The 135185-nt window shown below is 46.1% G+C and overlaps 2 protein-coding genes, 3 long non-coding RNA genes and 1 pseudogene across 9 annotated transcripts; 1 reads left to right on the top strand and 5 right to left on the bottom strand.

Moving 5' to 3' along the window:
* Positions 1 to 7426: 7426 nt before the first annotated feature.
* LOC114676045 (uncharacterized) lies at positions 7427 to 50253 on the bottom strand. The gene is made up of 4 exons (XR_013405194.1): positions 50084 to 50253; positions 49507 to 49606; positions 10140 to 10499; positions 7427 to 8781 (listed from the first exon to the last, which is right to left on the bottom strand). It is a non-coding gene; the product is annotated as an uncharacterized LOC114676045 (long non-coding RNA).
* Positions 50254 to 54194: 3941 nt separating this feature from the next.
* On the top strand, positions 54195 to 65118 carry LOC144334924 (uncharacterized). The gene is made up of 2 exons (XR_013405196.1): positions 54195 to 55885; positions 64154 to 65118. It is a non-coding gene; the product is annotated as an uncharacterized LOC144334924 (long non-coding RNA).
* Positions 65119 to 66887: 1769 nt separating this feature from the next.
* Positions 66888 to 69972, bottom strand: LOC144334925 (uncharacterized). The gene is made up of 2 exons (XR_013405197.1): positions 69349 to 69972; positions 66888 to 67681 (listed from the first exon to the last, which is right to left on the bottom strand). It is a non-coding gene; the product is annotated as an uncharacterized LOC144334925 (long non-coding RNA).
* Positions 69973 to 70318: 346 nt separating this feature from the next.
* LOC721591 (uncharacterized) lies at positions 70319 to 76701 on the bottom strand. 2 transcript variants are annotated; one of them, XM_077966746.1, is made up of 4 exons: positions 76245 to 76440; positions 72206 to 72332; positions 71956 to 72010; positions 70319 to 71504 (listed from the first exon to the last, which is right to left on the bottom strand). In XM_077966746.1, the coding sequence occupies exons 1-4, from the start codon at positions 76413 to 76415 to the stop codon at positions 70562 to 70564; spliced, it is 1296 nt and encodes a 431-aa protein (XP_077822872.1). In that variant the 5' UTR covers positions 76416 to 76440; the 3' UTR covers positions 70319 to 70561. The 2 variants fall into 2 exon arrangements, 1 of the variants encoding a protein (XP_077822872.1); XR_013405178.1 differs by lacking the exons at positions 70319 to 71504; positions 76245 to 76440 and adding an exon at positions 76483 to 76701 and having other exon boundaries at positions 71911 to 72010.
* A 21498-nt stretch (positions 76702 to 98199) lies between these two features.
* Positions 98200 to 100674, bottom strand: LOC703074 (tubulin beta-8 chain-like; annotated as a pseudogene). Its single transcript, XR_013405177.1, has 4 exons — positions 100400 to 100674; positions 100100 to 100208; positions 99912 to 100022; positions 98200 to 99424 (listed from the first exon to the last, which is right to left on the bottom strand). The product of XR_013405177.1 is annotated as a tubulin beta-8 chain-like (transcript).
* Positions 100675 to 100697: 23 nt separating this feature from the next.
* LOC144334919 (uncharacterized) lies at positions 100698 to 134420 on the bottom strand. Of its 3 annotated transcripts, XM_077966747.1 has the most exons (4): positions 133955 to 134420; positions 115936 to 116057; positions 101392 to 101520; positions 100698 to 101197 (listed from the first exon to the last, which is right to left on the bottom strand). In XM_077966747.1, the coding sequence occupies exons 1-2, from the start codon at positions 134283 to 134285 to the stop codon at positions 115963 to 115965; spliced, it is 426 nt and encodes a 141-aa protein (XP_077822873.1). In that variant the 5' UTR covers positions 134286 to 134420; the 3' UTR covers positions 100698 to 101197; positions 101392 to 101520; positions 115936 to 115962. The 3 variants fall into 3 exon arrangements, with proteins under 3 accessions (XP_077822873.1, XP_077822874.1, XP_077822875.1); XM_077966748.1 differs by lacking the exon at positions 115936 to 116057 and having other exon boundaries at positions 100698 to 101302; XM_077966749.1 differs by lacking the exons at positions 100698 to 101197; positions 115936 to 116057 and having other exon boundaries at positions 101333 to 101520.
* Positions 134421 to 135185: the final 765 nt, after the last annotated feature.

A 135185-nucleotide genomic window follows, 5' to 3' on the forward strand; every position in this document is an offset into this window, starting at 1 on the left:
TTTCTTAAGACAGAGTCTCCCTTTGTCACCCAGGCTGGAGTGCAGTGGCTCGATCTCGGCTTGCTGCAACCTCTGCCTCTCGAGTCCAAATGATTCTTTCTGCCTCGGCCTCCCGAGTAGCTGGGATTACATGTGCCTGTCACCACGCCCAACTAATTTTTTATATTTTTAAGTACAGATGGGATTTCACCTTGTTGGTCAGGCTAGTCTTGAACACCTCACCTGACCATCAGTGAGAGTGGAAGGGGTGCCATGTGAGTGCCCCTAAAAACACACACAAGCCTGGCTGCTTAAAAGGAATGAATATAGCTCAACACTCCTATGTGAACACTGATGTGTCTACTGCCTTACAGAATCCTCCTAGCTGAGCTGCAGGAATCTTCCTTGGAGCCTTTTCTCACCTACACTGCCTACAGGTGCCCAATGGGCTCCCTGGGCAGTATCGTGTCCTTGTTTAGAATATCACAGTATTTGGAGGCCTGTTTAATCCCAAGTCAGAGCCTTATCATAACTCAGACACCATCCCTTAGGGCTTGTGGGCCAACTTCGGCTAATGCAGGCTGCTCCACAGTGCCCTGCACATGGGCTTGGTGCATCCACACGATTTTAAGATTTAGGGCTGCCGTTTTCTGCAGTCACAGATGCGGACTTACATATTCATCATGACTGAAGGCAGCACGTGTCTTTATGTTCCTTCTGTAATGGTAATAATCATGGCAACATTTCCTTGATCCTTAAAAAAGCCTCCTAACAGCAGTTGCATTCCACCCCCTTCCTTAAAATTAATAGAATTTACCAAACTAGGTGAAATCAGTCTTCATGAGAAAGTGACAAATCAGTGTTCACACAATGGCATAGTAGCTGGGCATAGAGGGTACGTCAACATCCCAAACTAAGCACCCATCACAATTATTCCCAACTCGCAGGAAAGCTACAAAAATTAGAAGGCTTAAAACATACTTATAAATGAAAATAACAAGAAACCAACGTTTCTGAGGAGCATTTGTTAGCCCAGCAAGGAAAGCCATTAACCAGTGCTGATTACATTGCATTTGATTACAGCAGCCAAAGACGTGTCCAGAGGAAGAGACTTTTAAAGATTAGTCTTTCGGTAAGAATGGTTGCTTAACAAGTTCACACTACTGGGCTACACCAATCGTCAATTAAAAAGCAAGGCAAACGAGTGTGAGTCATTTTCCTTAATCCTTAATGCGTCAAAAATTACCACATTGGCCAAGCTGGTCTCCAACTCCTGATCTCAGGTGATCCGCCCGCCCCGGCCTCCCAAAGCGCTGGGATTACAGGCATGAGCCATCACGCCTGGCTGAGAAGTGTTTGACAAAGGCTGAGGGGAGGCTCCTGTCCCTTCCTGGGACATCCACATCCCACCCAGTTTTCCATATCGACTATGACACTCGAAGCATCACAGGAAGGGCAGCTGCATCCCCGCAGTTCTCTGCACTAATGCCACAGCTGCGTGAGCAGCCACAGCCCTGGAGCTGCCACTCAGCCTTATCGTGCTGGCACAAGCACAGCAGAAACTACCAAGCCCCCAAGGGGGAGGAGTGGGGACCCAGGGGAGTGAACCAGAAGGGAGGAATGCGGCCCAGGAGAGTAGGGAGGAGTGGGGGCCCAGGGCAGTGAACCAGGAGGGAGGAGTGTGGTCCAGGGAGTGAACCAGGAGGGAGGTGTGCGGTCCAGGGGAGTGAGCCAGGAAGGAGGAATGAGGTCCGGGGAATGAACCACGAGGGAGGAGTGCAGTCTATGGCAGTAGGGAGGAGTATGATCCAGGGGAGTGAGCAAGTAGCCTTTAGGGGTAGCAAGTTCACACACCACAAATACCTCCCAATCCATCCGCGTGCAAGGAGGGGATGGAAACCACGCAGGACCTGCAGCGCTTTCTCCTCGCAGAAGAGGAGTGAGGATACCGACTCATGCATGAAATCAGAGCTAAAGTTCTACCACGGTGGGGAGACGCTTCACAGCCCAAATGGGTGCAAAAAGAAACCAATCATACAAGATCAGTGGATGGAAAGGGATCAGAAATGTAAGCCTGTAACAACCTTTCAGAAAAAACTTCACTTGATATACAAGATGACTGCAGCTCTGCTTGAGCATTTCTGCAAATGTCTAACTCGCGATGAGCCATCTCAGAGCCCTTAAAGAGGAGTAACAAAATCAAAACGCCAAGGCATCCTCTGTATTTTAGATAGCCTGCAACCGTATGGAAATGAGCAGCGGTGCCAGAGCTTTCAAGTTTGTTTGAAGTAAATTCCAGCATGAGGGCAGCATCTTCCTGGCTGAAGCAATGAGGTGGGCTCCTGCTCACCGCATGGGAGACCAGCTTTCAGCTCAGCTGCTGTCAAGGGTCTGCAAACCATGATCCCCGACTGAGCCTTGGCCAGGGAACCAGAAGTGCTTTTTACACTTTGAAGTTTTCACAAAAGAAATATATGCAGAGACTTCTGTGGCCCTCAAAGCATAACACGTTGCCTACTCTGCCCTTTACAGGAGCTTCTAGCTTTGCTGTCAGTTACAAAGTGTTTCTATAAAATAATGTCACTGATTCTCAAGCATGCCAGGAAAAGTCACACTTCTGAACAACCCTCAATGGACATGCACCATCCTGTGCGTTTCACACAGATTTTTGTTTTTTAAAAGCCAAACTAAGGGAGGTAATTCAGCTAAGTATTATAGTAAGACAATTTGAGATACTTAATGATGTGTGACAACAGAATAACTGGCATTCCTGTGACGTAATAAACTAGCTCAAACACAAAATAACAAATCAAAGCATGTTTTGGCATCTCAAAGTGATCAGTGAAATTGGGAATAACATTCAGTGAAATAATACTTTAAAAAAAAAAAGCAAAACCAAAACAAATACCACTAAACCATCACTCTTTACATTTATTTAACTACTGCTGCAAAATAAAGTGGAGAGACTTCTTAGTGCAGGGTAATAATCGGCCATCGTCACCATGAAATAGACCACTGTGCAGGCTCAGGCCCTCCAGCCCACAAAGGCAGGGGGAGGGAGCAGAAACGATGGCCAGAAAGAAAGGGACAGGGCAACCATGACCTACTCAGCAATTGTACCCTCCCACCTTTCTTCTGGACTTAAAATTTTGGAGCCATCTGGGTTTACCTTCCTATGTACATAAATCAGCAAGTTCTCAAAGCCAGAAATCTACAATGCTCTGGCAGCCAAGTCCTCTCGGCCTTCCCCCATGTTTTAGGGCCTCATCAGCTCACCCCTGAATAGTATCAATGGCCACGGAGATCCAGTCAACCTTGCACTCCACAGACTGAAGTATGCCAAGAGCCACTCGAGGCTGCCACTGCCATGATCAAGGGCTTTCAGAGACAGCCACAAGCACTGCACAAATCCATGTGGCTTCACCAGGTGCAAAGAGGCTCCAGCATTCCATCCAGTCTGTCGCTGCTACCATAGCTGTGAGTCTAGGATGTGTCAGGAAGGGAAGGAAGACACCATGTAGATCATCTCATTTAAGCTTCGTGTCACAAGGTGGAATTTGTTGTGCCCATTTTATGGATCGGGAAAGATTTAAGGAGGGCAAGCACAAGGCCCTGCTGACACAGTAGCAAGCTCTGCAGAGGCCTGAGCATGACCCCCGCCCCACGCTCCCTGGGTCCTGATGTCCACTCTTCCCCCGTGGGAGCCTGATCCTGGATCTGCCTGAATTGCTACCATTCCTAAGACACGACTCATGTCTGCCCACCTTCTCCTTTATCTGTTTCCCGCAGCCCAGAAGCATGTGCTCTTCCATCCAGACAGACATCACACTTCAGCACCTGCACCTGACACCACTTCAGCCAAAAGCTTCTCTCAAACCTCCCCCAACACCTGCCGGTCACACAGGTCTGCACCCATCGCCTTTCTCACACGAATTCTCACGTATTCCTGTGTAGCACCATCCAACTGGTTATAGTCTGAGAGGAGGAAAGCTTTGTAGAGAAGTCCACATTCTACTTTGCTCCCAGCATTCCGTCTTGCATGAGGCAACCGATTAACAGCAAATTCATTTCAGCACAACATTTCCATTTGAAGAAAAGCAGGGCATAGAGCTCTGGTCATAATTAAAAGCTTGTTTCATTCGTCGTTTGAAATTCCATGTACTGCTGCAACAGCAGCACCCCCTCCTCGCCAGGCTCTGCCCTAAGGACATCTTTCTTCCAGCGCATGACTCCCATCAGAACCCCAGCAGCGAGAGCCCCGCAGGTTTCCCAGCGCCTCGGGCTGTGGCTTCCATGCTAGGCCAGCACTGACACGAAGGGAGTGGTGCCCCCAACAACTACAGGATCAGAAGCTGGCCGACTGCTCTATAGAATTCAGACACGTTAGTAATCACTGACAGTTCCACTGACAGGCTGCTCAGCTAAACTGGGAAAACTCCACAAAATAGAAAGAACCCATGGGGAGCAATTCTCTCTCCAACCTGGCAGCAAACGGTAGCTGTGCAGACGACCTCTTCGGGATAACCATCGACTACATCTCAGGTCAGCAACAGCCCCGCTGAGGGCCAAAAAATCAGCTCCCCCCAGCCCTCACTTCCTAAGGGTCAGCCCTCCCAGGCCACCTCTCCTGGAAGATCAGCTCTGATGCACCCACGACGGTCAGGAACCAACTCTGGGACTCATTTCCCAGGCTCCTGCCCACCGCCCTCTCTCTTCCTCCTCCATCTCCCTCTTCACTCCCATCCTCCCTCCCACTTTCACTTCCCTTCCCTCCTTTCCTCTCCCTCCATTTCCTTTCAGTCCTCACCTTCCTCACTGCACTTCCCCATTCAACTCAGCTGACGCATTCTCAGGTCAGTAGAGAGTTTTCTTTCACTCTATGTTTTTATTGCAACGATCATTCTTAATGAACAGAAACCTGTTTCGGACCATGTGGATGCCACCTCCTCCTGACCACTGCTGCCCCGCGGCTCCGTGTCCACTCAGTGTCCTCACGGCACAGGTGCCCAGCAGTATGGCTGTGACCAGGGGTAGCAACATGGGACATGGGAGAGGTATCCCAGCCAAGAGGCCCTGCAAAGCCTCCCCAGCAAACTGGAGCAAGGCCCAGGGCGGTAGGGAGAGCGCCGTGCTCATGATGTAGGCAGTTCAGCTTCTGCAAACTGTCCATCGACTGCAAATTACTTTGTTTCCATGGTTACAAAAGAACCATAAGCATTCTGAAATATGTTCTTGGTTTCATGTTTGCGAAATCTAAGTAACATTATAAGAAAAATCACTGAATTCTGCCTGAAGCTCTAGGGGTGTTTTCCTCTCTGAAAGGAGCCCCTTTCGGGACTTGGGATTGAGTGACAGCCTTCAATCACGGTTCTCCTAGTGGTTACAGGGAACTCCTCAGCCTGCCAGGAGCTGGGGCCCTCGACAGCCTCACGGCTCCACACACCAGGGTTCTAAGGATCACACGTGTGCAGATAGCAAAGCTTGCTGCACACACGCCAGGTGCTAACAAGCCCCAAACGTCTCACTCATACTTGCTAACCACATCGCTTCTCTCAGCCTCCACGGCGTTTCACACTCTGCCTTTATATAGAGATGAACCATGCGTCCTGAGCGCCACAAAGATTCAACTCCTTCCGGGCAGAGGGGTGCATCTTTCCATCACGGGGTCTTCAGGCGAGCCGGCCCAGGCTCCACACATGCCACCCCTTCACCCAATACTATACATGCAAACGGATGTATGCACTCCATACACACCCTCAAATACACTCACCAAATATGATGCGTGTACACACTCCACACACACCCTCAAATACATACGACACACATGAACATGTTCACTCCACCCACACCTGCTAAATACACTCACCACACACGCACAAACATGACACACGTGCACACTCATTCCAGGCATCACACCCCTCACCAAGTACACAGGTGCACACAACCCCAAGTCCAGAACCTGCAGACTCCACAAGCTTTGGTTTCCCCCACTGTTTCTCTCATCACATGAGATCCACACACAGGTGTCATTTACTGGCATCTAACACCCGGGGAGGCCCTTAGACAGAACTGCAGTCACAAGTCGGCTTCATTCAGGCATTCATCACCAGCCTCCTGAAGCCACCTCCTGTCCCCACGGGGAGCGGGGGCCGAGACCAGAGACGTCACTGGGCTTACAGATCCCCAGGCTGGCAACCCAGCGAAATCAAGAGGGCTCAGCCACGGCCCTGAAGGGAGATGGGTACTGGGCTCAGGTATGCGGAACATGAGTCCTCATTTCCAGACAGTGTCACCTACGACGGCGTCAGGTGAAAGCCAGTGGTTTGGCATTCCTGGGATAGATAGTCCTGGAATTACAAGGGAAGCTTTTTACTCCTCCCCTCTGAACACATGAGGGTCCATGGTCCCCTCACATCTAACACTGGGAATCTGAATCAGTGACTCGTTGTCCACCTGAGGGCCACCCAAGAGGATCCACACACCTGCTACAACAGCAGCACCGCACCTGGTCTGCAGGGGAGCAAAGCAAATCCCACCTTTATGACTAAAACTGGATTACCCCGACACTGGCAGCCTGCAGTGTGTATATCGTCAAGCCCCCACATCTGCGCCACCTGCCAGAGGAACACAAGCCCTTAGTCCCGGGTACTCAGGACGGCCTGTGAGGTGGATGCTGGCACCCTTCTCATCTCCCAGTGGAGAGCAGAGAAGGCCAGGGTCAGGGCTGGTGTATCAGGAGGGTCGGGGTTCAAACCCCATCTGCCTCACAAAGCAGCCCTTCCCGTTCAAGTGACTTCTATCATCAGCCATCAGTGACTTCTCTCATAACCACAGTTACCAGCAATTCTGAGTGCTGTTCCTTGGGACGTCATAAGCAAACATTTTGTTAGAAAGATTTTGCCAAATCTGCTTTCAAAATCCTGTGTTATGAAATGACTAATGAAAATTTGAGCTATGAAATAAAGCACATAGTTAAATGAATCCCAAAATGACTATCGCGAAGGAAGTTTTAACTTCAAGTAAAAAATATCCTCTAAATGACATCAGCCAGAATTATCTTCAATCATTACTGATCCCATATGCTTCATGAATTATACAGCATTATCTCAGATATGAACTTAAAACCATTAGCTGAATGCACATTTCAGCACAACCAAAGTTCTGATATAATAAGCAGCACAGGCGTCTCTGGAGAGGATTTTAATTGGGACTACAAACAATGCACACGATCGTGGTAAGAGGTTTCATGCTGGCTGTTCTCCAAGGTGCGACACAGAGAAACACCACTAACCTCAAAGAAACCTGCTGCTCTGTAATGAGATGAGAGGTGACAGATGATGTGGACGGACTACTGTAAATATTTGAAATGGAGAAACAATATCAGTTTCCCTTTACATTCTTAGAAAAAACCGAGTTTTCTTTTGGGATGATTTAAAAAGAAAATGACATTTCTGGATTTTTTTTTTTTTACTTTTCTTTCTGAGCCTGGGTCTTGGCTCTGTCGCCAAGATTGGAGTACAGTGGAGCAATCGCAGCTCACTGTAGCCTTAAGTGATCTTCCCACCTCAGCCTCCAGAGCAGCAGGGACCACAGGCACACACCACCACACTCAGCTAATTTTTCTATTATACAGATGGGGTCTTGCTATATTGTCCAGGCTGGTCTTCAAACCCTTGGCCTCAAGTGATCCTCCTGCCTTGACCTCCCGAAGATTTAGCCTAAGCGACCATGTCTTATCGGAAAATAGACATTAGAACAAATGCATTTCTGTAAGATTTTTTTACCTCTTTTCACTGGGGAAAAAGGTAACTTGCCTCCAAGGGTCGGAGACAAAGCCGTTACTGCAGACAAGAGTACTGTGCATCCCGGGAAGCACTACACCACAAGGCATGGCCGTGCACCCTGGACGCAGGAGTAACACACGAGGCTAGCACAGGCCGACGCCGGCCCTCTCCAGAAGCAGGCCTATCCTTCCCTCCTCTCCTCAGCCCTCTCTCCCTTCAGGCCTCAGTGGCTGCTGACAGGGGAGAGGCCACAACTAGAGGAGGCTTTCAACTCCACCAGGGACAGGAGCCCCGGACACTGGGGACTCAACTGCTGCCCTCCGTGCCCACCTCCTTCTGGTCCAGACTTCTCAGGAGTCAGACGTGGCCACTTTGACCCTCTTTCCCTTCTGTGGCTCCTACAAAAACCAGTCCGGCGAGCCCAGTCTGCCTCACACTCCAGGGACACCCGGCACAGGCCCCCTCCATGTCCTTATCCAAGCTCCTGGGGCCAGAAGGGTTATGCAATATTTCAATTTCCAGTTGAGGATCCCCAGCCTGAAATCCAAAGTGCTCCGAAAAGCATTTCCTTCAAGTGTCATGGGGAAGCTCCGAATGTTTCAGGTTTCGGAGCATTTTGGAGTAGGGACTCTCAGCCTTAATTTGAACCTCTTCAAGGAAACCACACACTGAAGCCCCCGATGTCCACCCTACACAATCCCAGCACACCCTCTGAAGTCCTCAGCAACACATTTTCTTTCTTCAAAAATAACCACAAGTCACAAACTCACACGCAATCACAGAAGGGGGTTGTGGACACCCGCACAGACAATGAAATTTACCTGTCACATTTTTACCTGGGTAATTTAAAGTCATTCCTCAAAACACACCTGTTTTACTGAGTTGCATTTTAAGGTGAACACACACAAATCATTCCAGGGAAACAAACGTCACTTTGGGCTGCGTGTGGTTTCTTGACTCCCGTGAATAATTCAGCGTTCACACTCACTTCTGGATAAGGGAGACGATGCAAAGAAATCTGTTAAAACAAAGACATGAAAACAAGTTTAAGAAGGGTTTGAAAGGTTCCTCCTGTCCCCCTGGAGAGAAGATGAGGACGCCTGAAAAGCTCACGGGGGACAGGAGCACAGCCTCCTCGGTGTGCCATGGACGCCACCTCGCCAAGGGGAGAGGATGATGCCTGGAAGGCTCACAGGGGTGGGAGCACAGCCTCCTCAGTGCTTTCTACACTCAGCAGCTTCAGAAATTCCCGTAGAAGCAGAACACATCATGAGAACTGAGACTGGAACACCCCAAAGAAAGGGGACGAGGGGTCAAAAAATCATTCCAATTACCAAGGAGCGCGGGCATGAAGCCGCTTCAAAGACCGTGTGAGAAGTCACTCATAGGTGTTTCAGAAAATAAGGGTAGTGCGAGATTGCTCGATCAGCTCAAACAGGCTGCCATCCCTCAGGCCATGAAGTCCCTGAGCAGAAGTCACTCGCATCTCTGCCAGAGAAAGTACTACAAGCCGACACATAACCTCATGAAACCTGGGCTTCAGCCCGTCGACAACAGTGAGTCTGACATGGTACATCCCTCCAGATGGTTAAAGACCCCAGGGGTTCATCGGACAACCTCAAAGGGCTGTGTCTGTCCAGCCCCTTTTCCAAGTTCTGGATGATTTTTCCTAATGTACTATAAGCAGCATGTTCCAGTCGAGACGTCATTAACTGACTCTGGGTCCTCTTAACTTTGAAATTAGAAACACACTTGGCCAGGCACGGTGGCTCATGCCTGTGATCTCAGTACATTGGGAGGCTGAGGCAGCTGGACTGCTTAAGTCCAGGAGTTCGAGTCCAGCCTGGGCAACATTGCAAAACTCCATCTCTACAAAAAATACAAAAACAAGTCAGGCATGGGGACACGTGGAACATGTGCCTGTGGGTCCTGGCTACTCAGGAGACTGAGGCAGGAGGATCGCTTGAGCCTGGGAGGTTGAGGCTGTAGTAAGCCGTGCTCACACCACTGCCTGGGCAACAAAAAGGTTTTTTTTTTGTTTTTTGCCTGTCTCTAAAATAACCAAAGAGAAAAAGAATTATATACCTGACTAACCCAAAATAAAAGAGGTCTTGTGGGACGACCTGAAACACAGCTGCAAATTCTGGCAGGGCCTCCCCGGCTTGATTTGTGGTGAGTGTAGGACCACTCTGAAGGATAGGACCCCAGGCATCTTCCGAGACTAGACCTTACAGTACAAGTTCCCTTCGCTGGACGGAACACTTGCCTTGGAGCCTTGGACACCCTGGGGTAGTGCCACCATCCCGAGGCCGCCATGGCACAAGGAGGCCCTACCATCATGAAGCCTGGGACGTCCGTCAGAGCAGTGCCACCCACCTGAGGCCGCCATGCCAGGGGAGCCTGGACGTCATGAAGCCTGGGACATCCTGGGGCAGTGCCAGCAACCCGAGGCCGCTGTGACACAAGGGGGCCCTGGTGTCACTGAGAGGCTACACAGCAGGTCCAAGCCCAGGCCAGGAGGGAAGAGGCTCCACGTCCTTTCTAACCCTCCAGCTGAGTCCACACACATCTTGGAGCAGAAATGCACCACCCTCAATGTCTACGGGTAAGTTTTTGGCCACAGAATCTGGAAGCATAAAAGATGGTTCTGGGCTGGTTGGTTGCCGGCTCGGATCTGTCCTCTTTCCACACAAAACCTGGCTCACACCAAGCAGCGTCTAAGTCCTGGAAGACCTGCTAAACACAAGAGCAGTTACAAAGCAGAGAAACTGGAGGGGGCCGGGCTGTGCTCCAGTGGCCACCAGCGTTTCTCAGGAAGACCCCGGGCATTACAGGGTCCAGGGCAAGGGCTTCCTGGCAACCAGGACATGGAACAAGAACACATTCCCCGGTCCTGTTGAATATGAATCGGGTAAGAGCCGATTCCCTCCCTCGGAGGACTGAGCACCGCCCCACAACACCTTGGTATGGGTAAGTTATTACATACGTTGGTATGGGTAAGTTATTACATACGTTGGTATGGGTATGTTATTACATACGTTGGTATGGGTATGTTATTACATACGTTGGTATGGGTCTGTTATTACATACGTTGGTATGGGTATGTTATTACCCATACCAAGGTAATAAGCCCGTTACCAGCAGGAGGCTGGTGATGAAGACATGAGGACCAGATGAGCACGAGGGATCCTGACAGATCATCCCTGGCACTGAACAAGGGGCGGACAGTAACCCCTGTTCCTGACGCATCAGCCGTGGCACTGAGCGAGGGGTGGCAGCACGGCCTGTGCCCCTGCAGATGCAGAGGGATGTGAGGGGGGCACAGGCTGGGCTTGGAAGCTAACTCAACTACCTGCGCTTGCACTTTCATTCCTCATGGCAGGGAGGTGAGGCACAGGCAGCATTAGGGCTCACCTTGCCCCCGGGCTGCACTTTTTTCTGCTTATGAGTCGTGCTCGCTTTACATGGACAGACATAGCTATAATAACGATTCCCTGATTATTTTGCTGCCTACATAAAGGGCTTTCAGAATTCACTTCCATCCTTAGGAAAGAGGGCCAACACCAGGCTGTCTCCCTTAAGATGCCATGTCTCATATGGGGGAAAAAAATCAAGAGAAATCAAATAAAGGCCATAAAATACATCAATTTCAACACTAAAATTTAATAGTATGCTTTAAATTGAAGATGAGTTAACTCACATTTCCAAACCTCTGAAAGCAGGGTTACTGGGAGGAAGTGGTTTGCAACACACAAAGGCAGCTCTGTAGAAGCGCCCAGGCTGGATGAAGGCTCAAACATCAGTGCGAGGAGAAACTGTGAACAAACTCTCTCCTGCCCTGCTGCTGTCCTCTTCCAAAACACACTGGTTATCTGTCAGTTTAGAACAAGGCCTAGGGAGGTGGGAGGCAGGCCTGGGAGGGTCACCTAGCAACCAAGCTCTTCACCCACACAACCGCACCAGGCTGAGCTGAGCAGCACACACAAACACGACTGATTCTCCCCAGAAAGAAGACAGAAGGCAGCACACTGCCACGCCAGGCCCCCTGCAGGTGAGAAGACTGCGGGGAGCCAGAGGTACCTTTAATCTTGCTTGCATGGTGGAGGGAGAGGAATAATGCCACTCACTTGAGTGTTGCACAATTCTTTCTAGCACTGAGTGGCACAAAACAAAAATTATAGATGCTTCCTCAGATAAAAGTTTCTGAAGAACTGAACATAAGTTATGTTCAGGAAATAGCATTACGAATGCCTCAAGTGCTTCTGTTTTCAATAATCTCAGAGTAATTCTATAAACCCAGGAATGTCTCACCCAACTCCAGGATCACAGCCCAGGTGACGTGGGCACGCACATCCTGAAGCTCCAATGCTCAACTAAAGTGGGGCGAGTGAAAATAATCCTGGGTATAATTTACACGGACACAGGAAGGTGGCTGAGCCCCAAACCCCTAAACCAGGAAGACCAGCGTCCTTCAGGGGCCTCACCTCTGTCCTTTCCCAGCCTCTGGGAACCACCACTCTGCTCTCTACTGACACAAACGACCCTCCAAGGTACAACCAGGAAGATCATCATTCAAAACTGAGGGACGTGGCAGAACAAAGCTCTCAGGAGATTTTAATCACCAACACCACTAACTACACATGACCCAAAGATGATTAAAATCCCAGGCCCTTCAAGACTGAATGTTATCTATACTTAAATGCATTTCATCACCATATTGGGGGGTTATTCCTTTGTTTTGCTGCAAATATATCCAACTGCTGTAAAAGGAAAAGGCAACTTGTTAACGAAGCTTCTTTGAGTGTCTCAACAGCCATCGGGGTAGGATAAAAGGCAGGACCTCCTGGCAGAAACGCTCAGCTCTGAGGTCAGGTGGAGTTCTTGAGCACCAACAAAAGCAAAATAAGGTCGAAGACCACACCCCACTTTCCTCAATCACATCTTCATTCCATGTTTCCTTCTGTTTCTCGCTACTTCACTGGGAGAGAGAAATTGTGCTGAAAGAAAGTGGAAACACACACATACATAGGAGACCCTACAGATACTGAGAATGAGTGCAGCCGTCACAGTCCAAATGTCCTTTCAGGTCCATCTGACCTGGCTGGGATCCAGGTATCCAAGTGCAGGATTGTACATCAGACCCGTGAAGCCAGGATTACAGCCACTGAACGGCAGTTTTCCATCCCACGGAAACCGGCCTTGCTATGGGCTTCCTCGGGGACCACCGACTTCACGCCAGCACCCCTCAACTACTTCAACTAACCTACATCATGGCAGAGGCCTCTCCAGGCAGACCAGCCCTACCCGAGTCCTGCTTCATGGCAAACCCTCCAGGCAAAAGTCCTTGGCCTCCTCTGGGAGGCTGTGCTCAGAAGGTGCCCTCATTTACTTCTGTGGCTCTGAGACATTTAACTAGAGCCCAACACACTTCTTCCTGTTCACATAGTGTTAACAGATTTTTATGAGTCAATTTTCACTGGGAAAAACACCATTTCAGGAGCCCCAGTGACCACAATGAAAATGTTTTCACCTCCCCTTACGTGACATCGGCAACGCCAGGTCCAGGAAACGTTCTGGATCTCAGATAACGGTATATCCACTCATAGTAAGTCTTGCTCTTGTTTCACAAGCTATCAAATGCTGCCCAGAGACAGGAAGAACCCCATAACGTGGCAGGGAGGGGCAACCAGCATGAGTTCTAAGGCCAGACCACCCGGGTCTGCTGACAGCGTGGCGAGGGGCAAACAGTGCAGGATCTAAGGCCAGACCGCCCAGGTCCCACTGACAATGTGGCTTCAGGAGTTTCCTAAACCCTCTGCTCTCCACGTTTCATGTCAGAAAAATGCAGTGACAACCGTGTCCACCTTGTTTAAATATATATATATACACACACACATATATATGTGTGTATATATATATGTATATATACACACACACACACACATACCCCAAGCCTACAGCCCTATAAAGGTCATTAATCCTAGTTACCCTCAAGGCATTGAGCGATCAATAATGAGTCATCCCCCTGCTGCTGACCTGGCTCAGCCCCACCCTCCGGAAACCCCGCATCCACACCAGCCACACAGGATAAGGCCCAGGAAGGAGCAGGACTGTGTCTTGGGAACTTAAACTCTGGAAGCTGAGTTAAATCAGTGCCACTCATATCTTGTCACCAACTATCTTGTTAAATTGGGAGATTCCATCTCTGGGGATCTTGAAGGAACCTGAGGCTCTACATTGAGTGAGATGAGCACTCGTGCTGGAAAGAGACGGCAGGGAAAGCAACCGAATCTAGGGTCGCAGCTGCCTGAGGCTTGGGTCCTACCGAGAAAATGGCACCAGGGCCCTCAGGACAGTGGCGGAGGTCCCAGGAGACAAGTGCCGGCGCAGAGACTCATGGACCCAAAGCTTGCTTCAGGGCCAGGAGGAGCTGCTGCGCTGACAGCCATGAGGCAGGCAGCCTTCGAGCTCCTCCAGCTGCCGTCCGGCAGGCAGGGAGGACAGTGCCCAGACCACCCCGGGGCTCCCCCAGCCTGCCAGGATGGTACTCTTACTCCAGCCACTGACAAGAGTCCCCATGTTCCAAGCTAGGTGGAAACAGTGCCTCAGGCCTCAGGGCACATGCAACCCCCTGCAGGGCCACTCCTACCCAACACCTGGGGATGGCTATTCCCACACATCCCCAACTCACAGCAAAACTCAAAAATGAAAGTCGGAAGATACAGCCAGGAAACCAATGCTCAAGAAGCAACTCCAGGGTGACTCTTCCTAGAGCTACTGCTACTGAACATCTTTAAAAACATTTCCAGGGTGACTTCCTAGAGCTATTGCTGTTGAAATCTTTAAAATTCTTCATTTCAAAATTAGCTTTTATTGCACTGTCTTCCCTATTCTACCAAGACTCTAGGAAACAAAACCATTACAATTTCCAATTCTATCTTATAGCAAGTTAGAAATACACATGATTCCTCAAAGGATTCTACTTGTTTCCTTGCTGATATCCTTTCCATGCCCCATGCTACTGCCCGCAACAGGGAAGGCTTTTCCAACTGAACCGAACCGAACCGAACCGAACCGAACCGAACCGAACCGAACCCAACCCAACCCAACCCAACCCAAGGGCCCTGAGACAGGCCCCTAACGAATCGTCTACCAACTATTGAGACAGGCTTGCCCTAACAAATCATCTGCAAACTCCATCTTCCATTAAAATAAGTACTGAAAATGAGCATATTACCACTTTTTAAAAATTACAGTGAAGTGGACAGTGTTCAGTTCTGTGAATTTCGGCACAAATATTCCCATAATCATCATCACACAAGCAGAACAGTCCAACAGCCCCAAACCCACTCACGAGGCCTCATAAGCATACCCTCCCATTCCCAGCAACCACCCTGTGTTCTCCCATCCCCCGGGTCTGTCTTTTGCGAGTGTTGTGGCAAAACACTCGCAAAATCATGATTTCCTGGGCATCGTGCTTGGAGGTGCAGCCAGGGTGTCCTGTGATCAACAGCCAGGCCTAGGGGCTGCTGGGTGTTTATTATTCCACGTATGGCTGTGGCCCATTGTAACCTGTTTTGGGCAACTATAGACAGCGTTATTAACATCTGGGCACAGTTTTTCTTAAATATCAGCTTCTGTTTCTCTAGGGTAAATACCCAGGAGTGCGGTCACCGGGACCCACGTTTGTGTGAGTTCAGTTTTGTAAGAAACCACCAAGCTGTCTGCACCATGCTGAACCCCAGCATCGCACAGGAGTCCCAACTTCCTGTCCTCACCAGCACCTGGGGCTGTGGGAAGACCTTAGTCAGGCGCTCCAGCAGGGGTGTGAACAAATTCACTGCGGCTTTGGTGCACATCTCGGTGCAACCAGTCACGCGGAAGGTCATTTCAGACGCTTTCGGGCCATCCTCCCGTCCTTCTCAGTGAAGCATCTGTTCAGGTCTCTTCCGCTTTTAAGTCAGGTGGTTTGTTCTCTGTCATGAGCCGTGGGAGTCCTGTGCATTCTGGATACGAGTCCTTTGCCGGCTGCACGGTTCATAGACATCTTCTCCCCATCTATCAAAAATGTGTCTCTTCAATTCCCTAGAGGTGTCTTTTATATTAGAAGTTTAATTTTGATGAGTCTTACCTACTTGTTTTCTTCCTTGATTATGGATCATGGTATGGCTAAGAGCTCTCACCCTAGGTCTCCACAATTTCCGTTTCTTCTACAGATTTTGTAGTTTGGCATTTTACATTCAGGGCTATGGTCCACCTTAATTTTCATACAGGAATTTCTCCCTGTTTTCACTCTTTTCATACGGCTGCCCCATAATTCCAGCACCATTTGTTGAAAAGACTCAAATTCCACTGAACTGCTTTTGCGTCTTTGGATCTGTTTTGGACTCCACTCTGTCAGCTGACCCGTGTGTCCATCCTGAGCATAATTTATGACTTGAGTGGTTGTCTCTGTGAAAAAAGTAATTCTGTCTGGAAGCAAAAACCACATTAGAAATGTTCTTAAAAAGATTCTTTCTCTTGTCAGGAGAGCAAAGCCGCCTCCCCAAGCAGAGGTGAGGCCTCAACCGCTCCCAGGCACAACCTTAACACACAATGGGGAAGGCAATTCATTTCAAGGGCCACAACCTGAGACCAGCATAGCCATGAAAACTGCAATAATTTCACAACAGAATGAAATTCATAAAGAACTGCTGAGAAGCGTGTAATAAGTTACATAAATTACTGTTCCTTAAATTCTGACGGTTGACTAGAACAGAAATAGCTTCACGGTACAGTTCAAACAGGAGAAAGGTAGGTAGGGGTGGTTTCCACACCACACAGGGCCTGCAGGAAAGGGACACTCTTCCTCTAAACGGGAGATCCTGGGAGTGATGTGATAAACCATGGTGAGAGGCACAGAACTGTGCAAGCCGGAGTCGCGGCCTTTGCCCCACCACGGAGCCTGTGTCCATGAACGACGAGGCTCAAATGTCAGGCTGGGGCAACCGAGGCAGTTATCAGAGGACAAGAAAACGAGCACACGGTGGAGGCAAAGGTCTGAAACTGCGCGGCAACTTCGAGTCAAGTGGGACAAACTGACTCAAAATGCAGGTTCCAAAAACCACCAGAGAGCTGTTCCTCGGCTCTGGAAAGGCTAAGTGACTAATGCCCACACTGAGCATCTGCTCCCAGAGACGACCCCGGTGACCTAAGGCCCAGCTCCTCCGAACCAGCACCGAACCTCAGTGAGGAACTTTGCTGGTATCTTACGGCACATTGACATGTTCCTTTAAAATCTGGTATTTCATCAACAATGCAGGCGCCAGCTTTGACTCACACACATTTCGATTAAACAAGATAACTTGCACCCTGACCATGCCAGGTAAGAGGTTTACTACAATCTTTAAACAGAGCCAGAGGCTACAGTCTGCTCCTACACAACACCATGTCTCTACAAGTTCGATGGGTTTGTACTTTCCATGTCTTCACTTGCCTAGTGCTAGAAAGCAGATTCAAAACAGAAGGAACCCCGAAACACTATTGAATGAAACTCAAATATCTTGCAGTCATCATCCTGATGAGATGTTTATTAAACAGAAATGTTCTCCCCTGTAGAAAGCAGCACACATCAACACACACTGATAACTGTCGCCAACATTCCATATCATCTTCCCTTCCATGGCCACAGTGCAGGGCAATGGACCACGCACACCTGCAGACCCACGGAAAGCGGGGTGACACGGCCGATTCTTGTAGCGAGCAGACCAGGGTGCACTCAAAGTGAAGCTCTTCCCAGAGGGCCTCCTCGGAAAGTTACACATTTATTCCATGAGTTAATGGCACTGCACCAAACATTTCTGTAAGAGTCTCTAACCAAGCTTTTCCTTCTGCCTAAAATGTCCTGACACAAACTGAAAAAGTTCTTGGAGCTGCCAAACACTTCAGTATCCCCTTAACTATTGTCATGCACGCCGGTGTGAAGAGAACATCAAACAGGCTTTGTGAGCGCAACATGGCTGTTTATTTCACCTGGGTGCAGGCGGGCTGAGTCCAAAGAGAGTCAGGGAAGGGAGCTAAGTGTGGGGCCGTGTTATAGGATTTGGACAGGTAAAGGAAAATTACAGTCAGAGAGGGGTTGTTCTCTGGCGGGCAGGAGTGGGGGTCACAAGGTGCTCAGCGGGGGAGCTTTTTGAGCCAGGATGAGCCAGGAAAAGGAATTTCACCAAAAAAAAAAAAAAAAAAATCATCGCTTCAGGCAAGGCTTTTCCAACCCAACCCAACCGCTCTGAGACAGGCCCCTAAAGAATCGTCTACAAACTCTTGAGACAGGCTTGCCCTGACAAATCATCTGCAAACTCCATCTTCCATTAAAAACAGTACCGAAAATGAGCATATTACCACTTTTTAAAAATTACTGTAAAGTGGACAGTGTTCAGTTCTGTGAATTTCGGCACAAATATTCCCATAATCGTCATCACACAAGCAGAACAGTCCAACAGCCCCAAACCCACTCACGGGGCCTCATAAGCATACCCTCCCATTCTCAGCAACCACCCTCTCCGTGTCCTCCCATCCCCCGGGTCTGTCTTTTGCGAGTGTTGTCGCAAAACACTGGCAAAATCACGATTTCCTGGGCATCGTGCTTGGAGGTGCACCTGGGGTGTCCTGTGATCAAGAGCCAGGCCCCGGGGCTGCTGGCTATTTATTATTCCACATATGGCTGTGGCACATTGTAACCTGTTTTGGGCAACTATAGACAGCGCTATTAACATCTGGGCACAGTTTTTCTTAAACATCAGATTCTGTTTCTCTAGGGTAAATACCCAGGATTGGGGTCACTGGGACCCACGTTTGTGTGAGTTCAGTTTTGTAAGAAATCGCCAAGCTGTCTGCACCGTGCTGAACCCCAGCATCGCACAGGAGTCCCGACTGCCGGTCCTCACCAGCACCTGGGGCTGTCGGAAGACCTTAGTCAGGCGCTCCAGCAGGGGTGTGAACAAATTCACTGCAGCTTCGGTGCACATCTCGGTGCAACCAGTCACGCTGAAGGTCATTTCAGATGCTTTCGGGCCATCCTCCCGTCCTTCTCAGCGAAGCATCTGTTCAGGTCCCTTCCGCTTTTAAGTCAGGTGGTTTGTTCTCTGTCATGAGCCGTGGGAGTCCTGTGCATTCTGGATACGAGTCCTTTGCCGGCTGCATGGTTCATAGACATCTTCTCCCCATCTATCGAAAATGTGTCTCTTCAATTCCCTAGGGGTGTCTTTTATATTAGAAGTTTAATTTTGATGAGTCTTACCTACTTTTTTCTTCCTTGATTATGGATCATGGTATGGCTAAGAGCTCTCACCCTAGGTCTCCACAATTTCCCTTTCTTCTGCAGGTTTTGTAGTTTGGTATTTTACATTCAGGGCTATGGTCTACCTTAATTTTCATACAGGAATTTCTCCCTGTTTTCACTCTTTTGCATACGGCTGTCCCATAATTCCAGCACCATTTGTTGTCAAGACTCAAATTCCACTGAACTGCTTTTGTGTCTTTGGATCTGTTCTGGACTCCACTCTGTCAGCTGACCCGTGTGTCCATCCTGAGTATAATTTATGACTTTAGTGGCTGTCTCTGTGAAAAAAAGTAACTCTGTCTGGAAGCAAAAACCACATTAGAAATGCTCTAAATAAGATTCTTCCTGTTGTCAGGAGAGCAAAGCCACTGCCCTAAGCAGAGGTGAGGCCTCAACAGCTCCCAGGCACAACCTTAACACACAATGGGGAAGGGAATTCATTTCAAGGGCCACAACGTGAGACCAGCATAGCCATGAAAACTGCAATAATTTCACAACAGAATGAAATTCATAAAGAACTGCTGAGAAGTGTGTGATAAGTTACATAAATCACTGTTCCTTAAATTCTGATGGTTGACTAGAACAGAAATAGCTTCACGGTGCAGTTCAAACAGAAAAAGGTAGGTAGGGGTGGTTTCCACACCACACAGGGCCTGCAGGAAAGGGACACTCTTCCTCTAAACCGGAGATCTCGGGAGTGATGTGATAAGCCATGGTGAGAGTCACAGAACTGTGCAAGCCGGAGTCGTGGCCTTTGCCCCACCACGGAGCCTGTGTCCATGAACGACAAGGCTCAAATGTCAGGCCGGGGCAACCGAGGCAGTTATCAGGGGACAAGAAAACGAGCGCACGGTGGAGGCAAAGGTCTGAAATCGCGCGGCAACTTCGAGTCAAGTGGGACAAACTGACTCAAAATACAGGTTTCAAAAACCACCACAGAGAGCTGCTCCTCGGCTCTGGAAAGGCTAAGTGACTAATGCCCACACTGAGCATCTGCTCCCAGAGACGACCCTGGTGACCTAAGGCCCAGCTCCTCCGAACCCGCGCCAAACCTCAGTGAGGAACTTTATTGGTATCTTACAGCACATTGACATGTTCCCTTAAAATCTGGTATTTCATCAAAAATGCAGGCTCATCATCAACAATGCATGACTCATACACATTTCGATTAAACAAGATAATTTACACCCTGACTATGCCAGGTAAGAGGTTTACTACAATCTTTAAACAGAGCCAGAGGCTACAGTCTGCTCCTACACAACACCATGTCTCTACAAGTTCGATGGGTTTTTACTTTCCATGTCTTCACTTGCCTAGTGCTAGAAAGCAGATTAAAAACAGAAGGAACCCAGAAACACTATTGAATGAGACTCAAATATCTTGCAGTCATCATCGTGATGAGATGCTTATTAAACAGAAATGTTCTCCCCTGTAGAAAGCAGCACACATCAACACGCACTGATAACTGTCGCCAGCATTCCAGATCATCTTCCCTTCCATGGCCACAGTGCAGGGCAATAGACCACGCACACCTGCAGACCTACGGAAAGCGGGGTGACACGGCCGATTCTTGTAGCGAGCAGGCCAGGGTGCACTCAAAGTGCATCTCTTTCCAGAGGTCTGCCATGGAAAGTTACACATTTATTCCAAGAGTTAATGGCACTGCACCGAACATTTCTGTAAGATTCTCTAAGCAAGCTTTTCCTTCTGCCTAAAATGTCCTGACACAAACTGAAAAAGCTCTTGGAGCTGCCAAAGACTTCAGTATCCCCTTAACTATTGTCATGCACATCCATGTGAAGAGACCACCAAACAGGCTTTGTGAGCGCAACATGGCTGTTCATTTCACCAGGGTGCAGGCGGGCTAAGTCCAAAGAGTCAGCGAAGAGAGGTAAGTGTGGGGCCGTTTTATAGGATTTGGATAGGTAAAGGAATATTACAGTCAAATGGGGGTTGTTCTCTGGCGGGCAGGAGTGGGGGTCACAAGGTGCTCAGTGGGGGAGCTTTTTGAGCCAGGATGAGCCTGGAAAAAGAATTTCACACACACACACACAAATCATCGCTTAAGGCAAGGACTGGCCATTTTCACTTATTTCTGGTAGAATGTTATCAGTTAAGTCCAGGCAGGGCATTTGCACTTTTGTGATTCTTCAGTTACTTCAGGCCATCTGGGCGTATATACGTGCAAGTCACAGGGGACGCGATGGCTTGGCTTGGGTTCAGAGGCCTGACAACTACAGTCTTTACTTTTAAGGTGTAGGGTAAGATCATATAATCCCCAACTAAGCTCCTGATGCTGTGTGTGGCATCCAGCAACAGCACGTTTCATTCCTGGATTACATTTGACTCAAGAGTCCACAGTGAGAACGATTTCTGGTGAATGAAACACCAGGCAGGAGAGTGATTCCGCTGGGCAGCTCTTCACACACAACCCAGGAGCTGAGGGGAGAGGAAGAGGCCCACGCGCGTCCACCGTGTTCACGCCCCCTTCGAATGTGCCCCACTCCTAGAGACCCGGACCCAAGGGAAATCTGACCTGAAAATGGGAAAACCCTCACTTTGGCAGAGGGACAGGGACTCGGGGCCACAACTTGACCTCAGAGCAACACAAGTGTAGACACAGCACCCCAGGACACCCTCCCCACCCAAATTCAAGGAGGAAAACCAACGCCCCGCCCCCTTGCGGAAACCCCGGGCTGCTGCAGTAGACGCCTGCCGGCCTGTGCAGCCTCTCCCGTCCCACATTCTGGGCTCAACACCTGTGCCTCAGCCCTGACACTGCTCGCCACACCCACAGGTGTGCCAGGAGGGGCAGGTCCTAAGGTCTCCACTGCACCAAAGCCTGCAAGGCAAAGGGGCAGCTCCCTCCAGCAGGAGTCCAGAAGCACACACTGCACCAGCGTCAAGGCGTGAGAATTCTCCCCTCGGTCTCCGAGTCTCCAGTCTGTTGCCCGGCAGGGTCTTCTGCCAACGGCAAGGCCCAAGCTGGGAGGCACATTTGGTTCTCACCATTTCCCTTGTCAAGATCAATACTGCAAACATATCCAATTCATCCTGGCACTAAAAATGAAATAATCTGCCATCTCCATCACAGATGACGCAATCAGGTTTCCATTACCGGGGTGCTTTTTTTTCTTCCTATTTTGAGTGGAGTTTCTGCTCTGTTGCCCAGGGTTGAGTGCAGTGGTGCGATCTCGGCTCACTGCAACCTCTGCCTCCCGGGTACAAGTGATTCTCCTGCCTCAGCCTCCCAAGTAGCTGGGATTACAGGTGCCTGTCACCATGACTGGCTAATTTTCATATTTTCAATACAGACGGGGTTTCACCATGTTGACCAGGCTGGTCTGGAACTCCTAACCTCAGGGGATCCACCTGCCTCCTCCTCTCAAAGTGCTGGAATTACAGGCCTAAGCCACCACGCCCAACTATTACTGGTGTAATTTCTAAACCACTCTCTCACACCCACTTTTTTTTTTTTTTTTTTAAAGAACCAGCTTTATGGCTATCTTTTTTCCAAGAGAACCAGTTACCCATTTGAAGTACAAATAAGACACCGTGTTTAAAAACCAAAAATGCCAATTTGCACAGAAGTCTCCAAATACCCAGTCGATTTGAGCCTTGAGAACAACATCAAGCTGTTGGCTGAATACAACTTCCCTTTCCATCCCTCTGCCTGTGAATTAGACACAAGGACGAAGCCACGAGCTAGGTACATAAAGGCGGGAACCACCAAGGCAGCCGAGACTCCAAATAAAAGCTGGAAGGACCAACACAAATGCATCACACCCTGCACGCCCTCCTCTCCTTCCTTTTCAGAATTTCCAGAGGATGAAACAGGGACCTCCCTCAGACGTCCCATGGTGCAGGCGGCCAGAGGGGAAGGCGGCGGCAGCCTGAATGAGGTGACCGGGTAATCACATTCCACAAACAGAAATTCTCCATGTGCTTTACATCCTCTGTCTCTGAAGAACTATGCCAGTCTAACAGTCGCTAGAAAACCGCCTTCAAGTGTCATTTCCCATTTCAAGCAAAGAAAACAGTGGTGCGGCATGAGGGAAAAACATAGCCATGTGCTCTGGGCTATTAAAGAAGTTTTTTTTCTGTTATAAACATATAATTTTACATTCTCAGTTTTCTCTATAATTGATATGCTTCCTAATTAGCAGACATAGTAATAAAAAGTGAATTCCAAGTGCAAGATCGGAGGACCCGTTCACATGGCTTCAGGTTCTGCTACTGTGTTTCAACTTAAGAAAATGGTTCTGTGCGTTGGTAACAAGACCTGAGAGTCTGTGCGTGAGTCTGTGTGGCTGTCATCAGGGTTCGTGTTGGCTCCGTAGCAGAGGATGTTACACTGTTACATTATCTTCTACAAACAATCCTGAAAAAATGAAGGCTGAATAGACATACACACCCTCCCAAAATAATCCAAATGTCCACCGATATGAAAAACAGATGAATTACAGTTTCCATCATGGAATATTCCTCAGCAGTGAAAACAAACTATAGCCACAGGTGCCAACTAGGATAAAGAAAACCTTTTAAACACGTTTAAAGTGAACTGATTAGACGGAATTCCTCGATTACAGGCTTCTGCTCCAAAAGGGTACTGTTCTGAATGCTGTGATGTAGAATGATAGTTAGCAACCCTGTTTCAGGGTATATCTAGAAAAAAGCAAAATAATGACTGCACAATTTTAAATTCTTTGTAAATTATGACTATTACTATGAAAATTCTAAAAATGTGAAAATCTTCCCAACTGTTATTGGACAAGCTTCAAAATAAATACCCTGGCCTTGCTTGCCACACCCACAGATGTGCCAAAATAAATGAAAATATAGCCCAAGGTAGTAGAATCGAAACCTGAAGATGTACGAGCCGTCCCTGCCTCACTATCTATACACCATGTAGAAATTTAAGAGCAGGTAGTGACACTGCAATGCAAGGCTCAAAACAACTGGGTATTTGGAAACTTCTATGCAAATTGGCATTTTCGGTTTTTAAACACAGTGTTATTTGTACTTCAAACAGGTAACTGTTTGGTTCCCTTGGGAAAAATATAGCCATAAACCTAGACTAAAAAAAAAGAAAAAATACGGGAGTGGGTATGAGAGAGAGTAGCTTAGAAATTTTAAAAGTATCAGCAGGGAGCGGTGCCTCGTGCCTGTAATCCCAGTACTTTGAGGCAGGCCCCATGGGGCCTTTGAGGACATGGGTCTCCTCTGCTGCCTTCCTGCTGGACTGACCCCACAACATTCACTGGGTTTCCACCCCTGTCTCATTCAACATCCCAAGGGTGGTCTTCATCCTCATCTGGGGCTCAGCTCTGCCCCAATTTCCTAAATCTCTGCCTTCAGAGCCTGAAAACACCCACGCCCAGGGTCACCCTAAGTCCACGTTTACCCCAGAGAGTCCCGATTTTATGTTTTGCCAGCATCGCCTTAGTGATCATTTATCCTGTAAATTCCAACTGCCTTCACACCTCACCCCTGCTGTCTACCAGCAGACCCCACTCAGATGCACATGCCTCAGACCCCACACCCAGGTCTGCGCATGCTGCCCTGCTCTGCCCATGTGGGGACCACCTCTCTTTCTTGAGGAATCAGCTGGCGATCATCTCCTTGTGGAGGGCTGCCCTGACTTCCAACTCTCTCCAGCAAAGGCAGAAGCCGTCCTCGGTACTTCCCCAAAACTCAGGCCAAGTATGAAGATGGCGCAGATGCTAGCTGTGCCTGGGATGCCATGGGCAGTGTTCCCAGATGCTCTGCACGTGGCCCGGGGCACCGCCTGAACACAGCAAGTGCTGAAGAAATCAAACTGACGTGCGCTGACCTCTGATAGGGCCTCCTTCACCATCCACATCTGTCTCCCCTCTGGACAGTAAAATCCACAAGACACGGAGGGCTTGTCTCACTCATCTTCAAACTCCCAGGGTCACCCTGGTAGGTAAAGGGGACTCAAATGTCTTCTGAAGGAAGCGACTGGTTAGCTGCCGAGTTAAAGGGCCTCTGAAATTCAGAGCTCTGCATAGGAGTCCAGCACACTTTATTATGAATGACCCCAACCACGGCAGAAGTGGCTGTGGAACCAGTGCTAACCAATTCACGGTTTGTTCACTGTTTCTCAGTTCATTATCACAACGCATTCTCACAGAGCAGCCGCGCACAGATCCTCAGACGTCTACACAGAGTGGGACGATGGCACCGAGTCACATCAACATCCTGTTGCAGACTGGGAGACACCGGTCAGACACGGACCCAGGCAGAGCACAGACCTCGCGTTAAATTGGCTCCGTGTAAACAGCACTCCCTGCCAGGCCCTTTCCTATCCGCACAGCTTCTACAAACTCTCACACCTGACACCTAAGAATACTGCACACCCCCATGTGAACCCCCCATTTACCTCCCAAATGACCTGGCATGGCCGAGTACAAAAAATTTCAACATAAGGGAACTGGAGGGTATGTGGGGCTTTCTCCAGTCCCTGCTGCCTCCTGATGGGAAGGCCCAATGCTTCACACCCCGAGTGAAGGGCGGGTCTCTTCGGCCCCCAGGCTTTGACCTGGAGCTAATCAGCATTAACTAATTTCACTTTCCAGGACCAACTTCAAAGGCCTGCAAAGGCAGAGAAGGGAGAGGAGATGGAACACGCCCTCACCTCAGACCTGTTGCAAGCACGCACTTCTCAGATGCATCCCAAGGTGCACAACGTGTCCGTTGCCTGTTTCACATCCACCGACCTGCAGGTCTTCTATGTGGCATCAGCCTCCTGGGCACTGGAAACAAGAGGAATAATGGCAAGTCCCCTCTGCAGCAAAGGTGAGGAAAAGGGACCCAACGCAATGGAACTTTCCTTTTTCTGACAGTCTCAAAACAGAGGGAAAATACTGTACAGCCAACTTCCCCTCACGCAGGTTTATTTACCTGTGACTCAGAGGCCATGACAGACAACTTCAGGTTCTCACCGATTCCTATTTTCCTCATCCAGGGAGCCTTTGTTTTTAATATCGTACGAACTTGCCATTTTGTAGGCCAAAAACAGCAAATATTGGCAGTTTCCTACAGTTCAACCGAATAAAACATGATCATGGCCTTTTGTGAAACCATGAAGAAAAGGTGGATATCTCAATATGTGTTTCCAGACTGGCTTTATTCCTGAAGCACTAACTCTGTTCACTCAGGATTTTAGACACTGAAGAATAAACATCAATATCCCACCAAGAAAACCAAAAGGATGAAATAATTTTGCATCTACCTTGGAGCCTTTTTAGGACAAGGCAGGACACAAACTTTTAAAAAGCTGCAGTTGTCCCTCTGTATACACAGGGACATGGATTTCAGAACACCCCCCGAGTTTACCCAAATCTATGTATCCACAGGACTCCGCGGCCACCCTATGGAACCGCATGTAGGAAACGTCAGCCCTCCACAAAGCCAGGTTTTTTCAGTAAGGGTTGGTTGGAAAATAATTAACATAAGTGATCCTTCGAAGCTCAAAACCCATGTTGTTCAGGGTCAGCTGCATTTACTACTTGTGTCATATCTGAGGCCTGAAAGCCATCATTCTCGATACCTTAACGTGATGGTTAACAAACTAACTGTTCTGATTAGAAAGAGGAGAAAGCTTATTTTTAAGCTGACAATGTGAGTGGATGCGCTACGGTGAACGGAGAACAGACCTAAGCAAGCATCAAGGCTGGGGTGACTGCCTGTGCTCAGACCCACCAGGGCCTGTTCCTCCATCTCCCTCTGCTGAAATGGATAACCGCTTCTCCCCCACGACTAAAGGGCCTTTTTTAAATATTCACACGAGAAGTGCTATGAAAAGCTGAAAGGTCACAGATAACATTTTTAAAAATAAACATTAACGTAAGCATTTAACAAGCCCATTATGATTTAAAAAAAAAAAAAGGTATTAAGTTCTTGGGTGTGGTGGCTCATGGCCGTAATCCCAGCACTTTGGGTGGCCGAGGTGGGTGCATCACCTGAGGTCAAGAGTTTAAGACCAACCTGGCCAACATGGTGAAACCCCTTCTCTAACGAAAATACGAAAATTAGCCAGGCATGGTGGCGGAAGCCTGTAGCCCCAGTTACTTGGGAGGCTGAGGGAGGAGAATCACTTGAACCCGGGAGGGAGAGTTTGCGATGAGCCAAGATCGTGCCATTGCACGTCAGCCTGGGCGTTGAGTGTGAAACTCCATCCCAAAAAGAAAAAAATATATAAAGTTTTCCTTCCAATGAACCTATCATTCAGCCACCGAGGTATCCTATAGCTACTTATTCAGCCATGAGATACACCACAGGCGATATAGGCGAACAGGACACAGTTCTTCCCTGAAAGAAGGCTGCACCCTCAACAGAAGGGAGACACACACTCCGAATGGAATCGGCATAGGGAACAGATGCTGCTGCAGGTGGAACTGGCCGCACAGAGCACCCGCTCCAGTGTCTGAGAAACAAGGAGCCGTTGATGCCATCACCTTCCATACCTGAGCTGGGACAGTGGGGAGCCTGTCATCACCACCACCACCACCACCCGGGACAAAGAGCCCCAGAACCACACAACGAGCTTACAAACTCACCGAGGCGATGACCGAGCAATGTGCGTGGAGTGATGCGAACACACAGACGTCAGGGCCACGCACGGGTTTGGTTTTGTGCATCAACCTGAGCGTGCCCAGGGTGCCCAGATGGCTGGTTCTGCATTATTTCTGTGTGAGATGCATGTTTGCCTCTGGACTGAGTTGGAGACCCATCCTCGCTGGTGTGGGGGACACCACCCTATCCACCCAGGGCCCGAGTAAAACAGCAAGGTGGGGAAAACTGGGTTCACTCCACCTGTCTGGCTGATGGGCCAGTGACATTTGTCTTCTGCAGCCCGTGCTCCTGGGTCTCAGCTCCTCAGACCCAGGTGGGATCTGCACCCTCCGCTTCTCAAGTCTTCAAGCCACACCCTCCCAGGACTCTAGCTTGCAGGCTGTGGGTCCTGGGGCTTCTTGGACTCTGTAGCCCCTGCAACAGCCCTCCCTCTGGAGACACATGCACACCCGGCTGGCTGTCTCTCTGGAGAGCCCTGACTAAAAGCCACCCCTAAAAGTGGTCTTCAGAGTTTCTTTCTAGCCCTAAGATCCCAGCGCCCCTCCTACAATTCTAGGCGGAAAGGTGAACGGAGACCAATGGACAGAGGTGTGTGCGAGGACATGCCAGGCAACGGCACTGGGCAGGAGGGCACTAACGCTCACTAAGCAAAGAATCAATGTTGCTTGCCATAAAAATGAGAATCGTAAAGATTTCTTCAAACAGAAATGAGTTTGTTTCATGATTTGCTCTTAATACATAACAAAGCATAAAAGTAGGCCTATTAACAATTACGGAAGTCTTTAGAGGCCCTTGAACTACTTCTGTCCCTTTGTGTTTTTATACAAAATAAGCCTGAGGTTAAAGAGAATAACATCACTGGCCACAGCTGGGGCCACGCGAGGACACAGCTTACACCCCTGAGGTCCCTGGGTGCCCCGAGTCCTTCCCTTGCTATTTATGGAAATATGGGAGAAACCAGGAGGTCTGAGCATGGACCTGGCCATGCTCCCAGGGGCCAAGGAAAGCCCCCATCTGTCCAGTCTTCCCTCCACCCCGCGGTTCCCTCCTACCCAGACACTCGGGCTGACGCGGCTCATGCACTCAGCAGCGCCATCATTAAACGTTTAGCTTCGCATCACGACGGCCTCCTCTGACCACTCCTGAACCTACAGTCAGCACTAGTCTACAGGACACGCTTGGACAAGGTTGATGGATCACGGCCTCCAATGAAGGTGCCAGGCAAGGAGTCGGAGAGCCGGGGATGGAGCAACACTCACCCAGGGAGGCGAAGGCCAACAGCGGCCACCACTGAGGGCCTCAAGGGCTCTCCCCACCCCGAAGGCGGCTGCGATCACATTTCTCGTCGCACCAAAAGACCCGTGTATTGAGCACAAACCTTTTCAACCTTCGAATCAATAAGGAATCACAACACGGACATTCCCTCAATCCAAATGGCCAGCCCACAAAACAGACACGCAATCATACACATTTCCTGTGGGAAAATCAGTCAGTCCCTGGGGCCTCACGCCAGGGGTGGGGGAGCAACATGGGGAGATGCCGTAGCCCCAGCCTGGCTCTTCCCTCTACAGCTCCTTTTCCCTCCTCTTCCCACCGCCCCTTCCCACCTCCTCCTAGCCTCAGAGGCTCCTTCCTCAAATTCTTTCCCCTTGATGAAGTCATTCATGCCCAAAATACAAGGCAAAGTCATGGGGGCTCAAGAGAAAATCCATACCATGGCTCGCGTTTTAGATTCTCATAAGTTTGAGAGTAACCAAGAAAGAATCTTTGGCATCTAAATGTGGTCTGAATGCATCTGAGCTCAATGTCTGGCACTGGCCCGGAGTGGATCATGGGTGTCTCGGACATCTTCGTAACTCTGCACCAATTATTTTGAAACACACTAGCAGAATAGAACCATGTGAATAGCTGCTTCTCAGATAAAAGTGGGAAAAGACTCCAAAAGTTGCCCTCAAGGAACATCCTTCCCACGAGGGGTTTCTGCATCGGGCCCTTCAGTCACAGACAAGGCCCCCGGGCCCAACTCCCTCATCCCTGCATCATAAAGCAGCAAAGACGGTGGGGAATAAAGCAAGTGAAGGAGTCAGTCCCGCACAAAATGGGCTCCAGAAGCCACAGCCACTCTCCCAGTGTGGGGGCCAAGTTCAGAGACCTGGAAACACCAGCGTTCCCAGGGAGGAGGGCAGAACAAGTCATTTCCCCCTAGTTTAGGGAGACACCACCCCACGTCCTCCAGCCTTAATAGAAGAGAGTCTTCACATAAATGATTTCAATGACTCCACCACACACAGAAAGTGGGCTAAGGGCTAACACACCCATTGAAATGCCTGGCAAAAACACATTAAATGAACACACAGATAAACAAGGTTCTCCTGTTATCCATGAAATATTCAGAAACAAATCCAGTAAGCAATCTCTTTGCAATCAAAAGACCAATTCAGAGGTGCAGATTAAAAGGAAACATACAACTGAACCCTTAATACACACCAAGAACCAAGTTCCACGGAAGTGTTATCACATCACCACCTCCAAGCTGAAGGAAGCAGCACTGGCCACGGACCAGCTGTTCACTCGTAGGTCAGTGAACGAATGGCAGTGCTGTCCAGGACAACGATGAGATGTTAACCTGAAAAGGGCCAAATGGCAGAGGCTGGAGGGACCTTCCAGGTAACCCAGCCCCCTCAGTGGACAGAGGACCCCCGTAGGGCCACAGAGCCCAGAGCCCCAGTGTGTTCGGGGCAAGCACTCAACTGCAACCCTGATGATGCCTGAACGCCTTCTGCCCTTCTGCGTCTCTGCCCCACTAACAGGGAATACGTGAATGCTAAGGAAATGTAATGCATTTTACAATACATGTAGATTTTGAGCAAATTAAAGATAAACAGTGACAAACTTTGAGAATTAACCAAAATATAGTTCAGTGAATGCCCAAACTCAAAGCTAGTCTCCAAGAGGTGATAAGCTGTGTGTGGTGGTTAACGCCTGTAAATCCCAGCAGTTGGGGAGGCTGAGGCAGGAGAATCACTTGAGCCTAGAAGGTTGGGGTTGCAGTGAGCTGTCATTGTACTACTGCACCCAGCCTGAGAAACAGAGTGAGACTGTCAAAAACAAACAAAAACAAATTAAAGGAGTTCAAATGAATTCGCCCACACCCTTTAAATTTTCATTTGGGTACGTGGGGTGATCTAGTTCCTTTTTCCCTTGCAATACATGAATAATCTGATAATTAAATATAATCTAACAATTAAATGGGAAATTTTAATTATTTTCCCATTTCATTATTTCCTATCTCAGGGAAAAAGTTAAAATTATTCCCTATTTCAGGGAAAAAGCTAAAAATCATTTTAAACCTTCCTTCCACAAAACAGTGTACTCAGTCATCTCTATCTGCTTGATCATGTGGAATTCAGCTTCACATGTCTACAATACGGTTTTTGTTAAACAGTGTTTATGTAGACAGGCAAGAGAAAGAAACACTTGGTCTATGTAGAAGCAGCAGAAGACATGTTTTAACAGAAAAGGGAGAAGATACCACCGTGTGAATCTGGAAATTCTGTCGTCATCTTGTCCACACACGCAGAAAACACCCAAGCACGTGCCTAGTGTCCAACAGGAGCACAGAAAGGACAGGGTTCCTCCAGTTGTTTAATGACCAGCCCCACTTGTCACCGCCACATAACAAAATCCGCACGGCAACTTCAGCACGTTTCATTCACGATTCCACGGAAATCAGGCTGAAGAACATAGATGTTTTGCCCACATTTAAAAATCCAAGTGTGGGACTCATAGAAATAAAACACATTATGGGTTCACTTAACTTTTCCAAATTTTTATTTGGAGAAACCTATCAAGTTCTTGTCAGTTACATCCTTAAGTTTTTCAATAATTTTTAAATGCAAAGGTCAGGCAAGACTTGTAAAGAGGTACACACATACGACCCGGCGCGGTGGCTCACACCTACAATCCCAGCACTTTGGGAGGCCGAGGTGGGCAGATCACGAGGTCAGGAAACCGAGACCATCCTGGCTAACATGGTGAAACCCCGTCTCTACTAAAAATACAATTAGCCAGGCGTGGTGGCGGGTGCCTGTACTCCCAGCTACTTGGGAGGCTGAGGCTGGAGAATGGCATGAACCCGGGAGGCAGAGCTTGCAGTGAGCTGAGATTGTACCACCGCACTCCAGCCTGGGTGACAGTGGGAAACTGTATCAAAAAAAAAAAAAAAAAAAAAAAAGAAGTACACACACACATCCACATTCTTCTCTCAGGGAGACGGGCCCTTTTTTAAGATTACAGATGTAAATGTGGTTGTCACCCTGCCTTTGAGAGGGTGGGCTGTGTTTTAAGCGTGAACACACTTTCCTCCATGCACCAAGGATGCACCATGGGGGACAGTGCTGCCACCGTCTGCCCAGTCTCTGCTCAGGGTGGGGGAAGGGAAGCTCATTTGTCTCCCGTGTACACCATCAACAGGCCAGGTGCTCAGAAGGGGGCTTCCAGGACTCGCTGTAGGCATTCGTTAGCAGAGCAGGCAGTGCCTCGTGCTGGTGGGCATCCAGCAGTAAGGGGATCTTGCACTTCACTCTCTGGGCCCAGTCCCAGACAGAGGGGAAAGAGACACCTGTATCGTAACTCATGTGTATTTATAGACACACAGAGACCCTGCAGTGCAAGGTGCAGAACTAGAAGGAATCATGGAAATAAGAAGGAAGACATTTGGTTACGACTGGCAGAGCCACCTCAAGCCTCGGCACTTCCTGCCAGAGCCCTCACTGACCAGACTCCTCCAGGGTCACTGCCACTGCCTTGCCCAGCTCATGACACGGCAGATAGTGACAGAGCCTCAGAACAACCTCCCACTCCTTCCTCACCAGCCCAGGGGACGAGCTATTCATGAGCGGGAACACAGAGGTGACTGAGCAGAAAGGGGAAAGGAACAATGGCCGCGGGTGTGCAGATATTGCGGGGCACCCCAACAGCCCTTTCCATCTTAAAGAGGACGGCCATGTGTGTACGGATGCTCCCGTGTGACCCAGCAGTCCTTTCCACCTTATAGGGGAATGGCCACGGGTGTGCGGATATTCCCGGGTGCCCCAGGGCCCTTTTCACCTTAAGGAGATTTTCACAGTCTCATATCAGTCTCCAAACTATTCAGTGAGGTTGGAGGAGTATCACTGTGGACCAACACTGATTGGCACCAAGTAAGGACAATTTTATAACCATGTCTCAACCATGAAACAATCAGGTCTTTGGCCATCTGGTCTAAGCTTTTTCTGTCACAAAGTTGGATAATTAAGTTGAACTTTGGTTTTCCAAAGCTTGTTACAGAAACCACATCTTCCTAGGTGTGGCTCCGTGGTGTCACGTGCACACATCAATAGCCAGGCTTGCCAAGACTCACGGCACGTTACACGTTCACCTGAGAAGGCTGCTCAATCACTGAGGGCTCTGGCGTGCTCTGAAATGAATTTGCCACTTCAGCCTACACTCGACTCCCTTGTTTGGTTAAAGAAACCCAAAAAGCAGAATTTGTTTTGGCCAATCGCCTGCTGACCCAACTGCAGAGGTTTTAATTAGAGTACTTTCATTGCGTCATACAAAGTCATATAGATCAACTCATTATTGCTACTCCAAAGGTTTAGTAAATCTCCAGATAATCAGGCAAACATTTGAAGAAGCTACATTAAGGTTTACAATACTCAAAATTTAAAACTACATCCATGCTTCAAAAAACCACCATTCCCATTTTAGATGGCCAAATGCATATGAGAAAGAAAGAAACGTGCTGAGTGCATTTTTTGGGTAATCTTATGGAGAAACTGCCACTTTAAAAATGGCTCTAGTTCCTGGCTCCAGATTGCCTCACTCAATTTCAACTCCACCTGAAGCTGGGACACTAGAAATCCATTCCCTGACTCCAGAGCACAAGAACTCCCACTTCTGGAAATAGCCTGGAATGCAGACCTGTAGCAGAGAATTCTTTCCTGCCCACCCTAACCGTCCTCTGTGGAAGGCAACAGTCAAAGACAAGTCCACCCCCCTAGGCACAACTACACCATGAAGAACCATTTCAAGGTGGGAGGTGATTGATCAGTGGGAACAGGCAGTTTAGCTAATCACTTATAAGGCAGAGAAGGGGGGTTTGAAGGCCTGTGTCTGGCCTTGTCCTCGGTAAATGATCATCTGCAAGTCAGCCTAGGCCACATGGGAAGGGGCTTCTTGCAGTAAAAGTGGGGGCCTAGTTGTGGGGAGGGGGAATGTCTTAACCACCACTGTTTTACAGGATCACAGGGCTCAGGAAATGTTCAGTATTATCACACACCAAGGATTTTACAGTCTGAAGAAAACTACAGTCCTAAGGTGTCAGTTCTCAAAGCCTCAAGTTCCTCCTAAGATTCCCCAGAGGGTCTCCACTTCTTGCACCGAACCCCAACTTGCACAGGCACCTGCGTCTTCCTCCTGCAGCAAATGCAGATGAGAAGGCTGTGGCTCTGCTGCAGTAATGACGCCATGTAGCCCTAACACCACAGCAGAGCAATGGCTCTGGCCTGAATGTCCCCAAAACCTCGTGCTGAAACCATCTCTGGTGGGATACATTAAGAGGTGGGGCCTTTGGGAGGTCCTGCTCTCAGGACTGGGGTTGGTGTCCTTGTTGGGAGGTCTGGAGGAGCCCTCCTGCTCCTCTACCATGGGAGTCCCGACGAGACGCCTGCTGCCATGCAAGACCCGGAGATGCTGCCGTCTGTAAGCCACAGGCCCTGGGACACCAGATGTGCAGGTGCCTTGACTTTGGACTGCCTTGACCTTGGACTTTCCAGCCTCCAGAGCTGTGAGCAATAAATGTCTCTTTACAAATCACCCAATCGACAGCAGCCGGACAGAGAGACAGTAATGTCACAACATGAGTCACTTTCTCAGTGGGCCAGAGGCCTTCCCATGAGCCACCACTGTAAAGCAAGAACTCCCTGGAGGATGCAAAGGGGTTCACAAGGAATTCTACCCAGCATCAGGGTGTCTATCCTTTCTTGCGGGAAGATAGCTGAGCCATGGCAGGAAACTACGGGGTGGGTGGGGCTGGACAGTAATGTGTCACCTGCTCACCTAAGCCTCAGTCTCCTGCCTCTCATCATGACAGCGGGGGTAACCCCCTCACCTGAGCAGTTGGGAGAGGTAAGAGTACTGGGTGATTAACAATTGTTAGCTCCACAGAAATTAGGCAAAGAATCCACCCCTATGTCTTATAAAACCAAACCAGCCCAGGAATTCCACATCACTACTAATTTGCATGGGAAAATGCTGGATTCTCATAAGTTCTGGCATGTCATTTGTATTAATAAAGTTTGCAGAGTTTGCATATACTAAGTATATAAAACAGGAAAATAAATCATGCAATTTGGAGGTTGAAGCAGGAGAATCACTTGAGCACAGGCGGCGGAGGTTGCAGTGAGCTGAGGCAGCACCACTATACTCCAGTCTGGGTGACAGAACGAGACTCCATCTCAAAAAAAAACAAACAAAAAGGATTTTGCTGCTTCATACTAGTAAAGTGGGCAGATTCTACATGCCAACTCTTATTCAAAGGTCGCCTAACACTGACTCAGGAACTCTGGCCCTGATGTGCTTGGAGTTTTAATGCTAACAGTGTTAAAGACCACTCCCCCAGGAGCTCTGAACAAGTACTTCAGGTATACGCTGAACAAGACCACACACTCTGACCGAAATCTAACTTCCCAGACCCAAACTACAGAACCACAGAAGACACTGCTTCTGTCCAACTTTGTGTTCTGCCGTCGTTTGTGTCCATTATTTTCTACGAACCATCTCATTAGAATTTATGGCACACAAAAGGCCGATACAACAGGGTTACTTTTCAAAGGTTTGGAGGTGAAGAACAGATACACTGCATTAACTTCCTATTGCTGCTGCAACAAATTACCACAAACTCAAACCTCCTCTCAGCCCTGGAAGTCAGGAGTCCCAGGGCTGAAGTCAAGGGGTCAGTAGGTTGTGTTCCTGCCTGGAGTCTCCCAATTCATAGAGGCCACCATGCAGCTTGGCTCACAGCCCCACACCCCTCTGACCACTGCCCCAGCCTCAGCCCTGCACTCCTCAGGCCCCTGCCCCACCCTTGGCCCCATGCCCCTCCGAGCCCCACTCCACCCCCGCCCTCAGCCCCACAGCCCTCTGGCCTCTATCTCATCCTCAGGTCTCCTCCTCTGAGATGGATGACTGGACCCTAGACGGAGGGATGAACATTCTGAACAGAATCAACGTAACTCAACATTTGAGTCGGAGAGGCCAAGCAATAAGACTTTCAAAAAAGCTACCACAAAGTATGAACCGTGCCTGTAGTTCACAGCTGAGCGTGGCGTCATGAGTACGAGCATGCGGCCGCACACACCAGGCCCAAGTTTAAGATCAAATATAAGGAGCTTTCCACTGTGGTATTTAACTAGATTTTATTACAAAATAGCCTCCTGATTGCAGTTTTTATCCAAAAAGTTCTCTATAATTAAAGAAATTAATTTTTCCTTAAAAGACGTTTCTCTATCTATAGTCCCATATAAACTAAATGGGCATATTAAAGAAAAAAGACAAATGTTTGATTTAGGTGTTTGCCTACGACTTGGATAAGCATGATTTTCTTCTGGCCAAGCAGGGAGCAGCTGGACCAGACTGGAGGGAAGAAAAAGCAAATTTTCACTCTGACCTCAGTTGGGCACCAGAGTCTTCCCTGTCAGAATGTGGGTGTGGTGTTTCCCACACACCAGCCTCTGACGAAACTCAGCCCAAGGGTGTGGGAAAAGGCCGTCTACTTCTGAAAAATCTATAAAGTGCAGACACATCAAAAGCTTCAGAAGACTGTAAAGCACCAAGGAGACCACTACACCCTTGGAGTTTACAGAAAATGGTCAACATCACACGTGTCTGAGGTCCGGGGTCAGCTCCCAGCTGCCGCGACGCCATGAACGCAGCCCTGGCTTCCCCTCTGATGCAGAGACCTGGTCACTCCGCCGGCAGCACTCAGAGCTCAGAACATTCTAGATGAAAGCAACGTGTTCCTTTTAAATTGGGGAACTGGGGCAGCACAACTGAAGCTCTACAACTATGTCAACTACCGGGTTTCGGGGTAGCATTAGGAAATCGTGAGAATCCAAATCTCAATTTCATACAGATTCACTGCAGGTTCCAGAATTTCCTGAAACATTCTTCCAATTTATCACTCAGGATTCCCTTGCCAAAGCTAATAAAGTCTAAATTCCTTACGGAAAAGCCACCACAAGCACCACCACAAATAAGATCAACTGACGCCCGCTCTTTGCACCAAACATATAAACTGTTACTCACACAAGACTGTGCTGGAGGCAGCTCTCAGCTGAAGCCGAATCCGTGAGACTTCATTATCCCCATTTTGGATGGAGTGTGAAGACTGTCAGCAAACCAGGGCCCCAGTGTAAAGCAGAGAACAGATCCTCTGATGCCTGCCTGAACATTTCCTTCCCACCTGTCTTGGATACTGAACACCCTCAGAGCTACTGAGTCACCCACATTTGCAGGTCATTTATCCAGCCACCAGGATAACATAATTATGCAATAAAAATGCCTTCTCAGGGCTCTGTCCTATGCAACAAGGCAGCTCAGAAGGCTAGGTAAGCCCAAGAAAGGGGGAAGCGTCCTCCAAATAGACAAAGACCAAGGAAAACCGTGCAGAGACTCTTTCAAGAGAGAGCAGAGACAGAGCCTGCTGTAGCCCTTCAGGCCCTGCTGGCTGCAGCCCTGCGTTAGGTGGTACCATTTCAACGGATGCATCCTGCTGGGCCCATTTGAAAAGTCCCGCTGGCGAGAAACTCACCCCCACTTCCAGCTCCTGCAAGACCCGCTGCAGCCCCACTCCACCCTGGGGGCCGACTGTGCAAGTTTTCCTAGCGAGACCGCTCAGAGCCTGCACAGCGTCTGAGACTGAGAAGCACTAAGGATCCAGAAACGCACAAACCCGTTCTCCTCGTGCTGCTTTCTGGGTTCCAAGTTGTCTTCAGAACGAGTCCTGCATAAACCCCAGGCTGGGGAGCCAGCCACAGCCCAGCAGCACCCAGTTCATGTGCTCCACCCACCCCACAGAGGACCACGAAGGCCCCAGCACGCTCTGTCCGGAGCAAGACACCAGAAACAGCCACAGTTCAGGGTTCTGCCACCCGCCCGGCTGCCCTAATTACCTACTGTGATCTGAATTCTCATTGGTTGGGTAGGTGATCCCACAGCTCTGCTGCCCTAATTACCTGCTGTGATCTGAAATTGCATTGGTTGGAAAGGGGATCTCACTGCTCGAGCACTCCCTGCTGCCTCCTTGCAAACAACATAAAAAATCCAAAACCCCTCTTAAACAACGTTTCCTATAACCTCAAAACAAGACCAATCCTGAGACCAGGGAAGATACACACGCACATCTGACAGCTGGTGGGCGTCAGTGACCGACGCCACGGCTTCCATGTGGCGTGTGAAGTGGGAGGCCTGTCACGGTGACTCAGGCTGGAGTCTGAATAGTGTTCTTCCAAGCAACGAGGCAACCAGGATGCACACCCCAAAACCCAAGTCCCCACAGTCATGTACCTGGAAGAAATGCTGCGTAGCCATCGACACCAGTTTGAACCAAGACCGATCTGTGTCCTGTGGTCCTCAAAATGTCCATACACGTCTGGGCTCAGCACAGGCACGCACGGCACCCTGCTCGCCTCCAGTGGGGCTCTCTCCTGCCAAGGGGGATGGCCCTGAAGTCCGTTGAGATTTCCAAAGCTCTACAAAGTCGCCCTTCCTCCTGCTTGTTCAGAAGGCCTAAAGACCTGAAGACACCAGTGAGAATTGACCTAGCCTCTTAAGGCAGCTCAAACACCTAAACACAGGAACGCTGGACCTCTCTGCCCTCGGGAGTAGTCAATAACCCACTGGGCTAAGCAGAAGGCACAGATGTCACATCCAGAAGCCAGCGGCACTCACGTTTGCATTCCAGGAGCCGCCCTTGTGAGTTCCTTCAAGGCTTCCAAGCCCCACTTGATTGTTTTCATTGTACCTCTATAACATCAGAGACATTATATCTCATGGTATCTATGAGATCGTCTCTACTTTTATGAGCACATATGCTCCCTGACTTACCATGGGATGAAACTGTTCCAATAAACCCAGTGTAAGCTGAAAATATCCTAAATAGAAAGTGCATTTGACATAATTGTTTCAACTTACAATGGGTTCATCCAGAGGCAGCCCATCTCGGGCCGAACAATGCACTGAGTGTGACTAGTTCACACCATCACAAGGTTGAAAAAAAAATCACAAACGTAACCATTGGGAGCCAGGGACCATCTGTATTACGGCTCCTGTCTTCAGAGACAACACAAACCTCTTAGACAAGAATCACAATTTATAATCCTCAAAATGTGAAACTTAGTTTAACAATCTACAGGTTCAAACAAAGCCAAAGTAGGCCCACAAGACCGTTTGTGTCATTCGCTAAGACACACGACTCTGTCATAACCCTCACCACAGCCCCTCAGGGTGGGTCCCAGAGGCAGGTGAGGTTTGTAGCTATGGACACTAATGAAACCAAAATCAGAGTACGCAAGTGCAGTCAAGTCATATGACTTCTCCACTAGCATATGCACAAATGTTTATCAGCAAATCTGATCTTTGCTTTACCTCCCTCCCATGACCTAAAAATGAGTCCACCACACACACACACACACACACACACACACCCCACTTCAAAAACATAATTCGTACTTGCAATCAATTCTGGGCATATGGAATAGACCTAATGGGTGATTAAACCTCTCCTCCAACCCTTTGCTTAGCCTTCTTAGAGGATGAAGGATTTTGCATAACACAACTCAGCATATAAAAGATCTTGTATAGAAACAGACTTTCAAGTGGTCCTCATTATAGCGATTCAACTAATATACAAAGAACCCAACACACAGCACAATGTCTATTAGAAGAATGATTAATTTTTTCCCCTCAAAATCCTAATATCTACACAGAAAAAATACCCGATACACATTTTATCATTCTTTACCAGTATAGTCATACAAAGGAGTATCACAAAAGCAAAAGAACAGATTTGGTTTGACTCGCAGTTCTAAATTTAATATAAAATTGCTAAAACCACCAAGACAAACATGACTATGAAATATTTAACGATCTTCACCTAAATTCAAGTCACCATTCAACCACCAATACCTCTGCTCTCCTTACAGGAACTTTCCAAAAGTAAGTTCTGGAATTAACAGGACAAATTTTTCTGGTGATAGAAATGAGGAAGAAATTGGTTGAAGGCGGTTCCTTGGCTGTCAAACTGTTTCTCAATAATATTTTGTAAAATAAAAACATCAAACAGATCTTTACATTAACTTACAATCTATCAAGCAATACTGGAGCAAGCTTTAAATATTAGCCACATTCTGTCAGGGCTGACCAACATTAAATCAGCATCAGTCTCATGTCTTGCAGCATCCACAGCTCATCTTCTCAAAACCGCTTAAGATTTCATAATTCACTCAATTAAACAATGTAAGTCATCTCCTTGATCTTTGACATGAAGGGGTAATTTTCCCCCAAAATAGTACCTCTTTCCTTGACATGATTTAATCTGTGGTTAGAGTATTTAACAGGATTTCTTTCCTTCTTAGAAAATAAAATATACACCTGTCCAATATGAAAAACACTAACTGATAATGCTATAGCTTAACCAGGTCAAAAGCGTTTTTGTTTTTTTTTTTTTAAGTTAAAAAAAGAACCTAACTGCATCTTTGGACCTTATATGAGGTAGTGTCCAGGGTCACTGGGACCCCCACTTGGCCAGTGCAGCTGGGTACCAATTAAAGACAGAAACTCAAGCGTTCACTCAAAGCCCCTTCCCAGCTGTTCATCCTAGTGGAAGCCATGGGCACAAAGGAATGCGGCATTCTACGGAGGGCTTTGGGGAATGGCTGCTTGAGAACATCAAAGTGGCTCACGTCCCCCGAGTATAAAGCCAGTGACTGCTCTCAGCTTCAATGCAGCACCATCCACAGCAGCCAACGTCCGGAATCACCTGAGTGCCCGTCAACAGGGGATGAAGGGAACGTGGCCTGAACATACAAAGGAGCAATACTCCACCACACAGCTGAGATCCCTGTCATCAGAGACAGGATGGATGGAGCTGGAGGACATTACATTAAGCAAACGAGCCAAGCAAAGAAACGGAGCATGTTCTCACTCATAAGCAGGAGCTGAGAACAGATCTCATGGAGACCAAGAGTAGATGGTCAACAGGGCCCAGCAGAGCCCACTCATAAGCAGGATGGGCAGAGGCTCGTAACGGGCACAAACACACAGCCTAATGGGAGCACAAGACCTACTATTGATAAATCAGCAGGGGGATGGCAGTGGGTCATCTACTGTGTGTTTCAAAACAGCTAGGAGAGAATAACTTGAACATTGCCAGCATAAGGAAAAGAAAATACTTAAAGTGAAAGACATCCCAAGTACCCAGATTTCATCAATATAGGGATGAATCAAGATATCACATGCACTCTGAAAATATGTACATATATTATGTATCAACAAAAACAAAAACCAATGACAGAACCATTTGCAAAGCACGTGCAGGAGAAGAGTGGGAAGCCTGACATGGTGTGGCTGTGTCCCTTCACCCAAATCTCATGAACTCTAACCCTTTGTTGGAAGTGAGCCCTGGTGGGAGGTGACCGACTCATGGTGGTGGTTTCTAATGGTTTAGCACAATCCCCCAAGTGCTGTCCTCATGAGTTCTGAGATCTGGTTGTTTGGAGGTGCGTGGCACCTTCCCCTTCACTCTCTCCCCTTTCAGCCATGTGAAGACACGCTGGCCTCCCCTTCACCTTCCACTCTAAGTTTCCCCAGATGTAGAAGCCTGTACAGCCCACAGAACTGTATGCCGATTAAACCTTTTTTTCCTTATGACCCAGCCTCAGGTAGTTCTTTATAGCAGTGGAAGAACAGTACAGTCCTCAGGACCAGCAATGTTTTCCTTCTACCCAGCGGCCAACAAGGTCCCACACCCTAGCTGGTTTTCCAAAGCTTTGCCAGAATGCTGAGGCTGTTTTGGGGATACTAACTTTCCCCATCTCTGGCAAACCAGATGGGTCATCCTATTTGCCTCTTACCACTTTTCTCAGAGAATCCCCACCTCTGAAACGGCCTCCTTCAGCAGCAGCAAAGCTGAGTATTCCTTGCAATTCCCTTCTTCTGAACAAGTAAACATCTTAAGCTTGTCTTTCCATCTTCCCAGCTCATTGAAAAAAATCTTATGCTTTCTATTTTCCTAACACACACACACGGAAGAGAAGTGCCGTGAGGGCAGGGGCTCTTGCTTTCCCGGATCTGAGCCTGGCCCTCAAACACTAGCCGAATTCATACTGACACGATATCCAGAAGCAGAAATGCAAATATCCCCATGACTTCAAATACCCTAATGATCTAACAGGCCAAGTGGCCCATATAACTATGGTGTGCTGGGCCATTCAACTGGTGTCCAAATCCCTGTCCAAGTGAGCTCTTTAATTTTGGGACTTTTCAGTTTTTTTGTTGTTGTTGTTCTATTTTGTTTTTATTAAAGGGATCTATTACAGTTACAATCAAGAATATCCCAGGCCGAGTGTGGTGGTTCATGCCTGTAATCCCAGCACTTGGAGAGGGCAAGGTGAACGAATCACCTGAGGTCAGGAGTTCAAGACCAGCCTGGCCAACATGTTGAAACCCCATCTCTACTAATACGAAAATGAACCAGCCATGGTGGCAGGCACTTATAATCCCAGCTACTCAGGAGGCTGAGGCAGGAGAATGGCGTGAACCAGGAGGTGAGGCTGCAGTGAGCCAAGATCATGCCACTGCATTCCAGCCTGGGCAACACAAGACTGTCTCCAAAAAATAAAAATACACCAATACGCCCAGATAGTTCTTCACCAATGTCAGATACATCAGTTTAAAGAAAAATAATATGAAAGCAGATTTTTAAATTTCAGTGTTGAATTTAACCATATCTTTTAAGAAGATACGAAGATAGAAGTTCCCCAAGGATCGGGGGAGAAAAAAGCAGTTAACAAAATGTTAACACTTCAGGAGAAAAACAAGTATGGGGTAAGACCTCAAGGCAAAACTTTTTCTTTGCACTTTGATTTCAAAAGAACAGAGATGCCCAAAATATGAACTCTCCCATCTGCATTTTATATTCCTCTATGTCCTTTGAAAGACTGGAGATGGGATCCCAGGTTCCAAAGTGCCCGGCCAGGGCTCACATCAGGCCGATTCCTCTACGTCCTTTGAAAGGCTGGAGATGGGATCCCAGGTTCCAAACTGCCTGGTCACGGCTCACATCAGGCGGCATCTTTCACAGCCGTTTACTCCTCTGACTGTGCCTAGAGAGCTCTGTGGCCCAATTTACACAAAAAGGTCCTAATTTACACACGTTCATCACTTTGAGCAGAGTCTCAACAAATGAGACAAATATTGACACTCCACAGAAGTACTGTCTTCCGAAAAGTTAAGTGTGAGGTTCCCATGAGCCAGGCAGCTTGGTTACAGAAAGCACTGGCTGACTTGCTGGTTTAATGTTAAATGCATTTAAAATGTTAAGTGATCCAGCCCCCCTCCCAGTGGGTGTGTACGTTGAACTGGCTGCAGTAGTGATGCACAGACCAGCTGGTTTTACTTCAAGCAGAGCACCCAACACCCAGGAAGAGGCCAAAGGACGGCATCGAGGTCAGGACAGTTCTAAGGAGAGCTGCAGGCTCAATGCCTCGTCTGCAAATAGTCTCTCATTTCAGAGGAAATCACTGAACAGAGTTCGTTACATGTGAATTTTAAAAATTCCTATTTCTAATTTCATCCCATTAGAACTCTTGAAGAACAGATGTGCACCTGCTCCAAGTCAATGAGAGGACACTCGGATAGTCCCTCACAGGTCCTCGGCCTTCGCCTCCCATCTAGAGAACGTCAGCTCAAGCTGATCACAGCGAACTGCGATTTTCTATACTATGAACGCCTGCATCTGAGCTGAGATGTGAATGTCTGGAATGTGCCTGCCAGGCCCAGGAGGAACTGCAGCAGCTGTGGGGACATAAGTTGCTAAGGAATCCGATTTGGAGGGAACTCGAGGCAACTGAAACTAGTTCCACTGGTTTTTCTTGGCAAGGCTTGACCAGGCAAACTGTTATCACTGTTGTTAATTCATGGTAATTGGGATGGGGACTTAACAGTAAGTAATTAGAACAATTATAGAATTTGCTACTCAATTATAATGGCACAGATTCCTGAGAATGGAAGAACTGTTGCCCAGGAATAGAGTTCAACAGGTCCTCCACATGCCCCGGGATACATGGCATTTCCATGCACCCCTGCTTTGGTCCCTGGCCACCTGATCTCGGCCATCTGATGGCATCACTTCCCACAGCTGGAAACACCTGACCTCTTGTCACCCTCCCATCTGCCCTGCCTTCCTCCAGCCCGGGATATTCAGCGATGCCCACATACAGGACCCGGAAACCAGGGTTATCCTAAACCAGTGCGTGCATTCAAAGTCCTCCATGGCAGGACAATCACCAATGGCCAATACTCCCAGAACCTTCCACCTCAAAACAGGAGCACATCAGGATTCAAGCTGACAACGCTGCATTCTCTTTGCCATGTACACACGGAGGCATGTCAGGTTCCACCTAAAGGTATCAGGTTTCACGCTGGTCAGGAGCCCAAGCCTAGTCACTCTGCATGATCTCAATTCACCATCCACAGAGAAGCCTGCAGTTTTCCTCTGGTGTACAGTGTGGATGGTGCATGCATTTCCTCTGAAAACTTGGAGACGGGATCCTGGCCAAGGAGGCCAGTCACGCCAGCCCCTGCAAGACCCAGACGTGCCCCTCTGCTGTCTGCACACAGTACCCAAGTCTAGCAATGCTGACTCTGTGGCGGGATAGTTCTGGGCCTGCAGAGGACGCGGGGCACAGGAACCGTGCAGCCTGGCTGTAGCCAGAGGCCTAAAGGATCCCCATGAGGCTCTCCATCCAAGGTGCCATCACCACAGGCAGAGCCATTCAAGAGAACTGCCAGCCGAACTGGAAACATCCCAATCTGCTCAGCTAACACAGAAAGACAACAGCCACCTACAGCTGCTGAGCCCCGAAACATGGCCACTGGGCCTGAAGGGCTGAATCCGGTATTTAATCTGTGAAGTTCTTTTCAAATGTGTTTGGCTATGTAATCAAATCTTTATTCTAATTTAAAGGAGCCTCTGGCTATGGGCACCCTTGTCGGGCACCACAGCTACAGGGAGTAAGAATGGGAAGGAGAGGCCCAGAGCCTCTCTGCATTCTCCACCCTAATTCAAGACGTCATCATAAGGAAAGGCACTCCAGCAGTAGAGGTGTGCATGGGAAGAACTGGGTTGGCCCTGACACAAGCATGACCCCCATGACATCACAGCTGCCTCAGCCAACAGGCAAGACAATGATGCCCACCTGGACAGGTCACCGGATGTGATGATGCACCCCAAGCCCTAGTCCCACAGCAGCCAGAGACCACCCGCTGTTCATCCCGGGTGAAACAGGCAGAGCTGTCCGAGCCCTCAAAAGCAGGAAGAATTAAAGAGGCAATTCCTGCGATTCCCACAACACACATGACACTCCTCGGAGACAGATACAGGCTTCGCTGTGAAAGTGCAGAGGACGGTGCAGTCCCTAGGTGGGCTGCTTCTTCCAACGATCAGGGAAGAAACCAGATCCATTTCCTTGTAGGAGAAACATTTGTACCGTCATTAGAAGGTGGCTGATGTTATCAAATCATGAAGCACCGCACAGCTGTGTCTCCAAGGAGGGCCTGGAAACTTGCAGCCACCTGCATAGAGGTCGCAGTGCTTACAATGGAGATACGTGTGACTGAGGTCTGGCTTCCTCAGGGAAGCGAAATTTGAATTTTCATCACTGAGGAATTGGTGATTTACAGTCACTCACCCTCAATGCAGAAGAGGGCTCAAAACACTGCACCAGACTTCAACACTCAGGGTTAGGGTCAGGGTCAAATTAACGAGTTTTACAAAATGTATTTACTTGGGATGCCAGAAGAGATGTAGCTTCACACCGCCCCAGCTCCAGGGTTTGCTTAGCCCCTTCACCAGTGGATCTCACCAACAGATGACACATCCACGCCTCATCCATGGCAGCACAGAAAACCACTTGGAAGACAGCCACTCCCACCAAGCTTCCTGACTTTGGTGTTTAAAATATGCATCATTTAAAATCTGCATCTCATATGTGAGATTACACTTCTCCGAACAGACATTGTGATTGTCATTTCACCCAAAAGGGCTTCAGGAAATGACACGCGGCCCAAACGCCAGAGGTCGCCGGCCGCCTTACTCTAGCCTAATTCTTTTGTGCCTGTAATGGAGCCTTCACAGATACAGCCCAGTCACATTAATGACCATAAGAGAAGCTCAGGGCATAGATGAACTCAGTGCTGAATTTTTCCATTTATCGCCCTTTTGTTTTATCCAGAAGACAGCTGAGAAAGGCTGGGGCAGATCATCTCAAGTGTAATGACTCCAGCCACTTTTCACCCCAGGTCACCCCTCAGTCACACGCTTTTGAGAAACCAAAGTAATTCTGTTCTCTTCACTCTGGGTTCCAAGTACTAAATTCCTCCGTTTTATCAATTAGATTATCAAGCAACCATTTGTAATCTGGACTGCAATCTGATACGAAATTTAAAGCTAATTTAGGTTGCGGTAATAGCTCCTATTTACGTTATAGACAAGGCATGAATGAAAACTTTAATCTGTTCATAGGACCAATTTTGTAAACAAACCAATTATTCAAGCAATGATTGCTTTCAGTTAGATGCAAATTTCTTTGCTCATAAAAGATTTTCCAGTAGGAATTTTTAAATCCATGGTCTGTCTTTTCTGAGCCTGTCTCTGCACCTTCCCCTGAGTGCACAGCAGGACTTCTCAGGGCATCCCATCAGCAGACCCACTGAAGAGAATACGCCCGCAGCCCCCAGTCCAGGAATCAAGTCTGAGCCCCAGCAGCCCCTCGTCCAGCCGGGGCTTCCTCACCAGCACAGCACCCAGGTCTTCCAAGTTAGGTTTAATGCCACGTGTGCATGGAAGGTAGAGTGCTGGAAGGACCACAGTGGACATTCAACAATGCAAATTCCCTCCTGGAATAGCCCAGCAACCCTCTGTACTTTCCCCAAAGTACCCATGCCAGGCAGGCGTAGAGAGCCTAATGGGGTGCCTAGGAATCAGCATTTAACACGATTCTGATGAAAAAAGTTTGAGAGGTCGGTCAGCGAGAGGCTGCCGTGGCCTCCACTCATTTGCAGGCTCTGAAGAGACACAGATTCAGGTAACAGGCCAGACAGGACAAGGATGGGCAGGACAAGGATGGGGAGGTAGAGGGCAAATTCCATGGACCACCAACCACCCCGCCATCCCCACTGAGACTCCGTGATTTAAGGAGAGACAAAGCCAGGGAGAAAAGATGCCCGCACCACTCGAGGGACTGAGATTTCACCTAAAGCGCATAACATACGGCTGAGGGCCAAGGTTGGGCAAGCCGAGAGCACAGAACGGGGTTCCCAGGCCCAGAGGTGTCCCCCACACCCAGACCCCGTGCAGACCTCCCAAGTACTGCCTGTGTCTCCTGCCTGGTTTATTTCCTCCCCTCCTTCTACTCTGTTGGTTTCTCAGCCACAACCCACTACCACACACCCCTCTCTACAAGCTTGGTGGAGTGTAAAGAGCGGGGGTGGGATAAGATCTGGGCTCTGGGGCCAACATCCTGCCTGAGACATTAGTTCCAACCCACCTAGCTGTGATGTGAGCCCCCGAGATTTCTCAAATATGAGATGGGAAGGTAACTGAACCCACTCACTAGGACGGCTGTGGAGACTGAGATCACATATAGCCACACCTCGGCGTCCAGCACACGTGGGACCCCAGTCGTGTTGCCCCTGATGGGAATCCCTCTATGCCCCCTCTGCTACCAGAGCCAACTCCCAGCAGTAGCTGTGGAGGGTGCATCCTCTATTTCCACTCCACTCACCTCCCATCGCTCCACGCAGTGACTAGCCACGCAGCAGCCACCAGCAAATCCGGCCCCACTGGATAACCGACCACCAGCACCCCCTCACTTTGGGACGTCTTCCACTTGCAGTTCCGAAGCAGGCCGAGAAACCGCCCTCAAGGGCAGTCACCTGTTCCTTATTGCACGAAATGACCTGCCACGCAGAACCACCAGCAAATCCAGCTCCACCATCCAGGCTCCTGTGGATAACCGAACCCCCACCCCCCACCTTGGGGCGTCTTCCACTTGCGGTTCTGAAGGGGGCCGAAAAACCGCTCTCAAGGGCACTCACCTGTTTCTTATTGCACGTAATGACCAGCCACGCAGGGCCACCAGCAAACCCGGCTCCACCTTCCAGGTTCTGGTGGTTAACTGCCCCCCTCCCCCGCTTCCTCCTGGGGTGTCTGGGAGGCTCAAACTGCCCTCCAAGGGCACTCATCTGTTCCTTATTGCACTAATACCTCCTTTACAGAAATCCACTTTGACTTCCAGCACTGCAGTTGTGACAATTTAGGAATCCTGCTTGCAAGCTCCAAGAGCTTGAGGTCACGTACACCTCACCAGCATCCCAGAGACCCAGCACTGTCCCGCTGTGTTCAAATATTCCAAAATACTCCTTCAAAATGCTACTGGCATTTCGTTTGCACATTAAATGCTAAAAACCTTCAAGTGAAACAAATATCTTCAACAGTTTGATACGACATGTGAGTTACACATCTGCTAAGTTGTAAAGCCTCATGCATTTATAACATTTTATGTATGGCCAAATGGTTCATTAACATAAATTACAGGAATCTCGAAGAAACAGGTTTTTTCTGGCATTAGATGACCAAAGGAAAACTGGGTTCTGGCTGGCTTGCGGGCCTGTAGAGGCAGACATATCCGCTGACACAATCAAGCTCCTTCCCACTGATGCGGCCTCATCCCAGGCCCCTCACCCGGATGCCCGCAGGCCCCTGGAGGAGCAAGCTGACCTGCCCACATTTCTCAAATGCACAGCTGTTGCTCACACTGCAGATGGAGCTCAAGGCACGAGCAGGCCACCACACTAAAAATACCACGCAGCGTCCACGGCAGGTGACGTTGGTTTTCACTCCATCCCAAAGCCCCATGTATGAGTTTACAGCCATGATTACCACATGGATTTTTAGACCCTCAAGGCATACTTTGTTTACTTTTATGCAGCAAAGTTAAGACTATCACTCAGATATAGGCTCTGAAACTGTGGAATAATTATTTGGGAACAGAGCCTCTGCCAGATCAGGATTAGCACTTGGGACAACACCCCGTGACCTCGGTCCACATAAACCCATCCAGACCAGAAGCCTCCCGCACTGTAATTTCTGTGGATTTCTGTAAACGAGGTATTAGTGCAATAAGGAATAGATGAGTGCCCTTGGAGGGCAGTTTCTGAGCCTCCCAACCACACGGCCACGTTCAGGCTGAAGCCGTGCCACCTCCAGAAACACTGTCCCTCGCCGAGGTGTGCCTGGCTTCTCCCTTTTTCCAAAACTTAACAAAACCTGAAAGGACAGGTCTGTGTAGAAAAACACAAACTACTTGCGATTCCTCTTCCCAGTTCACGCTGTAGGAAGCTCGTTTCAGCCCTCACCATGTTCTGACTGTGGCTTGGTTCCCATAAGAAATAAAGTCAGAATTCTAGTCCCTGTCTCCTGGGCAGTGTGGCAGGCATACATACCTTCAGTTACATGAGGAAAGGCGTGGCGAGCCCCCTTCCTTCAGTAAAACTGTGCAGTTCCCAGAACCCTGATGCCATCTGCTCACGCCACTGTGAACACCTGGACAGAACACATTTCAACCCGTGCACTTTTGTGGGCTTGTTTTCTATTTCTCCACTAAATCACCCAAAATTTAGCGCCCTAAACACTGACTTATTTTCTCACATTTCTGGAAGCTGGAGTCCAAAACAGGTCCCACCATCTAACGTCGAGGTGTTGGCAGGGCCGGCTCTGGGGTAAGCGACCGTCTCCTTGCCTCCCGCAGCCTCTAGAGGCTTCCGCATCCCCTGGTCCATAGGACACCCCCTGTCTTCAGGACCCACAGTGGCTCTGACGGCCCCTCAACAGGAGGACGAAGAAATGTCAGGAGCTCGGGCTGTAGTGCTAAGGCCAAGCCTCCCCACCCTCCCAGCTCCTCACACACTCCCGTGTGAGCTAATATAGATTCCACTTTAACTAGTGTCACCTGTGTAAGGGGTAAGTGCCCAGCTGTGAACTAGTTAACCTCGCCCACACAAACCCTGAGAATAAACTCACAGGCCATGGACCACTCCACAAGCAATAAGTGACCACCTGCTCAGGGACCTCCATGCCCCAGCAGAGCCCTCCGGTACCTCCACGTGAGCTCAGACTGGCGGCAGGGGTCTGCAGCGCCAGAGGGCCCTGGATAAAAAAGACAGCTCCCATATTGGGAGACACCCACCCGCAGTTGGGTTCCCGGTACTTTAAGTAGCCCAGGTGGACAAGCCGCGCTGCATACAACCCCATCACCAGAATAACGGCTGCACGTGGCGAGTGCACGGGTGGCCACCACTCAGCCCAGCTGGCCGCGCTAAGCACATCTCCACTGTGACGCCCAATCAGACTCAGCTGCTGGCACAGTCCCGGCATCGGCCCCCAAGAACATTCTGGATCACAATTCAGAGTAGTGATTGCGATCAGGGCCACACGTGTCTGAATATATTTACAGGAGGACGCCACAGCTGGACTGAGGACGCCACAGCTGGACTGACGCCACGGCTGGATCTGGCTGGACTGAGAGCATTTCCCACTGTACATTCTTACAACACCACTTTATTTGCGCTTCATTAAACTTTTATGGCTTTTTTCTGCTTATCTACTTTATGGGAGTGTTTCTTGTTCTTATGACTGCAGTGATACTTCAAGCTACAACTATCAATGTGTAAAATTAGTTTGGAAGACGCCTTGTCATTAAACATTTCACAAGCAAGCAGTCAGAGGCACCTAACCCGGAGGCTTCTTTTCTTCTCTGAGCCAAACCTACCTTGGACTCAAAGAAAACAGCACACGGAGAGGGGCTGGATCTCCAGCGCCCATTTCTAGGGGGCCTCCTGGGGAGCAGATATGGAGGGAGAAGCCCTGGGCTATGGCACTGTCATACTAAAGAGAAGTCTATTTGGGTAAATGTAAGCACCAGACTTAAGAGATTAAGCAAACCATGAAAAGAAACCACTAACCACAGCTTCTCCAAAACAGAACTAAACTCCCTTTAGTTTGAATTGGAAAAGCAGAAGTGATGCTCAGTATCCAAAAAAAAAAAAGACAAAATATCTGAACACAGGAGAATAAACAAGGGCCACTGTCTTTTCCTGTGTCAATGGGAGTCTCGCATCTAAGCTGGATTTAGAAGGTTGCTACTTTGGACTGAAAGTTATCCCCAACCCTAGTTTGTAAGCAAGTGGAGTAGAATGCTTCAATTACTTCAAGGTTTAGCGGTAAAGCTCTGCAACTCTCACAACCATTTTAATTGGTTTGAATTTTAAAGTGACTCAATCTGTTGGCTGGAGTATCTAACGGCTTAACCACGGGGTCATGTTGCAAAATTGTTCCAATTACTTTTGTTTTTCCTACTGAAGATGCATTTGAACGTTCTTGTAGTTTGCAATTGGCTGGTTCTGATGTTTGGTCCTGAGGAGGCCCAAGTACCTGGAGAGGAAGAATCTGAAACCTCAAGCCACTCGAGTGCTGTCTGGGGAGATGGAGACCCCAACCCCAGGGCCACTGACGGACTCAGCACGAGCGCAGTATTTGTAAGTATTTGCCACTTACAAAACAAAATAAGGACACACCCCTAGGTGTGCACACACGCCCTGTACACGCTCATGTCTGCCCATACCAACACCAGCACACACCCCCAGGTGTGCACACAAGCTCTGTACACGCTCACGTCTGTCCGGGCCAACACCAACACACAACCCCGAGGTGTGCACACACGCTCTGTACACATCTGTCCCCGCCAGCACCAGCACACACCCCCAGGGGTACACACACGCTCTGTACACGCTTACGTCTGTCCATGCCAACAACAGCACACACCCCCGAGGTGTGCACACACATTCTGTACACATCTGTCTCACCAATGCCAGTACACATTCTGTATGCACTCACATCTGTCCCTGCCAATGCCAGCACACATCCCCACGGTGTGCACACACACACACGGTGTGCTCTGTACACGCTCACATCCCTCTCTGCCAATATGGAGACACACTCCCAGGGGTGCACACACGCTCTGCACATACTCACATCTGTCCCTGCAGCCTGAGTCAAACAGTCACGGAGAGGCAGAGGAGGAGGAGGAGGAAGGACGCGATGGGCACCGAGGTCCTGGGCCGGTTCCCCTCCGTACCTCGGGAGAGACACGTCATGTGATCCTGACGTCACTCACCCTTCCGCCTCCATCCTCCATCCTCCCACATAGATCAGGAGGATGCCCACTGCACAGAGCTGTGATGAGCATGAACAGAAGATGGCAGAAGCTCACACCAATGTACTGAGCACGGGGCCTACGGAGTGCTTCTTTCTGCTGTGGCTGACATCATCAAACAAGAGGCTGACACGAGAATGTCACTCGCTGAGAAACTGAAACGTGTGACCCAGGAGCCTGTGAAGGTCTAAGAACAAACCAACAAACCAAACGGTTTTGTTTGTTTTTCAAACACCATAGCCTGTTTTTTCTTTTTTTTCAGGCTCTACCTTGGGTATCATTTAGTTTAATTTCAAATTAAGTCAAATAAATACACAAAATCACAGGACTGAGCATGGAGCATTGTTTCACTTCATGTCCTCCAGCCTTTAGGACACGTTAAGGAAAGACATGATTCCAGGATTCCCATTAGAAAGGCTGCCCTGAGGCACCTGCTGGGGCAGCCAAATTGCAGCACTTGATGCTGCCCCCAAGCTGCTTGGATGAAGCAGAAGATTCTGGAGGTCTCTTCTCTTCTGCCCCTCGCCCAGGAGAGAAGGTGGGGGGAGAAAAGTGAGAGAAGACAGGAAGAAGGAGGGGGGAGAGAGGGAAAGAGGAGGCGAGAGGGAGGGAGACAAGAGGGGGGAGAGAGGGAGAGACGAGGGGGGAGGGAGGGAGAGAGGAGGGGGGAAAGAGGGAGAGAGGAGGAGGAAGGAGAGAGGAGGGGGTAGGGAGGGAGGAGGGGCATGTTCCATCCACCAAAGCAGCTGCACTGCAGAGAGAATGGAGGGTGTGTTGCTTCTCAGGAGAGCAAGTTCAAGCTGTTTATAATTGTTAGCGTAAACAGTGACCAGCTGAGGACAGGGCTGCAATTGGAGATGACAACGTTTTATTTTCATAGTTGATATTGGGGACCTGGACCTAAAGCACCGTGCCTTGCCCTTTTGCCAGAGGGGCCAATGCCTCTCTATACTTGACTCTATTTGACTAAATACCCGATATTGACTAGGAATTATGATGTGTAGGATAGCCCTTACCACAGCAACATCAAACTCATGTTCTAAATGCAATTTGCTCAGGGACTGGCTTCTAACTGTGGGTGGGAATGTTAAGCCCAGTCCAGTTCAATTCAATAAGCATTTATCAAGAAAATCCTAGACCAAGAGCTGTGTTAGACACTGGGTATGGGGGTGATGGGGATACGAAGATGTGGAATTAGAACTCAAGAAGCTCAAATGCTCTCATTTAATTCCCTAATGCAATTACCTAGCTTCAACCTCATGGCTGTAATGTCTAAATTCACTTTTTCTTTATTCCAGTTCTACATAACAAAGCATAAATAATCACAGAGGAATGATTCTGTGTTGGACTATTCAGTGGGCAGAGAAGAGCATTCTGACCGGCGTGAGACACTGTCTCCGTTCCCAGGGAGCCCGTGAGGTGGCTGCACGGAGCACACACGTGAAGATTCAGGAGCACAAGCATCAGGTGATGGGAGGGGCACGGAGGCAGCACCAGAAAGATGCCTGCCGAGAGGCCACTGCAGCCAGGCCGGCCGGGAAGGTCACGGGAGTGGGCGCAGGCATCTCCCTCCAGCCGCACTTGGTTTTCATGAGGACGCGTGCAGGGAAGGGGATGACACCGAAATGCTGTGGCGCTGAGGGGAGGAGGGGAGGGACACAGTGCTGAGGGCTGGCCACCACCCCTTGCGTCCCTGCCCCTATGAACGCTGCCAAAATCAGCCCCAACGGAGAGAAATGAGGAGGATGAAAGAGGTGGACAGACTTGGCTTCCATGGAATTCACAGATTCCAGTCATTAAAAATCCCTTCTGAGTTTTCATCTGGAAAACTTTGCAAATGTATTTAGGGACAAGAGGCAGAAGATGAAGCCAATACAATTGGGCTCAAACCGCCGCCCTTCTCGTTCTCTCTGCATCCAGGACCCTCCCTGGGACCCTGAGTGAGAGAACCCGGAGCTGCCCAGCCCAAGGGCGCGGCCCCTGACCAGAGGAGGGAGTCGCACGGCAGAGCCCTCAGCACGTGGATGGCAGGATCTGTGCTATCTCAGTCCCAGGACCCCAAGCAGAGAAGGCCTGGGGCTCCCAGCTGAAGTTTTGCTGTCTCCTCTGTCACCAAAGTCGAAAAGAACTGAGTGGGACCAACGCCGCACCTGACGGCTCCTCGGTGGCTGCCGACGTGGCCCTCAGGCTGCAGGTGAGACCTTCTAGGGGAGCCCAGACAGCGGCGAGAATCACAGCCACGAGTGCACCGGTTGCCCCAAAACTCAAGCATAGCCTGAGGAAGGCAGTGCCCGCTCAGATCCCCGTCCAGGCTTGTGTGGCACACTGGAGAGGTACACAGCACCAGAACATGGCACTTTAAGTGGCTTTGTGGGGTGTAGGAACACAAAGTGGGGTCTCGAGTGGCTCAGAAGTCACTCCTACCAGCCTGCGGGACCCGGACGGCCCCTTTGGACGTGGCTGGAGTCTCTTCAAGGCGGGTTCCAAAGTCCCAATGATGAGGTGAGCATCGGTCTTGCTCTGAGGAAGGCCCCTGACAAGTATCCTGAATATGCAGGCACACAGCGGGCTGACTCATTTGAAGGGACCTGCTGAGCCACGAGCCAGGGACGACTAGAGAGAACTCGACTAACACACGAACCCTGCCCAGGCGCCCACCTGGGGCGCCCACGAGAAAACTACGGAAGCTGTGAAGACGGAGGTGTTCACGGGGCTGGGAGAATCCTGGGAGAAGCCGCACTGGGGACCGGGAGGGACGGAGGGCTGGGCCCCACAAGCAAACGAGGGAGGCACTCGGTGCCCTGTAGACCCCTCTGCACCCACAGCTGCAGGCCTGGTTGGCAACACGACCTTGTCTACAGGGGCCCAGGAGCACGTGTGTTTGGCAGGAGCTGCCCTCCTGGAGCCGCACTAGTGGTACCGTCATTTTAGAGGCAGATACCTGATATCAGCTATGACAATCAACCATGCCACCCTGAATTACAGCCGTGTCCTCAGCGGGTCACTCTTTATGCTGACAATTACAAAGAGTTTGAACTCGCTGTCCCAAGAGGCAACAAGCCCTTCATTATCACGGCCGCAAGCCTCTGTGCAGCCCTCCACCCACGCCGTTTCCCGTCGGGGCAAGTGAAGTCCCATGACGGTGACTCAGAGCCAGCCCAGTAGCTTCAGTGCAGGAAAAATCACAAAAACTCAAACACATCCTAAACATGGGCAGTTGATAGGAGCCGATTCCTCAATTCAACCTGTTCGGAGGCTTTCTGGGCTAGCACAGCTCTGATCACAGGCTTGCGCTTTCTGCTCCCCGTGAAGGGCGGCTAGGAGGCCGAGCTCTGCCATTCTGCAGGCTCCGCTAGGTGGAGCCTGCCCTGTGGCCTCGGTGGCGTGTGCCAGACAGCGTGACCGTGGCCCGCAGTAAATACTCGGCACAGCGGAGCAGGCTTGGGGAAGAACAGAAAGTGACTTCTAAGCCTGCAGAAGACGCTAAGCCACGCACGGCCTCACACACACTGCGTGTCAATGGCCACTGAAGCAGGAAGGAGCTCTTAATAGTTCCAGTAAATGCAAAGGCCGCCCTGGAAAACTGCGTGAACCTTTCTGACTACTCACAGGTAGGGAGCCACTGCCTGAGACACGAAGGTAAAGAATTAACCTGAAACTGCATATTATAAAACTTATTTTTAAATCATGGCGCTTAATTTAAAAGACTCCCAAAGAATACTGCATTAGAAAGTGACAGAGTGAAACCGTGAAGCTGACCACAGAAGTCCCTGGAAATTTCACCAAATGTTGTGTCAAAACTTGGAAACAGAAGAACCGCACCTGATGAAACATTCGATTAATCACTCGCGTCCTCCCCACATACTAAGCTATGTTAAAAAGTGTTCCAATGGTGGAGAGGATGATATTTCTTCCGATTTCGCAGGGGATGTACACCACCCCTGTGATGTGGTTCCTAATATCCAGGGGGTGAGAGGATGATATAAGTCTCAATATTGCAGGAAGTATACACTCCCTAGTGATATGCTTCCTAATATCCAAGGACGGAGAGGACGATATCACTCCCAATAGAGCAGGAAGTGTACACCCCTTCTGTGACCTTGTTCCTAATAGCCAGCAGCGGAGAGGAAGATATTACTCCCAATATTGCAGGGGGTGTACACCCCCTTGTGATATTGTTCCCTATATCCTGGGAGGGAGACCATGATACTAGTGACAATATCGCAGGGGGTGTACACACCCACTGTGATATTGTTCCGAATATCCAGAGGGAGAGAAAATGATATGACTCCCAATATCACAGGGTGTGTACATCGTCCTGTGATATTGTTTCTTATATTCAGGGGGAGAGGATAATATTATTCCCAATATCGCAGTGGTTGTACACACCTCCTGCGATATTGTTCCTAATATCCCAAAGGGGACAGCATAATATTTCTCTCAATATGACAGGGGGTGTACACCTCCTTTGTAATATTGTTCTTAATATACATCATGAGAGAGGATGATATGACTCCCAATATCGCAAGAAGTGTACAGCCGCCTGTGATAGAGTTCCTAACATCTAGGAGGGGAGAGGATGATATTACTGCCCATGTTGCACGAGTTGTAAAACTCCTTAGATATTTTGCCCACAATCCTGAGGGGAGAGGATGATATTGCTCCCAATATCGAAGAAGGCGTACACCCCTCATGACAATAGGTCCAATATCCACATTGGGAGAACGATGACATTATGCCCAATATCGCAGGAGATGTACACCCACCCTGAGATATTGTTCCTTATATTGAGAGGGGCAGAAGATGCTATTGCTCCCAACAACGCAGGGGCTGTGGCGGTACACCCCTCCTGTGATATTGTTCTTAATATCCTAGGGAAGAGAGGATGATACTACACCCAATATAGCAGGGGGTGTACACCCACCCAGTGATAATGTTCTTAATGTACTCCACCTCCCACCACCAGGGATATTGGTCCTAATATCCAGGGGAAGAGAGGATAACATTATGTCCAATATCGCAGGGGAGTGTACACACCCTCTGTGATGTTGTTCCTAGTATCCAAAGGTAGAGACGATGATATTACTGACCATATCTCAGGGGGTGTACACCCTTCTGTGATATTGTGTTTGACATTCAGTGGGGGAGAGGATAACATTAATCCCAATATCGCAAAAGGTGTACTGGCCCTTGTGCTGTAGTTCCTACTGTACAGGGGAAAGAGAAGAATATTGCTCTCAATATCGCAGGGGGTGTAACCACCCTGCCCCCCGTATATTGTTCCTAATATGCAGCAGGGTGGAGGCTCATAGTACTCCCAATATCCCAGAAGGTGTACACACACCTGTGATAGAGTTCCTAATATCCAGCAGGAAAGAGGCTGATTTTACTTTCGATATCGCAGTGGGTGTGCACCGCCCCCAAACCCGGGGTATCGTTCCTAATATCCAGGTGGGAAGAAGATGACATGGCTAACAATATCGAAGGGGGTGGACACCTCTTCAGTAATGTGGTTAATGATATCCAGAGGGTAAGTGGATGATATTACTCCCAATAAAGTAGGAACCGTACAGCCACCCTGGGATTTTGTCCTTAATAACCACAGGGGAGAGGTGATATTACTACCAATATTGCAAGGGTTGTACACTCCTCCTGTGATATTGTTTCTGATATCCAGGAAAGGAGAAGATGGTATTATTACCAATATTGAAGGGATGGACAACCCCCATGGGATATTGTTCTAAAGATACAGGTTGAAAGAGGATGAGATTCCATCCAATATAACAAGGGATGTACATCCCGCCTGTGATATGAATCCTAAAACCTAGAAGAAGAGAGAATGACATTGCTTCCAAAAACACAAGGGGTGTACACCCACCCTGTGATATTGTTCCTGTCATCTAAAGGAAGAGATGATGATACTATTCCCACTACCGGAGAAGGTACACACCTCCCTGTGATATTGTTCCTCAACCTGTGGGGGAGAGCATGATATTACTTCCAATATGACAGTGGCTTGACACCCAGTCTGTGCTATTGCTCCTAATTTCCAGTAGGTAAAGTATGATGTTCCTGCCAAGAGAGTAGTGGGTGTAGTCACCCTGTGATATGTCTCTGAATATTCAGGGAAACACAGGATGACATTACCCCAAATCTCCGAAAAAGTGTACACCCATTGTGTGATATGGTTCCTAATATCCGGAGGTGCAGAGGATGGTATTCGTTCTCCGATCGCAGGCTGTGTACACACAACCTGTGAAATTGTTCCTAATATCCTGAACAAAAGAGCCTGCTAATAATGGACACATATTGCAGGGGGGAGTAATTGGCTATTACGATCCACATCGCAGGGGGGTGAATTGCGATATGGGGAGTAATAGCAACCCCTCTTCCCCCCCTCCGGCTATTACGATCCACGTCGCAAGGCAGTTCAGGACACCAGCCCTGCCCCAACCTTGACCCAGACAGAGGGTGTCATGGGACCACCTCAGGGTGGGTAGCAGCTCAGCTCTAAGGTATCCCTGCTGCCAAAGATCAACTGTTCCTGCTAGTTTGAATCTGCATACAGGGCCTCTCTTGGTGAGACAGATGACCATGCGGCAGACACCCTGAAATCTAGCACGACAGAGCTCAACGCCCCATGAGAGGCACCATAGCATGCAGACTTTGCAGACATACTAGCGAAGGCCACAGCAGGTCCTGAGAGAGGAACAATCTGACCAAGATACTGGGATCCTGCCGCACAGCCCTTAAACCAGCGACTGGAAACTGTTTCCCTAAAGAGCCAGGAGTCAGTATTTTCAGCCTTGCCAACTGATCTTTGTCTCCAGGATGCAACTCTGCCATGGCTGCACGACAGCAGCCTTCTGCAGGTGGCCTGTGAAGAGATGGGCATGACTGCACCCCCATAAAACTTTACTTATGGACATGGAAACTTCTCAGTGTCATGAAGCGTTATTTGTTTATTTGTTCAACCATTTGGAAATGTAAAATCCATTCTTGATTCACGGGCCACAAGAGCAGGCAGGGACAGACTGCTCCTTGCCGACCTCTGGAACGAGCTTAGAGAAGGAAATGACAGGCTGAGCCAGCGCAGCCTCTCACAGCAGATTCGCTGCAGGAGGGTGCTTCTTAGCAACCACTTCTCATCCTTCGTCTTGGCTTCACGTGCAGTTCAGGTGGAGAAAGAGAGAACAGAACCGGTCTCAGCAACAAGAAGGAAGGAGATGCAGGGTCAAGCAGCCGTGTGGATCGATCATACTTAACATTCACACCAAGAGGAGCACAGGCAGCACCAGCCCGGGGGGGCCGAAGTGGAGGCTCTCTGGGGTGGGGGACCTCTGGGTGGGCAAGATTCTCTACCTAAAACTCATATAGAGGTTCTACACAGCAGTAGTTACAGAAAACACACACTAAGAAAAAGACCAAAATAAAAATAGGACACCAAGTTTAGCCAAGTGGGTCTCACAAGCCAGTAGGTAAGAAAGCCCAAGAGGGCTCACCAGAGGCGCTGGGGGTGGGTTCCTGTCTGCAGGGAGCCTGGGACAGCCCATTCCCTCAGATGAGGACCGAAGCTTTGGGGAGGAAGCTGTCAGAGACACCCAGTGAGCTGATCAGAGCTGGAGCCACAGAGCAGGGGAGGAGCCCTGGCCATGTCCCCGTGCGGGCTGAGAAGCTGGGGTGGGGGCACACCCCCAGGGGCAGATGCAAACAGTGGACCGTGGGCCCTCCTCTTGCTCAGAGGATGCTCAGCTCCCAAGGGACCACCAAGGCCTGGAACCCAGGGACACACCACCTGACCATCATGCCCAGGCCTCCTGGACCAGGCATTGTCCAGTACAGGCAGGCAGTCTGGGCTTGGGGCCAGGACAGGGGTGGATGGTCCTGCTAGGCAGGCCTCCTTCTCCCTACCAGCTGGGCTGGTTGCACTGTAGTTTTGGTTCTGGCAACATATTGTTGCCCACTTTGACCACACCAGTCCCTGGGTCCCTGGCTAGGCCCATTGCTGTCCAACCCACCTACACAGGCCCCACACACTCAGTGTCCATCAGACTCCTGTCAGCCAGGAGTACCCATGCTCATCCCCTGAAGTATCCGTGGGAGCCTGCATCCCACAGGGACCCACAGCTCAGGGCCAACCTCCTTGGGGGCCTCTAGGTTGTGGTGGTTGGGGCGGGGAGGCGTTGACCTCCAGCCCTCCCATCCTGGCCACTGTGTTTTGTGGGGATCATTCAGTCCTGGGAGCTTCCTGGGGACCCCAGAAGGAAGAGAACGGGGTGGTCGTGGCAGCCTCAGCCCCAGACTCTGGGCCCAAGTGCAACAGTCTTTCGGTTCTGGTTTGATCTGGGTGGCAACAAGAGGTCTTGTCATTCACACAAAGATTGGCTTCAATATAATGCATCAAGGGACTGTGGAGGACACAGATCAGCCTCCAGGCCAGTTACACCTGGTGACAGCCAGTGCAGGCTGGGGAGTAGAAAAGCTGACCCCTGACCTCCCCACCTACTCTGCCCACCACAGTGGGCCAGGGATCCCTGACTTCAGGCAGAGGCAGACAGCACAGTTGCTGCCTCCTTTGATCCCATCCCAGGGCCCACAGGGCCTGCAGAAACCTGGCAGGGGCTGAGTTGGGAGAATCAGGCAGGGGGATGCCAAGTGAAGAATGTGAGGGACTGGGTATGAGGGGCACTAAGGGCACAGGGTCTGCTTCCCCTGGGGAGGTGGCAGTGAGACATAGAGTAGCCAAGCCTCCACAGGCACCACCCTGCTGCCAGGCACACGTGGTGCCCATATCCACCCCAACGGCTGCAGGAAAGTTCTTCATCAACAAAAGGGGAAGACGCACCCACACTCACATAGGCATTGGTGCCCACACACATCAGAGAAGAAAATTACTGCCATGCTCAAGGTGTGGAGAAAGGGTCAATGTCCCCTTCCTCCCCATGGTGGGTCCAAAATTACCTGCTCCTGCCAGCACCCCCACCGCCAACCCCACAAGCTGCTGACCTCCACCACAGTGCCATGCCATGTGCCGAGAACAGCTCAGCGGTACATCCCAAAACGTGCTATCCTGGAGCGGCTGTGCTGGGCAAGGGACATGCTTCCTAGTCACAGAGGTTTTCTTTCTTTACCGCTCACCGGCCCTGTGCTTCAGTTTCTCCCACTGTGGCACAGTGTAAAAATCCCATCTTGAAGGCTAGGAACCCAGAAAGGTCACCACACCTGGTGAAATGGGGGGTGAAACTCCCTGCCTTGGACCTCTTGCTCCAGGACTGATATCCATTGGGACATGGCCAGGCCAGCATCCTGGGGACGGCTGCATTCCTTGCCTGGGGAACCTTGCTCCCAGTTAGGGATCACTGGAGTTGAGGCCCCTAATGGATTGGGGGAGGCACAGGGGTAGAATGGAGGTAGCCCCATCATATGGGCCTGTGTAGACCCCAGAAAACAAGCATTGAGTTCAGACTCTTGTGTGAAGCTGGCCACCTGAAAGTATTTGGACTTTGGGGTGTGATGAGGGCCTGGGATCAGGGAACAAAGTGTTCTGGTTTGGACATGCAGGAGGTTCTCTGCAGCTCTCTCAGGTACAGGGTATGTTGCTAAGTATATGCTTTTAAAAACCCTAGGAGGAGGAGGCACCCAGAAGGAGCCCTGAAGTCAAGGGCAAGGTCCAGCCTTTCCACCTCCCCAACTAAAGACATGCTGGAGGACAGTTCTCCAGAGTTTCACAACAAAGAAGAGAAAAAAGAAATCAAAAAGACCTGGAGGATAGGCAAGCCAAAGAGGGCTTACTGGGATTACCCTGCCTAATCCTCAAAACAAGCCTTCCCTATCTGTCCTCTGGGCCAGGTGAGGAAACAGGTCACAGTAGGACATTCAGACCCTGGGCAGGCAGCTGGCAGCCTGGAGCCCAGGAGGTGCAAACACATTTTCACTAAGGCACGTCCTGCACAGCCCTAAATCCATTCAACCTTGAGTCAATAGAGCACATGCTTCTGTGAGCACAGGGTTGGGGCTAGGGTTACAGATTAACAGCATCTCAAGGCAGAAGAATTTTTCTTAGTACAGATCAAAATGGACTTTCTTATGTCTTGGTCTTTCTCCATAGACACAGTAACAGTCTGATCTCTCTTTCTTCCCCCCACACACAGAGTGTCACCACTGTATGTCAGCCACTGGGGGACAGGCTTCAGCTTACACCCACCTTCCAAATTCCACCCTCTCACCTTGGCAGAAGCTGGCCAGAAATTGGGGCTAATGGATGGGTGGGGTCTGCAGACGATACCGTGTTCAGGTCCCCATGATGGCCTCACACATGGGTGGTGGCCCTCCAGTTCCAGGTGTCACACACACGCCAGCCCCTGCTCAGGCCCTGATCTTTGAGGAGGGGGAGCAGCAGAACCCGGGCACTGGCTCCACAGTGCCACTCACACCCACAGATGATTCTCCACACAGGCATCAGGTCTCGGTCCTGGCCACCTACCCCCGCAGGGCCTCAGCTCTTTCCCGGGACTCACGTGGTCCTTCCTCGCATGTAGCTCTGGTAGGATGCATTGTTCTGTACCCAGGGGCTCTGAGGTGACAATGGCCACGGTCATGCAGAGTGCAAAGGCACTGGCTAGGTGCCCATTGTGGGGACCCTGACTGCAGCACTCCCAGACAATCATCGGGCATGCTGTCCCCCAGGCGTAACTAGGGCACCAGCGGTAGGAGTGCACTGCTATGGACTCTGCAGGAGGAGGACAACTGTCACCGGATCTTTATGTTCTCCTGCTGGTGTCACTCTGTGCTTCTCATCTCCTGGTTGTAGGATTCAGGACAGACTCTCTAAACACCTTGTGAGAAACAGTAGAGTCCAGCAAAGAAGAGGAGAAAAGCCCAGCTGCAAAGATGAAAAAATGGAAGGTGTGACATGGGCCTCCATTCAGATTCTGTATTTAAATGAGGTCTTCCGAAACACCTGCTCTCATTGGAAAATACTTCAAATATATATGTGTGTGTGTGTGTGTACATTTTAATATATATACACACATATATTATTTATTTAGTTAGTTAGTTAGTTTTTTTGAGACAGAGTCTCGCTCTGTAGCCCACGCTGGAGTGCAGTGGCATGATCTCGGCTCACTGCAACCTCTGCCTCCGGGGTCCTGGTTCAAGCAATTCTCCTGCCTCAGCCTCCTGAATAGCTGAGATTACAGGCATGCACCACCATGCCCAGCTAATATTTTTTTTTTTTTCTTGAGACGGAGTCTTGCTCTGTCACCCATGCTGGAGTGCAGTGGCACGATCTCGACTCACTGCAATTTCCACCTCCTGGGTTCAAGCTATTCTCCTGCCTCAGCCTCCTGAGTAGCTGGGACTACAGGCGCCTGCCACCACGCCCGGCTAATTTTTTGTATTTTTAGCAGGGTTGTGGTTTCACCGTGTTAGCCAGGATGGTCTCGATCTCCTAACCTCGTGCGACAGAGCGAGGTCACTTGGGCAACAGAGCGAGACTAAGTCTCAAAAAAAAAAGAAAAAGAAAAAAGAACAATATAAGCCAAATTCCCTCAAAAGAAATAAAAACAAGATGACAAGTCAATGGCACTGAACACAGAAAATCAACAGAAGAACTCAATAGAACAATAGCTGTTTCTTCATAAAGATCAACAAAATTGGTAACTATCAAGCCAGGCTAACAAAGAAAAAAAGAAATCATACAAATCACTCTAAGATGAGTACAAAAGTAATGGCAGTTTTGCATTCTTAGAATTTGCTGTTTGATTCTGGAATACCCTCTTAAATAAATGTGGTTATGTGATTCATCATTCTAATGGGCATTTCTTGCCTTTTTTTTTTTTTTTTTTTTTTGCTAATGACTTATTACTTATTTATTTTAGACTATGGAAATGATGTCAGACCAAAAGCAAATTCAAGCGACTTTCTTATTCGAGTTCAAAATGGGTCCTAAAGCAGGGAAGACAACTCACAACATCAACGCATTTGGCCCAGGAACTGCTAATTAATGTACCTCACAGTGGTTCAAGAAGTTTTGCAAAGGAGGCGAGAGCCTTGAAGATGAGGAGCGAAGTGGGCAGTCATCAAAAGTTGATAACGACCAATTGAGAACAACCACTGAATTCCATCCTCTCACAGCTACACGAGAAGTTGTCGAAGAACTGAATGTAGACCATTCTATGGTCATCCGGCATTTGAAGCCAATTGGAAAGTTGAAAAATCTTGATAAGTGGGTGCCTCCTGAGTTGACCAAATATTTTAAAAAACATCTTTTTAGGGTGTCATCTTCTCTTATTCTATGAAACAACAATGAACCATTTCTTGATCAGATTGTGACATGCCACGAAAAGTGGATTTCATACAACAGCCAACTCAGTGGCTGGACTCAGAAGAAGCTCCAAACCACTTCCCGACGTCAAACTTGCACCAATAAAAGGTCATGGTCACTGTTTGGGGGTCAGCTGCCGGTCTTCTGATCCACTACAGTTTTTGAATCCTGGTGAAATTATTACATCTGAGATGTATACCAAGCTCATCAAAGAGATGCACGGAAAACTGCAGCACCTGGAGCCGGCACTGGTCAACAGGAAGGGCCCAGATCTCCACAACACCTGATCACATGTCATACAACCAGGGCTTCAAAAGTCGGATAAACTGGGCTATGAAGTTTTGCCTCATCTGCCATATTCATCTGACCTCTCGCCAACCAACTACCACTTCTTTAAGCATCTTGACAACTTTTTGCAGGGAAAACAAGTACACAACCAGCAGGATACAGAAAATGCTTTCCAAGAGTTCATCCAACCCTGAAAACACAGAATAAACAAGTATTTCTCATTGGCAAAAATGTGTTCACTGTAATGGTTTCTTTTCTTTCTTTCTTTCTTTTTTTTTTTTTTTTAGAGAGTCACACTCTGTCGCCCAGGCCAGAGTGTAAAGGTGCAATCTTGGCTCACCGCAACCTCTGCCTCCTGGGTTCAAGAGATTCTCCTGCCTCAGCCTCTTGAGTAGCTGGGATTACAGGCACATGCCACCACTCCCTGCTAATTTTTGTCTTCTTAGTAGAGACGGGATTTCACCATGTTGGTCAGGCTGGTCTCAAACTCCTGACCTCCTGATCCGCCTGTTTCAGACTCCCAAAGGGCTGGGATTACAGGCATCAGCCACTGTGCCCAGCCCATTGTAATGAGTTCTATTTTGCTTAATAAAGATGTGTTGCAGCCTAGTTATACAAATTTAAAATTCATGGTCCAAAACTACAATTACTTTTGCACCAACCTAATAATTTAAGAATTAAAGAGGCCTTTATATTAGAGAGCCCATGGATGATAAAATCATAAAGAATATTACAATCTCCATAAGCCACATACTTGGTAACTTAGACCAACTGGATGAATTAAAAGACACAATCTATTAATACTAAAACACAGGAGAAATAGGTAATCTAAGTATATTGATATCTATTGATAAAATGGAATCAATACCTAATAATCTTACAGAAAACGTATATATTCCAAAAATCTGACATTCTCTCATGTTATTCTAACTGGTGGGATTCGGGGATTTCCATTTTGATAAGAACATAGGTGAGTCGCACACACTTAATTTTAGTGTTCATTGGTGAGGAAAGCCATGTCCACTATAGGATACTGCAGAGCGATGCATTATGGAGAATTTAGGCAAGATAATATGATTTTCAGAGTTAAAGGAAGACAACCTGATTTATGTACAGTAATTCCTCATAATATCATAGGGGATACCGTATGGTATACATTGGGGTATTCCCAGCTACAATTCTTACTTGAGCCACATGGGAATTTCAGACATGGAGGCTTCCCAACTTTGGTGGCTTTCAATAAATGTGGAAGTTAACTCACAACCTATTTTGTAGAGGCATAAAATTCAATGAGCACTCATTTAACCTTTTATTTTAAGTATTATTTTTGTAAACTTTGCATTTCCAATTAGGTGAAATTTTAAACCTGTTTCAGTTCTTATCCACTTTTTTTTTTTTTTTTTTTTTTTTTTCCTGAGACGGAGTCTTGCCCTGTCACCCAGGCTGGAGTGCAGTGGCATGGTCTCGACTCACTGCAACCTCCGCCTCCCAGGTTCAAGTGATTCTCCTGCCTCAGCCTCCCAAGTAGCTGGGATTATAGGTGCCTGCCACCACGCCCAGCTAATTTTTGTATTTTTAGTAGAGATGTGGCTTTCCCATGTTAGTTAGGATGGTCTTGAACCCCTGACCTTGTGATCTGCCCACCTCAGCCTCCCAAAGTGCTCGGATTACAGGCCTGAGCCACGGCGCCCGGCCTCTCCACTCTTTTTAGGTGGAGGGGAGTAAGGGTTTCTTTAAGTTAGGAGGGACTCCCATGTACCGAACCCATTTGGGTAAATTTCTTCCTTCAGAGTTTTTCAAATCAGCATCATCATTGTTAAAGGCCTCCCACATGCTAATAATTGTGTTACAGGGTTTTACAAACATGAAGTTTATGTTTGGCTGAATGAACCTCCTTGCTGTGGCACAAGGGGGCCAAAGGTATTTTCACCAGTTATGAAGCGGGATCACTGTGCAATGGCTACCAACTTTTCTGAGTACAATGAGGCCAAACATATTCATACGTAATTTCCATGAAGTGAATTTATTACTTACAAATAGCAAACAAAAGACAACAGAAGTCTAGGATTCAATATGAACCACTACCACAAGATCAGGAAGGCTACCTAGGGCAGATGGGTGGAGTTTTGACTATAAATGCTTCACTTGCACTACAACTGAGGGACCCCAGAAAGCAGCCCACATTGGGTTTTCTCCCAGGATGTGGTTTGCTGGACACAAGCGTTAAAGGCAATTCTGTTTCGAGCAGGGCCTATAACAGAGCCTGGGCTGTTCTGACCAATGTCACTTGATTATCAGCATATTGCCTTCCCAGCATACCATACAGTTATCTTGAGAACTACCAGTAAGAAAGAGAAGAAAATGGCCCTGCACCCTTAAAACTGAAGGATCAGGATATCTGCTGTGACAGAGGCACAGACAGTAGCGACAGAGTGTTCTTGTGAGCCATCTACTAGTTCTCTTAACCAGAGCGTGGCACCAGACTGCTTTTCTATTTCCTTTCAATGGAAACTATTTCAGAATATTTTGAACATTTTGAGTTTCTACATCTATAGAGTTGTGGCACATGATCACTGGCAGTGTAGACTCTCTGCATGGTTAAAGGAAAGAGTTCAGAAGCCCATCAACCCACATTGGAGGAGACCACCTAATCCTCCAGAGAGTGTCACTCCATCTTCCTGGGGTTAGCTCCACATGCAGTAAGGCCATTACGTCTAAGGCCATCAAGACTTGCAGTCCGAAGATGAGACTTTTGACATGCTGATAAGCAGCAGTGATAAGAAAAGCCCACACACTGGCTAGGAATTTTTCAATGAAAGCAGCCGAGACGCTTCTTCATATGCTTCGGTAGGGGCTAATATCAAACTATTTCTTCCCATTTTCTTTACTTAGCAGTGCCTGAACCATGAGGCACCATAGATGTACACCTCATCAGGAGGGTGTATGGTACAGCAGCAAGGGGAACAGCAGCACAAGAAACAAAAAAGGACACTACTTCTGCCTACATAATAACTATTGTCTTGGAGTGTATAATAATTAATAATGTTCACATGGCTGCCCTCAGCATACAGAGATGGTGACCAGAGCAGATGCAGGGACTACAGAGATACAGCTTGATTCTTGCTAATTAGGACTGAAGTGTTAGCTTATGTGCTGTGCTTTTGTGCATTCATAAGCCAGGGCCTCAAAGCTGCCTGCTCAGCACAAGCCAAAGGTCATGCTGGGGTGCAGTTAAACATTGATGTCTAGGAGATGAGAGCATTTTAGTGTGGGAGAAGATGACAACACCTGAGGACCACAAAACACTGTGCAGACCAAAGGGACGGCCCATCATCAGCTCATGGTTCTGACCCAGGTGACTGCTGATGTGTTACAGAACAGTCAGCCGACAGCAGGTAGGTCAAGTTGAGCAGGTGTCCTGCATGAGGGCTGGTCCATTCCATTCGTGTTGCCAATTGTTTCAATAGCGTCTCATGCACCTCACTGGTGAGGAAGGAATTAGCACCCTACGTTTACTGGCACCGTTAAACACATAACATCTATTACTAAATAGATAAGTCAGACATCAGTTATTAATTACATAGAGGAGGAGGATGTAAGCTCCCACAGGCCCAAACAGGGATTAACTTGGGAGCAGAGAGTGGTATAGCTTTAAAAAAGTGAGGATGTCCCTTTTTTTTCCTTTTTTTTTCTTTTTTTTTTTTTTTTGACACAGAATCTCGCTCTATCACCCTTGCTGGAGTGCAGTGGTGTGATCTCGGCTCACTGCAAGCTCCGTCTCCCGGGTAAACTGTACGTACTTAGGAATTAATACCAACACATTATTAGAAAAAATAAATATCTTTACATCAAGAGTAGTTTTTCCTTTAATAAAAATAGGTGGAATGTGTATAATGGACAAGGGATAATCAAAATGTGCCAAATGAGTCTAGTAAGACAATCCCAAGAATTCACAATCATTATTCACTGGTCCATTAATCACAGGAGAATACATACAAATGAAACTTACCTGGCCGGGCGCGGTGGCTCGTGCCTGTAATCCCAGCACTTTGGGAGGCCGAAGTGGGCAAATCATGAGGTCAGGAGTTCAAGATCAGCCTAGCCAACATGGTGAAACCCTGTCTCTACTAAAAATACAAAGAATTAGCTGGATGTAGTGGCGGGCGCCTGTAGTCCCAGCTACTCGGGAGGCTGAGGCAGGAGAATCGCTTAAACCCAGGGGGCGGAGGTTGCAGTGAGCCGAGATCGCACCACTACACTCCAGCCTGGGCAACAGAGTGAGACTCCATCTCAAAAAGAAACAATAATGAAATAAAAAAATTAAACTTACCTACGTATTGGAAAAACATCCAAATTCAACCATGAATCCAGCACATTATCAAATGAATAGACAAAAATTCCACCAACAAACTGAAGAAAACATCATTATCTATGAAATTCAAGTACTACTGCTTAAAGCACTTACAGAACCCTCTCCTCAAGGTTTCCCTGCAAAACAAGGTGAAATGCATACTCAAGGCTCTTTAAGAATGAGCTACTGATAAAAACAATATACTTGTAACTTGTGTAACACTTCATACATTTTTTTTCAAGCACTGCACGATAATTAATTTGTATCAGGCTTTCCAAATTAAAAAAGCTTCACTTATAGAACTTCTTTCCAGTGGGAGTTTTCACATGACTTTTCAAGTAAATGTTAAAACTGAAAATATTCTTGCAGTTTCTAAACTGTTAGAGTTTTAATCTTGTGTACGTTCTTGTATTTACAAGGTCAGCCAGCGACAGTGGGCATTTTCATATGTCCTTGAGTAGGTATGAGAGAAATGAAACACTCAAATATTCTGGACATTCATAGGGTTTTTCTCAGGAATGAGCTGATTTCTTCAAATGGAACTAACACAACTGAAGGCCTTACCACAAATTTAAATTCAAAAGGCTTTTCTCCACTCTGAGCCCTCCCAAATCTTCACAAACAGGAAAATCTGAAGGCTTGACCACACTTCCTACATTCTTAAGGTTTCTCTACAGTGTGAACTCTTTCATGTTTATGAAGGAATGGGAAACAGTAAATGTTTTATCACATTTCTTACATTCAAGGGACTTTATTTATTTTTGAGATGGAGTCTCACTCTGTCTCCAGGCTGGAGTGCAGTGGCACAATCTTGGCTCCCTGCAACCTCCGCCTCCTGGGTTCAAGTGATTCTCCTGCCTCAGCCTCCTAAGTAGCTGGGATTACAAGCATATGCTACCACACCCAGCTACTATTTGTATTTTTAGTAGAGACGAGGTTTCACCATGTTGGCCAGGATGGTCTCGATCTCCTGACCTCGTGATCCACATGCACAGGACTTCCCCCCAACCCCCCGTGGCTTTTTATGTCCTTGAAAAAGAACTAAGACAACTGAAATGTGCCACTATGCCCAGCTAATTATTTTGTTTTTGTTTTGAGACGGAGTCTGCCTCTGTCGCCCAAGCTGGAGCACAGTGCTGCGATCTCGGCTCCCTGCAAGCTCCGCCTCCCGGGTTCACGTCATTCTCCTGCCTCAGCCTCCCAAGTAGCTGGCGTGAGCCACCGCACCTGGCATTATTTTATTTTTTGTAGAGACAGGGTTTCACCATGATGCCCAGGTTGTTTCACATTGTTTTAATCGAGGCTGGTTATGAACTCCTGGGCTCAAGCAATACATACACCTTGGCCTCCCAAAGTGCTGGGATTATAGGCTGAATCACTACACCCAACCTCTATATCATGACTTCTTTCATGGTGAATAAGGTGACTGGAATGAGTGTAGGCTTTACCGCATCTCTTACATTCATAGGGTTTTTCTCCAGTATGAATTCTTTCGTGGAAGTGAAGGGAACTGAGGTGACTGAAGGCTTGGTCACATTGTTTACATTTATAGGGTTTCTCTCCAGTATGAGTACTTCTAGGGTTACAAAGGGAACTCAAACGACTAAAGCCTTTGCCACATTGTTTACATTCATAGGGTCTCTCTCCAGTATGAATGCTTCCATGGTCATGAAGGGAAGTGGAACAGCTGAAGGCTTTATCACACTTGGTACATCTTTCTCCAGTGTGAGTCCTTTCATGCGTCTTAAAAGAACAAGAAAATCTGAGTGTTTTCCCACATTCCTTACATTCATAGAGTTTCTCTCCAGTGTGAGTTCTTTCATGTATTAGACAAGAACTGGAAACAGTGAACGTTTTACCACATTGTTTATATTTATAGAGTTTTTCTCCTGTATGAGTTCTCTGATGTCTTTCAACTGAATTGAGAAAATGAAAAGCTTTCCCACATATCGTACATTTATAAGCTGGATTTCCACTGTGCATTATCATGTGTCTTCTAACACCCGGAACAGAAACGAAAAGTTTCCCACACTGTTCACATTTATATTGCTTCTCTCCATATGGTTTGTATCCTGAGTGAGCTAGGATGTGCCTATTAAGGAGGGAATGACGTACAAAGACTTTTCCACAAATACTGCATACACGTTGTTTTAATCCAGTAGAAATGTTCTCATTCAGATCAAGATTTGGAATGTGGCTGACAACTTGTCCATACTGACTACCTTCTTTGCTTTCACGCAGTCTCTGTACCATATGATTTCGGTAAAAAAAAAAAAAAAAAAAAAAAAAAAAATGACAAGCACATTACTATTGGTTGGTTTAATAACTTTCTACTTATTCATAGGTCTTCGACTTACACTGCTACCAATACCAGGGAAAATTGATTTTTGTATTTTTTTGTTGTTGTTGTTTTTGTGCCACGACTGAATTACTTGAAAGTAAATGGGCTACTACTGAAAACACAGCTACCACCTGCATGATTATGACCAAAATGGTAACATTCATGTATGCAATTTTGTAGTACTATTTTCAAGTAAACTGTTTTCCAAACACTGACTGCTACACTGAAGTACGTTACATTTTCGGTGAAATTTTTCTAAAAAGAAATGAATTTCAAGTGACTCTTATTTGCTTTGATTGCTTGTTTTTAAGTTTATGACATGCTAAGATTCCTTCAGAGGACTTTATTTCCTCTTCTCAGTGCAAATTATCTTGTATCTTTCCCAGGTTTTTTGAAGTGATCTTCAATATTCTGGTCGTTCCGTTTGTTTCCTAAAATGCAGACCCACAAAATTATCATGAATTATTTCAAACTATAGAAACATTACTGCATTTCATGCTCATTGTACACAGTGCCCATGCCTGATTTATTCACCAAATCATTCCCTTGCCCCATTCCAAATCACAAATAGCACTGATGATAGGGAAATACTTCTGTAATTACGTGAAATGTGTTGTCATTCTTACCTACAGAAGCCAGGTTCCTGCAGGTTTCCTGCATCACTTCTCTGTAGAGATTCTTCTGAGAAGAATCTAGCAAAGCCCATTCCTGCTGGGTAAAGTTCACAGCCACATCCTCAAAAGCCATGGAGTCCTAGAACATTCCACACATGTGGATAGAAGGATGAGTGAGACTGAGAGCACTGGAAATCTATACTCAATTCATAAGCTGTTTACATGATTCTAAAATTTCCAAGCATGTATTCTATGACTTGATTGTCACAACTCTTACTCTGTTCACACATTCTCCCTCCCACACAGCAGTACTAATGCTAGAATTGAACTATTCAAAACGGCAACAGCAAAGTAGAAACACCCATCTCATTAGAGAATCCAGGGAGTAAGATGTGCTGCCAGGAGTTACCTTTTAACTTCACTCTGTACATTTCTAGTATCTGTCATACTAAAGTCCTACCTGATGTGCATAAGTGAGTTAATATTATCAGTCCTGAGACTACTTATTCTTAAAAATGCCTGCCCACAAAGTTCAATCTTTGTTTGTATTAGGAACTTACATTTTGAAAGGGATTCCACCAACCCAAGTAATAAGAATGACTCACTGCATCTAAATGGCTTATGCAATATATTTGCCAAAACTTCTTCTTCTGAAGGCCTATTATTTTGTGTCACTGCAGTGGTGCTTAGGGAACCAGACACAAAAACACAGTCTGAACACTAAGTGTTCAATAAGTTTCCCTGGTAGACAATATTTTACATGTGCTGTCACTTGTTAACGGGGGAGGTGAGCCCATTCCATGTGATTACACCAAGAGAGAATAGGCTTATTAAATTTAATTGAGTAGCAAATAAAACAATAATTGATATTTAACAATACTAATACAACAATTTTTCAAATTTCTATTGCACAATGTCAAGGCAGAAAAGAATAAAAGGAAATACGACACATGTTTTTTAAAATGACATGAATGTCACCACTTCCAGATACTATTCCTATGAAAACACATAAATTCCCAAATCAGGTGGTTTTAGGCAAGAAAAACTACTCTTTCATACATAGTAAAAATGACAACTCTCTAATGATTTTTAGTCATCTAAAAAAAGAGTGATGGCTTGTCTAACATACTTCTAAGATTTTCAAACAAAAATATTCAGGACAGCACAATATTAGCAGAGAGATGAGCAAGCAGACCAAGGGGAAAAAAAAGTGTTAATGACCCAGCATTTATATGAAAAGTTGAGGAATGATAGAGTAGGCACTGTAGAATAGAAAAAGAAATCACATGCACTTTAAAATATGAGGCAAACCAGGTTGGCATCTACTTGGGAAAATGCATTGCATTCTTCTCTATTCCATGAACAATAATCAACTTATTATATATTCAAATATGAAAAATAAAACCAGAACACTTTCATAAGTCACAGGAAGATTTTTTTTTTACGAAGGATTAGTCAGAATTTTTTTTATGTAAGAAAAAAGTGTTAAAGGAACAGACAAACTCAAACATATTAAAATTTAGAGAATAAAAAGAAAATAGAGTGGGCCGGGCATGGTGGCTCACACCTGTAATCCCAGCACCTTGAGAGGCTGAGGCGGGCGATCACTTGAGGTCAGGAGGTTGAGACCAGCCTGCCCAACATGGCAAAACCCTGTCTTTTTGTTGTTTGTTTGTTTGTTTTTTGAGATGGAGTCTCACATTGTCCCTTGGGCTGGGGTGCAGTGGTAAGATCTTGGCTCACTGCAACCTCAACCTCCTGGGCTCAAGCAATTTTCTTGCCTCAGCCTCCCGAGTAGCTGGGATTACAGGTGCCTGCCACCACGCTCAGCTAATTTTTTTGTATTTTTAGTAGAGACAGAGTTTCACCATGTGGGCCAGGCTGCTCTGGAACTCCTGACCTCGTGATTCGCCCACTTTGGCCTCCCAAAGGGCTGGGATTACAGGCATGAGCTACCGCGCCAGGCCTAAAACCCCGTGTTTACTAAAAATACGAAAATTAGCTGGGTGTGGTGGTGGGTGCCTATAATCCCAGTTACTCCGGAGGCTGACACAGGAGAATCACTTGAACCCGGGAGGCAGAGGTTGCAGTAAGCAGGGACGGCGCCACTGCACTCCAGCTGGGCTACAGAGCAAGACTGCGTCTCCTAAAAACAAACAACAACAACAACAAAAAAAAACACTCAGATATCCAGATAAGAGGATACAGATGTGTCCACTGTCATAAATTCTTCACCAAGCTACAAGAGGGGAACTGACATTTTAGTGAATCTTTGTAAATCATCGATTTATCTATCACACTTTTATTTCACCGGTAGCATTTACAAAGCTAAGTCCTACAATTCCATTTGAAATTACCCTTAAAAAGAACAGACCTTTAAAACTTACTACACTCACTCTGGGGAAGAAATAAATACGAATTTTAACAAATGAAATACATCATTTTACCTTGCCTCTTTGGAAATAGTATTTTTATCTTTCAAGTTGTACTGACAAAATGTATCTTACAGTCCGTGAAAACCTGAAACTCAAATAAGCGGACAAGCCTTTTCAAGGTAACAAATTCAGGGAGAGGCAGTGCTGACTCCAACACAGACCTTTGTAAGTGTCACGGCAGCCATTCTATCCCTCGGGACACCCATCCTGTTCAGTAAAGTACTCAGTGACCACCTAGGAGGCACTGGCACTGCTCTTTGTCCTCCTGTGGGCCTTAAGTGCATTTTAATACTCAGGTTCTTGCACATCCTCTCTGGGGTGGGTTTTCCTTGTCCTTTGGGACAGTTTTTCTCTCTTCACAAGTCTGAGACAAGCTAGAGAGCAGAAATCATTTCTGCCTTTTCCTCTCAATATCAGCATCCAATTGACAAACCATCAATGTGTCTCCGAGGAATAAAAACTCGGGCTGGAGGAATAATTTTAATGACCTTTCATGACATTACATTGTATTGTCCATTAATGTTAATGTCCTAAAATTTTAATGACCCTAAGGGGTCACCATTTTAGATGAAACTATACCAGGAGATTCCTCTAAGGCCAAGAGCATCCAGCTGCTTCCCTGTGAGACTCTACCCCCTACCTCAGGCTGTCCTTGGGGATGAGGTGACCCCGGGGCTGATACTCACTAGACCCTCCAATAGACATGGCCACTGTGGGTATCCTGGGTCATCCCCAGACAGTTCTAAAATGCCAGGACTAGGAAAAGACAGGAGGGTGGCTGAGGACACAACACCCTGTAAAGTTTTCATAGGGGGACCTCAACCTAAAGACACTTTGGTAACATGTACACTTAGGAAAGATGAAAAGAAGAGAGACACAAAGATTTTTTTACAGTAGCATGTCGGATTATTTATTCTCTACTTTCCTCTCATGTAAAATGTTTGGAAACAGAAAAATATTTTGGCCAAGGTGGCTCATGCCTGTAATCCCAGTGCTTTAGGAGGCCGAGGTGGGCGATCAATTAAGGTCAGGAGTTCGAAACCAACCCAGCCAACATGGGGAAACCTGTATCTACTAAACATACAAAAATTAGCTGAACGTGGTGGTGACGCCTAGAAGCCCAGCTACTTGGGAGACTGAGGCAGGAGAATCGCTTGAACCCGGGAGTCAGAGGTTGCAGTGAGCTGAGACTGTACCACTGCACTCCAGCCTGGCGACAGGGCGAGACTCCGTCTCAAAAAAAAAGAAAGAAAGAAAGAAAGAAAAAAATATATGTACATGTATATGTGTGTATATATATGCATATATGTATATATATGTATACATGTATATATGTGTGTATATATATGTATGGTTTGCTTCTTCATTAACCTTATCAAAGCCTCTCATTTACTCCCCTCCTGTGGACCCCAAACCATAAACCATGACTGCGGTACCCGGTTTATGAATCGCTGTTTGCTCAAACACACCGTTTAAGGTTTTAACAAAGCCTCAGGTTAATTTTAGGGGGAGAAAGGTGGGACTGGAAGCCCATGAACCACAGCTCCTCCCACGCTGGAACCCCGCTTACCGAGTCGGGGCTCTCCCGGATCACCCTCCCGTGGTCACCGCACTACCTGGGTGGGGTAGGCGCGGGCTTCCGGAGAGGGCTCCAGCCGGCGGAAGTGGCGCCCGCAGGTACAGACAGGACGCAGGGGTCCCGCTGCCCGCGCCGCCCGGCCCTGCACAGAAGGGGACTGAGGCCCGGCTGGGCAGCGGCGACTCGGTCCACAGGTTCCGCAGCCCATGGCTGGTTCCAGCAGGTTTCACCCAGCCCTCTTCCCCACTTCCGGAAGCAAGGCGCAGTCCACTCACCGTTCCTCGGCTTCCCGGGTGTCCCGGCGTCAGCTAGGGATGTCCCAAAACCCGCAGGTCACAGGGTGGCCGAGGCTGCTGCAGAGCCACCAGGCCTCCCAGAGCCAGGAAGTAGCAGCGGAGACTCACAGAAAGAGCTTACGGTGGCGAAGGCGAGACAAAGCGCCCGCCAGCCAGATCCCGGAAGCCGCCCTCTCCTTTCCGGCGGCGCGCCTGATTGACGGGTCCCCACCCCAGCGCCCCTGATTGTCTGGGGCTTCAGGCCCCGCCCCCTCAGGCCCAGAGTGACAGGCGATTGCGATCTCACGTGAGGCTGGATGAGGCCAGAATGACCGTTTTGGCCTAGCGGTTTATAGGGGGTGCGTCCTTCCTGCGCTGGGATCTGACCACGCAAGGAGGACATTCGCATTTAACCTTGTATACAAGATTATAGCTATTTTGCGTAATAAGATATAAAATTGCAAGCAACATAATGGCAATTCTGTAACTGCCCAGTGGGTTCACCTTGCCCGCTACCTAGACAGAGCCGATTTCTCAAGACGGGGGGAATAGCAATAGAGAAGGAGTAATTCACGCAGAGTCGGCTGTGCGGGAGACCGGAGATTTGATTTTTATTTTATTTTTTTTTATTTTATTTCATTTTATTTTATTATATCTGAAACAGAGTCTTGCTCTGTCACCCAGGCTGGAGTGCAGCCTCGGAGTTTTATGATTATTCAAATCAGTCTCCCTGAGCATTTGGGGATAAGAGTATTTAGAAAGTTTATTTTGCCAAGGTTGGGGATGCTTGTGCATGACACAGCCTCAGGATGTCCTGATGACAGTTGCCCAAGGTGGTCAGAGCACAGCTTGGTTTTGTTGGAGATAAATGCTCGGTGACGCAAAGTGAAACCAGCACTTAAGCAAAAGTTTTCTCAGCAACGCAATTTACCTCTGCGGAAGCGTGCTGCTGCTCGCATCAATCACAATCGCAAGAGCACACGGAACAAAGGAAAGCAGGGGTTTTTATTCCTAATGCAATCCCTACCTCTGGCATGGGCTGGGGCCAGACCTCAAGATCTAAACTGACCCCGTTGGCTATTTGTGAATACTTTCCCAAAAAGGAAGGGGGAAGGGAGTCGTGAGTTACAATGGTGGGACGTGTGGTTTCGAAGGGAGAAATGGGTGCAGAGCAGGTAACCAAGGGAACAGATGTGACTGATTGATTAGAACTGACGGGGGGAAGGTTGTTTACAGTAACTAAGGGCAAGGAGGCATGGAGAACAAGAAAGTTGAGTTCGAGAACAAAACACAAGAACGTTAACATGCCAAACCTTGGAAGAGAAACTGACTGTATCTGACAGTTTTACACATTTTAGGGAGACAGAAGACATCAATCAACATATGTAAGATGAACACTGGTTTGATCCGGTACAACGTGAAGCAAAAGTGGGTCAACTCGAAGCCAGGAGGGGGCTTCCAGGTCACAGGTAGGTGAGAGAGGAAGGGTTGCATTCTTCTGAGTTTCTGATGAGCCTTTCCAAAGGAGGCAATAAGATATGCATTCTTCTCAGGGAGCAGCAGATGACTGAATAGAATGGGAGGCAGGTTTGCCCTAAGCAGTTCCCAGATTGATTTTTCCCTTTATCTTAGTGATTTGCGGGGCCCAAATATTTTCCTTTCCAATTTCCCCTTTTTGTTTTAAAAATATTTTGGAGAAAGCATTTTAGAAGAAAATCAGTCTCTGGTGGCAGGTTTTGTCTGACTTCTCATGGAGTAGCTGAGATTACAGGCGAGTGACACCACACCTCGCTAATTTTTTTTTTTTTTTGGTAGAAACGGGGGTGTCCCTCGGTTGCCCAGGCTGTCTCTGGTGCCCAACGCAGGGCTCCCCGTAATCTCTACAAATAATCCAGTGAAGGAACACCAGAGCGTGGAAAGCTGAGGACGACCGACAAAGGACTCCCGAGTAGGTTTTCACTTCAAGCTCTAGGGTAAGGAGGGTGCTCGGGGAATTCCAGGGAAACCTCGGGAAAATATGGGTCAGGCTGAGAGTAAGTTCGCTAATTACTTAAGCCTTGTGCAGCAGTTACTGCGCCGCGGAGGGGTAATTGTCAGTACCCAAAATCTCACATCTTTGTTCCGTCTGGTAGACAAGTATTCTCCTTGGTTCCCGGAATATGGAACCATGAATGTAGAAGATTGGGATAAGGTGGGATCAGACTTAAAACGAGCACAAGAAGAGGGCCGCGATATTCCCGTCTCTGCTTGGTCTGTGTGGTCTGCAATTAAAACAGCCCTGGAGCCCTTCCACACTGAGGAGGAGAAGGAGGATTTTCAGGATGACATAGGAAAGTTGAATATTCAGGAGTCTAATTATCAACTAAGTGAACCATGACAGTCTTGTTTTAAAAAGGGCGAGAAACGGGAAGGTATGTATGTTCATCTCCAGAGACTTATAAAAGAAACTGTGCCACCTACTGCGCCTTTAGGGGAAGGTCTGGAATGGCCACCCCCAGGCCAGCCTCCTGAATATTTGGAAGGGGAGCCTGAGACCCGTGCCTTGCCGCTCCCATCCTTGGAGGCCCAGCCAGTAACTATGGCGAAGGGAAGCTTCAGGCTTGTCCAACAGCCAATGAGGATGAGGGAATGATCTAGGCTTGCCCACCTGTTAATTATGGTAGAGGAGTGCTGCCAGCGGGTCCAAATACAAATTATGGCACAGGGACAATCCAGGCATCCATTTGCCAGGCACAAGAAATGGGGGATTTGAATGCTTGGCAGTTTCTGGTAATTATTTCACCAGCTGAGGAGGCCAGAGAACTTACTCAAGCATGCTGGGAGCCATTTCCTTTTAAAATATTAAAAGACTTAAAGCAAGCAATTGGACAATATGGGCCAAATTCCCCTTATGTTCATTCCTTGTTACAATGTGTGGCTTATAACAGACATTGAATACGTATGGATTGGGAGGCATTAGCCCGATCCACCCTGTCCCCCTCCGAATTTCTCCAATTGAAAACCTGGTGGACTGATGAAGCAACAAATCAGGCAGAAATGCTCAAGCCCAACGTCCCATTAATATCACACCTGATCAATTGCTTGGAATCAGACAGGCATGGGGTACTCTAAATCAACAGATGGAAATGGGTGATGAGGCTGTTGATCAGCTCAGAACTACATGCCTAAGAGCCTGGGAAAAAATTTACGACCCTGCTACTGCTTATCCTTCTTTTCACACATTTCAACAGGGTCCAAGGGAGCCTTATCCTGATTCTATTGCCCATTTGCAGGATGCGGCTCAAAAGGCTATTTCCAATTCTCATGCCAAGAAAGTGATCGTTCAGCTGCTTGCTCATAAAAATGCTAATACAGAATGTCAGGCAGCAATTAGAACTATTAAGAGAATGGCAGATCTAAATGAGGAAAAAACTTTAAGTGAATACATTAAAGCCTGCGATGGCATTGGGGGGCACTTATATAAGGCCAGCCTCCTTATATAAGGCCGGGGGAGAAAGGGGGATGCTATTATTCCCCATATCGTGGGGAGTTTCTCACCCCCTGGATGTGGATTGTAACAGTGAGGAGGAGAGAGAGGATCGCTATTACTACCCTTTACGATGTGGATCTTAATAATTATTCCCCCCTGAAATGTGTGTTCATTATTAACAGTGTCTTTTGTTCACGATATTAGAAACAATTTCACAGGTTATGTGTACACAGCCTGCGATGGGAGAAAGATTACCATCCTCTGCACCTCCAGATATTAGGAACCATATCACACAATGGGTGTACACTTTTTCGGAGATTTGGGGTAATGTCTTCCTATTTTTCCCTGAATATTTGGAGACATATCACAGGGTGGCTGTACACCCACTACTCTCTTGGCAGGAACATCATACTTTACCTACTGGAAATTAGGACCAATATCACAGACTGGGTGTGAAGCCACTGTCATACTGGAAGTAATATCATGCTCTCCCCCCAAGTTATGAGGAACAATATCACAAGGGGGTGTCTACCTTCTCCGGTAGGGGTAGTAGTATCATCATCTCTTCCTTTAGATGACAGGAACAATATCACAGGGTGGGTGTACACCCCGTGTGTTTTTGGAAGCAATGTCATTCTCTCTTCTTCTAGGTTTTCGGATTCATATCACAGGCAGGGTGTACACCCCTTGTTGTATTGGAGGGAGTCTCATCCTCTTTCAACCTGCATCTTTAGAACAATATCCCATGGGGGCTGTCCATCCCTTCAATAATGGTACTAATACCATCTTCTCCTTTCCTGGATATAAGAAACAATATCACAGGAGGGGTGTACACCCCTTGCAATATTGGTAGTAATATCACCTCTCCCTTGTGGTTATTAAGGACAAAATCCCAGGGTGACTGAACGGTTCCTACTTTATTGGGAATAATATCCACTCACCTCCTGGATATCAGTAACCACATCACTGAAGAAGTGTCCATCCACTTCGATATTGTCAGCCATGTCATCTTCTTCCCGCCTGGATATTAGGAACGATATCCTAGGGTTGGGGGCTGTGTACACCGACTGCGATATCGAAAGTAAAATCAGCCTCTTTCCCGCTGGATATTAGGAACTCTATCACAGGTGTGTGTGCACCTTCTCGGATATTGGGAGTACTATGAGCCTCCACCCCGCTGCATATTAGGAACACTATACAGGGGGCAGGGTGGTTACAGCCACTGCGATATTGAGAGCAATAGTCTTCTCTTTCCCCTGTACATTAGGGTCTACATCACAGGGGTCTGTACACCTTCTGTGATATTAGGATTAATGTTGTCCTCTCCCCTACTGAATGTCAAAAACAGTATCACAGAAGGGTGTACACCCCCTGCGATATGGCCAGTAATATCATCGTCTCTACCTTTGGATACTAGGAACAACATCACAGAGGGTGTGTACACTCCCCTGTGATATAGGGCATAATGTTATCCTCTCTTCCCCTGGATATTAGGACTGATATCCCTGGTGGTGGGAGGTGGAGTACATTAAGAACAATATCACTGGGTGGGTGTACACCCTGCGATATTGGGTGTAGTAGCCTCCTCTCTTCCCTAGGATATTAAGAACAATATCACAGGAGGAGTGTACCGCCACAGCCCCTGTGTTATTGGGAACAATAGCATCTTCTCCCCCTCTCGATATAAGGAACAATATCCCAAGGTGGGTGTACATCCCCTGCGATATTGGGCGTAATGTCTTCATCTTCCAACGTGGATATTGGGCATAGTGTCACAGGGGGGTGTAAGCCTTCTTCGATATTGGGAGTAATATCATCCTCTCCCCTCAGGATTGTAGGCAAAATATTGAAGTGGTTTTACAACTTGTGTGATATGGGCAGTAATATCATCCTCTCCCCACCTAGATGTTAGGAACTATATCACAGGAAGCTGTACATTTCTTTTTTTTTTTTTTTGAGACAGAGTCTAGCTGTCGCCCAGGCTGGAGTGCAGTGCCTGGATCTCAGCCCACTGCAAGCTCTGCCTCCCGGGTTTACGCCATTCTCCTGCCTCAGCCTCCCGAGTAGCTGGGACTACAGGTGCCCGCCACCTCGCCCAGCTAGTTTTTTATATTTTTTAGTAGAGACGCGGTTTCACCGTGTTAGCCAGGATGGTCTCAATCTCCTGACCTCGTGATCCGCCTGTCTCGGCCTCCCAAAGTGCTGGGATTACAGGCTTGAGCCACCGCGCCCAACCTCGGCTGTACACTTCTTGTGATATTGGGAGTCCTATCCTCTCCCATCATGGATATTCAGAACAATATTACAAAGGAGGTGTACACCCCCTGCCATATTGAGAGTAATATTATGCTCTCCCCTTCAGGATACTAAGAACAATACCAGAGGAGGTGTGTACAACCCCTGTGATATTGAAAGTAATATCATCCTCTCCCCCTGAATATAACAAACAATATCACAGGAGGATGTACACCTCCTGTGATATTGGGAGTCATATCATTTTCTCTTTCTCTGGATATTCAGAACAATATCACAGTGGGTGTGTACACCCCCCGCGATATTGCCACTAGTATCATAGTCTCCCTTCCAGGATATAAGGTATACACCCCCTTGTGATATTGGGGGTAATATCTTCCTCTCCCCCACTGGCTATTAGGAACAATGTCATGGAAGGGGTGTACACCCCCTGCTCTATTGGGAGTGATATAGTCCTCTCCGTCCCTGAATATTAAGAACAATATCACTAGGGAGTGTACACCTCCTGCAATATTGAAACTAATATCATCCTCTCGCCTCCTGGATATTAGGAACCATATCACAGGGGTGGTGTACACCCCCTGTGAAATCAGAAGAAATGTCATCCTTCCCAGCTTTGGATGTTAGGGACAATATCACGGGGGAGGTCTACGCCCCCTGTGATATTTGGAGTCCTATCATCCTCTCCCACCCAGGATATAAGGAACGAGATGACTGAAGGGTTGTACACCCACTGCGATAGTTTCAATAATGTCATCCTCTACCCCCTGGCTATTAGGAATAACATCATAGAGGGGTGTACACTTTCTTCGATATTGGGAGTAATATCCTCTCCCTGCCGGATATCAGGAACAAGTCTATTAATTATTAATATTAATAAATATAAGAAAAATTAAGAGTAATCATCAATGTTAATAATCACAATAAAGATAGTAAAAATTAATACTGGTTAAAAATGTTAATGATTAGTATTAATAATTAATAGTAATATCACTGTTAATAATAAAATGATATCAGCAATAATGTTACTTAAATCAATACTAAGTGATGCTGGTAATAAAATAATATTAAGAACTAATATTGTTAAACGTGATTAATTTTAATAATTAATTTTAAGTATGCATAATCATATATTTAAAATAATTATCCATAATTAATAACTGGATTCCTATTAATAGTATCATTGATAATTATTAAAATCGATCATTGATGTTTAATAATTAATTATATTATTACTCCTAATACCACAGGGCGTGTACACCTACCTGTGATGCTGTTCCTAATATCCAGGGATGGAGAGCATGATTTTAGTTTTAATATCGCAGTAGGTGTACACTCACCACGTGACACTGATCCCAATATAAACGGGGGTAGAGTATGACATGACTCCAAACATGGCAATGAATGGACAGCCACCTGGTGATACTGTTCCTAATATTCATGGAAAGTGTGTATTATATTACTCCCAATATCACAGGGAGGGTACAGCTCTTCTGCGATATTGTTCCTAGTATCTGGAGGGGGAGAGGATGATAATTCGCAGGCTGTGTTCACCCGCCCAGTGATATTGTAATTAATATCCTGGGAGGGAGAGGATGATATTACTCCCTGTCGAGCAGGAGGCATACACCCAGCCTGGGATATTGTTCCAAATATCCATGGAGGGGAGCGGTTGATATTACTCCAAATATGGCAGGGGATGTACATCCACCCTGTGACATTCTTCTCAATATCTCAAGGCCGAGAGGCTGATATTACTCCCAGTATCACAGACACTGTACACCCCTGTGTGATAGTCTTCCTGATATCCCGAAGGGGAGAAGATGGTATTAATCCCCATACTGCAGGAGGTGAACACCCACTCTGTGATATCTTTCCGAATTTGCAGGGGTAGAGAGGATAATATTCCCAATATTGCAGAAGATGTACACGCCCCCTCCCCCTGTGATATTATCCTGAATATTCCAAGGCACAGAAGATGATGTTACTCCCAATATCACAGAAAGTGTACACCCCCCAGGGATGTTGTTCCCATGATCCAAGAGGGGAGAGGATGATACGACTTCCAATATCGCAGGGGTGTACACGCCCCCAGTGATACTGTTCCTAATTTCCACCTGGGAGAGGATAATATTACTCCCAATATCACAGGGGTCATAAACACTTCTTTGATATTGTTCCTAATATTCAGGCGGGGAGAGGATGATATTCCTCCCTATATTGCAGAGGGTGTACACCTGTCTTTGATACTGTTCGTAATGTCTAGAGGGGGAGATGATATTACTCTCAGAATCATAAACACGCTGTGTGTCCACCGCGGATCCTAATATCCAGGGAGGGAAATTACTCCCCAAGACGTGGGAGGTGTCCACCCCGCCTGTCACATTGTTTCCTATACCCAGGGAGGAGAGGATGATATCGCTACCAATATCGAAGAAGTATACACGCCCCCTGTGATATGGTTCCTAATATCTTCGTTGGGAGAGGATTATATTACCCTCAGTATCACAGGGGTTGTCCATCCCGCCTGAGATATTGTTCCTACTATCCAGAATAAGAGAGAATGATATTACTTCCAATAGTGCACGGCATGTCCCCCGCCATGTGATATTGTTCTCAAGAGCTAAAGGAAGAGAAGAGAATATTATTCTTTGTACTGCAGGGGGTGTACAACCAACTGTGATATTGTGAGGCACCCCTTGTGAAAACAAGAAAAACTGGAATTTGATGAGACTCCAGTACCACCTGGGCAGCTCTGCCTTCCCCCACAGTCTCTCCAGCTCCCTTTTCTGTCCCGTGGGTGTAGGAGAACAGCTCTCCGCAGCAGGGTCCCACCCAGGGCTTCAGAGGACTTGATGGATTCACTCTTTCCTTCTGTTAGCAACACCAGGCACGGCTCTCTGCTGCGGATACTAACAAAATATTTTCTCTGTTTAATTTCTGAAAGGAATTTCTCTGGGATTTCCTGAACCATCAGGAGGGTCCCTGCATAAGAGATCATTTAAGCCACGGGGAGATCAACTTACATGAATTTTCAAAAGAAACTACTAATCAGTTGCTTGCATTTTCTGTTGTGCTGTTACTCAGATCTGTTGATGAAGGTCTACTATCGGTTTTTAAGGTAATTTATAGGAAAGAAAATCATTAATTAGATTAACTCATTCAGCTATGAAAGAATATAGTTTATTTTTCAAATGTAATTAACTATTAATCATCTTTTAGTATATCTGAGTTACAGTATCCTCCATCAGAAAAAAAAGTGATTGGATTACACATACGTTTATATTCTCTATCACAGATCAATCAATATTAATCTTAGCTAAAATAACTTGTTTCTTAAGAACACATTTGCTTTTGTATGTAACAGCAGCTAAGTATTGAAAATCAAAGAGTAAATTATAAAACAGGATTAACCAAATATTAGGAAATTTTTACAGATGTTTGCTGCATCGATGGGGTAGGATATTTGCATCATCAATAAACTAATTCTTTTATTATTTCAAAGTAAATAATTTAGGTTAGAATATTTGTTATTGACATTTTAATCTTTTTTTCAAATTATACATTTGACAGTTATTTTTAAACTGTTTAAATGTTCAAAGAAAAATTACTAGAAATAGAAAAACTAATGTGAAAAGTAACAGCCCTCAAGAATTCCATCTCCCAGAAATAACTACTGTTAATAATTAGGTAGTGTTGCTACCACATTTTTGCTATGAGTGTACCAAAGTGAGTTCCTAGGAAGGTACGTTGTGTTTCATAGCTAGCATTTTTCATTAACAGTGTGTTTTTGCCATCTTTGTTCTGCCTTATTCTTTTTGTCAGCTGTTTGATATTCCATTTTATCAATATGTTATTATTTACCTAAGCAGTCCTTCATTGATGGATGAGTTGTAATGTTCCTGATGTAGAAAATTCCTAATTATTATGCTGAAATGAACATCTTTGTTCATTTGGGCACTTATGTAAATACTCTTAAAAAGTAAAGTTCTAAGACAAAAGATATCAATAAGGTTTTCTAAATTATTTTCTTTTATTTATTTATTTATTTTTTATGAGACAGGGTCTCGCTCTGTTGCCCAGGCTAGAGTGCAGTGGTGCAGTCATGGCTTATGATAGCCTCGACCTCCTGGGCTCAAGCCATCCTCTTGCCTCAGCCTCCCGAGTAGCTGGGACCACAGGCACGAGCCATCATATCCAGCCAAGATTATGTTTTTTTTCATTTTTTTTATGTTTACTAGATGTTTATAATTATTTCATTAATTGCCTATTAATGTATTTTCTCCATTTATTTCAGTTTCATTTTTCCCACTGGTTCATTAGCCTTATTTGTGTACATATTGCTTTGTTATTTGTTCATAGGTTTTGATTGTTTTTTTCTCTGGCTTCACATTTGGAGTCATTCTGAAAAGAATCTTTGCTTTTCAAAATTAAAAATATAGGTATACATTTTCTCTGGTACTTCTATTTTTTCTTTTTCTTTTTTTTTTTTTTTTTTTTTTTGAGACAAAGTCTCACTCTGTCACCCAGGCTGGACTGCAGTAGTACAATCTCAGCTCACTGCAACCTCTGCCTCCTGGGTTCGAGCAGCTCTCTGCCTTGGCCTCTGGAGTAGCTGGGATTACAGGTGCCCGCCACCATGCCCGGCTAGTTTTTTGTATTTTTAATAGAGGCCTTATTTTTAATAGAAATATTAAAAATATTATGTATAATATTACTTATTATTTTTAATAGAAGCCTTATTTCTCAACATAAGCTTCATGAAGTTCAAGACACTTTTATAAGCAATAATACCAGCCTTTCATCTATCCCTACAAAAAGTAAAGTCCTGGAAATTTATCCATGTCAAGACAGCCTTTTTTACATTATTAACTGAAGAAAAATGAGTCTCCTTTAAAGTTTTTTAAAATCAGAAAAGAAAAAGAAGTTAGTGGGAGCCAAATCAGGGATAAAAGGTGGATGCCCAATAATTTTCCATGGAAACCCTGGCAAAATTGTCTTTTTTTTTTTTTTTTTTTTTTTTTTAATGAGGGGAATGAAGAGGAACATTGTTGTGGTGGAGAAGAATTCTCTGGTGAAATTTTCTGGAAATTTTCCTTCTAAAGCTTTGGCTAACTTTCCCCAAATACTCTCATAATAGCATGTGTTATTGATTTTTTTTGGTTTTGGCCCTCTAGAAAGCCAACAAGCAAAATGCCTTGAGCATCCTAAGACACTGTTGCTGTGAGCGTTGTTCCAGACCAGCCAGTCACCTTTTGCTGAGACTGGACCACTTTAACCTCTTGGTGGCCATTGCTTTAATTGTGTTTTGTCTTGAAAATTTCATTGGAACAGCTGTGTTTGACTTCCTCACACAATTATTTGAAGAAATGCTTCAGGATCTTGATTACACTTAAGTACAATTCCAGTTGAAATCTCTGCTCTTGTCTGCTGCTGATCTAGGAACAAGAGTTTTTGAATCTATTGAGTGGAAAATTTTTCAAAATTGTGTAAATTTAACCAATTGAGATGGCTATGGTGTTGACTGTTGTCTATACAGTTGTCATTCCTAAAGCAGGGCATGAACAAGATTAATTTCTTTTCTGGTGAATTAATGTGAATTGTCTGCCACTGCAGGCTTTATCTTCAACATCTTATCGCTTCTTAAAATGAGTTATTCATTTGCAAACTTGTGAATGTTGGGGGGCACTGTCCTCATAAATTGTTATAAAGAATCAGTGATTTTACTATTCTTTCACCCAAAATTGCCATACATTTGATGTTTATTCTTGCTTTAATTTTAGCAGGATTCATGTTGCTCTAATAGGATCTCTGTTCAAATTGCTGTCTTAGTTTCCTTATTATAATTCCTCAAAATAGACCCTGTTCAGACATGTTATAACAAGTTAGTACAAGTTTATTTAGGTGCAAAATATTTTTGTAATCTATGCATAGTTTTTTCCATGTGCATTTTCCATGAACTTTTTGAAGATCCTTCATATTTTTTGAAGAGTTTCAAATAATTTTTGAACATATTTTTAAACTATTACAAGAAAATTATCTATAGAACTGAATTTCAGGTTTACCAAGTTTGTGATAGGTATAATAACCAATGGAAATACCAGATAGGCAGCTTAGCTATTAAAATATTATAGAGATATTCAGTAAAGACCTGCAGGCATTGAAAAGCATTAAAAAATTTAGAAATAAAATAACATGATTATATGTTCCATTTAAAAGGAGAGAGATCAGAAAAAAAAATAAGAACACTGAGAAGGACCAATAATAGCAAATGTTACGTAAAATGTAAGGATAGTAAAGCCATTGCTGTTCTCCACAGGAGCACTGACATTTCTTTGTCAATAGTATCACTGAATCTCCTGCTTCCATTTCCAAAATCCTGTCTTTGTGAAGCAGGGTTTTTTGTTTTTGTTTTTTTTGTGTTTTTTTTTTTTTTTTTTTTTTTTTTTTTGCAGTGACAGCAATCAAAACAAGATTACAAAGTAGACTGGACGTAAGCACCACATTTTGGGTGTCACTGTCTCCCATCACCCCCTGATGAAACTGACTAGCTGCAGAAAAACAAGCTCAGGGCTCCCACTGATTCTACATTATGGTGAGTTATGTAATTATTTCATTATATATTAAAATGCAATATAATAAAATATGAAATAAATGTAATGTACTTGAATCGTCCTGAAACCATCTGCCCAGTCCATGGATAAGTTGTCTTCCACGAAACTAGTCCCTGGTGCCAAAAAGACTGGGGACTGCTGCAATATAGAAAGAAAAATATAAAGAGAGAAAAACACAAAGTCTATAACATCTTGAATAACACATGCACTGATGCTGTACAGAATATACTAATTACATTCATTCATTTAAGTATTAACCAATACCTACAAACCACATACAAATGCCTGGAATTGTTTTAGGAGAACAGGGAATGAAAGAGCAAGAGAGAAAGATAGCAAATTAAAAACATACATGTATGATTATCAAAGTGAGACCCCATCTCTATAAAAAATATTTACACATGCACGTCAAGTCGCAATGAGTACTAAGAACAAAAATGAAGAATAAGAGAAGAGACAGATAAATTAATTCATGTAGAATGATCAAGGAAGTTTTTCTGCAATTACAGCGGTTACCATCACAGGTTTTAGAATCAGACGGATGCCAGTTTTAATCCTGGCTCTGCATCTTATAGCTGGGTGTCCCATGGACAATTTATTCCACTTTTAAATCTCAGTTTTCTAATTTCTACATGTTTATTATTAGAAATAAAAGCACATGAAAAAGCATAAAGAATCAAGCACAGAAAAATGATGAGACTGTGTAATGAATCAAGAATAATGGTTATAAAAATGGAGACAATAAAACTGTCAAACTTATCAGACAATTCTGAAGATCAGAAGAAAAATATACATAAAGAATTTAGCATGTCATGTGGCATAGTCCATGGTAACTACAATTATTATCCTCATCTTACTAAGGGAAAATATGTATCATACTTGGGCATTAAAAAAGCTGTGAGACATGGTTTTTCAAATTATGCAGACACATAATTAAAGATTCAATTTTATGTTAAATTAAATAGTTCTACCTTTAACTTTTTTTTTTTTTTTTTTTTTGAGACGGAGTCTCGCTGTCGCCCAGGCTGGAGTGCAGTGGCCGGATCTCAGCTCACTGCAAGCTCCGCCTCCCGGGTTTATGCCATTCTCCTGCCTCAGCCTCCCGAGTAGCTAGGACTACAGGCGCCCGCCAACTCGCCCGGCTAGTTTTTTTTTTTTTTTGTATTTTTTAATAGAGACGGGGTTTCACCGTGTTAGCCAGGATGGTCTCGATCTCCTGACCTCGTGATCCGCCCATCTCGGCCTCCCAAAGTGCTGGGATTACAGGCTTGAGCCACCGCGCCTGGCCCAAAATCTCAATTTCATTTAGACATTTGGAATATTAAAACAGAAGACTAAATGCTTCAAAATAATTTTCATGTAGAGGCTTACATATGTGGACCAGAAATCTCCATGTATTACAAAGTTTATGAGAACATAACAAATGTTAATACATACATTTATTTCTGAAATAAAAACAACAAATAAAATTGAATAACCTAAATAAAATGAACAAATTCCTAGAAACGAAAAACCTACCAAAACTGAACCAGAAAAGTTGAATAAACCTACTCAGCAAGGAGATTCAGCAAGAAGATGGCATCAGTAATCAAAATCTCAGCAACAAAGAAAAGCCTGGACCAGAGGCCTTCACTGTTGAATTCTATCCAATGTTTAAAGCAAAATTAACACCAGTTTTTCTCAAACTTTTTCAAAATGTTGAAGAGAAGGTAATATTTTCTAACTTATTCTATTAAGCTAGTATTACCCTGACACCAAGCTAGACAAAGGCACCATAAGAAAACGACAAACAAACATCCCTTACAAATGCTGATGCAAAAATCCTCAACAAAATACCAGCAATTCAAATTTAGCGGTACATTAAAAGGATTATACACTATGAATGAGTATAATTGACTCCTGAAATAAAAGTATGTTCCAACACATGAGAATCAGTGTAATATCACATTAACATAAAGAAGAAAAAACCCTCATGTGATCATCTTAATCAAAGAAGAAAAAGCATTTGTCAAAATTTAACCCACATTCATAAAATATAGTTAATAAACTATAAAAAGGAATAAAACACCTTAACATAATGTTATATTAAAAAAACACACACACAGAGCTAACATTATAATGAAAGACTGAAAGCTTTTACCCTAAGAGCAAAAACAGGGATGCCTGCTTTTACTGCTTCTATTTAATATAGTACTGAAGGTTCTAGTTAGTTAAAACACCAAGGTAAGTAAAATAATAAAAGATATATTCCAATTTTTAAAAAAGTAAAATTTTCTGTCCGCAGATGACAATCTTATATATTAAAAATCTTTTAGTTTCTGTGAGATAAACTATCAGATACAATAAATAACATTCAGCAAAACTGTGGGATACAAAATCAACACACAAAAATCAGTTGTATTTCTATAATAACAAACTATCTGAAGAAGAAATCAAGACAATAGTATTATGATAGCATCAGAATAAAATACTTAGAAACCAACTTAACCAAGAGAATGAAAAACCTGTACAGCAAAAACTATAAACATTGCAGAAAAGTATTAAAGATGACACAAATGAAAAGACTACATGTGTTTATGGAATGGAAGACAAAACCTTGTCAAGATGCCATTGTTATCTATAGTCACCTACAGATTCAATAAAATCACTATAAAAATTCCAATATTTGCAAAAATAGAAAAACCCATTCTAAAATTCAGATGAAATCTCAAGAAACCCCAAGTAGCCAAATCAATCTTAAAAACTAACAAAGTTAGAGAACTAACACCTCCTGGTTTCAAACTTACTGTAATGCTTCAGTGCCCAAAACGATGTTGTACCAGCATAGAGACAGACATAAAGACCAATGCAATAGAAAAAAAGAACCAAAAAATATGGTCATGATTTTTAACAAGGGAGTCAAAACTATTCAATGGGGAAAGGACAGTATATTTTTAAATGGTGTTAAAAATGAATATTTACATGGAAAACAATAAAGTTGAACCCTTGCTTTACACCATATAAAAAAATTTAAAATGGACCAAACATCTAACTGTAAGAGCTAAAACTATAAAACCCTTAGAAAAAAACGCAGGAAAAATGTTTCATAACAGAATCTGGCAATAATTTCTTGGATATGACAGTGAAAGCACAGACAACAACAAAAATACATAAAAAGAACTTCTTCAAAGTGAAAAGCTTTTATGTATCTGAAGATACAATCAATAGATTGAAAATAAATTCACAGAGGGAAAGAAAATATTCACACATTATATATTTGGTAAGTAATTAATATCCAGGCTATATAAAGACCTCAAAAACAACAACAACAAAACAATCAAATTTAAACATGAGCAAAGGTTTTAAAATATACATTTCTTTAAAGAAGATATACAAATGACCAGTAAGCACAGTATAAGGTGCTCAGCATCACTAATCATGAGAAAAATGTAAATCCAAACCACAATGCAATACCAACTGACACATGTAAGTGTAGCTGCCATCAAAAAAACCACCGCCAGCAAGCCGAAACAACAAAGCCCCAGAAAACAGCAAATGCTGGATGTGGAAAAGTCAGGACTCCTGCACACTGCTGGTGGGAAAGTAAGATGGCACAGCCACTGTGGAAAACAGTAATCACCACATGATCCAGTAATTCCACATCTGGGTATATAAGCCAAGAAACTGAAAGTGGGAATTTGCACACCCATGTTTATAGCAGCATTCACAAGAGCCAAAGGGTAGAAAAAGCCCAAATATCCATCTACAGATGAATGGATGAGCAAATATGATCAATACACACAATGATATATTATTCAGCCTTAAAAAGGAAAGGAATTCTAATACATGCTACGACATAAAGCTTGAAAAGATTAAAACCAAAAAATGCAAATACTCTATGCTTTCCACTTTTATAGTGTACCTAGAGCAGTTAAATTCGTAGACACAGAAAGTAGGATGTGGTTTCCAGGGGACTGGGGGAAGGGAAAGGGGAGCTATTGCTCTATGGATGCAGAGTTTCACTTTGGGATGATAACACAGGTTTGGAATGGATAGTGGTGATAGTTGCACAACAATGTATTTGTACTTAATGTACTTAAATTTTCTGTTATACATATTTTACCACAGTAAAAAATTAGCAAATATTTTAAAATCTACATGTTTCTTTGAACTGTTTCTTTATATCCCTTGTCCATTTTTCAATTTGGCTGCTGGTCTTTTAATAATTTAGGATAGCTATATATATATACACACACACACACACATATATATATATACACACACATATATATACACATCACCCAAATTAGCTTTTTGTCTGTTATGTATGTTGCAGATCTATTTCCCCAGTCTGTTCACTTTTGACTTTGAGGCATTTTTCTCGCCTATAAAGTTTTAATTTTTATGGAGTCAAATGCATCAGTCTTCTATTCAAATATTTATGGGTATAGTGTTTCAGTTTAGGATGATAAAGAAGTTGTAGATATGGATAAAGGAGATGGTTGTACAACACATTATACTGGATGCCACTCAACTGTATGTTTAAACATGGTTAAAATGGTAAGTTTTATGTTGTATATATTTTACCACCAAAAAGGGCCAGGCTTAGATGTTTAGATGTTAGGGGTTTGGAGTACCTCTAACATTTATTCCCTTCCAGGGCTCTAATTTATAAAACACCCACACAAGGAAAGTAGATACTGACTTCACAAATCTCCTTACAAGTCCCACAGCAGAAGCTGTCTGGGAAAGCAGAGGTGGAAAAAGTCACATAAACTCGAGGTCAGTGTGAGACCTCCCATCCCCTGCTCTGGAATCAGATAGAGGAAGGCATGCATGCAGGCTGAGCTGGAGGTCAGCGTGAGACCTCCCATCCCCTGCTCTGGAATCAGACGGAGGAAGGCATGGATGCAGGCTGAGCTGGAGGTCAGCGTGAGACCTCCCATCCCCTGCTCTGGAATCAGACGGAGGAAGGCATGGATGCAGGCTGAGCTGGAGGTCAGCGTGAGACCTCCCATCCCCTGCTCTGGAATCAGACGGAGGAAGGCATGGATGCAGGCTGAGCTGGAGGTCAGCGTGAGACCTCCCATCCCCTGCTCTGGAATCAGACGGAGGAAGGCATGGATGCAGGCGGAGCTGGAGGTCAGCGTGAGACCTCCCATCCCCTGCTCTGGAATCAGACGGAGGAAGGCATGGATGCAGGCGGAGCTGGAGGTCAGCGTGAGACCTCCCATCCCCTGCTCTGGAATCAGACGGAGGAAGGCATGGATGCAGGCGGAGCTGGAGGTTAGTGTGAGACCTCCCATCACCTGCTCTGGAATCAGACGGAGGAAGGCATGGATGCAGGCGGAGCTGGAGAGATGAGCTGGGCTGGGCAGAACAGTCCTCCCATGACCCTAGACCTTAAATGCTCCCACATGCTCTCAGGCATGTATCAAACCAAGAAAGCAGGCTAGGAGGGTAACACAGCTACCTGTGTACAGGGAGCTATGAAATATCTGAGCTGAGCAAGTGACGCACAAGGAGACAGAAGCAGTATGACCTTTACACAGTGACCTGGCTCAAATCATTCAGGCTCTCATTAACCAGGCGAGCTCCGCTTTCTCTCTGAGAAAGTTTTATAACTCTGAGTTTTATAACGTACCTGATCCACTTGTCTCATCATACTAGCTGCAAACAAGGCCACTGAATGTCACACCAGGTGGCCAGCATGTCTGTGAAGGGCGGAAACTGGGGCAGCCAAACAGCTGGCAGAGGCCAGCTAGAAAGTCCCCGATGCCCACTCCATAGAGGACTCCACACTTAAAAGACAAGATAAGCAAGTGTCCGGCTGCCTCACTAGTTATCCCCCCGAATGAAAAAATAAAAGTAACCCCTCCAGGGAACGTGTGTGTACACACAAAAGTACGTGCACACAGCTACATGCAAAGGGGAAAGGCTGGGAAGGAACCAAATCCACCTCTGAACAGTTGATTGTGGGGAAGGGGCAGGTGAAGCCGGCTGTCCACATTACTCATCTTTTCAACCAATGAGCTTGCATCAACTTTGGCAATTTCTCATAAAAAGGCAATTTTCACTCCTTGGGTGATCACCCAGGTCCTGCAAAACTGAGCCAATAATAACCACCTGCACCACTTCCCATGACGTCAAATAATGGCTTCCCTCAAAGCTCAGCCCTCCCACCCACCTCCCAGTCCTGTCCCATGCAGGGGGCTACCGGCCTCCTGGGGTACAGGGGTCCAGGCCAAACCCAATCCACAGATGGTTGGTGAAACCAGCATGTATCCAAGGGCCTTTCCCCAACCTGGGCCGTGTGCCCACTGCATAGATAGGCCTGTGCTCGCTCCCCTAGGACAGAGACTCCCTTTTCTTCAGCTGGAACGAGGGATGGGGAGATTTGATGGTGTCCTGTACAGGTTGGTTTCTTCGGCTGGAACGAGGGATGGGGAGATTTGATGGTGTCCTGTACAGGTTGGTTTCTTCGGTTGGAACGAGGGATGGGGAGATTCGATGGTGTCCTGTACAGGTTGGTTTCTTCGGTTGGAACGAGGGATGGGGAGATTCGATGGTGTCCTGTACAGGTTGGTTTCTTCGGTTGGAACGAGGGATGGGGAGATTCGATGGTGTCCTGTACAGGTTGGTTTCTTCAGCTGGAACGAGGGATGGGGAGATTCGATGGTGTCCTGTACAGGTTGGTTTCTTCAGCTGGAACGAGGGATGGGGAGATTCGATGGTGTCCTGTACAGGTTGGCTTCTTCGGCTGGAACGAGTGATGGGGAGATTCGATGGTGTCCTGTACAGGTTGGTTTCTTCGGTTGGAACGAGGGATGGGGAGATTTGATGGTGTCCTGTACAGGTTGGTTTCTTCGGCTGGAATGAGGGATGGGGAGATTTGATGGTGTCCTGTACAGGTTGGTTTCTTCAGCTGGAAGGCGGGATGGGGAGATTTGATGGTGTCCTGTATGGGTTGGATGCTAATCTGATGATGTGCTCTTGGAGAAGCTTGCCTGAGTTTGGTGCTTTCTCAGCACGTGGTGTGTGCTGCTCTTCAAGCTTCAGAAGTCCCAGAAGGAAAGTGCTTCTGTAACCCCCATTTACTGGTGAACAGAGGTCAGGTGGTCTGCAGCTGGCCCAGCAGCTGCTAAGTGGCCAACAGGCTGGATCTGCCTCTCGCTTGCGGAGACCCTGCCTGGCTGCTGGGGCTGCCCTGAGACTCCCTCCTCCTCCTCCTCTTCCCTCCACAGCTCTCCCGTCTTCTATCCACAGCTGTGCTCCAGGTGGGGAACACCTGTGGGTGCACTAGGGTGCAACTACTCAGACTCCAGCATGCAGAAGAGCCCCAGCTCCCTGCTGTTTCCATATCCAAGCCCAAGCTTGTCTAGAGCTTCAGCAAATCCAAGCCTCCCTGAATTTCCTGCAATACCAAACTGAGTCCTACAACCCCCACTACACTGGTTAGCTGCCAGTCCCAGCCCCTGCTCCCTCTTGGGCTCCTGTCTGTACAGTTCTGGAGTCCTACAAGAATGTCGAGAATCTAAGCCGACTCTCACCCAAAAAGGTAAACAACCAGGAGCCTCTGGGGGGTAGAGAACATACCCAGACAGGTTCTGCTGCCTGTAGGCTTGATGTCCTTCCCCTACAACACACCATGCTTGCCAGGCTGGAAGAGGGGCTCCAGAAACTTGGGAAATCTGGGCCTGTAGCTGGCATATGGAAAAGAGGCCTGGAAAAGCACCACTCCTGTTCATGAAACAAGGTAATTGGGAAATACATGGGCACCCAGGCTGACCCCCACTCAGACCCAGGTGGGAACTGCAGCAGTGACTTGCCCCCTCTGCCACTCTGGCTGTACCACTACAGGAGGGAGGAAGATCTAGCCCCATGCGTGAGTGGAGACACTAGGTGTAGGCAGGTTCCAGTGGTTGCTGCAGGTGAACCTTCCCAACCAGGTCCATGCAAGGCCATCTCAGATGGGTGCACGCCTGGGTTGGGCAAGGACACCCCTCAGACAGTGAAAGTCACTGAGCAGGGCTGTCACAGAGGCCCCTTTTCCTGCTCCGAGAACAGGTTGGGGGGGAGTATGGGGGACCTCTCCCCGCTCCCAGCTGCTTCCAGGAGGCACTTCTTTTGAGATGAGGCACTCTCCTGCCTGCCTGTTCCGATTTGGCTGCAATAGACCATTGCCAACATTCAGAGAACAAAAAGGGGCCTCACCTGTTTCCCCAACACGTCAGAGGCAGGTGGGTATGCCCAGGGCACCTGGGGTAGAACCTATACCTCGGCCCACCCCCAGGCTATGCTGGCTTCATCTTATCTGTGTGATGGGGGTGGGGGTGGGAATTACCAAGAGACCATCCCACAGGCGGTGGACAAGTTATACAAGAGCCAGGTAGAAGAGCACCGTCCGTGCATGCTGCCCGGCACCCAGCTCATACACACATCTCTTACATGATAGCTTCCCCAAAGCAGGCTTTGAAGTGCGGGCTCCCTGAGAAGCCTGGGGAGGAGACTCTGCCAGGCTAAAGGGCCTATTCCCAAAGGTGCCACCCTCACCAGTCTCATCCTGACAATCTTGGATTATTTTTGCCCTGAAGTTTTGGAGAGGGGAACAGGGAGACAGCAGACAGTACAAATTCGCCACTTTTTCAGAGAGCATCAGCCCTCCAGACTGGGGCAGGTCAGACCTCCACTCAGGCGTTTTTCTCACTGGCTGCCAGTTTTGGGAAGCAGCATTGTGAGCACCTGCTCATCTCCCCAGGTCCTGTTCAGAAACCCCATCTGTGCCTCTGGAGAGACTGCCCCGAGCACACAGGCCGAGCAACCACCATCTATGGCCCCCAGGACCTAATCCCCTTCTACATAGGGGTCAGTGCATGTGAATATACACTGGGCTTGATTTCTGCCCACTAGTCCCTGCCAGATAACCCATGCCCACCTCAAGAGAATGAGGTCACAAACACACCCAGGTCGTCATGGTAATGGAGTGGCTGGGGTCCTGCTTGCCCACCCTTCATTGCTGGTTCAGAGCCAGCTGCCTGACCACATTCCTACCCTGAGATGGTACTTTGGGGACATTGCCCACCAGGGTCACTGACCACTTTTAGGGTTCCAGAAACAGGGCCAGCTGGTCCCCTAGAAGTCTGGAACATGGGATAAGCCAAGGCTTGCCTTCAGAACAGGTTTTCCACCACGTAGCCGCCCAAGGCCCAGGGCATCCCCAGGTTCATGTGAAGCCTGCCTGCCATGTCCACAGCCCATGCCGACCCCTCCTGGAGCCACTGGAATGCTTGTTCCTGGGCACGCGACAAACCCAGACAGCTTCGGCCTTGCAGGACAACCGTGCGCATCTGGCAGCCGTAGCCAGAGGGGGGCCCATAGATAGAAGTTGGAGGTGAAGCCAGATGCTATGAGAATACTTTATTAGGCAAAATCGTATACTATAAAAATGCTTTAAATTGCAGCAGGAGGAGAGGTGAAGACACAAACGAACAAGTGCGTAGTGACACATGGCAGTCAGAACACAGTAAACAATCCACACTGCTTCCCTCCTTTACCTAGGAAAGGAAAGTTCTAGGCCTCCTCCTCCTCAGCATACTCCTCAAACTCCTCCTTCTCGGCCGTGGCATCCTGATACTGTTGATACTCAGAAACCAGGTCGTTCATGTTGCTCTCGGCCTCCGTATATCCCATCTCATCCATCCCCTCGCCGGTGTACCAGTGGAGGAAGGCCTTGGGCTGGAACATTGCTGTAAACTGCTCTGAGACACGCTTGAAGAGTTCCTGGATGGCCGTGTTGTTCCCAATAAAGGTGGCTGACATTTTTAGCCCCCGGGGTGGGATGTCACAGACAGCTGTTTTGACGTTGTGGGGGAGCCAGTCAGCAAAGTAGCTGCTGTTCTTATTTTGAATGTTGAACATTTGCTCATCCACCTCCCTCATGGGCATGCGACCCCTGAAAATGGCAGCCACCGTTATGTAGCGGCCATGACGGGGGTCGCAGGCGGCCATCATATTCCTAGCATCAAACGTCTGCTGCGTAAGCTCAGCCACGGTCAGGGCCCGGTACTGCTGGCTGCCCCGGCTGGTCAGTGGGGCAAAGCCAGACACGAAGAAATGCAGCCAGGAAATGGGACCATGTTCACGGCCAGCTTCCGCAGGTCAGCATTCAGCTGGCCTGGGAAGCGCAGGAACATGGTGACCCCACTCATGGTGGTAGACACCAGGTGGTTCAGGTCACCATAGGTGGGCGTGGGCAGTTTTAGGGTCCTGGAACAGATGTCGTATAACGCTTCGTTGTCTATACAGAAAGTCTCGTCTGCATTTTCTATGAGCTGGTGGACGGAGAGGGTGGCGTTGTAGGGCTCCATCACCGTGTCTGACACCTTGGGCGAGGGCAGGATGCTGAATGTGTTCATGATCCTGTCTGGGTACTCCTCCCGGACCTTACTGAGCAGAAGGGTACCCATCCCAGACCCCGTCCCCCCACCCAGGGAGTGGGTCAGCTGGAAACCCTGCAGGCAGTCACAGCTCTCAGCCTCCTTTCTGACAACGTCCATCACTGACTCCATCAGCTCCGTGCCTTCTGTGTAGTGCCCCCTGGCCCAGTTTTTTCTGGCCCCACTCTGACCTGTAAGACAGTACAGCCAGTCACTCGATGGCCAGGTATATGGTCATCAGTGGTCACCATAATGCAAAAAGGGCCAAGTGTCATGTGAGGTGAGCGCACCATTCACCCTGCAGGTGGAGCAAATGAAACCCCTCCCCGAGAGTCACAGGACAGCAGCCTCCCCTGTTAGAAATTAAGTCAGGAGTCAAACCTGAGACAGGCTAACAGACCTCGCTGCAGGTGGCTCCTGCCCATTTTCAGGGAAGGCAGTAGCCGCGGCCCCAGCTCAGCTCCCTGCAGGGAGTTGACATCAGTAGCTCTTGACCTTGAAGAGACACCTGGGCCTTCCTCCTAAAGCCCGTTTAGGAAGCAGTTGGAGCGACTTGACTCGGAGGATAGGAGGGTGTTCAGGGGCCCTGGCTCCACAATTCTCACGGCGACGACCTTGGGGCACTCCTAGATTTTGAGCGGCTGAGGAACCTCACCCCAGTCCTCACCCACAGCTCACCAAAGATGAAGCTGTCCGGCCTGAAGATCTGCCCGAAGGGCCCCGAGCGCACAGAGTCCATGGTGCCCGGCTCCAGATCCACGAGCACAGAGCGGGGCACGTACTTGCCACCTGAGAGGGGCGGGAGGGCATGAGCGAGGGGAAGGCCGCGTTCCCAGGAGGGCGGTGGGGAAGGTCGGGGATCTCACCGCAGGTCTCCTTGTAGTACATCTCGATGCGCTCCAGCTGCAGGCGGCTGTCCCCGTGGTAGGTGCCAGTGCAGTCGATGGCGTGTTCATCAGAGATCACCTCCCAGAACTGCGAGACGGGAGGGGCCGGACAGGCCAGGGCTGAGTCACGGGGCACCCCAGCTTCTCTCCCACCCCCACCCTCTGCACACCCATCCCTAGGCCGCCGTGTCCCTGGGGTCCACCCCGGCCGCCTCGCCAGCCGCGCAGTCCCACCGTGTCCCAGCAGGGAGCCCAGGGGCCGCAATGCAGGGGACCCACCCCCGCCACTGCCAACATCTTCACTGGCCACCCGCAGGCCCGAGCTGGGCCCTCAGAGCCCCGGCTGCCAACCTTGGCGCTGATCTGGTTCCCGCACTGCCCAGCCTGCGTGAGCACGATCTTCCTCATGGCTAAGGCGGGATCAGGGCGGCAGGAGAAACGCGAGGAGGAGGAGCAGACGCGCAGTGACCCAGCCCGCCCTCCGCCAATGCTGAAATAGCCCCGCGCCCACCTCCCCCAGCCTCGCATTGGGCTCCCAGAATAAGCAACAGCTTGACTTCCACACAGGTGTACCCACCTGTGCATCCCTTGGCGTTGAACGTCTGTTGGGGAGCTCAGGTGTCCCTGCTGTGGTCCTTTCCACGTTGGGGAAAGCTGGTCAGCTGGAGAACTTCCTCCCATGTCTTTACTAAGACTCAATTTCTAGCTGACCTGAAACTGAATTTTCCTCCCATGTGGGAGGGGAGGACTCTTGTTTCCATACTCACAGAGTGCCTTGCACCTGTCCTAGATTAAGGACATATTTTTGTAACTCATGAGTCCTTCCCTCTATTAGGAGATTTGTGGTTAGGAAAGGCCTTCTGTATGTTAACGCAACAGGACTTCATTATAAGTTTTACTTTGGAGCAGTTCAAACCCACAGTAAGCTATGGGTGTTAGAGATAGGCATCTGATTTAGCTAGAGTCTTCTTTAGAGTGCGATTAGCCCTTTCACCTTTCCAAAGGACCGTGGTCTTCATGCAGAATGAAGGTAATATTGGATTCTTCAAGCTGAGGATAAGTGTTGGGATACACCTGCTGTGAAAGATGGGCCCTCGTCACTGTGCAGGCTTTTACATGACCCAAACTGAGGAGTTATTTCTTCTGGCAAACATTTTTCAGATGGGGTGGGAATGCCTCAATCTAACCAGTGAAGGTATCAGTGAGCATTAGCAAATATTTGAATCTCCTGCAGAAAGGCAGCTGAGTAAATTAGAGTTGCCAGTTCTCACCTGGAGAGGTTCCTCAATTTTGGACAGGTTTAACTGGAGAACGAGAAAATTGCTGACCATTTGGGTCATGTCAGGCACAGAGCTCTCAGTGCTGAGTCACCTGTTTTAGTGTCTTGAAAAGATTTACCCCTATAAACAAACGAGACATTAACAGAAACAAATAATCCCTTCTAGGGTGAAAAGAATCATGAAAGTGCTGAATTATATTCCTATGATTGGTACTTGGCATTAGTAATTTGTCACCATCCTTCAATCAGCCAGAGGGGCCCTGGACTGAAATGCAATCCCTGGCCCATTTTTGTTCTTCAGAGTATTCTGGCCCAGTTCTATGTATGCTGACCAGCACGCCCATAAGCTTCATTGGCCCTTTCAGTGTAGGGGCCTTGGCCGTGGCATCTACAAGGGCATTTCCTTTTACATGGTCAGTCTCTCTTTTGATGTCCTCTGCAATTAATTATAGTCACGTTTTGGCAGCAAAGCAGCATTCTAACAAGCTCAAAATCTGAATGATGTTGTATGGAAAAGCCCTTGGGGGTCGGGAGTCCCTACCCATTCCAAATTGCAGCATAAGCATGAAGCACTAAAAATATCATACTTGGAATCAGTGTAAATGTTAAATTTTAAATCCTTTCCCAACTGCAGGGGCCTAGTAAGTTCAATTAACTCAGCTTTTTGAGCTGAGGTAGAGGCCAGCAAGACTTGTGCCTTGACTCTCTTGTGCTGACTAATAATAGCATATCTAGCCCTCCTGTTTTCCTGATGCATAAAACAACTTGCATCTGTTAACCACTCTTCTTTGGGATGGTCAAGGGATTCATCTCTCTTAAGTCTGGCCTCCTAAATAAATTTATTTCATAATCTGTGACATGCTTTGGCTGTGTCCCCAGTCAAATCTTATCTTGAATTGTAGCTCCCATCATTCCCATATATCGTGGGAGGGACCCAGTGGGAGGTAATCGAATCAGGGGATGGGTCTTTTCCATGCTGTGTTCTTGTGACAGTGAATAAGCCTCAAGAGATTGGATGGTTTATTTATTTATTTATTTTTGAGACACAGTCTTGCTCCGTTGCTCAGGCTGGAGTGCAGTAGCATGATCTCGGCTCACTGCAACCTCTTACTCCTGGATTCAAGCGATTCTCCTGTCTCAGCCTCCCGAGTAGCTGGGATTACAGCACCCACCACCATGCCTAATTTTTGTACTTTTAGTATAGATGGGGTTTCACCATGTTGGCCAGGCTGGCCTCAATCTCTTCACCTCAGGTCATCCACTGCCTTGGCCTCCCAAAGTGCTGGGATTACAGCTGATGGTTTTATAAAGGGAGTTTCCCTACACAAGCTCTTTTGCCTGCTGCCATGTAAGAGATGTGACTTTGCTCCTCATTTGCCTTCTACCATGAGTGTGAGGCTTCCCCAACCATGGGCAACTGTGAGTCAATTAAACCTCTTTTCTTTATAAATTACCCAGCCTCAGATATGTCTTTATTAGCAGCATGAGACCAGACTAATACAACCTGTATGACGGAAAGGCTGGGAGCACCTGTGGACTCTGGCAGGTAAGTAGCTGCGTTTATGGTTTGGCAGGCTTTAAGGGTTGTGTCTGGAGTGTCTACCAATAAGGCCTGATACTTTCATAAATATTCTTCTATTATCCACTGGTACCCTTTAGCTTCTAGGACCATCTTCCCTTGTTGTGGGGTCAAAAACCTGTAGGTGCTGTTCTAATGTTAGTTTATTAGCTTTGCCTACTAGAAAAGTGGTTGCAGCAATAGCTCTAAGACATCAAGGCCACCCTGAGGTCACCTCTTCTATCTGCTTAGAAAATTAGGCTACTGGCCTTGGAATGTCCCCCAGTTTTGGGACAAGATCACCCAAGGCCTATGTCTTGTTTTTTGGCCACATAAAGAAAAAATTGTTCATCCAACCTGGGGATGACTCCCACGGCTGCAGCAGAGCCCAATTTCTCCTTGAGAGTATTGAAGGTTTGCTTGCAGTTCTAATTACATCCTAGGAGCTCTAAATCTTTCCTTTTTGTATATCATATAAAGGCTTGGCTACATGTCCAAATCTGGGCATCCATAAGTAGCAGTACCCAGCCATCTCCTAAAAAAACCCACAGTCATTTGTTGAACTGGGATCCTTGGATGACTAAAATAACTTTTTATCTTCTATGGATGTTGATCAGTTCCAGAGGTTAAGACAGGTTCCAAATATTTAAGTCTTTGAGTCAAAATCTGAGCCCTGTATGGTGATAGCCTGTATCTGCAAGTTCCCAGGAAATTTACCAACTTAACAGTATTATTATTTGAGTCTCCTTTAGTTGGGCTAGCAATGAGCAAGTCACCTACATACTAATAATTGTGTCCCTTTCCAATTGTAGATTTCTTAAGTCCTTAGCTAGAGCATTTTCAAATAAGTGGGGACTATCCCAGAACCCTTCAGAGATGACTGTCCAGGTTAGTTTTGAGGCTGAATGTGTATCTGGATCAGTCCATTCAAAGACAAACATATTATGAATCTAGATGCACTGAGAGGCAGAAAAATGTGTCTTTCAGATTTAGGAATGTAAACCAGCTTGCATCCCCTGGGACTTGGTAACTGTTGGGGACAATGAGGTGTATGGAGACAACTGCATTTATTAATGCTGTAAGGTTTCTGACAAATCTGTACTTGCCATTAGGCTTTTCATCTGGTGACATGCGAGTATTGTAAGGAGATGCTCATGGCCTTAGTAACTCATGCCATTAGGCTTTTCATCTGGTGATGTGCGAGTATTGTAAGGAGACTCTCATGGCCTTAATAACTCATACGGCAAGAATTTGGCAAGAAGGAGTTGAATTTCCCCTCATGCTTCTTGCCTTAAAATGTATTGTCGAGGAGTTAAAGGTAAAGTATTTAACTTTTAAATCCTTTCCCAACTGCAGGGTCCTCGTAAGTTCAATTAACTCAGTTTTTGAGCTGAGGTAGAGGCCAGCAAAGCTTGTGCCTTGATTCTTTTGTGCTGACTAATAATAGCATATCTAGCCCTCCTGTTTTCCTGATGCATAAAACAACTTGCCTCCGTTAACCACTCTTCCTTGGGATGGTCAAGGGATTCATCTCTCTTAAGTCTGGCCTCGTAAATAAATTTGTTTCATAACCTGTGACATGCTTTGGCTGTGTCCCCAGTCAAATCTTATCTTGAATTGTAGCTCCTATAATTCCCATATATCGTGGGAGGGACCCAGTGGGAGGTAATCGAATCGGGGGACGGGTCTTTCCCATGCTGTTCTTGTGACAGTGAATAAGCCTCATGAGATCTGATGGTTTATTTATTTACTTCTGAGACATAAAAATTAAATCCTCGAGGGCGAGGAGCACTAGGCTGAAGTTGGGTTTGAATGGAGGAGATGTTTAGTGCGTTTCCCAGAGCCTGTATGGCCCAAACCTCAAGATTTACTTGAGACAACACCTCAGGTGGTAAATGTGACAGCTCATTCTTAGCTTCTTTTTTCCCCTGAGGGGTCAGGAAAAAAAGTAACACTTTCTATGCTTTATGATCTGTGAAGGTGACCATGACTTGGTCTGAGTCAATAAACCTCTCCCCAGTAAGAGGTCAGGCATTCAGACAGTACTAAAAAGGCAGGTGAGAAACCCAGAGGCCCTGGAGGACAACTTAGAAGATACGAAAAGCAGTGTTTTTGGGCTTGTCCATCATGAGAAGACAGGAGTCCATTGTATTGAATCAGGAAAGCAGTCATCTGCTCCCGCACCTAATAAGAAGTTAATACGGCCGGGCGCGGTGGCTCAAGCCTGTAATCCCAGCACTTTGGGAGGCCAAGACGGGCGGATCACGAGGTCAGGAGATCGAGACCATCCTGGCTAACACGGTGAAACCCCGACTCTACTAAAAAATACAAAAAAACTAGCCGGGCGAGGTGGCGGGCGCCTGTAGTCCCAGCTACTCTGGAGGCTGAGGCAGGAGAATGGCATCAACCCGGGGGGCGGAGCTTGCAGTGAGCTGAGATCCGGCCACTGCACTCCAGCCTAGGTGACAGAACGAGACTCCGTCTCAAAAAAAAAAAAAAAAAAAAAAAAAGAGGTTAATACTCCTACCTGCCACTTCAAGAGTCACCTGAGGCTCCTCCATCTCTCGATAGCTAATAGTCCAGTGGGAGTGGAGGTAGGAAGTATCAGGCCCTACCACTTTTGAGTCTGCTGGGCTCTGATGATGGTTCCCTTGGAAGCACAGTGCATTTCCTTCAGCAGTGGCCGGCCTTCTTACAGAAGGCACATAGATTGATATCCAAGGCACAGTGGCCCAGAGGCATGGACTGGGACTTTTACCTTCTCACTTCCTCTGCGAGGGCCAGGGGTTAAGGGGCTGCCTCTGAAGTGGTGGAGAGCACAAGGCTACAGCTAGAAGCTGGGCCTCTTGGGAGATTTGCTTTATTTTATGTTTTCTCTGCCCTATTCCTGTGATGGAAAACGGCAAAATCCAAGTCTAAAGTCTGATCCACGGGAGTCTGGAAGGCTAAGGCTGCTTTTGGTGGCTTCCTGCAGATATCAGAGGCAGACTGGGCTATAAAATAAACTCCTAGCAATGCCTGTCCCTTCTTGGAGTCAGGGTCAGTGTTAGTGTATTTCCTCAAACTCTAAATTATCTACCTTTGTAATAAGGCTAGGTTTTCATCTTTTCCCTGAGTAATTTTCCAGACTTTGTAAAAATCAAAAAGCTTTATCACACTTTTTTTGATTCCTTCAAGGAGTCAAATGATCATAATTTTTTCTCTAGATATCCTACTTTCTTCCTAATTCATTTCTCTTTTCTAGATTCTAGTTCTCTTTTGGGTCCTAGTCAGGCACTGCTGTGCCTCCTACTTGATAGGTGTCATGTCCCTGGTTGCAGGTTGCCACCCTATTAGCATGTGTTCTAGCTACTCCCATAATACACTGCTTTTCTACCACGCAGCAGGCGAACGTACATATATGCAAATCTTGCCTGGTCAGATCATGCATCAAAGTTAGCCTCTTAAATTTTTCTATGAATTTTCCTGGAACCTCTGAAAACTGTTTTAGTTTTTCCTTGCATATGGCTAATACGGACATAGAAAGGGGTACGTCTACCTATATAGTGTCCCTATTATCATCTGTCACTTCCCAGAGAGGGCAAACATTCAACTTTGCCAGCTGATAAGAGGCCCCATTGCGTGTTGTTCTGGTGAAGCTCAGATGTTTCGAGAGTGGGGTATGTATGTAAGCCAGGACTCGAAGGGCAGGGAGAAGATGATGACTGGACACTAGATAACCCTGGAAAACTAGAATAAATTAATAAGATGTTACACACCTCACCAGAACTGGAAGAAGTCTGTGTTTTTTTGTTTGTTTGTTGTTGGTTTTTTTTTTTTTTTTTTTTTTGAGACGGAGTCTCGCTCTGTCGCCCAGGCTGGAGTGCGGTGGCCGGATCTCGGCTCACTGCAAGCTCCGCCTCCCGGGTTTACGCCATTCTCCTGCCTCAGCCTCCCGAGTAGCTGGGACTACAGGCACCTGCCACCTCGCCCGGCTAGTTTTTTTTAGTAGAGACGGGGTTTCACCGTGTTAGCCAGGATGGTCTCGATCTCCTGACCTTGTGATCCGCCCGCCTTGGCCTCCCAAAGTGCTGGGATTACAGGCTTGAGCCACCGCACCCGGCCGAAGTCTGACTGTGTTTTTACGGGGTGCTCAGACTGGCAGGGGAGAGTTCAACCCCAGCTAAGAAAAGCCTAATATTAAGAGGCACTTGCGGGCCGGGCGCGGTGGCTCAAGCCTGTAATCCCAGCACTTTGGGAGGCCGAGACGGGCGGATCACGAGGTCAGGAGATCGAGACCATCCTGGCTAACACGGTGAAACCCAGTCTCTACTAAAAAAATACAAAAAACTAGCCGGGCGAGGTGGTGGGCGCCTGTAGTCCCAGCTACTCGGGAGGCTGAAGCAGGAGAATGGCGTAAACCCGGGAGGCGGAGCTTGCAGTGAGCTGAGATCCGGCCACTGCACTCCAGCCCGGGCGACAGAGCGAGACTCCGTCTGAAAAAAAAAAAGAGGCACTTGCATTAAAAAGGTAATCAATTATGTGGCATCCCTATTTTGTCTTTTCCTCCATCAAACATATAGAAGCCCATTTTAATTTTTTATCCTGACCAAGCATCAGAGAAGCCTGTATATAATGTATTTCCTCCCATTTAGTTTCTCTTCTATAAAACAAGTTAAGCTGCAAAAAAAGGAGTCAGACTGAACATGGGAAGTGGGAAGGCTGTAACTTGTATGTTGTAATGTATGAGTCCATTTTCACACTGTTATGACAAAACTGACAAAACTCTCAGGAAAAGTGACATGCTGGGTTTAGAAAGTAGGGTCCAGCTGCCCTATACCAGCTCATCAAAGATGACCTTATGGTTAAGAAATGACAGAGAACTGTTAAGAAAAAGTCTCATGTTCTCCATCTTGAGGCTAATTGTTTGCAGGAGGTTGTCATAAAAGAGACTGTCACTAAACAGGCATATCTGATCCTATCATGTAGGGCTGTGAAATACCACATTTTAACTCCTAGTCATAATGATGGTGAGGTTATTGCTGATCTTTTCTGAGAATTAAGGTACAAAAATACTAGGTTCCAAGACATCTCTTTTTTTCAGTGTCACTTGGACCAGTGGCAAATTAAATAAACAATCAGCTAAAAGTCAGAGGATCATTGAGGAAAGTAAAAGCTAAACTGTTTGGGGCCTCTTTCCTGGGGCAGCCTCCAGGCTACTACAAAACAGAGGCGGTGAGCAGAAAGGTGACAAGATGCAGAGCACTCAGGTGAGGGACAAAGAGCACAAGGTGGACAGCCCCAAAAGAGACAGTGGCAAACATCCTCTTTAGCCAAATCCATTCTTCTCAGTATACCCCAGGGCCTCTAACCTTGTGAGTTTGGCCTCTAATCTGAGTATGACACCCCCAGGTCTCTAACTTTGGGCTGAGTCTCTCACACTAATATTATACCCTAGGGCCTCTGACTGAAGTAATAGTGGATAATCATTCTTGCCCACCTGAATGGCTTCACGACTCTAAAAGACGGCCCAACCTGCCAGCTGACTGATTCTGTGTGGATTGTTTTCCTTGGAGTGGGGGTCTTGTCTTGGTGTCCCTTCATGGTGTTGCTGAATGATGTTGCTGGAAAAGAGGGTCCTGATACAGACCACAAAGTAGGATTCTTGGATCTTGTACAGGAAAAAATTTGAGGTGAGTCAGAGACTACAGTGAAGGAAGCAAGTTTATTAGAAATGACTCCATTACAGAGTTGGACATCCTCAGAAAACAAGGGCAGGAATGCATTGTCTTTTGTTAGTGTCTCTACTTATAAGTAACTATAAAGAGAAAGAGTTACAATTAAACTTGGAAGGTGCAGATGTACTCACTGAAGTCGGGGCTATTGGTTTTACCAATGACCATTAACCTGTTGACCTAACCTAGCTCATTAATATTACCTTTAAGAAAAAATGCTGCACTCCTAGGACATTTATACGTTTTTGAGGCTTGGTGGAAGATGTCTTGTATGGCCATAAATATTCTACAATTGTAATTTGTGGCCAGCTAAAAAATATGGCTATTTTCAGACCATAAGTATTAACCTTCTAGATGCCTTGTGAGTACCTACCTAGTCATATTAAGATAGAGTATTCTAATCACGTTTATTAAACTGGAAGCTTGGTAATCATGAGTCCCTCTAAAACAGCAAGTCTACTCCTCAAGGATAAAATGTATTTCTCAGGAATTTTGTGCATTTTTATTGGGGGGAACCCCACTCCTGATATTTAACGTGGGTTCTTTTCTATTTCCCTAAGCATCTCGGCTGGTCTGAGAAATAAAAGGAAAGAGTACAAGAGAGAAAAAAAATTTTTTTTTTTTGAGACGGAGTCTCGCTCTGTCGCCCAGGCTGGAGTGCAGTGGCCGGATCTCAGCTCACTGCAAGCTCCGCCTCCCGGGTTCACGCCATTCTCCTGCCTCAGCCTCCAGAGTAGCTGGGACTACAGGCGCCCGCCACCTCGCCCGGCTAGTTTTTGTATTTTTTAGTAGAGACGGGGTTTCACCGTGTTAGCCAGGATGGTCTCGATCTCCTGACCTCGTGATCCGCCCGTCTCGGCCTCCCAAAGTGCTGGGATTACAGGCTTGAGCCACCGCACCCAGCACAAGAGAGAAATTTTAAAGCTGGGTGTCTGAGGGAGACATCACATGTCGGCAGGTTCCATGATGCTCCCCAAGCTGTAAAACCAGCAAGTTTTTATTAGCGATTTTCAAAAGGGGATGAAGTATACGAATAGGGTGTGGGTCACAGAGATCACATTCTTCACAAGGTAATAAAACATCACAAAGCAAATGGAGGCAGGATGACATGACAGGACCACAGGATGGGGTGAAATTAAAATTGCTAATGAAGTTTCGATCACGCATTGTCATTGATAACATCTTATCAGGAGACAGGGTTTGAGAGCAGACAATCTGTCTGACCAAAATTTATTAGGCAGGAATTTCCTTGTCCTAATAAGCCTGGGAGCACAACAGGAGACCCCTTCGGCTTCAACCATAAAAGACAGCCGCCTCCAAGGGGACCATTCATAGACCTACCCTCAGGGACGCATTCTCTTTCTCAGGGATGTTCCTTGCTGAGAAAAAGAATTCAGCAATATTTCTCCTATTTGCTTTTGAAAGAAGAGAAATATGGCTCTGTTCCATCCGGCTAACCGGCAGTCAGAGTCCAAGGCCATCTCCCTTGTTCCCTGAACATTGCTGTTATCCTGTTCTTTTTTCAAGGTGCCCAGATTTTATATTGTTCAAACACACATGCTCTACAAACAATTTGTGCAGTTGATGCAATCATCACAGGGTCCTGAGGCAACATACATCCTCCTCATCTTACAAAGATGATGGGATTAAGAGATTAAAGACAGGCATAGGAAATCACAAGGGTATTGATTGGGCAAGTGATAAATGTCCATGAAATCTTCACAATTTATATTCTTCTGCCTTGGCTTCAGCCAGCCTCCGTTCGGGGTCCCTGACTTCTCGAAACACATTTTGTTTGATGGCATTTGGTATGTTTACCAAAATGGCAGAAAAGAGTGAAATTATTCCTCAAAGATTTCTGAGGATTGGATATAAACAAAATGATTATAGTTAATATGCAAGTTGATGCAGTTGATATGCAAAAGAAATTTTGTTTGAAACATAATGAGATTTTTATTTATTTATTTATTTATTTATTTATTTATTATTAGAGACAGAGTCTTGCTCTGTTGCCCAGGCTGGAGTGCAGTGCACCATCTTGGCTCACTGAAGCCTCTGTCTCCCAGGTTCAAGTGATTCTCCTGCCTCAGCCTCCCAAGTAGCTGGGATTACAGGCATGAATCACCACACCCAGCTAATTTTTGTATCTTTAGTAGAGATGGGATTTCACTCTGTTGGCCAGGCTGGTCTCAAACGCCTGACAAGTGATCTGCCCACCTTGGCCTCTCAAATTGCTGGGATTACAGGCATGAGCCACCACTCCCAGCCACAATGAGGTTTTTAAATAATTCTAACTGATTTCCTGCTGTTGAGCAGGGAGCCAAGCAAACTGAACAGATCATGGGCCTAAAGGAGAAGACTGAAGACAAACTCTGGAACACACATGATTAGATTAATTACAATGGAAGCCAAATCAAATTTTAAAAGGCTCATTTTGAAATATGGTGTTATTCTGTGGAAAAAAAACTAGTGTTTATCTCCAGAGTAAAGAACAGGGTTCCCTGCAGGGATTGATTGAGATCTATGGCTCAGGATTAAAAATCCTTCTTTTTTCCACTTATAAACTAAAGATTAATTTCTAAGCCCCTATTGACTAAATGGACCCCTCTTCTTGGATAAGGACATTCGAAAGTTAACCTGAAAAGCTAGTTCAAGCCATGGGTCACATATGCCTCATTATACTCTCCTCCCTTTGGTTTTAATTTTAATTTTTATTTTTGTGGGTACATAGTTGGTGTATATACTTATGGGGGTACATGACATACTTTGATACAGGCATGCAATGAGTAATACATAATAAAAAATGGGGTATCCATCCCCTCAAGCATTTATAGCTTGTATTATAAATGATCCAATTATACTATTTTAAGTTTTATAAAATGTATAAATTATTTTTTACTATAATCACCCTGTTGTGCTATCAAGTACTGTCTTATTCATTCTTTCTAACAATTTTTTGTACCCATTTCACATCCCCACTAACCCCCTGTTCCCCCACTGCCCCTCCCAACCTCTGGTAACCATCCTTATATTCTCTATCTCTATGACATCAATTGTTTTGAATTTTAGCACCCACAAATAAGTGAGAACATGTGACATTTGTCTTTCTGTGCCTGACTTATTTCACTTAACATAAAGACTTTCAGGTCCATTTATGTTACTGCAAATGACAGACTCTCATTCTTTCTTATAGCTGAATCGTACTCCATTGTGTATATGTACCACATTTTCTCTATCCAGTCATCTGTTGATGGACATTTAGGTCTCTTCCAAATCTTGGCTATTAGCAACATTTGTTTTTGACTGACTTCTGGATAAAAGCCACCTTAACTGGGGTGAAATGGTATCTCATTTTGGGTTTGATTTGCATTTCTATGATGATCAGTAATGTGGAGCACCTTTTCATTTGCTTGCTTGCCATTTGTATGTTTTCTTTTCATAAATATCCATTTAAATTTTTGTCCACTCTTTAATTGGATTACTACTTTTTTTCTATAGAATTTTTTGAACTCAATATATTGCAGTGTACTCGCCTGTTTCTGCACTGCTATAAAAAAAACTGAGACTGGATTATCTATTTTCTTATTGAGATGAAGTCTTGCTCTGTCACCCAGGCTGTAATGCACTGGCATGCCATCGGTTCACTACAACCTCTACCTCCCGGGTTCAAGCAATTCTCTGCCTCAGCCTTTTGAGTAGTTGGGATTACAGGCATCTGCCACTATGCCCAGCTAAGTTTTGTATTTTTAGTAAAGACAGGGTTTCACCATCTTGGCCAGGCCGGTCTTGAACTCCTGACATCCTGATCCACCTGCCTCAGCCTCCCAAAGTGCTGGGATTACAGGCATGAGCCACTGCACCTGGCAAGACTGGGTAGTTTATAAAGGAAATAGGTTTAATTGAGTCACAGTTCCACATGGCTGGTGAGGCCTCAGGAAACTTACAATCATGGCAAATGGGGAAGCAGGCACCTCTTCCATGACAGCAGGCGAGAGAGCATGTATGTGAAGCAAAGAGGGAAGAGCCCCTTATAAAACCATCAGATCTCATGAGAACTCACTCATTATCAGAAGACCAGCATGGGGGAAACCACCCCCATGATCCAATCACCTTCTACCAGGTCTCTCCCTCAACACCTGGGAATTACAATTCAATATGAGATTTGGATGGGGACACAAAGCCTAACCATATCACGTAGCTATTAATTGCTTTTCAGATGGGTAATTTACAAATGTTTTTTCCCATTCTGTGAGTTTTCTCTTCACTTTGTTTATTGTTTCCTTCACTTTAAAAAAGCTTTCTGACTGGCTGTAATTCCATTTGTCCATGTTTGCTTTGGTTGTCTGTGCTTATGGGGCATTATTTAAGAAATTTTTGCCCAAATGAATGCCCTAAGAGTTTCCCCAATGTTTTCTTGTAAATTTTTGATAGTTTGAGGTGTTAGGTTTAAGTCTTTTGTTTATTTTAATTTGATTGTTGTATGTGGCAAGAAATAGGGTTCTAGTTTCATTCTTCTGCCTATGGCTTGCCAATTTTCCCAGCCCTATTTATTACAGAAACGGTCTTATTTTTTGTTGTATGTTCTTGACACTTTTGTTGAAAATTAGTTTAGCTGTATGAGTTTGTTTCTAAGTTCTCTATTTCATTCCATTTGTCTTTATGTCTTTTTATTCTAATGTCACACGTTTTAATCACTACAGCTTGATAGTATAATTTAAAACCAGGTAATGGGATTCCTCCAGTTTTGGTTTATATATTCAGCATAGCTTTGACTATTACAGTGTTTTGTGGTTCCATATATATTTCAGATTTTTTTCTATTTCTGTGAGGAATATCGTTATTTTGATAGAGATGGTATGAAATGTATAGCTTGCTTTGGATCGTATGGACATTTTTTAAAATATTGATTCTTCAAATCTGTAAACATAGAAATATCTTTCCATTTTTTTGTGTTCTCTTTCATTTCTTTTATCAGTGTTTTACACTTTTAATTGTTGAGAACTTTTACTTCTTTGGTAAATTCCCACACATTTTGTTTCATTTGTGGCTATTGCAAATAGGATTACTTTTTTGAATTTTCAGTTTGCTTACTGTTGGCATATAGAAATCCTACTGATTTGTATATGTTGATTTTGTATTCTGCAAATTTACTCAAGTTATTACTTCTAATAGATTTTTGGTGGATATATTAGGCCATTCTCACATTGCTGTAAAAATAATCAGTGACTGGTTAATTTATAAAGTAAATAGGTTTAATTGGCTCATGGTTCTACAGGCTGTACAGAAAGCATAGCACTGGCATCTGTTTCTGGTGAAGCCTCTGACAACTGACAAGGTGAAAAATAAATCTGGTGCTTGCACATCACATGGTAAGTGCGAGGGCAGGGGGGAAGTGCTACACACTTGTAGATAACCACCTCTCATGAAAACTTACTATTGTGAGAATGGCACCAAAGGAAATGATGCCAAACTGTTCATGGAAATCCTGCCCTCATGATTCAATCACCTCCCCACGAGGCCCACTTACAACATTGAGGATTATATTTCAATGTAAGATTTTGGTGGGAACACCCACCCAAACTATATCATTTTGCCTCTGGCCATTCCAAATCTCATAACCTTCTCATATTTCAAAATAAAATCATGACTTCCCAATAATCCCCAAAGTCTTAACTCATTTCAGCCTTAACTCAAAACTCAAAAGTCTCATCTAAGACAAAACTAATTTATTCCTCCTATAAGCCTGTAAATTAAAAAACAAATTAGGTACTTCCAAGATACAAATGGGGCATCGGCATTGGGTAAATACTCCTATTCTAAAAGGAAGAAATCAGCTAAAAGAAAGAGGCCACAGGACCCATGCAAGTCTGAAACCCAGAAGGGGAGTTATTGAATTGTAAGGCTCCAAAATAATTACTTTTGACTCTGTGTCCCATTTCCAGGGCACACTAATGCCTTGGGACGTTTAGACCTTGTGGTTTTGCATGGTTCAACCCCCACAGCTGCTCTCATAGGCTGCTGTTGTGTGCCTCTGGCTGGTTTTGTGCGCTTCCGGCTTTTCCATTTGCAACGTGCAAGCTGTAGCTAGATCTACCATTCTGGGGTCTGGAGGACAGTGATCCTCTCCTCACAGGTCTACTAGGCCATGCCCCAGTGGGGAGCCAATATGAGGACTGTAACCCTACATTTCTTCTCTGCATTGTTTTAGTAGAGGTTCTCCATGAGGGCTCCACCCCTGCAGCATGCTTCTGCCTGCACACCCTGGCTTTTTTATATATTTTTTGAAGTAAAGGTGGAGGATCCCAAGTCTCAACTCTTGCATTTTGTACACTCCCAGGCCTAACACCATACGAAAGCTACCAAGGCTTATGGCTTGCACCTTCTGAAGCAGTGACTGGAGTTATAACTGGGCCAATTTGTGCTACACCTGGTGCTGGAGCACTGGCCAGGATGCAGGGAGCCATGTTCCAAGGCTACCCAAGGCAGCAGCTCCTGGGCCTGGTCCCAGAAACTATTCTCTTCTTTTAGGCCTCAGGGCCTGTGATGGGGGGGCTGCCTTTTAGATTTCTAAAATGCCTCCAATTCCTCTTTCCCATTGTCTTGGCTATCAACACTTGCTTTTTTTTTTTTTTTAAGGTTATACAAATATGTTTAACAAGTGATTGCTCCACACCCTGCTTGAGTTCCTCTCTTATAAAAGCTTTTTATTTTTTCTGCCACATGACTAGGCTGCAAAGTTTTCAAGCTTTTACACTATGCTTCCCTTTTAAGTAAAAGTAAGTTACAACTTTTTTTTTTCTTCTCCAACATGTGAGCATAGGTTGTTAGAAGCAGCCAGGCTACATGTTGAATGCTTTGCTGCTTAGACATTTTCCCAACAGAAACCCGAAATCATCACTTTCAAATTCAAACTTTTATATATCCCTAGGGCATGACAGAAATTCAGCCAACCACTTTGCTAAGACAACATGAATGACCTTTGCTTCGGTCCTAAGTTTCTAATTTTCATCTGAGAGTTCCTCAGCTCAGCCTTCACTGTCCAGATCACTATTAGCATTTTGGTCACAGCCATTCAACCAGTCTCTAAGAACATCTCAACTTTCCCTCATTTTTCTGTCTTCTTCTGAGTCCTACAAACTCTTCCAACCTCTGCCTGTTTACCCAATTTCAAAGCTGATTCCACATTTTCAGGTATTCTTATAACAATTTTCCACTCCTTTGTGCCAATTTTCTGTATTAAGCTTTTTTTCATCACTATAAGTACCTGAGACTGGTGGGAGGTTTAAGTGGCTCACGATTCTACAGGCTGTAGAGAAGACAGCACTGGCATGCACTTCTGGGAAGGCCTCTGGAAGTTTATGGTCATGGCAGAAGTTGAAGCAAAATCTTGCACATCACAGGGCAAAAAGCAGGAGCAACAAACAGAGGGGTAAGTTGTTACACACTTTTAAATAACCAGATCTTATGGGAACTCACTCACTATCATGAGGATAGTACCAAATGGGATGGTGCTAAGCCATTTATGAGTAATCCACCCCGATGGTTAAATTACCTTTCACCAGGTCCACCTCCAACATTGTGAATTAAAATACGAGATTTGGGAGGGGACACACATACAAACCCTATCAGAGGAGTCTTTATGTTTTTCCAAATATAAGATTATATCATTGGCAAAAACGATAATTTGACTTCTTTTCCGATTGGGATGACTTTTATTGTTTCTCTTGTCTGATTGCTCCAGATAGGACTTTCAGAATTATGTTGAATAACAGTGGTAAAAGTGGATATTCTTGTCATCTTCCAGATTTTAGAGGACAGGCTTTTAGTTTTTCACCACTTAGTATGATACTAGCTGTGGGTCTGTCATATATGACTTTTAATATGTTGAGATATGTTCATTCCATACCCAGTTTTCAATGGGTTTTTTATTACTAAAGAATATTAAATTTTATCAAATAATTTTTTAGCATAATGGAAATGATTATATGGATTTTGTCTTTCATTCTTTTTTTTTTTTTTTTTTTTTTGAGACAAAGTCTTCCTCTGTCACCCAGGCTGGAGTGCAATGGCATGATCTCAGCTCACTGCAACCTCTGCCTCCTGGTTTCAAGTGATTCTCCTGCCTCAGCCTTCTGAGTAGCTGGGATTACAGGTGCCCACCACTGCACCTGGCTAATTTTTGTATTTTTAGTAAAGATGGGATTTTGCTATGTTGGCCAGGCTGGGTTTGAACTCCTGAACTCAGGTGATCTGCCCACCTCGGTTTCCAAAAGTGCTGGGATTACAGGCATGAACCACTGCACCTGGCCCCTTCATTCTGTTTATATGATGTATCACATTGATTGATTTGCATGTTGAACCATCCTTGCATCCCTGGGATAAATTCCATTTGGTCATTATGAATTACCTATTTATGTATTGTTTAATTCAGTTTGCTGGTTTTTAAAAAAAAATTTTGCATCAATATTCTCAAATATGGGCCTGTAGTTTGCTTTTTTAATGTGTCTTTGTCTTGTTTTGATATCAGTGTAAAACTAGCCTCAAAGAATGAGTTTGGAAATGTTCTTTCCTTCTCTATTTTTCAGTCTGGTCCTACAGACTTTTTTTATTATGGCTTTAATTTTGTTACTTGTTATTGGTCTGTTCAGGTTTTGGATTTTTTCCTATTTCACTCTTGGTAAGTTGTGTGTGTTTAAGAATTAATTTCTTCTAGGTTTTCTAATTTGTTGGCATATAATTACAGTAGCCACTAATGATCCTTTGATTTTCTGAAGCATTACTTGTAATGTCTCCTTTTTCACCTCTGATTTTATTAATTTGTATCTTCTCTGTTTTTTAGCTAGCCTGTCTAAATATTCGTCAATTGTTTTACTTTTCAAAAAATCAACTTTTTGCTTCATTGATCTTTTGCATTTTCTTCATTTTATTTCCACTCTAATTTTTATTATTTCTTTTCTTCTAATTTTGAGTTTGGTTTGGCCTTTTTATTCTAGTTAATTAAGATGTATTGTTAAGTTGTTTGCAGTTTTTCTGTTTTTTTATATAGGTACTTACAGTTATAAATTTTCCTTTTATAATAGTACCTCTTTTACTATATTCCATAGGTTTTGCTATGCTACGTTTCTATTAGCATTTGTTCCAAGAAATTTTTCCATTTTCTTTTTAACATTTTTATTGACCTACTGATCATTCAAGAGCATATTGTTTAATGTCCAAGTGTTTGTATAGTTTCTGAAATTCATTTTTAATTGATTTCTAGTTTGTTCCATTGTGGTCAGAGAAAATGCTTGATATTATTTCAATTATTTGAATGTTTTTAGACTTGTTACTTAACATATGGTCTATCCTTGAAAATAACCCATGTGCTGAGAAGAAGAATGTGTATTCTGCAGCTGTTGGATGAAATTTTCTGTAAATATATATTAGGTTCATTTGTTCTATAGTGCAGATTAAGTCTGATGTTTCTTTGTTGATTTTCTGTCTGGAAAGTCTATCCAATGACTAAAGTAGGGTGTTGAAGTGTCCAGCCATTATTGTATTCATGTCTCTTTTTTTTTTTTTTTTTTTTTTGAGACGGAGTCTCGCTCTGTTGCCCAGGCTGGAGTGCAGTGGCCGGATCTCAGCTCACTGCAAGCTCCGCCTCCCAGGTTTACACCATTCTCCTGCCTCAGCCTCCCTGATGTCTCTTTCTTTAGCTCTTATAGTATTTGCTTTATTTATCTACGTGCTTTACTGTTGGGTGCATATGTATTTCCAATTATATCCTCTTAATGAATTGATCTCTTTATTATTATATAATGACCTTCTTAATATCTTCCTACAGTCTTTTGTTGAAATCTATTTTAGTCTGGTATAAGTAAAGCTATTTCTGCTCTTTTTTGGTTTCTATTGGCATGGAATAACTTTTTCCATCCTTTTATTTTCAGTCTAAATGTATCTTTATAGGTATTTTTTTTTTTGTAGGTCACAGATTATTATCTTGCTTCTCTATCCATTCATCCACTATTTGTCTTTTGATTGGAGTATTTAGTTGATTTACATTCAATGTTATTATTGATAAACACTTACTCCTGCCACTTTGTTACTTGTTTTCTGATTGATTTTTATCCTCTCATCATTCTTTTCTTCCTGTCTTCCTTTTAGTGAAGGTGATTGCTCTTTTAATATTATCTAATTTCTTGCTTTTTACTTTTTGTATATCTGTGTATGCTTTTTGATTTGAAATTACCATGAGGCTTGAATATAATATAACATCATTTTAGACTGTGAACAATTTAACATTGATTGCATAAACAAAGAAACAAGCAAAGCAACTAATAAAAACTACACCCATCGCTTCTCGGCCTTTTGGCTAAGATCAAGTGTAAAAACTCTACACTTTAATCCCATTGCCATTCTTTTAAACTTTTTGTTGTTTCTCTTCCTTCCCTATTTTACTGTCTATGTCTTGGAAATATGTTGTAGTTACTTTTTATTGGTTTATTGTTTACTATTTCTATTTGAGGTTTTTTATAATATTCTGTTTTTCCATGTGCTATTACTAGTGAGTTTTGTACCTTCAGATGATTTCTTATTGCTCACTCACTTTTTTCCTTTCAGGTCAAGAACTCCCTTCAGCATTTCTTGTAGGACAAGTCTGGTGTTAATGAAATACCTCAGTTTTTGTTTGTCGGGAAAAGTTCTTATTTCTCCATCAAGTTTAAAGGACTTTTTGCCAGATACATTATTCTAAAGTCTTTTTTTTTTTCTTCAGCTTTTTTAATATGTCATGCCATTCTCTCAGCCTGTAAACTTTCCCCTGAAAAGTCTGCTGTCAGATGTATTGGAGTTCCACTGAATGTTATTTGTGTCTCTTCTCTCGCTGCTTTTAGAATCATTTCTTTATCCTTAACCTTTGGGAGTTCAGTTAAGTGCCTTGAGGTGGTCTTCTTTGGGTTAAATCTGCTTTTAACAAGAAAAGTTCTGTAACTTTTCTTGTACTCGAATGTTGATACTGAATGTTGGGGAATTGTTTAATATTATTTAATGTTATTTCTTTAAATAAATGTTTATTTTTATTTATATTTTATTTTATTTATTTATTTATTTATTTTGAGACGGAGTCTTGCTCTGTCGCCCAGGCTAGAGTGCAAAGGCGCGATCTCGGCTCACTGCAACCTCCGCCTCCTGGGTTCATGCCATTCTCCTGCCTCAGCCTCCCAAGAAGCTGGGACTACAGGCACCCGCCACCATGCCCGGCTAATTTCTTTTTGTATTTTTAGTAGAGACGGGGTTTCACCGTGTTAGCCAGGATGGTCTCGATCTCCTGACCTTGTGATCCACCCTCCTCGGCCTCCCAAAGTGCTGGGATTACAGGCGTAAGCCACTGCACCTGGCCAATAAATGTTTAACCCTTACCTCTCTTTCTACCACCTCTTTAAGGCCAATAACTCTTAGATTTCTATTTTGAGGCTATTTTTTAGATTCTGTAGGTATGCTTTATTTTATTTTTTTTTTTTGAGACGGAGTCTCGCTCAGCCGCCCAGGCTGGAGTGCAGTGGCGCGATCTCAGCTCACTGCAAGCTCCGCCTCCCGGGTTCACACCATTCTCCTGCCTCAGCCTCCCGAGTAGCTGGGACTACAGGCGCCTGCCACCACGCCCGGCTAATTTTTTGCTTTTTTTTTTCTTTTTCAGTAGAGACGGGGTTTCACCGTGTTAGCCAGGATGGTCTCGATCTCCTGACCTCGTGATCCGCCCGCCTCGGCCTCCCAAAGTGCTGGGATTACAGGCGTAAGCCACTGCGCTCGGCCTATTTTTTATTCTTTTTTGTCTCCTCTGACTTTGTCTTTTCAAATAGACTGACTTCAAGTTCAATGAATCTATCTTCTCCTTGCTCAATTCTTTTAAGTAACACTGATGCATTCTTCAGTATGACAATTGCATTTTAACTTCAGAATTTCTGCTTTTTTTATTTCAATCTCATTGTTAAATTTATCTGATAGAATTTTGAATTCCTTCTCTGTGTTATATTGCATTTCTTTGAATTACCTCAACCAGCTATTTTGGATTTCCTGTATGAAAGGTCACATATCTCTGTTTTTCCAGAATTGGTCCCTGGTGCCTTATTTAGCTTGTTTGGTAAAGTCGTGTTTTCCTGGACAGTCTTGATACTTGTAGATGTTCATCTATATCTGGGCATTGAAGACTTCCGTCTTCATTGTAGTCTTCACAGTCTGGGCTTGTTTGTCCCCATTATTTGTGGGAACACTTTCCAGGTATTCAAAGAGACTTAGGTCCCAAACCCAATAATACAGAACCTTATGCAAACACGTAGAGGTACTGCCTTGGTGGCCTTGGATTAACATCAAGAAAAATTCTCTTGATTTATCAAGTAGAGACTCTAGTTCTCTTCCCTTACTTTCTCTCAAATCAGCAGAGTCTCTCTATCTGTGCTGAGGCAAGTGGAGCTGGAGTTGGGGTAACAAAGGCACCCCTGTGGCCATGACCACTGAGACTGTGCTGGTTCACACTTGAAGACAAAGAACTTGGTATCACCCAAGGCCCACTAAAACCACTACTTGGCTGCCATATAAGTTTATTCAAAGCCCTAGCCCTAGCCCTAACCCTAACCCTAACCCCAAACACATATCCTAACCGCAAACCATAACCCTAACCCTAACACCAAACCCTAACGCTAACCAGAGCCCTAGCACTAGCCCAAACACTTACCTTAACCCTAACCCCTAACCCTAACCCCAACCCCAACCCTTACCCTAACCTTTAACCCTGACCCCTAACCACTGACACCAACCAGCAACCCTAACCCTTAAGCCTAACCCTTAACCCCTAACCCTAAAACCCTAACCCCAACCCCAACACTAACCCCTAACCCTAACCCTCAACCTAATCCTCACCCTAACCCTAACCCTTAACCCTTAACCCTAACACTAACCATCTAACCCTGCTCCATAACCTAAACCTAACCATTACTCCTAACCCTAAATCAAACTCTAAGCAAACCCTAACACACTAGGCACACAAGGACAGAGGTGTACATATTCATTCTGTCATACTTACGTTTGCACTTCCTCTCACACATACACAACACACTCACATACGCATACTCCTACACATACTGAAATGTCATCTGATTTGTGACCCAAAGAACTCTCAACTAAGAAATAAATGAAAAGTTGCTTACACTGACTAATACTGAAGGACGTGCCAATTAAAAGAACATTAAAATATCTTTGCCTGCCTGTGTGCAGGCTGGGCGTGGTGGCTCATGCCTATAATCACAGCACTTTGGGAGGCAGAAGTAAGCGGATCACTTGAGGCCAGGAGCTTGAGACCAGTCTGGTCAACATGGGGAAACCCCCATCTCCACTAAAAAAAAAAAAAAAAAAAAAAAAAAAAAAAAAAAAAAAAAATTAGTTGGGCATGTTGGCACACACCTGTGTCCCCAGTTACTTGGAAGCCTGAGGCCTAAAAATCATTTGAACCTGGGAGTCGGAGTTTGCTATAAGCCAAGACTGCACCACTGCACTTCACCCTGGGCAACAGAGCAAGAGCCTGTCTCAAGAAAAGGACTGATATTTACTGTTGGCAAAGGCTACAGTCATTCTCTTGCTAACCCTAAACCCTGACTCTGACCCAGACCTCATCATATTCTTCCCCGCAATTCCTCAGGTATGTTTCCTTTCTGCTAATTTTTTTCCTCTAAACTTCTGACACTTAATACTCTAAATAGTTAAACAACCCATACCCAATCCCATCCCCAATTTAATACTAAGCCACACTAGGACTTGACATCACAAGAACAGAAAGGTACAGATCAATGTCTAGTATAATTATTCAATTAATAATGCTCAAGAGGACAGGTACGGTAGCTCACATCTGAAATCCCAGCACTTTGGGAGGCCAAGGTGGACAGATCACCTGAGGTCAGGAGTTTGAGACCAGCCTGGCCAACATGGTGAAACCCTGTCTCTACTAAAAATACAAAAATTAGCCAGGCATGGTGGCGGGCACCTGTAATCCTAGCTACTCAGGTGGCTGAGGCAGGAGAATTGCTTGAACCTGCAGAGGTTGCAGTGAGCTGAGATCGTGCCATTGTACTCTAGCCTGAGCGACAAAAGTAAGACTGTCTCAAAAAAATTTTTTTAAAAAAAGCTCAAGAAAATAATTGTCATTTCATACTGGCACGTATTTTGAGGATAATACAACATGATCACTACATCCTTTTCTCAGAAAATCAAGCTGGTTTGGCATACTAAAGCCATCACTGCAAATAAACATCAAATAAACAGAATAAAGAACAAACCCACATACTAATTTCAATAGATGCAGGAAGTACTTTCAACAAAGTCAACACCATTTCATCATAAAAACATCCAACAAACCAGGGATAGGAATTTTCTAAACACCACAATAGGACTTTAGCACCATCTCTATTGTTAGGGCCCAGTGCTGTACTCCTAAGATCAGGACCAAGGCACCAATGCTCATTTTCATCACTGTATTCACCACTGTATAGGAAGTTCCATCCACAACAAATAGGAGAGAAAAAGAAGTAAAGAGCACATATATGTGTTAGGAAGCAGTAAAAATGGCTACTCACAGATCACATGAGCTATCTTACGTACAGAAAAATCATGACGAACCCCCAAAAATATTATTAAAACTAGTAAACTACAACACAAAATGTCAATACACAGTAATCTGCTCTATTTCCAGACAGTAGCAACAAACAACATGAGAATATAATTATGAAAACCATTCCAGGCTGGAGGTGGTGGCTCACACCTGTAATACCAACACTTTGAGAGGCTCACATGGGAAGATCTTTTGAACCCAGGAGTTTCAGGCCAGACTGGCCAACACAGGAAAACACTCTTTCTACAAATAATTTAAAAATTAGCTAGGTGCGATGGTGCATATCTGTAGTCCTAGTTACTCAGGAGACAGAGGAGGGAGGATTGCTTGAGCCCAGGAGGTTTAGGCTGCAATAAGCCACGTTCACACCACTGCACTCCAACCTGGCCAACAGAGCAAAACCATGCCTTGAAAAAAAAGAAAAAGAAATTACATTTTAAAAAATCAACAGGCTGGACATGGTAGCTGACATCTGTAATCCCAGTGCTTTGGGAGGCCAAGAGAGTATCACTTGAGAACAGGAGTTTGAGGCCAGTTTGGGCAGGACAGCAAGACACTACCTGTACAAAAAATCAAAAAATTAGCCAGATGTGGTAGTACACACCTGTAGTCCCAGCTACTTGGGAGTCTGACGCGGGAGGATCACTTGAGCCAAGGAGATAGAGGTTGCAGTTGAAGGGGTGGCCTGCCCCTCCACACCTGTGGGCATTTCTCGTTAGGTGGAACGAGAGACTTGAGAAATGAGATACAGAGACAAAGTATAGAGAAAGAAAAAGTGGGCCCAGGGGACCTGCGCACAGCATACAGAGGACCCACGCCGGCACCGGTCTGAGTTCCCTCAGTACTTATTGATCATTATCTTTACCGTCTTAGAAAAAGGGAAGCGGCAGGATAATAGGATCATTGTAGGGAGAAGGTCAGTGGTAAGACACATGAATAAAGATCTCTGTGACATGAATAAGTTTAAGGAAAAGTGCTGTGCCTTGATGTGCATATGCAAATATCTCCATAAACATTTTTAGTGCATAAAGAGCAGCATTGTGGCTAGCATATCCCACCTTCAGCCCTAAGGTGGTTTTCTCCTTTCTCAGTAAACAGAACATACAATCGGTTTTGTTTTTTTGGTTTTTTTTTTTTACTATTTCTCAATTATTCCTTTATTTTTTTAAAATGTGTAAATATTTTGAATTGTCAAATATTTCATATATTCAAGATATACATGATTATTTGATATATGAACATCTTTTTAAATTATTATTATTATTATTATACTTTAAGTTCTAGGGTACATGTGCATAACATGCAGGTTTGTTACATATGTACAATTGTGCCATGTTGGTGTGCTGCACCCATCAACTCGTCAGCACCCATCAACTCGTCATTTACATCAGGTATAACTCCCAATGCAATCCCTCCCCCCTGCCCCCTCCCCATGATAGGCCCCGGTGTGTGATGTTCCCCTTCCCGAGTCCAAGTGATCTCATTGTTCAGTTCCCACCTATGAGTGAGAACATGCGGTGTTTGGTTTTCTGTTCTTGTGATAGTTTGCTAAGAATGATGGTTTCCAGCTGCATCCATGTCCCTACAAAGGACACAAACATCCTTTTTTATGGCTGCATAGTATTCCATGGTGTATATGTGCCACATTTTATATAAACAATCGGGTTTTACACCGAGATAATCCATTGCCCAGGGACGGGCAGGAGACAGATGCTTTTCTCTATCTCAACTGCCCAGAGGCCTTCATTCCTCTTATACTAGTCCTCCTCAGCACAGACCCTTCACGGGTGTCAGGCTGGGGGATGATCAGGTCTTTTCCTTCCCACGACACCATATTTCAGACTATCACATGGGGAGAAACCTTGGACAACACCTAGCTTTCCTAGGCAGAGGTCCCTGCAACCTTTGGCAGTGTACGTGTCCCTGGGTACTTGAGATTAAGAGAATGGTGATGTCTTTTCACAAGCATGCTGCCTTCAGGCACTTGTTTAGCAAAGCACACCCTGCACAGCCCAAAATCCGTTAAACCTTGAGTCACCACAGCCCATGTCTCTTGCAAGGACAAGGTTGGGGCTAGGGTCACAGATTAACAGCATCTCAAATACAGAACAAAATGGAGTCTCTTATGTCTACTTCTTTCTATATAGACACAGTAACAGTCTGATCTCTCTTTCTTTTCCCCACAGCAGTGAGCCATGATCGTGCCACAGCACTCTAGCCTGGGAGACAGAGACCCTGTCTCAAAAAAATAAAAATAAAGCAATTGCTCATAGAAATATGGGTTTATTTCTGAACTCAAAATTCAGTTCCATTGATCTATTCAATTGATTATACCAGAATCATGTTGATTTTATTACCGTTACTTTGTAGTAAGATTCGAAATTTGGAAATGTAGTCTCTGAGGGTTTTTTTTGTTTGTTTTGAGACTATTTTGGCTATTCTGTATCCCTTGAAATTCCATATAAATGGTAGGATCAGTCTGTTGATTCCTGCCAAAAGGACATTGGGATTGTAACAGGAATCAGAAAGAATCCGTAGATGACTTCGTGTGGTACTGCCACGTTAAGAATTATTAAGTCTTCTAGTTTATGATATGAGGTGTCTTTAAATTTGTATGCTTTCTTGAATTTACTTCAGCAGTGTTTTGAAATTTTCCATTTACAAGTTATTCTGTTGTTTTTTGTTTTTTCCAGAGATGGAGTCTCACTCTGTCACCCAGGCTGGAGTGCAGTGGCGAGATCTCGGCAACCTCTGCCTCCCAGGTTCAAGCAATTCTCCTGCCTCAGCCTCCCAAGTAGCTAGGATTACATGCGCATGCCACCACGCCCAGCTAATGTTCTGTATTTTTAGTAGAGATGGGGTTTCACCACGTTAGCCAGGATGGTCTCGATCTCTTGATCTTGTGGATCCACCCGCCTTGACCTCCTAAAGTGCTGGGATTACAGGCGTGAGCCACCATGCCCAGCCTCATGTACAAGTCTTGTACCTTGGTTAAATTTATTCCAAAGAATATTTTTTTATTCCAAGGAATATTATTTATTTATATTTATTTATATATTTATTTGTAATAAATAAATAATATTTATTTATTCCAAATAATATTATTACTGTTGATTGTTTTCTGAGAGAGTCTCACACTGTCACCCAGGCTGGAATGCAGTGCCACAATCCTAGCTCTTCAGCATCAATCTCCTGGGCTCAAAAGATCCTCCCACCTCAGCCTCTAGAGTAACTGAAAATATATATGCGTGCAAGCACAACCAGTTAACTTTTTAATATTTCTGTAGGGATGGTGTCTGGCTATGGTGCCCAGCTTTCATTCTAAAATTTTTAGAAATTCTAAAATTTTAGCCATGAATCAGGCATAAATACTGTGGTGGTTAATCTTAGTGTCAACTTTACTAGATTAAGGGATACACAGAGAGCTGTTAAAGCACTATGTGTGGGTATGTCTGTGAAGGTGTCTTCAGAAGAGGTGTCATACTGGTATAACATATCACAGCATATTGCAATACTGACATGACACCCACAAGACTGCTGTGACACCCATAAGACTGATGTGATGTTCACAAGGCAGATGACACCTGTAGGACTGCTGTGACACCCAGAAGACTGATGTGAAGCCCCCAAGAGTCAAGACACTCCTAAGACTCATATGATGCCCGTAATAGTGACATGACACCTGTAAGGCTGATATGACATTCATAAGACTGATGGGACACCTGCAGTACTGATATGATGCACACAATACAGATATGACACCCTCAACACTGCTATGACACCCCTAAGACTCACGTGACACCCTCAATACTGATATTTCAGTCGCAATACTGATACAGCATCCAGACTCTCACCAGGGTGCTTGGTACACAGCTTCCACTGACCTGAATTTGGATTGGGTTTGGCCTCTACAGTGAAGTTTGATGTCGTCTCTGCTTTACTGACATGGTATTACTGTGGCTGTTTATAATTCACTGTACAGTAATTTCATACTTCTAGGAATCTTGCAATAGCAGTGTAAAGTGTAACTTATCCCTTCTCTTAGATTCCTCAGCAGCTACAGCAGCTCCACACAAAACACTCCAGTGTATTTTACCAAAGCAAAGACAGCCTCCCAGCTAACCACCAAATAACTCCCATATCAGGAAATACAGGGTCTCTACCTGACAATCCAATCCACAGACCCATTTCACTTCACTGCCTGCCCCAACTGGGAGAAAATGTCTCTTTCCATTTGGATTGGGTTTTCCTTTTTCTGGAATGTTCCTGAGCTGTCCCTCAGTTTCACAACTTTGGCAGATAACTCCAAGCTGGGTCTGCCCCGTGTTTCCTCTCTAGCAGATGCAGACCCTGCGTTCCCAGCGGAAACACCGCAGCCCGATGCTTGCTCTCCTCAGTGCAACCCACCAGAAAGAGCACAATCCACCTGCCCACAACTGGTGATCTTGTTATGCCCAGACCGTTTATTCCCCGAAGAAGACCACCAGAGTCCAGAGTCAAAGCTAAGCAGCAAGGATCTTTATTACAGGTTGAACCTGGAACTCTCCCTCGCTCGTGAAACGAGACGGGCAGGAGAGCTCCCCCACTGAGCTCCAAGCAGTGTTATATAGTCTAAGAAAAGTGGGCATAGAGTTATTATACAAAACAGATATATGATTGGCTAGTGTTTGAACAAGGTGATTTGGCTAACTATGATTGGTTCCCGCCATTTCTGATATTTTGGTTCAAACTTTGAGGCGGGAGAGCAGGTTTATGGCAGCAAGAGTTTATCTTACTTAAACACGTCTTGTGACCTTGCCTCAGAACTTACAAAATCTCTGGTATGTGCAAAACAAAATCTCTGGTACGTGCAGAAAACCAGGTACTCACAGAACTTATGAAATCTCTGGTATGTGCAAAGATTAGAGAGCAGAACAAGGGTGTAGCGGGTGGGGGGCGGGTACACATCTATCTTTGTGTCCTTTCAATCTCAACTTCATAATGGCAAAATTCTCTTTTTCAAACCGAAGGTTCATCATGTCAGTCTCTCATTTCACTTTTACAGTGGGTTCCCACTGGCCTTAGTACAAGGACCACAGGACTGACCATGACCTCTACACACCATGCGCTCCTGCATGCTGCCCTTTCCAAGGCATTCAACCCCAGTGGCCTGCAGTCTCATATGCTCTCTCTTGCGGGGACACAGCAGCCTTCTGGGTGTCTCGAGTATTTAACGCATGTTCCCTCAAGCCATTCACCCAATGTCCACCCTTAGCAAATTGTCTAAGACACTGTCCAGCAAAAACCTTAAAGTCACAGCAGTTATGGTATCTAACAGTAGTAAAGTTAATAATGTGGTTTTTCTAAAAACAAAACATGATTATTTCTTAGATAATCTGCAAGAATCACCCACAATTTGTAGATCAAGGAATGACAGTTTAATGGAACCAAAGTCCATGTATGAGATAATTAGGAAAGAAAAATGAAATCTCATTGTTGAACAAAAGGCAAATGGCACGACTAATTACTGAAATTTAATAAGAACACACTGGGCCGGGCATGGTGGCTCATGCCTGTAATCTCAGCACTTTGGTGGGGGTCTGAGGCCAGCCTGGGCAACATGGCAAAACCCATCTCTACAAAAAAAAAATTTCAAAAATTAGCCGAGCACATTTGTATATACCTGTAGTCCCAGCTAATCGGGAGGCTGAAGTGGGAGGATGGCTTGAGCCCAGGAAGATGCAGTGAGCCGAGATGGTGCCAGAGCACTCCAGCCTGAGCAATCGGGCCAGACCTTAGAAACACTCTCCTCCTGACTCTCTTCAGGGAGCCAGACAGAGAATTCTCTCTCTTCTGCTGCCTCCTTTGTGTTTGAATATAAAACACAAAAATAAAAGCTTTGTGAAATAAATTTACCCAAGCTAAACAAAACACCTAAATAAAAGCTTTGCCTGGGAACCTTGCTCAGCCTCATGTCAACTTCTATTACTGGAGAGCCAAGAAACTCTGCTCAGTAACACCACCACTGACAGCTGGGTCCTGAAAAAGGTCTTGCGTTAAGCAGGAATTATTTTAAAATAATTAAAGCTTGTCACTGGGTCATGAGAAATTGTTGAACATAACAATTCCCTCAATTGAAAACAAGATAAACTAAGAAGTATATTTTTAAATATTATTGATGGAAACAAATAGCAGAAATACATAGTATTAAGAATTCTGTTGAAAACTAGAAAGAGATAAATTAGAAGTCAAATAAGAGAAATATACTGGCCAGGCACGGTGGCTCATGCCTGTAATCACAGTTCTTTGGGAGGCAGAGGCCGGCAGATCAGCTGAGGTTGTTGGAACCGAACTGTCGATTCCCTCCTGGGCAGGGGTCACCGCGAAGGATCACCGACACGAGATTCACAGCAGAGAGTTATTTATTACTAGCGCGCTAGGGTCCCAAGCTCTAAGTTGGCCCTGGGACCCCGACTGCTTGTTACAGGTTGTTTATATAGGCAAACACAAGTTCAAACACAGCTTATGGCGCGAAATTCAAACAAAGCTTAAGGCGCAAAATGATTGGGTCTAGCTATGGCCTGGGCAAGGTGTCTTATGCTAATTGGTTAGAGCAGGACCTTATGAGGTTTTTTCCTGAAGTTGTTGATTCCGGGAACTTCGAGGCAGTGTGGGACCCCTGGAATTGGCAGGGTGGGACCCCATGAGGTTGTTTCCCGGAATTGGCAGGGTGGGACCCTATCACGGTGGGTCCTTATCGAGGCAGGGTGGGACCCTATCCAGAGCCACCTGGTGTTAAATTTTTTTCTATATGAGGCCTAGTTTCTAAGTTTTATGAGGCCTAGTTTCAAGGTCAGGAGTTTGAGAGCAGCATGGCCAACATGGCGAAACCCAGTCTCTACTAAAAACAATAATCAGCCGGGCATGGTGGCGCAGGCCTGTAATCGCAGTTACTCAAGAAGCTGAGGCCAAACTGCTGAACACAGGAGATGGAGGCTGCAGTCAGCTGAGATCTCCACTGGGCCACTGCACTCCAGCATGGGAGACAGAGAAAAACTCATCTCAAAATAAAAAAGGAGAAACTTATTTAATCAAACTGGAAACCAAGAGAAAATGGATGATTTCCGAGTAAAAATACACATTAACAAAATGGACTCTAAGGAAAATTTAAACACGCCAATTAGCATAGAAAAGCTTGGAGTGACCCTTAAAGATCCCCCATTAAAAAAGGACCCCAGGGGCAGGGCGTGGTGGCTCACACCTGTAATCCCAACACTTTGGGAGGACAAGGTGGGCAGATCACTTGAGGAAAGGAGTTTGAGACCAGCCTTGCCAACATGGTGAAACCCCACCTCTAATAAAAACACTCAAAAAATTACCCAGGCATCATGGCGCACACACACTTGTAGTCCCAGCTACTTCAGAGGCTGAGGCAGGAGAATCACTTGAGTCCAGGAAGGGAAGGTTGCAGTGAGCGGAGATCACGCCACTACACCTGTCAGGCCTCTGAGCCCAAGCCAAGCCATCGCATCCCCTGTGATTTGCAGGTATACACCCAGATGGCCTGAAGTAACCGCCCAGATGGCCTGAAGTAACCGAAGAATCACAAAGGAAGTGAAAATGCCCTGCCCCGCCTTAACTGATGACATTCCACCACAAAAGAGGTGAAAATGGCCGGTCCTTGCCTTAAGTGATGACATTACCTTGGGAAAGTCCTTTTCCTGGCTCAACCTGGCTCAAAAAGCTCCCCCACTGAGCACCTTGTGACTCCCACTCCTGCCCACCACAGAACAACCCCCCTTTGACTGTAGTTTTCCTTTACCTACCCAAATCCTATAAAATGGCCCCACCCTTATCTCCCTTGGCTGACTCTCTTTTCGGACTCAGCCCGCCTGCACCCAGCCCGCCTGCACCGAGGTGATTAAAAAGCTTTATTGCTCACACAAAGCCTGTTTGGTGGTCCCTTCACACAGATGCGCATGACAACACCCTAGCCTGTGCAACAGAGTGAGACTGCATCTCAAAAAAAAAAAAAAGAAAGAAAGAAAGAAAGAAAAAAAAAAGTACCACAGGGCCGGGCGCAATAGCTCACACTTGTAATCCCAGCACTTTGGGGAGGCTGAGGCGGTGGGATCACCTAGGGTCAGGAGTTCAAGACAAGCCTGACCAATATGGTGAAACCCCATCTCTACTAAAAATACAAAATTAGTCGCATGCCTGTAATCCCAGCTACTTGGGAGGCTGAGGCAGGAGAATCGTTTGAACCCAGGAGGCAGAAGTTGCAGTGAGCTGAGATCTCACCATTGAACTCCAGCCTGGGAAAAAAGAGTGAAAATCTGTCTCAAAAAAAGAAAAAACCAAGAACAAAAAAACAAAGGCTGAGGGAGACCTTAGGCTGGGTGCAGTGGCTCACGCCTGTAACCCCAGCACTTTGGGAGGCTGACATGTAAGGATCATTTGAACCCAGGAGTTCAAGACAAATTTGAGTGATGTAAAGATCCTGCTTAAATTAGCAGTGCATGGTGGCTGGTGCCTATAGTCTAAGCTACTTGGGAGGCTGAGGCAGGAGGATTGCTGGAGCCCAGGAGGCCGAGGCTGCAGTGAGCCATGATCGCACCACTGCACTCCAGCCTGGGTGACAGAGCAAGAACTTCTCTCTTAAAAAAAAAAAAAATCAATAAAAATGTAAAGGCTGAGTGCAATGGCTCCCGCCTAGAATCCCAATAATTTGGGAGGCAGAGGCAGGTGGATCATTTGAGGTCAGGAGTTAGAGATCAACCTGACCAACATGGTGAAACCCCATCTCTACTACTAAAAATACAAAGATAGCCAGGCATGCTGGTGCACACCTGTAGTCCCAGCTACTCAGGAGGCTGAGGTAGGAGAATTGCTTGAACCCAGGAGGCAGAGGTTGCCGTGAACCAAGATCAGGACATTGCACTTCAGCCTGGGCAACAGGAGCTAAACTCCATCTCAAAAAACAAACAAAAATAATTTTTTTTAATTTAAAAAAAAAAAAAAAAAAAAAAAGCAGCCAGTCCTGGTGGCTCAGGCCTGCCTGCAATCCCAGCACTTTGGGAGGCCGAGGCGAGTGAATCTCTTGAGGTCAGGAGTTCGAGACCAGCCTGGCCAACATGGTGAAACCCCGCCTCTACTAAAAATACAAAATTAGCCTGGTGTGGTAATGCAGGCCTGAAATCCCAGCTACTTAGGACGCTGATGCAGGAGAAGTGCTTGAACCCGGGAGGTGGAGGCTGCAGTGAGCTGAGATCGCGCCACTGCAGTCCAGCCTGGGCGACAAAGTGAGACTCCTTGTCAAAAAAAGAAAAGAGGTTGGGCTCAGTGGCTCACGCGTGTAATCCCAACACTTTGGGAGGCCAAGGCGGGTGGATCACAAGGTCAGAAGTTCAAGACCATCCTGGCCAAGATGGTGAAACCCCATCTCTACTAAAAATACAAAAAAAATTAGCTGGCCGTTGTGACAGGCGCCTGTAATCCCAGCTATTGGTGAGGCTGAGACAGATAATTGCTTCAACACAGGAGGTAGAGGTTACAGGGAGCAGAGATCGCTCCACTGCACTCCAGCCTGGAAGAGAGAGCGAGACTCCATACCCCCCACCCCCCGAAAAAAAAGATAAGAAAAGACACCGCAAGGCCATATGGGTTTACAGCTCAGTATAAAGTAACCTTAACGAAATCTGATTTTATTTAAAATGGTCAAAGCCAAGGGAAAAAAAAAAAGAGTACTGACTTTCTTCAATTAGTTTTATGGTATAATGTCAAAGCTTGATATAGTTAATATATTTCAACTAACTTAGGATGCAAATGTTTATAAAACAGACGTCATTTTATGTGCCATTACAAATATACTGCAAATTAAACAGACTTTCTCAACAAAAGAAAAACTGTTGTTGAGGAGTTCACTTCCATTAGACGCACACAATGGTTTTTTTGGTTTTGTTTTCATTTGTTTTTGTTTTTTTGAGACAAGGTCTTGCTCTGTCGCCCCGGGCTTAAGTGCAGTAGCGTGAGCATGATAATGTGCCTACTTATCCATTTTCCTGTGTTGTTTCTACTGTGTTAACAAAGGAGCCTGAAAACACCGAGTACTGACCAGGCGAGGTGGCTCACGCCTGTAATCCCAGCACTTTGCGAAGCCGAGGTGGGTGGATCACCTGATGAAGTTGGGAGTTCGAGACCAGCCTGACCAACATGGAGAAACCCCCGTCTCTACTAAAAATACAAAATGAGCTGGGCGTGCTGGTGCGTGCCTGTAATCCCAGGGGGCTGAGGCGGGAGAATCGCTTGAACCCGGGAGGCGGAGGCTGCAGTGAGCCCAGATAGCGTCCAACCAGGGAAACAAGAGCGAAACTCCGCCTCAAAAAAAAAAAAAACAAACAAATGCGCACGGATCCGGGGCGCCTCTTTCTGTGGCGCCCGCCAGTCCCCAACATCCCGACTGCCCCACGGTGTCTCCGCGTTCCTCCTCCTCTCCAGAAACAAACTCGCCTTCGTGACCCGCATCTTGGCCTCGCGCTGGGGGTGACCCGCCCAGGCCTCCATGAAGGGAGCTTGTTCAACGTGAAGTCCGGATACAAACAGCCCGACGGGAAACGCCGCCGCGCTCGCTCCGCTGCGCTCACAGCGGGGGCGGAAGCCTTTTCCTCACCTTTGCCTCGGCGGCCCCGGGTGTCCCGGAGCTGCAGCAGCGTCTCCCTGTCCTCACAGCGGACGCGGCCCCAGGTGTCCCAAGCCCCGACCCCTCCCCGGCGGGTCCTGAGGAGAGAAAGCTCAGTCTTCACAGGGGACGCCCCAGGACGCCGCCGTGCGGATCGGACACGCCTCTGGCGTGCGGCGCTCCGGGTTTGGCAGGGCCGGGCGCCCCCTCGCGGCAGCTCTGGGGAATCTCTGAAAATCAGCGCCTTGATTTTTCCAGGCCGTGATTTTGGAAATTTCAACTGAAACGGAGCCCACCGTCCAGTGCCTTGACCGGAACGCATGGAGATAGCAATCAAAGAAGACGGCCAGTTCACGCCTGTAATCCCAGCACTTCGGGAGGCCGAGTCTGGCGGATCACTTGAGGTCAGGAAATCAAGACCATTCTGGCCAACATGGTAAAACCCCGCCTCTACTAAAAATACAAAAAGTATCTGAGCATGGTGGCGGGCGCCTGTAGTCCCAGCTACTCCGGAGGCCGAGGCAGGAGAATCCCTTGAACCCGGGAGGCGGAGGTTGCAATGAGCCGAGATCACGCCACTGCACTCCAGCCTGGCGACACAGCGAGACTCAGTATCAAAAAGAAAAAGAAAAAAATAAATAAAAAGAAACCAGGAAAGAAAAAGGAAATAAGTAAGGGGAAGGGGAAGGGAGAAGGAAGGAAGAAAGAGACTCCAGGCTAGGTGCAGTGGCTCACGCCTGTAATCCCGGTACTGTGGGAGGCTGAGGTGTAAGGATCATTTGAGCCCAGGAGTTCAAGACAAACCCGAGCAACGTAGATACAAACTTCATAGCTCACCCCCCAAAAATCGCTCAGGATAGTCTGTAGACTTAAATTTTCAAATGTAAAATTGTAAAAGTTATAGAAGAAAATCCACATGACTTTGGATTGGTGATGAGTCTTTAGATACAATACCAAAAGCCAGTTCATAAAAGAAAAAAATGATAATGTGGACTTCATTAAAATTTAAAATGACTGCTCTCTGATGTATCCCGTTAAGAGAATCAAAAAACAAGCCACAGACTGAGAGAAAATATTTTTAAAAGAAACCTGAAAAAAGACTTGTGTGTAAAATAACAAACAAATTTTAATAACAAAAAGAAAAAAGCCCGATTAAAAGATAGACACCTCACCAAAAAAGAGATACAGATGACATGCCCGGGTGCGGTGGCTCATGTCTGTA

This window comes from Macaca mulatta, chromosome 15 (genome assembly GCF_049350105.2).
Source record: "Macaca mulatta isolate MMU2019108-1 chromosome 15, T2T-MMU8v2.0, whole genome shotgun sequence".
NCBI lineage: Eukaryota > Metazoa > Chordata > Mammalia > Primates > Cercopithecidae > Macaca > Macaca mulatta.

Coding starts and splice junctions, on each gene's coding strand:
- LOC721591 (XM_077966746.1), bottom strand. CDS start 76,415: ATGGGCTGCGGAACCTGTGGACCGAGTCGCCGCTGCCCAGCCGGGCCT. Junction 72,333..76,244: donor CCCGCGCCTACCCCACCCAG/GTAGTGCGGTGA, acceptor GGAATGTTCTAG/GACTCCATGGCTTTTGAGGA. Junction 72,011..72,205: donor CAGGAACCTGGCTTCTGTAG/GTAAGAATGACA, acceptor TCTGCATTTTAG/GAAACAAACGGAACGACCAG.
- LOC144334919 (XM_077966747.1), bottom strand. CDS start 134,285: ATGCGTTCCGGTCAAGGCACTGGACGGTGGGCTCCGTTTCAGTTGAAA. Junction 116,058..133,954: donor CCGGGGCCGCCGAGGCAAAG/GTGAGGAAAAGG, acceptor GTGATGTGCAAG/ATTTTGCTTCAACTTCTGCC.